This window comes from Pogoniulus pusillus, chromosome 14 (genome assembly GCF_015220805.1).
Source record: "Pogoniulus pusillus isolate bPogPus1 chromosome 14, bPogPus1.pri, whole genome shotgun sequence".
Classification (NCBI taxonomy): Eukaryota; Metazoa; Chordata; class Aves; order Piciformes; family Lybiidae; genus Pogoniulus; species Pogoniulus pusillus.
The window spans coordinates 30,859,406-31,003,217 of record NC_087277.1 but is presented as its reverse complement, the minus strand read 5'-3'; positions in this window follow the sequence as shown (position 1 = coordinate 31,003,217).

Below are 143,812 nucleotides of genomic sequence, written 5' to 3'. Positions count from 1 at the left end.
TAACACTTCAAACCCATTCCTCCTCATCCTGTCTTTACCAGACCTTGTCAATAGTCCCTCCCCAGCCCTCCTGGAGCCCCCTTCAGATACTGGAAGGCCACTCCAAGGTCTCCTCCAAACCTTCTCTTCTCCAGGATGCAGAGTCCCAACTCTTGTATACTGTCCTCAGAGCAGATCTGCTGCAGCCCTCTCAGCATCTTGGTGGCCTCCTCTGCACTGCCTCCAACACTTCCCTGTGCTGCTTGTGCTGGGGGCTCCAGAACTGCCCCCAGGACTGCAGGTGGGGTCTGACAAGAACAGAGTAAAGGAGGAGAATGCCTTCCCTTGCCCTGCTGCCCATCATATAACCCACGCTGTGGTGTTATCTACAAATCAGAATGCAGTCCCTTGACTGAGGCAAAGAAAGGCTTTCAGAAAGTTAAGTAATATTTTTATGCAGCTTAGCAACTCAAATATCAAAGGGAAAAAAAACACAAACAAAAAAGCCATTTCAAATTGAGGAACAAAAGTCTGTGAGGGATCACTTGAGATTACCAATTTCAGGCCTCAGGTATTCCAGGAAGCCACAGCATATAATCTCTTTCATAGCCTTATTAACCTCCATTTACCATGCAGTTCATTATTGCAGTCAGCACTGCTGCTCCAGGCCCTCACTGTGCTGATGGTGGGAAGCTTTACTGGCGGTGGCTCCTGAGTGTGGCTGAACACAGGATGCAGAGACACAGCCAGAAAAGGTTGCTTTATTTCTCTCCAAATCTCTCAGTAAATGTCAGAGGTCAGTGGGGCTGGGTATGTTGAACGAGTAGGCAGCAGAAGTCAAACATGGCATGGGTATATCCTACCCTCAAATAGGGCACAGGGGAGCCTGGCACAGTATTTGTGAGGAGAAAATTAGGAAATGGTGCTTCCAGCAGCTTGGCACTGTCTGAACTGTGCAAGCACTCTGTTAGTTACTCTAATTCTGGGCTCACTGTGAGGGTGACAGAAGACTGGAACAGGATGCCCCAGGGGCTTGTGGATTTTCCCTCTCTGGAAATATTCAAAACCCACCTGGATGTGTTCCTGTGTGATCTCCTCAGGGTGACCTAGAGCTATGAGCTTTTCATAGAATCATAGAATCAACCAGATTGGAAGAGAGCTCCAAGCTCAGCCAGCCCAGCCTAGCACCCAGCCCTGGCCAATCATCCAGACCATAGCACTAAGTGCCCCATCCAGGCTTGGCTTCAACACCTCCAGGCACGGCCACTCCACCACCTCCCTGGGCAGCCCATTCCAATGCCAATCACTCTCTTTGCCAGCAACTTCCTCCTCACATCCAGCCTAGACCTGCCCTGGACAGCCTGAGGCTGTGTCCTCTTCTTCTGTTGCTTGCCTGGCAGAAAACACCAACCCCACCTGGCTACAGCCTCCCTGCAGGTAGCTGCAGACAGCAATGAGGTCTGCCCTGAGCCTCCTCTGCTGCAGGCTGCACACCCCCAGCTTCCTCAGCCTCCCCTCACAGGGCTGTGCTCCAGGCTCCTCACCAGCTTCATTGCCCTTCTCCAAACACCTTCCAGTACCTCAACATCTCTCTTGAATGGAGGAGCCCAGAACTGGACACCTTCCAGCCCCTAACCTTCTGTGATAAGACTTCAGGGCTTTTGGCTGTAAACTCTCAGAGTTGGGCAGATGAAGCCAGAAGTACCAGACCATTTCTTTCCTGATCAGAACAATTATCAGGCACAAAACTTCCTATGCATGGCTTTGTCTGCTTTTTGAAGAGAGAAGCTCAGCCAGGAAAGTAAATCTGAGTTTTTCTTGATACTGATGGAACAAGTGAAGGACCTTATCTCTGAGTTTTCTCCAGGCTTCTTCTTCTATGGATGGGTTCAAGGGGGCAGTATTAGAAATTATATCCTATCAACCGGTCAAAGAGATAAGACAACATCTCTACTTTTATCAGCAGAACCCTTACTGCTGCTGAAAGAGTATATCTTTCAGCACAGCTCCTCTACCAAGCTATTGTTCAGGCTGCCAAGCTGTGAGTGTGTATTCCTTGCCTGTTTGCCCCCCAGGACATCCTTGAAATGAGCTGTGTTGTTTTAGGGCCGTGAGGGTTTGATCTGTGTGTAAAAAATTAAATAAAATAAATTCAGAACAAACACAGCATTAATATTTCAAACATACATTGCTTAAATATTGCATCAGTAGCAAATTAGAATCCAAGCCCAGATTTTCATGGTTTGAATATTAACTGCTTCAAGTTTCAGCAGTAGCCTTAGGAGGGTTTGTTGGATCTTAACGACTCGTGACAGAAATTATGGTTGGCATGCACATAAAGTGTGAAGTGCCTGTTTGAAAGCTGCAATAAAGTGATGTCAGAGAAGGGAGCTGTCTGCCTGATCCCTAGTCAACAGCAGGAAAAGCAAGCTTGGTGCTGCAGTAGACTAAAGATCCCTGTACTTTATCAGAGTGTAAGCACCAGAAGCACAGGGCTGTGCTAGACAGACCCTTGAGATCGTTAGGCTGAGAGGAGCAGAGCTCTGCCTGTCTCACACAGCATCTCCATCATCTGAGGATGAGCATCTGAGGGGCCTGGAGCACAGTCCTGTGAGGAGAGGATGAGGGAGCTGGGGGGGTGCAGCCTGCAGCAGAGGAGGCTCAGGGCAGAGCTCATTGCTGTCTGCAGCTGCCTGAAGGGAGGCTGTAGCCAGGTGGGGTTGGGCTCTGCTGCCAGGCAAGCAGCAACAGAAAAAGGGGACACAGCCTGAAGCTGTGCCAGGACAGGTCTAGGCTGGATGTTGTTAGGAAGTTGTTGTCAGAGAGAGTGATTGGCATTGGAATGGGCTGCCCAGGGAGGTGGTGGAGTGGCCGTGGCTGGAGGTGTTGAAGCCAAGCCTGGCTGGGGCACTTAGTGCCATGGTCTGGTTGATTGGCCAGGGCTGGGTTCTAGGTTGGGCTGGATGAGTTTGGAGGTCTCTTCCAACCTGCTTGATTCTATGACTCTATGATTCCATGCCTGCTGCAGGGTGCCCAGATCTTGCAGCATGTTTATCATTAAAGTAACCTGGACTCCTCCAGAGATTCTCATTAAATCATCAGGGCAAGTGTAGTGAATAAGATTTTGCATTCAAGACCATGAAGCAGTTGAATTTAAGATCCTCAGGGCAACCAGGAAGAGGTATTCCAAGCTTACCACCCTAGACTTTAGGTGTGCAGACTTTGATCACTTCAGGGACCTGCTGGCCAAAGTTTCATGGGAGGAATCCCTAGAGGGAAGAGGGGCCCAGGACAGCTGGGCATCATTCAAGCATCACCTCCTCTGTGTCCAGGAGCAATGCCTGCCAACAAAGAGGAAGGCAGAGAAGAATGCTAGGAGGCTGCCTGGCTGAGCAAGGAGCTCCTGGACACTGTCACACAAAAAGAAACTACAAGGAGTGGAAGAAAGGACAGCTGGAATGGGGGGGGGGGGGGGGGGGGGATATAAGGGAGCTGCCCCAGCAGCCAGAGATCTGCTTAGGGAAGCCAAGGCAGAGTTGGAATTGAATCCAGCCAGGGAGGCCAAAGGGAACACCAGGAATCTCTACAGGTATATCAATGGTAAGAAGAAGCCCAGGGAAGGTTGGGCCCCCTCAGAAAGGAAACAGGTGAAATGGTCACAAATGGCACGGAAAAGGCTGAGGTTCTCAATGACTTCTTTACCTCAGCCTTCCCTGCAAAGGCCTCCAGCCACACTGCTGGAGCCATGGAAGGTAATGGCAGGGGCTGGAAGGAGGAGCTGCCCATCACAAGTGAAAAGCAGGTTCGTGATCAGCTGAAGATCCTGAAAGTGTTCAAGTCCATGGGACCTGATGGGATGCACCCAGGGGTGCTGAGGGAGCTGGCAGCTGAGGCTGCTAAAGCCCTTTCTGTTCTATTCCCAAAGTCCTGGCAGCCTGGGGCAGTCCTCACTGACTGGAAAAGGGCAAACAGAACTCCCATTTTCCAAATGGGTAGGAAGGAGGAGCCAGAGAACTCCAGGCCAGTCAGGTTCACCTCTGTGCCCAGTAAGATTGTGGAGCAGACCCTCCTGGAGGCACTGCTGAGACAGGAGAACAGTGAAGAGGTGATTGGGTACAGTCAGCATTGCTGCACCAAGGGCACATCCTGCCTAGCAAACTTGGTGGCCTGCCATGAACAGGTCACATGAATAGATGAGGAGTGAGCAACTGATGGCATTTACCTGGACCCGAGCAAAGCTTTGGCACTGTCCCACACCACAGCCTGGTCTCCAAGCTGGGGACACAGGGATTTGATGGGTGGAGCACTGATGGATAAAGAACTGGCTTGATGGCTGCACCCAAAGAGTGGCTGTCAGTGGCTCCATGGCCAAATGCAGGCAGTGACAAGTGGAGTCCCTCAGGGATCAGTCCTGGGACCAGTCTTGTTCAGCATCTTCATGGGTGCCGTAGAGAGAGGCACTGAGTGCAGCCTCAGCAGCTTTGCTGATGACACCAAGCTGTGTGGTGCAGCAGCCAGGCTGCAGGGCAGGGATGGCAGCCAGAGCGACCTGGACAGGCTGCAGAGGAGGGATCCAGCCCATCCAAGTCCCTCTGGATGGATCCCTTCCCTCCAGGGTGTAAACTGAGCCACCCTGTTTGGTGTGGCCTGACGAGATGCCTCAAAGCCACTCTCCATGACACTGGCAGAGATGTTAAACAGCACAGGTTCTCCTCAGTAAATTTCTCCAGTTACAAGAACTTTATATCTGATTAGGAACGAGGTGAAAGAAATGTATTTTGGTCAAATGGTTACATTTGGGTCTACCTTTTCATTTTTGTGGGAAGTAAAAGAAATCAGAGAATCACAGAATGGTTTAGGTTGGAAGGGACCTCAAAGCCCATCTAGTTCCAACCTTCTGCCATAGGCAGGGACACCTCCCACTAGAACAGGTTGCTCAAGGCCTCATCAAATATACATAAAATAGAAAATGTAATTAAAATAAAATAGAATAAAATAGAATTAAATAAAATAGAATAAAAAATAGAATAGAATAAAATAGAATAAAATAAATTAGAATAAAATAAAATGGAATACAATAAAATAGAATAGAATAAAATCTAATAGAATAGAAAAAAATAGAATAGAATAAAATAGAATAAAATAAAATAGAATAAAATAAATTAGAATTAAAAAGACCAAAACAAAAGAGAATAAAATATAATAAAATAAAATGGAATAAAAATAACAAAATAAAATAGAATAGAATAAAATAAAAGGGAATACAATAAAATAGAATAGAATAAAATAGAATAGAATAGAAAAAATAGAATAGAATAAAATAGAATAAAATAAAATAGAATAAAATAAATCACAATTAAAAATAACAAAATAAAATAGAATAAAATAAAATAGAATAAAATGGAATAGAATAAAATAAAATAGAATAAAATAAATTAGAATTAAAAAGACCAAAACAAAATGGAATAAAATAGAATAGAATAAAATAAAATAGAATAAAGTTGAATAGAAAAAATACAATAGAATGGAATAAAATAAAATAGAATAGAATAAAATAGAGTAGAATAAAATAAAAAGGAATAAAATAGAATAGTATGAAATGGAACACAATAAAATAGAATAAAATAATACAAAACAAAACAAAGCCAAATAAAATATTTCATAGAAATGAAATAGAGAAAGGAATTAAACCCAATCAGTGCGTGGTGCAGCTCCATGCAGCTGCAGCAGTGATTGTGGTGCCTGAGACAATCATCTGGGACAGTGCCCAAACAGGGGTGAGGCTGGGTGTGCTGTGGTTCCAGAGGGGAGCAGCCAGAAGAGCAGAGGCTGCCCCTTGCAGCAGGTATCTCCTGCACAGTGTCCAGCAGGTTTCCCGCTCCTTAAACCAGACCTCTCTCCTCCGTATTTCCCATCTTATTATCCCCAGCAATTGTTCTATGCCTGTCTCCGGAGATCAAGGACTGAACCATGACTCAGTCTCACAATATAGTCCCTGATTACCCCTTGCCCCAGGAAGAAAATAAACTGCATTAGCCTTTTACTTGGTAGGGATGATTTCTTCTCTCTGCACCAGGCAGGCTGTGTTGGTCAGTGTGTTGGGGCAAGGGTCGTAGCCAGACATTACTCACTCCCCATGCAGCTGCAAAGGAGTGGGAATAGCTGACTTGTAGAGGCCATTCACCCTTTTGTAATGCAATCTTCACCGGGGTAAATTGCACAGTGTAAGAGGGCACTTTAAGCTTCCCTCTAGGAGAGAGGTGTATATGACAGTCTCCGTTCTTGTGCTCTATCTATAGCATGTGTTTAGGCAAATGACTTTGAAGCATCAAAGCTGCTTATATTGATCTTTAATCCCTGCTCTACTGCAGAAGAAGGAGGTGATATAATGGGCTGCAGAAGGAGGTGATATAATGGCTCACGCTTCTCAGAGAGCTGCCTGTGCAATGCAAGGCCCGTGGTGTTCAGCCCTGGCGAGGTTTAGTCCCTGTCTGAACAAGTGTGACACTTGTAGAGGTGGCCAGCAGCTACCTGACAGCCTGTTTGCCCTGTATTTACTCCAACTGCCTGCTTTCCTGTGGCCAATACATTTCTGCTTACTAGGAAAGAAGAACCCAAAAAACAGTAACTGACATGGGGCGGGTGAATAAAAGAAAAAAAGATGCTAGATCAGGTGGATGTAAGGGCCTGAACCTAGGCCAGGGCAACCCAGGCTGGGGGTGATGAGACTGGGAACAGCCTTGCAGAGAAAGACTTGGGGCTGCTGGTGGAGGAGAAGCTGGACAGGAGCCAACAATGGGCACTGGCAGCCCAAGAGGCCAACGGCAGCCTAGGGTGCGTCCAAAGCAGAGTGGCCAGAGATGGAGAGAGGGGATCCTGTCCCTCTGCTCTGGGGACACCTCACCTGCAGGGCTCAGGGCAGCTCTGGCACCCCAACACAAGAGAGACATGGACCTGATGGAGAGGGTTGACAGGAAGCCACCAAGATGATCCAAGTTGTGGAGCACCTCTCCTAGGGGGAGAGGTGAGGAGAGTTGTGGCTGTTCAGCCTGGAAAAGAGAAGGCTTTGGGGAGACCTCAGAGCTGCACTTCAGTATCTGCAGGGGACCTATAGGCAGGCTGGGGAGGGAGTGTTCAGAAGGGCCTATGGGGATAGGGCAAGGGGCAGTGGTTTGAAACTGGAGCAGGGCAGAATTAAGTTGGACACCAGGAGGAAGTTCTGCACAGTGAGGACAGTGAGACATTGGAACAGGCTGCCCATGGGTGTAATTGAGGCTCCATCCTTGGAGACATTCAAGATCAGATTGGATGTGTCTCTGGGCAGCCTGCTCTAATTGGAGGTGTTCCTGCTGAGTGCAGGAGGATTGGACAAGATGAGCTTTGAGGGTCCCTTCCAACTCAATGCAATCTGTGAATCATGAAAGGGCTCTCAAGCACTGGCACAAGCTGCCCAGGGAGGTGGTTGAATCCCCATCGTTGGAGGTGTTTCAAAGAGGCAGAGATGTGCTGCTGAGGGCCATGGCTTAGCCCCAGCCTTGGTTGAGTTAGAGAGTGGTTGGAGTCAACGATCTTAAAGGGATTGTCCAATCCAAACAACTGTGTGAAGCCAATGAAAATGGTCTCTCACATACAAGCAGGCCACCAAGAGAAGCAGGTGGGAAAGGCATTCTGTACTTGGCCCCTGTACTTTTGTGTGCACAATTCAAGAGCACTTCTGAAGTGCAATATCTATTGCTTTCAGTTCTGCAACATGAAAGGGAATCAGAGACTCAGTTGTTGACCAGTTCAAGTTGTGCCCTTTTGGCAGATTGCCTCTTGCTCCACCCAGAGGAGTGTAAAGCCAGAGAGTGAAAACTGAAGGCGAGGGAAAAAGTCCTGCACCATGTCAGAATCCATCCTTCCTTTGAAGTTCAGTTTGTTGGCTGCTGCCTTGGGACTGCCTTCAAAGAGCAGATGGAACATTTCAAAAACAAAGTGAGAAAGCAGGCAGCACTTCCCTGCTCCTGCCTGCAGGTCCACTGGCACTCAGAGCAGTAGCTGTGGACTTCCCAGGTGAGAGATGTTGCATGATACTTGTGAGTGTGTTCTGGAGTACTCCAAATCCCTTTCTTCTCCCCCCACTCCCCTGGGGAGGGGAAGAAGGTACGAAAACTGCTTCCCTCCTCCATCCTGCAGGCTCCAAAGGGGAACAGCAGGAGGCCTTTCTGCACATGTGCTGATCCATGTGGGAGCCCGCGCTGGAACGCAGCTGGTGCTTGGCTGGGTTTTGGTGCCCAGAGTGAAATGGCAAATGGACACTTTGTCTAGAAAAGCATAACTAGAGCACGGGAGAAGGTGTGAGGGGCTCCTGCCTTGACAGAGCTCCCGACGGGACAGGCTCCTGCTGTGACTGAAATTCTGGTTTGCACCGTCCCTGCTCTTGGACTGCTCCTGCCTTTTGCATGGCTCAGCCCTGCTGCTGCTGAGGCAGCGTCTCTTCCATGAATCCTGACTTGTGGTAGCTGTGTCCAGAGACACTTCTGAGCTTGGCAGCTTTGCCACCCACCTTGGGCTGCTGCTGCCTGGATCCAGACTATTGGATATTGCTTGGGCTCAGAAGGCAGCCCAGCCACAGAAGAACCCAGCAAGGGATCATCTCCAGTTTCCTATCTCACCTCCACGAGTACAGCCTGCTGCTCCCTTAATTCTCTGCTCAGCCTGATTGCTAGTGGGGTAAAGCTGTTTGTAGCTTAGCCTTTTCCATTGCCTGACTTCCTAAACCTCTGCATTTGTCCATTACACCCTTTGGAGAATTCCTGATCAAACCAGAATCTGTAAATAAGCCCTAAGCTAGTTCTGCATCTAGTCTGGGGGCAGGGTGCTCAGGAAAATAAAGTCATTCTGGTTGTACAGTTCTTGCCTCAGCCACACAAATTCCCTGCCTCCACGACAGAGGGCTCCTGCACTTCATGCTCTGCTGTCCTCCTCCACTCTCCTCTTGTGGCACTTGGGTCCTAGAGGTGTCATGGAGGAGAGCAGTGATGCCTGTGACACAGAGGGATTTTATAGAGGTCTAAAGGGTTCAAGAGGATGTGTGTGATGGTTTGGGTGTTACCTGCTCCAACCATACTTAAGAAAATCACCCAGACTAGGCTCAGCCGAGCTGGAAATCAGAATGAAGCTTTATCTTCACAGCTTAGCACAAGACACAAGCAGGTATTTACAACATCTACAGCTGTAGACAGAAACAGACAAGTTAAAAAGTAATACAGCAACACAACAGCCCTCCCAAAAACCAGAGTCCCCAGGAGGGGCTCCCAACCACCCTTCCACCTCCTTTCCACCCCTCTACCTGATCCCAGAATCTGCCTTACATTCAAGGTGAGTTTGCAGAATCAAGCAGGGGGGATAGGAAGCAAAAGGATTAGTTACACAGACAACAGCTTAGAGAGAGGTGTGCAGGCAGCCAGAGCCAGAGAGCAACTCTGTTATCCGTGTTTGTGTTCTTGTTTCCATCCATCCCAGCAAGCCTATGAGTGCAGCAGCCATCACCACTGTTTCCTGTTCACAGCCTAGCACCTAATTCTTCTCACCAAAACATCCCAGCTAGGCTTGAACTAGTTCAATGTGCCTTGGCCTCTCTCAGCAGTGCCCAGCAAGAGGGCAGAGGGCAGCAAGCACAGACTGAAACTCAGGAGGTTTCACCTCAATATAAGGAAAGACTTCTTTGCTGTGAGGATACTGAAGCCTTGGAACAGGCTGCTCAGGGACTTTGTGGAGTGTCCTCTGGAGACTTTCAAAGCCCATCTGGGCACATTCCTGTTCAACCTGGTGCAGGGACATGTGCTTTGACAAAGGGGCTGGACCTCTGGAGATCCTTTCCAAACCCTTGCATGCTGGGATTCTGTTTGTCTAGAAAGACTGGCATGTGTTCAGCTTAGCAAACACAGGAAGATGAGTTTGTCTGAGAAACACATCAAGAGAAGTGTGGGCAGAAGGGCAAGGGAAGGGATTCTCCTCCTTTACTCTGTTCTAGTCAGACCCCACCTGCAGTCCTGGGGGCAGTTCTGGAGCCCCCAGCACAAGCATCACATGGAAGTGTTGGAGCCAGTCCAGAGGAGGCCACCAAGATGCTGAGAGGGCTGCAGCAGCTCTGCTGTGAGGACAGTGTACAAGATTTGGGTCTCTGCAGGCTGGAGAAGAGAAGGCTTGGAGGAGACCTTGGAGTGGCCTTCCAGTATCTGAAGGAGGCTCCAGGAGGGCAGGGGAGAGACTGTTGACAAGCTCTGGTAATGACAAGATGAGGTTACCCCTCGTGGGTTTGAAGTGTTAGAGGGGAGATTGAAACTGGATGTTAGGAAGAAGTTCTTTGCAGTGAGAGGGGTGAGACACTGGCACAGGTTGTCCAGGGAGGTGTTCAAGGCCAGGTTGGATGAGGCTTTGAGCGACCTCTTCTAGTGGGAAGTGTCTCTGCCTATGGAAGGGGGTTGAAACTGGATGGTCTTTGAGGTCCTTTCCAATCATGGTTCTATGATTTTTAGTGCCCAGGCATAATCCCTCTGGGAAGACCACACCACTTGCAACAGACCTCTGGCTAGGCTGTGTGCAGCCAGCCACCACCCTCTGAGCTCTCACAGAGGTTTGTTGCACAAAGATAAGAAAGAACAACACATCAATGCAGAGGGGAGCTAATCTAAGAGAGAGGGAAAGAAGAGCCTCCCTAAACAAGCAAAGCAAGAGATGTGTCTCTAGTAGGTAGCTCAGGCTGGATGGTTACTCACACCAGGTGTCCATTGTTGCCTTCTGGGGGGATTTTCGACTGGGTGACTAAACAACAGAAAGCAACCCTCCCTGAAAGGTCATAGCTAGGCTGTTTTCTATGCTTGCTTTGCTGGTGTTGGAGCACTATGGCAGGAGAAACAAACAGTGATGGATCCCTGCCTCGAGGAAAGTCTAATCTAAATTAGTCACAGTAAGAAAGCAAATCATAAAATTGTAGAATCAAGCAGGTTGGAAGAGAGCTCCAAGCTCAGCCAGCCCAACCTAGCACCCAGCCTTGCCCAACCAACCAGACCATGGCACTAAGTGCCCCAGCCAGGCTTTGCTACAACACCTCCAGCCACGGCCACTCCACCACCTCCCTGGGCAGCCCATTCCAATGCCAATCACTCTCTCTGCCAGCAACTTCCTCCTAACATTCAGCCTAGACCTGCCCTGGCACAGCTTGAGACTGTGTCTCCTTCTTCTGTTGCTGCTTGCCTGGCAGCAGAGCCCAACCCCACCTGGCTACAGCCTCCCTTCAGGCAGCTGCAGACAGCAATGAGCTCTGCCCTGAGCCTCCTCTCCTCCAGCCTGCACCCCCCCCAGCTCCCTCAGCCTCTCCTCACAGGGCTGTGCTCCAGGCCCCTCAGCAGCTTTGTCACCCTTCTTTTGGCTCTAGAGGAATCCAAGTCTCTCTAGCTGTGCCTTTCCTCACCCTGCCTCTCCCTCTGTGAGCACACCATGGGGCAGTGTATGCCAAGGAGGGTCTGGGAACCTGTGAGAGATCCCAGAAGGAACTTAGTGACTCTCCAGCTTAAGGAATGTTTTACATAACACAAAGGAAGGCACTTGTCCAAAAGCAGCACTCCTGAATTTTAGCCCAGCCTTGTCCTGTCCTAACACTTTGAAACTTCTCACTGCTTGTAATTTAGCTTTATTCTTTGCAGCCAGAGCCCAGGCCAGCAGCCAGTGTGACTCAGTCCTGTCACACACGACAGAGAGCAGGAGCCAGAGAGCAGGAGTTCTAATACAGGCCACCTCAAGGGGACAAAATTGTGTAATGCTTCTGTCTGCTGCAGATGTGATGTGAGATCAGCTGCTCTGTGCCTCGCGCTTGCTGTTGCCTGGCTGCAGACTCTTCCTGAAGGAGTGGGCTTCTGCAGCCACTTAAGGGTAATGAGCTCTGCTCCTGTGTTCAAGCATATGTATTGTAGCCCTCAGGCTGGATAAACCAGGAGGCTGGAGAGGATCCAAGGGCTGGAACAAGTCTAGGGGGAATGGAGCAAAGCTGAAGGTGGGGAGAGTGAGGCTGGAGGTGAGGAGGAAGTTGTTGAGCAGGAGAGCAGTGAGAGGCTGGAATGGGTTGCCCAGAGAGGTGGTTGAGGCCCCATGGCTGGAGGTGTTTGAGGGCAAGGTCGATGAGGCTGTGGGCAGCCTGATCTAGGGTAGGGTGTCCCTGCCCACAGCAAGAGGGTTGGAATTAGATGATCCTTGTGGTCCCTTCTCATCCTGACTGATTCTGTGATTCTAGGTCAAGGGGGAGGACTTTGGCCCCCTGCTTTGCTCTGCTGGCACACCACCTGGAGTGGTGTGTCCAGCTCTGGAGCTCCCAGTACAAGAAGGACATGGAAATACTAGAGTGGGTTGAGGAAAGGACAGACATGATCACAGGGATGGAGAACATCCCCTGGAGAGACAGGCTGGGGATGGAGAAGAGAAGGCTGCAGGGAGACCTCAGAACAGCCTTCCAGTACCCAAAGGGGGCTGAAGGAGAGCTGGGGAGGGACATTTGGCAAAGGCATGGAGTGACAGGATGAGGAGTGATGGCCTCAGACTGGGAGAAGCTCCATTTAGGATGGACGAGAAGCAGAAATTCTTCCCCATAAGAGTGGTGAGGCACTGGAACAGAATTTGTGGAGTCTCCATGCCTGGAGTTCAAAGTCAGATTGGATGGGGCCTTGAGCAACTTGGTCTGGTGAACAATGTCCCTGCCCATGCAAGGGTGTTGGATCATGGGGGTCCCTTCCAACCTAAGCCACTCTGATTCTATGAAATAGGAAGTTTGTACTTAGCTGTTGGTATGCTGGATGAGTTTATGTGTTTCTCTCAATGCTTATTTGCTGATTTACCTCACAGTGGAGAAGTCTTTGGACTTTGAATAATGGAAGAAGGGCAGTGGCATGCCCCTGCTGCCTCAGAATAGCTGGGTCTCTGTTGCTATGGGAACTGGAGTCAAAACAGAATCACAGGTCATGGAATGTCAGGGGTTGGAAGGGACCTCCCGAGGTCATTGAGTCCAATCCCCCTGCCAAAGCAGGCCACAAAGGAACACACCCAGGTAGGTTTTGAACATCTGCAGAGAACCTCCAGAACAACCTCCACAGCTCCAGCAGCCTCACAGCAAAGAAGTTTCTCCTCATGATGAGGTGGAAACTCTTGTGTCCTAGCTTGTCCCCAGTACTCCTCCTACCACTGAGCACCACCATAAAGAGCCTGTCCCCTTCATCCTGCCACCCACCCCTAGATATTCATAGGCATTGATCAGGTCCCCTCTCAGCTTTCTCTTTCTCTTCTCCAGACTGAACAGCCCCAGGGCTCTCAATCTTTCTTCACAGGAGGGATGTTCAGGTCCCTTCATCATCCTTGTAGCTTCCCTTGTACTCTTTCTAGTAGATCCCTGTCTTCCAGTGGAAGACTTTGGGCTAGTGTTTGTCCTGGGGTCAGCACTGCAGCTTTGACTGTGTTTGCATGAGCCCTCTTGGTTTTGAAAAGCACCAGCTCATGAACAAATTATGTCTCACAGGAGGGTTGCATAATACTGACTTTGTGTCCATGTTTCTTCTGCTGCTGCATGTTCCACCATTACAATCATGATCTTGATTTTGGTGGTGGAACATGCAGCAGAAAAATCTTTTCATGAACCCTACTAGGTTCTGTGGTAGCCACTTGTGATGCAGTAAGCAGAAAATTGGGACATTGCGTTGGGGGTCAGAGGCAGGCAACTGCAACAGAGCCTGTGGTCTTGCTGCTCTTTGACAAAAGAGAGTGGCAGAAGAAAAGAAAACACATAACAGGTGAGGAGGAGGATCTGTAAATCATGAACCTTCCTAAGGCTTTCCCTGAGGTTCTAATTCTCTTCAACGTGGCCTAGACAGCACCAGAAGAGCTTCAAGACATCAGTGGGAGAAACCTATGTCACACCTCCCCTGTTCCTGCAGAGCTTCCTCAGAGTCCCTTACCGAGTTGCAATAACCCTTTTGGCCTGAGTTCTGCCTCCTGCAATGAAAGCAGCTGTGGGTGGGCCTGTCTGGGAGCTCCTGTGGTGGTCTGGGTGCTACCTGCCCCTCCCCCCTCCCCCCCTTGGAAATCTCCCAGGCTAGACTCAGCCAGCTCTGGCAGTTGAATGCAGCTTATATTTACAGCTGGCACAAAACACAAGCAGGCAGTTACAACATACACAGTTATAGACAGAAACAGACAAGGTAAAAGGTAATGCAGAAACACAACAGCCCTCCCAGAAACCTGAGTCCCCAGGAGGGGCTCCCAACTGCCCTGCCACCTTCTCCCACCCCTCTCTACCTTACCCCAGTCCCAAGGAAGAATGGAGGTTGGGCCAGGGGTTAGGAAGCAAAGTGGGTTAATCAGAGAGATGGCAGAGAGGCTGGAGAGGGAAACGCAGCTCTGAGCTCCAAGCAGCAGAACTCCCTTATCTATGTTTGGATTCTTGTTCTTATACATCTCAGCAAGCCTATGAGTGAAGTAGACATCAGCACTGTTTCTCTTTCACAGCCTGTGATCTAGACCTTCTCACCAAAACATTCTATCTAGCTTCAGACGAGCACACTTCCAGACTCCATTTGTTTCCTGATGGCTTATTAGGGGACACCATGGGCTGTGAAGACAAGCATAGGAATGGAAATGATAGGCACTGGGTGCTGTGGGGTGGTTGGCTTGTGAGACCAACCCCCCTCACCTACATTACCCATGCTCATAAAGCTCTCACACCTGACAGCAAGACACAGCAAGTGCAGAGTTTGGCACCTGGGAAAGGACAACCCCAGGGATCAGTATGGGTTGGGCACTGACCTGCTGGAAGGCAGCGAAGGGGAAAAGGACCTGGGGATCCTGGTGGGTAGGAGGTAGACCCTGAGCCAGCAATGTGCTCTGCTGGCCAGGAGGGACAAGGCCATTCTGATCAGAAGGGCTGTGCTTTGTAGGTCAAGAGAGGTTCTCCTGCCCCTCTACTCTGCCCTGCTGAGACCACATCTGGAGTACTGTGTCCAGTTCTTGCCCCCCCCAGTTCAAGAGGGACATAGAATTGCTTGAGAGAGTCCAGCACAGAGCCACAAAGATGCCAAAGGAGGAGCAGAGCCCGAGGGAGCTGGGGCTGTGCTGCTGGGAGAGGAGGAGGCTGAGAGGTGACCTCAGCAATGGGTATAAAGATGTGCAGGTGAGTGGCAGGAGCTGGAGCCAGGCTCTGCTGGGTGATGCCAGTGCCAGCACAAGGGGCAATGGTGGAAGCTGAGGCAGAGGAAGCTCCATGCAAACATGAGGAGGAATTTTTTCCTTGTGAGGGTGCCAGAGCCTGGCACAGGCTGCCCAGGGGGGTTGTGGAGTCTCCCTCCCTGGAGACATTCAAGAACTGCCTGGATGTGTTTCTGTGTGATCTGCTCTGGCAGGGTTTGGTCTGGATGAGCTTTGGAGGTCCCTTCCAGCTCCTGACCTTCTGTGATGCTGTGATTCTTTTCTTGGAAAAAAGAAGCAGTGAGATTCCTTATGAGGGGAAGAAATGCCCAGTTTTACTGCTAGCTCTAATCCACAGCAGGCTGGTGGGGTTTCCCTGCAGAGTGAACAGGTTCTAAGGCACTCTGCTAGGATTTCAAACCTATTTCTTTGTTTGTGAGACACATGGGATAAGAGAGGATGTTACCCAATTGACTGTTTTGTGCTCTTTGCAGACTTGCACCTAGCAGGCCACAAAGGAAAGTCAAAGTTTCCTTTTCATCCATTCATTCCCTTGGGTACACTCTGGTGTGTTTTAGAGCAGCTTTGTGGTTTCATTAATATTTGGAAGTGCCAGCTCCAAAGAAACAAAACACAATGGCCAGAACTGAAGCATGCTACCTCCTGACTTATCAAGCAGCATTCCTGGTAATTTGCTGTGAAATATACATAATGAAATCAGACAGGAAGAACAGAATATTTAAAAGGTGTGACTAATGCAATTCATTAAGTGATGCACGTTGGATGTTTTCAGTTGACTGCTAACATACCAATGAGCTCTGCCACTGTCTGACCTGAGTTATGTGTGTGCAGAGTCACAGAGTCCCAGCATGGTAGGCATTGTAAAGCACCTCTGGAGATCATCCAGCCCAACCCCCCTGCAAACTGAGTGCTGTGTCCAGTTCTGAACTCCTCAGTTCAAGAGAGATGTTGAGGTGCTGGAAGGTGTTGAGAGAAGGGCAGCAAGGCTGGGGAGGGGCCTGGAGAAGAGCCCTGTGAGGAGAGGCTGAGGGAGCTGGGGGGGTGCAGCCTGCAGCAGAGGAGGCTCAGGGCAGAGCTCATTGCTGTCTGCAGCTGCCTGAAGGGAGGTTGTAACCAGCTGGGATTGATCTCCTCTCCCAGGCAAGCAGCAACAGAAGAAGGGGACACAGTCTCAAGTTGTGCCAGGGGAGGTCTAGGTTGGATGTTAGGAGGAGGTTGTTGGCAGAGAGAGTGACTGGCATTGGAATGGGCTGCCCAAGGAGGTCCCTGGAGGTCTTGAAGCCAAGCCTGGATGAGGCCCTTAGTGCCATGGCCAGGGCTGGGTGCTAGGCTGGGCTGGCTGAGCTTGGAGGTCTCTTCCAACCTGCTTGATTCTGTGATTCTATGAAATCAGGGTGTAGTGGAGGGCCCATAGGCCTGAAAATAGGCTTATTCTTGCCTTGCCCTGCCTGGACATGTTTTATTGCCCATAACCAGAGGTGAACACATAATGAGCACACAGGGGCACAACAAACCTGGTGCCATAGAGCCTGGCCTGCCCAGGACCCCTGATTGTGTAAGGTGGTTGTGTGAGCCCCCACATGCCCAGCTCATGCCTGCCAGTGTAAGGCCCACGTGATTCCCACACGTGGAAGGTCCAGGCCTGTGGCTTTTGCCTATTATGGTCAGGTTTGGCTGACTGCCAACCTGATTGCTCATTCTAGTAGCCAAGGGGCCATTAATCTCGGCCCACGGCCAATAAACTGTGGTGCACAGGTAAAGAAAGCGCTCAGGCTCCCTTGTGCACTCTCTTAGACTCACCAGCTTGGCTCTTTGTTTATGCCCACCCGCGGTGCATCTGCCCCTGTGGAGCTCAGTCTCCCAGCCAGCTCTGCACACCTGCACGCCGCTGCGGGGAGCTATCAGGACCAGATCCTGCATCGCCTGCCTTTACCTATTGTATAGGGTTAACACTCCAGGGGGGCGTAACCCTGAACCTGACCCTAGGGGTCTTGGCCCCTCCCCAGGGGTGGGCCACACTCCAGGTGATGGTTAGCCCACTGCCCCCACTTCCTGTCCTATAAAAGACAGAGGAGCTTCCTTGCTTGCTCTCTCTCGCTTCGCTCCCTCTCGACACACACACTCCCACTGCATGCCAGCACACCCCATGGCAGCCACGAGGCAGAGACACCATCACATTGCTCGGGTTGTATCCATCCCTTGTTGTATTTTGCTGTTTTCCCTTCCTTATCCTTTGTAAACTCCCCTACCTCCAATACCTTTTCTAAGTTATTGTTAAACTTTTCCTTTTTAACTTCCAAATGGAGTGAGATTGATTTATTTGGGTGTGCTTACCTCTCTCTCTATATATATCTAATTTCCTATCTCTGGGAAAGGAGGGGGAAGAGGGGAGAGCACTCTATAAATTCTATAAATTGTCATTGGGTCTATTAAATTTATTAGAGTCTCTGGGAACTTGCATTTGAACCCAAGACACCTATGGAGCTCAGACTCCCGTGCAGCTGTGTACTGTATTGCATGCCCACTGCCTTATCGTTGCCTGGTAAGCACCACTGCCGCTGAGTTAACCAGGAGCAGACTCCACCTGTCTGCACATGATCAGCCTGTCTGGCCAGCGTTACAGCGTACTTCTCTCCACCTGAAGAACCTGCCTAAGAATCCCTGGACAGAGCGTCCAGAAGCAGCCAGGAGACAAGGGCAGAGATTGCACCCTTTGCCAGGAGAACAAGGTCAGAGAATGTCATTTCCCCCGAAGCCCAGAAGATTCTCCTTTCCTCTGAAGCTGGGAGGATTCCAGCCTCAAAGGCCATGGGCAGACTCCCCTGAAGTTTGGAGACTAGTAATAGGCTGTGATGTAGCCCCAGAGGGTGATTATTGAATAATCAGAATTCGTGAGTGCTTTAATGCCTCTGTAATATCTGTTGCCTCCTGCCATAGAGCAGAAAGAGCTTTCAGCCCACCCTTGCTGGGCAAGCAGCATATTGACCCCAAGTGGCATTAAGCCGTGGGGAAAGTCCTCTCTCTGTTTATAGTTAGACTATTTGCTAGTCATTAACAAGTTACTGTTTGATATACTCCTATAATGTCCTTCATAACCATGTAGATCCATATTAATACTAAATTCAGTGGTTGGGGGTGGTGAGAGTTCAGAATATTGAAGTTACTAAATATATATTTTTATAGACTATAATCTCGCCCCAAATAATTTCCCTCCTGCGACACAGGGTCACAAAGAGCAGGGTGCAGGTTGCAGAGAGGGAGACTCCACAACCTCTCTGGGCAGCCTGCTCCCGGGGTTCTGTCACCCTCACAGCAAAGAAACCTTTCCCTGTGCTAAAGTGAGAATGTCTGAGTTACAGTTTATGCCTATTGCCCCTTGTCCTATCACCAGACACCACTAAAATAACCCCAGGCCCATCCTCTTGCCTCCTCCCCTCCCCAGCCTTCAGCTATTGATCAGATCTCCTCTAAGGCTGCTCCTCTGCAGGCTGAACAGCCCCAGAGCTATCAGTCCTTCTCCATAGCACATGCTCCAGACCCTCAGTGTCTCACTGGCCCTTTCTTGGACTCTTTCCTGTCTGTCTTGAACTGTGAGCCCACTGGACACAATCTCCAGGGGCAGCCCCACCAGGACAGAGCTCTGTCAAAAGCAGTAAGCAAGCCAAGAGGAACATTCCCAGTCAGTTTGGTGTATTTTAACCTACTGGATTCTAAATGCTAGAACTAATGACAGAGCCAACAGAGAAGCTCAGCAAATCACTGCCCTCAGCCCTTTGGTGGCCACTTGGTGGCCCTTTGGTGGCCACTTGCCATCTTCCTTTGCGTTCACAGAGTCACACTGCCTATGGAACCATGAACAGAAGGACAAGCCCTGAGTTACATCTGTGACAAAGCTGCACTGGTCATAGAATCATAACAAGTTTTAGATTGGAAGAGACCTCAAAGCTCAGCCAGTTCCAACCCCCTGCCATAGGCAGGGACACCTCCCACTAGAGCAGGTTGCTCAAGGCCTCATCCAACCTGGCCTTGAACACCTCCAGGGAGGGAGCAGCCACAACCTCCCTGGGCAACCTGTGCCAGTGTCTCACCACCCTCACTGCAAACAACTTCTTCCTAACATCCACTTTACATCTCCCCTCTGACACTTCAAACCCATTCCTCCTCATCCTGGCATCACCAGACCTTGTCAATAGTCCCTCCCCTGCCCTCCAGCATCCCCCTTCAGATACTGGAAGGTCACCCCAAGATCTCCTCCAAACCTTCTCTTCTCCAGGCTGCAGAGACCCAAATCTTGTACACTGTCCTCAGAGCAGAGCTGCTGCAGCCCTCTCAGCATCTTGGTGGCCTCCTCTGCACTGCCTCCAACACTTCCATGTGCTGCTTGTGCTGGGTGCTCCAGAACTGCCCCCAGGGCTGCAGGTGGGGTGTGAGGAGAGCAGAGCCAAGGGGCACAATCCCCTCCCTTGCCCTGCTGCCCACACTGCTCTGGCTGCAGCCTAGCTCAGGGTTGTGTCTGGGCTGCACTCACCCTGCAGGCTCCTGTGGAGCTTTGCATCACCTCAGAACCCTGGGTCCTGTTCCTGAGGGCTGCTCTCAGACATTTGCCACCCATCCTGGAGCTGTGCTTGGCATTGCTCTGACCCAGGTGCAGGACCTTACACTTGGCCCTGCTGTATGCCCTGAGGTTGGCCTGGGCACAGCTCTGCAGCCTGTGCAGCTCCCTCTGGATGGATCCCTGCCCTCTAGCAAGTCACCTGTGCCACACAGGTTGGTGCCATCTGCACACTTGCCCAGAGCAGAGTCACATTTCACCTGTCTTTCTGCAGCCTGCACTCTGCTGACAGGCTCCATGGCAAGAGGCTGGGGAGATTTGCTGTGCTGGGGTTGCTGGGCTGCTCTTTGCAGTGCTCTCCTCTTCTGCTGGCAGTGGGCTTGGCAGAGCTGTGGCTGCGGGAGAACACCCTTATTGTCTGTAACCCTTCAGATCATGTTACCCAGGTAATCTTCTTGTCTTTCTTCTCCTCAGCTGTTGGGATGGTTCCAGGAAAAGTAAGAGGTGCTGAATTACTATTTTGGTTATTGTACAGAACTGAAACCCAACCCCAGACCTCCTTCATTACCTCCTCAGGCCTTCAAGCCTAATTGACAGCAAGGCTTTATATCTTGATTTGTTCCCATTAGAAGTCCTTGTGCCCTTGAATAAACAGGTAAGCTAATAACTTTAATTACTGCTGTAATCAGGTCTCTCTGAGGCACCTGTACTTTGGAATGAGAAAAAAGGCCTAAGCCTGAACTTTCTGCAGCACTGATACGTATTTTTGCCTTAATAGCCTTAAATTGGCAGGCAAAGGCATCCAAAGCAGACATGGCAGCCTCAGACTGGGAGAGGGAAAAAACCAAAGGAGCTTCTTTTTTTTTTCAGTTTGAGTTGCTGCTAAATGGACTTATTTATTATTTTAACAGAATGGGAAGAAGTCTTTAAGTGAAAGGAAAGAAAATGAACGACAGGGGTTTAAAAGGCTGCAGCTTCTTTGCAGGAGCAGTCATTAAAGGAGCCAAGGAAAACCAAACAGATCATCAATAGAATGATTGAATCATCAAGGCTGGAAATGACTTTTGCAGTTAATTTTTTTGAATGGTTTAGGCTGGAAGGGACCTCAAGGATCATCCAAAGCTGCGACTAAAGAAAGCAACACATCAGTCTTGAACCACTCTTCTCGTTCAGCCACAGGAACCCAGCCAAAGAAAACATGAACGAGACTGGAACGGTGGTGCTACGATCCCATGAGTTGGGGTGTCCTGATGCAAAGGTACGTGGCACAGAGGGGAGATGGACATGGGCACATCTGCAGGGCTGTGAGCTTACTGGCATCATGGAGGTGTGGTAGGATGGCTCCTATGACTGGAGTGTTGGAATGGAAGAGCATAGGTTCCTTGGAAGCACAGGTAGGGGAGATGAGGCAAGTGTCACCCTCTGTGTCAGTGAGCAGCTGGAGAGCATGGAGCTCTACCTGAGGATGAAAGAGGAGGCCTTGTAGAATCATGGAATGGTTCAGGTTGGAAGGGACCTCAAAGCTCAGCCAGTTCCAACCCCCTGCCATAGGCAGAGACACCTCCCACTAGAACAGGTTGCTCAAGGCCTCATCCAACCTGGTCTTGAACATCTCCAGGGAGGGAGCAGCCACAGCCTCCCTGGGCAACCTGTGCCAGTGTCTCACCACCCTCACTGCAAAGAACCCTTTCCTAACATCCAGTTTCAATCTCCCCTCTGACAGTTTAAACTCATTCCCCTTCATCCTATCATTCCAAGATCTTGTCAGTAGTCCCTCCCCAGCCTTCCTGTAGCCTCCTTCAGATACTGGAAGATCACTCCAAGGTCTCCTCCAAACCTTCTCTTCTCCAGACTGCAGAGCTCCAACTCTTGTAGCCTGTCCTCAGAGCAGAGCTCTGAGCATCTTGGTGGCCTCTTCTGGACTGGCTCCAACAATTCCTTGTCCTGCTTGTGCTGGGGGCTCCAGAACTGCCCCCAGGGTTGCAGGTGGGGTGTGAGGAGAGCAGAGCCAAGGGGCACAATCCCCTCCCTGGCCCTGTGCCCACACTGCTCTGGCTGCAGCCCAGCACAGGGTTGTGTCTGGGCTGCACTCACCCTGCAGGCTCCTCTGGAGCTTTGCATCAGCCCAGACCCCCAGGGCCTGTTCCTGAGGGCTGCTCTCAACCATTCCCCACCCATCCTGGAGCTGTGCTTGGGATTGCACCCCCCCAGGTGCAGGACCTTACACTTGGCCCTGTTGAATGTCCTGAGGTTGGCCTGGGCACAGCTCTGCAGCCTGTGCAGCTCCCTCTGGATGGATCTCTGCCCTCTAGCAAGTCACCTGTGCCACACAGCTTGGGATTGCACCCCCCTAAGTGCAGGACCTTACACTTGGCCTTGTTGAATGTCATGATTCAATAGTCAAGGGTTACCTCCAAGCTCAGGAAAAGAAGATCTCAGGCAGAAATGCCAGGAGGCACACGTGGCTGAACAAGGAGTTCCTGGATAAACTGAAACACAGAAAGAGCCTAGAGAGAGTGGAAACAGGGACAGGTAACCTGGGAGGAATACAAAGAAGTAGTCCAAGCAGCTAGCTAGGCATCAGAGAATGAAGTCTGGCCAGGGAAAACAGAGGCAACAAGCAAAGCTTCTCTGGGTATATCAGTGTGTGCTAGTTTGAAGCAAGCTGGAATGTTTTGGTACAAGAACTAGATAACAGGCAGTGGAATGAAAACAATTGTGTCTACTTCTCTCACAGTCACGCTGAGAACTCTGGGAAGAAGAAAGACTTTTTCTCCATTTTTGTCTCTCTCTTGCTTTTGCCTTAGACCTGGTCACATCTCATTAACCCTGCTCCTACTAACCTTGCTCCCTAACCTCTTGGCCGCACCTCTCTTCTTCCTGAGAACTGGGGTAAGGTTGAGAGGGCAAGGGGAGGTGTTGGGGTGGTTTGAGAGCCCCTCCTGGGGACTCAGGTTTCTGGGAGGGGAGTTGTGCTTTCATATCGTTTATCCTTTGTATATTTCTGTATATAATTGTATATAAGTGTATATATTGTAAATAGCTGCTTGTAAATTCTGCTAGCTGTAAATAAATTGCTTCATCTATATTCCCAGGGTCCGTCTGAGCTAGCTGGGGCAAATTCAAAAGTGTGGGGGGGCGGGGTAACCCCCAAACCATCACACAGTGATAAAAGGAAGCCTAGGAAAACTGGGGACTCTCTCTTGAAGCAAACAGGAGAGGTGGGTACCTGAGATATGGAGAAGGTTGAAGTGCTCCACTTTTTTGCCTTCATTTTCACCAGCACCTGCTGCAGGCTGAAGGCAGAGGCAGGACCTGAGAGAATGAAGACTCACTCACAGTAGGAGAAGGTCAGGTTTAAGACCATCTAAGGACCTGAAGATGCACAAGTCCATGGAATTTGATGGGAGGCATTTCCAGGTCCTGAGGGTACTGGTGGATGAAGTGGCTAAGCCACTATCCATCCTATTTGAGATGATCTGGCAGTCCAGTGAAGTCCCCAATGACTGGAAAAGGGAAAAAAAAAAAAAACCCAGGTTTAGAGTAGGACAAAAAGGAAGACCCAGAGAGGTACAGGCCAGCCAGTACCACCCTGTGCCCAGAAATACTGTGGTGGAAACTGTGCACCTGGAAAACAAGAGGTGGCTGGTGACAACCAACATGACTTCACTATGGACAAGTTGAAGCTGACATCTGTTGTGGGGTTACGGTGCTGGTGGAGAGGGGAAATAAAACCAACATCATCTGCCTGGGTTTGTGCACAGCATTTGCCTGCGTCCTGCTTGGCATCCTTGGCCCTGAGAAGGAGATACATCAATTTGGCAGATGGAGCACTCTGTGGATGCAGTGGCTGGATGGTCACACCCAAAGTATTGTAGCTAATGGCTTGATTTCTAAGTAGAGAGGAGTTATGAGTGTTCCTCAGGGGCTAGCACTGTGCCCAGGTGGGCAGCAGAGCCAATGGCATCCTGGGCTGGCTCAGGAGCAGTGTGGGCAGCAGGACAAGGGAGGTTCTTCTGCCCCTGTGCTCAGCACTGCTCAGGCCACCTCTTGAGTGCTGTCTCCAGTTCTGGGATCCTCCATTCAAGAGAGATGTTGAGGTGCTGGAAGGTGTTTGGAGAAGGGCATCAAAGCTGGGGAGGAGCCTGGAGCAGAGCCCTGTGAGGAGAGGCTGAGGGAGCTGGGGGGGTGCAGCCTGCAGCAGAGGAGGCTCAGGGCAGAGCTCATTGCTGCCTGCAGCTGCCTGCAGGGAGGCTGTAGCCAGGTGGGGTTGGGCTCTGCTGCCAGGCAAGCAGCACCAGAAGAAGGGGACACAGTCTCAAGCTGTGCCAGGGCAGGTCAAGGCTGGATGTGAGGAGGAAGTTGCTGGCAGAGAGAGTGATTGGCATTGGAATGGGCTGCCCAGGGAGGTGGTGGAGTGGCCGTGGCTGGAGGTGTTGCAGCCAAGCCTGGCTGGGGCACTTAGTGCCATGGTCTGGTTGGTTGGGCAGGGCTGGGTGCTAGGTTGGGCTGGCTGAGCTTGGAGCTCTCTTCTAACCTGCTTGATTCTATGATTCTATGATTCTATGGTGCTGTGTAACACCTTCATTAGTGAACACAGACAGTAGGTCTGAGGGCACCCTCATCCCAAGTCTTGGGATGACACTGAGCTGTGTGGTGTAACTGATAGGAAGGAAAGGATGCCAGCCAGACGGACCTGGGCAGGCTGCATGCTGAGCCCCACACAAACCTCATGGTCTTCAAACACTGCCGGGGGGAGGCTGTGGTTGCACCCTTCCTGGAGGTGTTCATAGCTAGGTTGGATGAGGCCTTGAGCATCCTGGTCTGGTGGAAGGTGTCTCTGCCCATGGATGTACACCCTGGGAAGAGTGGCAAAGCAGAGTTTTTTATTCAGCTCTTGACAGAGAATGCTAAGCCCTCTGCTATGTTTCCTCAGTTAGAATGGCTTCTGCTGCCCTGTGAGGCAGGAGGAGGATGGGCAAGAGGGACTTCTATTTGGCTGTGTTTGAAGCTAGCTGCAAAATGAGTTTCATGTTTGTGTCCTCTGCTCCAAATTGTCTTTTAGGAAAGGAAACTCAGCACCACAGCTCCCACAGTGACATGATCCAGGGGATGGCTTTCAGACAGAAGAAGTGAGCAGAGTGTAAGAGGAGTTGGAAGAATGGAAAACCAAGCATGAATTGCTGCAGGGACAGGTAAGTGGGCTTAGAATCATAGAATCAAGCAGGGTGGAAGAGACCTCCAAGCTCATCCAGTCCAACCTAGCATGCAGCCACATCCAATAAACTAGACCATGGCACCAAGTGCTCCATCCAGGCTTTGATTCAACACCTCCAGGGATGGGGACTCCATCACCTCCCTGGGCAGCCCATTCCCATGCCAATCACTCTCTCTGCCAACAATTTCCTCCTCACATCCAGCCTGGACCTCCCCTGACACAACTTGTGCATCTTCAGGTCCTTAGATGGTCTTGAACCTGACCTTCTCCTACTGTGAGTGAGTCTTCATTCTCCTTGGCCCTGCCTTGACCTTCTACCACTTGGCTGCTGTGGCTGCAGCAGGTGCTGGTGAAAACTAAGGCAAAAAAGCGGAGCACCTCAGATGGTGTATCTGCATGGCAGATGGGTTGGATGAAATGATTAATGCCCTTTACAAGTGAAATTATTCTATGATTCCATGATCTTGAAGGCTCCTGCCAAGCCAAACTGTTCCATGATTCCAAGATAAGCAAACAGTTCTCCATGATGATTAATACATTGACAGAGAGGATTTTTGAGTGGAATGCCTTCATCTATTTATTCTGGGTTTGTGTTGTTGTTTTTTTCCCCCTAGAGATTTTCAATACAGTAGTTTAAATAATGCATTTCTGCTTGCAAATGTGTTTCAAAGGCTGCAGTCTGTTGTGTAGCATCTTTTTAATAGCCTGAGATGCAGAAGGGAAGCACTGCCATCAGCTTGAAGGCTCCTATTTTTTGTCATTTGGGCCCCCAATTCCATGTGATTTAGCATCAGGCTTTCTGAATTTTGTGATCCATTGTAGCAGTCTCCTTTTCAAAGGGAGGTAACTCTATCTGGCATTCAGAACCCAGCACGACTCCAGCGTTTCAGAAAGCAATGACTCCTAATAGCTTTTCAAGTGCAAGCAGAATACAGGCTAATTGCAACAAAGCCCCCTCAGTTTAGTAAAACTTGAATCTCCTGACCGGTCAGACAAATCCATTAGGATTTTATTGGGTCCTAAAAAGAGTTATGTGATTCCCTATGATCCAATCCTTGTCAATCAGGCATAGTAAATTGGATTCTTGAATAGGGAAATCCCTAAGGGAGAGAAGATGCTATCTAGATCAGATGCAGTGATTTTTCGACTCTGTGCTCACTGGGTTCTGTTCTCTCTTTAGTGAACCAATAAAACCATAATAAGTATTGATTAACCCATTACTGAGCATTATCCACTGCCTTCTGCCTTACTGTATTTAAACACAACACAGTGCCTCTCTGCTGCCATTGCACAGCTGCTTGCCTTTACATTGGCAGCCTTGGCAAGCTCCTGACAGGTTTACTTAGTTCCCCAAACCTCTTCAGTCACTCCATGTACTGCTTTAAAAAAACCACGGGGCTTGCAAACAGCTCTGAAAGCGTGGGGAAAGGAAACACAGCTCAGTGTTTGGGTGCTGCAGTGTCTGCCCTTCAGAGGAAATGCAGGTAATTTACAATTGGAGCCTCACAGGCCTGCAGGGTGATGTTTGTCATTAGGAAAGGCATAGATGGTGGAGTTCTGGTAACTTCTAGGATGATGCTCTGACAGCTGTGTGGGTTTCTCTCATATGCCCTCACCTGATTTTGTTTGCTGTTGAAGGTGTCATAGAATCATAGAATCGAGCAGGTTGGAAGAGAGCTCCAAGCTCAGCCAGTCCAACCTAGCACCCAGCCCTGCCCAACCAACCAGACCATGGCACTAAGTGCCCCAGCCAGGCTTGGCTGCAACACCTCCAGCCACAGCCACTCCACCACCTCCCTGGGCAGCCCATTCCAATGCCAATCACTCTCTCTGCCAGCAACTTCCTCCTCACATCCAGCCTAGACCTGCCCTGGCACAGCTTCAGGCTGTGTCCCCTTGCTCTGTTGCTTCTTGCCTGGGAGAAGAGACCAACCCCACCTGGCTACAGCCTCCCTTCAGGTAGATGTAGACAGCAATGAGCTCTGCCCTGAGCCTCCTCTGCTGCAGGCTGCACACCCCCAGCTCCCTCAGCCTCTCCTCACAGGGCTCTGCTCCAGGTCCCTCCCCAGCCTTGCTGCCCTTCTCCAAACACCTTCCAGCACCTCAACATCTCTCTGCAATGGAGGAGCCCAGAACTGGAGACAGCACTCAAGGGGTGGCCTGAGCAGTGCTGAGCACAGGGGCAGAAGAACCTCCCTTGTCCTGCTGCCCACACTGCTCCTGATACAGAGCACCCCACACAATGGGCTGTAGACTGCATGAAATAGTGCTGGTGGGTTGCGTGGGTGAGATTTGCCTCCAAATGGGCTGCTCATGCATGAAATGCACTTTGGGTTCGAGCTGATCTATAGTCCTTGCAAACCTCCCAACTAATCATTGGCTTTTGGAGGCGCTTTGGGAGGAGCTTTTGGAGGTGGTTTTCGAGGAACTTTTGGAGGTGCTTTTGGAGGAGCTTTGGGAGGAGCTTTTGGAGGAGCTTTTGGAGGAGCTTTTGGAGGAACTTTTGGAGGTGCTTTTGGAGGAGCTTTTGGAGGTGCTTTTGGAGAAGCTTTGGGAGGAGCTTTTGGAGGAGCTTTGGGAGGAGGTTTTGGAGGTGCTTTTGGAGGAGCTTTGGGAGGAGCTTTCGGAGGAGCTTTGGGAGGTGCTTTTGGAGGCGCTTAGGGAGAAGATTTTGGAGAAGCTTTGGGAGGAGCTTTTGGAGGAGCTTTTGGAGGAGCTTTGGGAGGAGCTTTCGGAGGAGCTTTGGGAGGAGCTTTTGGAGGTGCTTTTGGAGGCGCTTAGGGAGAAGATTTTGGAGGAGCTTTGGGAGGAGCTTTTGGAATTTCTTTCAGATTGATGTGTGATGATTGGGAGTGGAGAAACCACCTGGAGAGATTAACTCTGATTACAGAGGGACAAGGCCAGGACCCAAATGGACGCAGGTTGAACTGAGGAATCACCAAAAGCTCTTCTGTTTATTTATTTGTTTGTTTGGGTCAACCGATCACATGAACGATTGAGCTTTCAGAACCCAGTTTATCTTCCCAAAAGGGGAGGAGGTGCTCTGAGAAGCTGCTGTGTGTGTTTTGTTTTTTGTTTCCAAGGTCTGGGTTTGAAGGCTCCGCTGTGTTCATTACGGAATCGCCGTTTGATCAAGTGATTTTCAATACATTGTCAAAATAAATTACATTCACTTCATTAGATGTACAGGAAGTATAGCTGAAACAGGGACAAGTATTAATTTAGGACTCTGCAGAAACTGACACTCCATCTTATGACCCTGAGGCTGTATTATTCAAGATACCTCATGATGGAAGGAAGTCTGTCTCCATAGCAATTACCTAAATCTTTTATCAGTCATTTCTGGAAAGAAAATTAGAGCAATTGTGTCAGGATGGTCATATGGGCAGAAATTGCACACTCATTCAAACCACTTACGGCTCTGACTTTGTCCCTGCTTGATGGCTGCTTTTGTTTACTACTATGCTTTTGAAAGTTTGATTGGACATGAGCAGATGTGCCGTACTGTAACCACAAATGGTTGTCCTTTGTTTCCTTCCCATTTCTTTCATTTTCTTACCCCTTCCCCCCACCCCTTCCCCACTCCGGCCTGTCACTGAATTACACTGTTTCTGTTTATTAAGCAAATTACTCTCACATCACATACACACACACAGAGAAAAGGCCAAGGGAAAAAAAAAAAGGGGGGGGGGGGGAAATTACCCCAAAACCCAACTGCAAGGAGTTAAAATTAGCAGCAGGATAATTCTCGATGTCACAGCTTTAATTATTACAGACCATGAGAGTATTTAATGGCACAGGTTAATTCGATTGGGCTCTTTAAAAAATGCTGTTAGGAGCAGTACCTATTTTTATCACATCATATCAATCATATCACACTTGTAGGATTTTATTGACTAGATAATTAGGGCAGTTCTGCAGGGCTGGCTGCTTCTGGAGAAGGAAACCCAGCAACGTTTCTGTGCCCAGCGATTTTAAAACAGGTCAAGCCAAATTAGGCAAGGGGGAGAGCAGCCATGGAGTGGGCAGGGCTGTCTCTTTAAGAAGCAGACCCCAACAAAAGCAGCCCCCCCTCTTCCTCCACAGGCAGGGCTGGGTGGGTTTGGTTTGGTGAGGGTTTTTTTTTCATTGCTGGTTTTTGAAATAAGAATTAAAAAAAAGCTTAACTGTTGATCAATACCAGTTGCAGCCTACACTGAGTGATATGAACAACAGCCTAAGCTCTCCCCTCAAGTTCCTTGTTCAGGAAAATCTACAATTAATGACTTTCTTACAGCAGCAGAGATACCCCCTTCTTCATGGCTCAGCTAGGGACCTGCCAGACTAATCTATTCCCAGTTTGCTGGCTGTGGTCCTTTACTCTATCTGTCTTAGCATATTGATTTCTGAGCTGTCTTATTGGTTCCTAACATAATTATACCAGGAGTGGGTCTCTTAGTACAGCTAATACATTTACACCATAGCATCTAGGGAAGCTTATTACGGCAGCATCCGGTAGCACTGCTACAGTTAAGGGTCAGTTGCCATTTCCATTATAAACCCCATTTTTCAGGGGTTTATACCTTAGCTGTTTTAATCTGTATCAGGGTAAAACTTGGCAGAGAGGTTGTCAGTCTGCATAACAATTAGGTGGCACTAAAAACATTAAGTCAGCTAAAGCTGTTCAAAAATAATTCCGCTCTGCATGCACAGAAAGGAAGATATTGCTGGATGGAACCCGGGAAGATTTTGGGTTAGCTTTTGTTTAGCTTAAACCTGGGAGATTTCATCAGAAATGTAAATGTTTACTTTACAAGCTGTGTCTTCTTTCTGCATTTCAAAGTGAGGGGTAAAAAAAACCCCAAACTCAAACTCCAAAGGGAGGAAAAAGCCCAAATCTCCATTGCACAGAGCTTTAGGAGAGAGAGACAGGGATCGGCTGGAAAGAGTCCAGCCAAGAATCATAAGGATCAGTGGGGAACTTGAGCATCTCCCCTGTGGAGAGAGACTGAGAGCCCTGGGGCTGTTTAGTCTGCAGAGGAGAAGACTGAGAGGGGATCTGATCAATGTCTATCAACATCTGAGGGGTGGGTGGCAAGTGGAGGGGCCAAGCTCTTTTTGATGGTGCACAGAAAGTAGACAAGGAGCAATGGATACAAACTAGAATACAGAAGGTTTCAGCTCAACATGAGGAGAAACTTCTTTACAGTGGAGCAGGCTGCCCAGAGAGGTTGTGGAGTCTCCTTCTCCAGAGAGTTTCCAAACCCACTTGGATGCATTCCAGTGCAGCCCACCCTGGATGATCCTGCTTTTGGCTGGGGAGTTGGACTGGATGATGCTGACATTCTGTGATTCTCTGATTCTTTTGCCACAGTCTCATAGCCAAAGGAAGAGTGGCTCTGAGGCAGTGCCAGTGGAAATGCTCCACACAAAGCACCAACAATTGTTTGTAGAATATTAAATCAATTGAGTGCTGTGGAAGGTGTCAGATTAACAACCCTGGAAACTTAAGCCCTGTATTTCTCCACAGAATAAGCCCTCTTGGGTCTGTGTGTGTGTGGAAAACCACATGTCTTAACTGGAAGTGAAGGACTAGAAGCAGAGATAAGAGGATATTTCTGTCTCTCTTCTAATCCATCTCACTGCTGACATAACCCCAACCCAACAACAGTGCCTATCTGTGCCACTGCAGCCTGTGCTACTTTTGGTATAAACCAGCGACCAGTCCACACTTCACTGGAAGGAGCCCACTATGCCCTCCCATAAGCTCTGGGTGTCCCAGTATGAGAAAGATGTGGGCTTACTGGAGTCAGTCTGGCAGAGGGCCACAACATTGATCAAGGAACATGAGCATCTTTCATGTGAGGGGATGCTGGGAGAGCTGGGACCACTCAGCCTGCAAAGAAGGCAGCTCAGGGAGCTTTTACCAGTGTGCATAAAGACTGAAGGGGAGGAATGAGGAGGAAAGCAGACTCTGCTCAGCAGAGCCCACAGACAAGATGAGAGGCAGTGGGAATAAATTAATAAATGTGAATTTCAGAATCATACAATTGTTTTGGTTAGAAAAGACCTCTGAGGTCATCAACTCCAATGGTCAATGCCCACCATGGCCATTAAACCCTGTTCCCAAGTGTCATGGCCACATGTTTTTTGGAACACTTCCAGGGGTGGAGACTCCACCACCTCCCTGGCTCAGCCTCTTCCAATCCTTGACCACTCTTGAAGTAAAGACTTTGTTTTAAAATTCTTATTCCAAAATCTTACAGGTTAGGACTGGAGTTTTAGGGTTGATTTCAGGCAGCCTGGTGCTGCTTACATGAGCTGCCAGTCTAAGCTGTTTAATGCTTTTCTGTACACAAACAATACTTCAAATAGATTCATAGATTCATAGCATGGTTTAGGTTGGAAGAGAACTTAAAGATCATCCAGTTTCAACCTCCCTGCCATGAGAAGGGACACCTCCCACCAGACCAGGTTGCTCAAGACCTCATCCAACCAATCCTATCACTCCCAGCTCTTGTCAAAAGTCCCTCCCCGGCTCTCCTTCAGCCTCTTCAGGTGCTGTAAGGCTCCTCTAAGGTCCCCCTGCAGGCTGAAAAGCCCCAACTCTCCCAGCCTGTCCCCATACAGGAAATTCTCCAGCTCTCTGATCAGCTTTGTGGCCTCTGGACTTGCTCTAGTAGTTCAATGTTCCTCTTTTGATGGTAGATAACTGCTAGAATTCTATACTGCTCTTTCTGGAACATCAGATGCCAACACCAGCTCTTCTACTTCCATTTGGATTTTGAATTAGGAACTTCATTTTAAAGATTTTTTTCTGTCCCTTTCTCCTGCTCCACCTGCTTGCATTCATGGGCTGTTGTGCCTGTGGTTAGGTACATATGTATCTGGAACACAATCACAGAATTAACCAAGTTGTAAAAGACCTCTAAGATCATTGAGTCCAGGCAGAAAGAGAGCTGGGGGTACTGGTAGATAATAGCTGAAGATGAGGCAGCAGTATGCCCAGGTGGGCAGCAGAGCCAATGGCATCCTGGGCTGGCTCAGGAGCAGTGTGGGCAGCAGGACAAGGCAGGTTCTTCTGCCCTGTGCTCAGCACTGCTCAGGCCACCCCTTGAGTGCTGTCTCCAGTTCTGGGTTCTTCCGTTGCAGAGAGCTGTTGAGGTGCTGGAAGGTGTTTGGAGAAGGGCAGCAAGGCTGGGGAGGGGCCTGGAGCAGAGCCCTGTGAGGAGAGGCTGAGGGAGCTGGGGGGGTGCAGCCTGCAGCAGAGGAGGCTCAGGGCAGAGCTCATTGCTGCCTGCAGCTGCCTGCAGGGAGGCTGTAGCCAGGTGGGGTTGGGCTCTGCTGCCAGGCAAGCAGCAACAGAAGAAGGGGACACAGCCTCAAGCTGTGCCAGGGGAGGTATATATATTATATATATATAGATAAGGTTTATCATAGAATCATAGAATGGTTTGAGTTGGAAGGGACCTCCAAAGGTCATCCAGTCCATTACCCTTGCAGTCAGTAGGAATATCTTCCACTCACTAGATCAGGTTACTCAGAGCCTTGCCAAGCCTAACTTTGAATACCTCTTGGTATGAGGCCTTGACTACCTCCCTGGGCAACCTGTTGCAGTGTTCCACCACCCTCGTGGTGTACAGCTAACATCCAATCTAAATCAGCTCTTCTCTCACATCACACCATCGCCCCTTGCCCTGCCACTGCAGGCCCTTGGAAGCAGGCAGCTCTCCAGTTGTAGGCTCCATTCAAATTTGACAAAACCAACAGAGCTGCCCTCACTGAACTCTTCACAGGGATTTAAATTCCAAGGAAGCTATCCTTAGGTGTAGAAAATACCTGTTAGGTTATCAATCCATCTCCATGTAGTGGCTCTTGCATTTTTTAGTGGTTTAAGTGTCTTAATCAAGGGGAGATTCAAACCTTCCTTAGAAAGACCAAAGGAAAAATGTTCAGGGTCCAGTTGTGAGTAGGTGGTTTAGTTTAACAATGGAAACACTTCCAGCTACAGCAAGTGTTGCAGATAATCACAGAACTGTCAGGGTGCATTGCACCTCAAGGATTATCCAGTTTCAAGCCCCCAGCTGCAGACAAGGACAACTCACACTAGATCAGGTTGTTCAGAGCCACATCGGACCTGGTCATAAACACCTCCAAGGATGAGGTTTCCACTACCTCCCTGGGCAACCTGTGCCAGTGCCTCACCACCCCCATGGTGAAGAACTTCTTCCTAACATCTAATCTGAACCTACTCATTTCTAGATCAGATCCATTCCCCCCATTCCTGTCACTACTTGACACTCCAAACAGTCCTTCCCCAGTTTTCTTGTAGCCCCCTTCAGATACTTGAAGGCCACATTAAGGTCTCCTTGGAACCTTCTCTCCTTCAGACTGAGAAGAATCATAGAATCATAGAACCAAGCAGGTTGGAAGAGAGCTCCAAGCTCAGCCAGTCCAACCTAGCACCCAGCCCTGCCCAACCAACCAGACCATGGCACTAAGTGCCCCAGCCAGGCTTGGCTGCAACACCTCCAGCCACAGCCACTCCACCACCTCCCTGGGCAGCCCATTCTAATGCAAATCACTCTCTCTGCCAGCAACTTCCTCCTAACACCCAGCCTAGACCTGCCCTGGCACAACTGGAGACTGTGTCCCCTTCTTCTGTTGCTGCTTGCCTGGTAGCAAGAGCCCAACCCCACCTGGCTACAGCCTCCCTGCAGGCAGCTGCAGGCAGCAATGAGCTCTGCCCTGAGCCTCCTCTGCTGCAGGCTGCACCCCCTCCAGCTCCCTCAGCCTCTCCTCACAGGGCTGTGATCCAGGCCCCTCCCAAGCCTTGCTGCCCTTCTCTCAACACCTTCCAGCACCTCAACAGCTCTCTTAAATGGGAGAGCCCAGAACTGGGCACAGCACTCAAGGGGTGTCCTGAGCAGTGCTGAGCACAGGGGCAGAAGAACCTCCCTTGTCCTGCTGCCCACACTGCTCCTGAGCCAGCCCAGGATGCCATTGGCTCTTCTGCCCACCTGGGCACTGCTGCCTCCTCTTCAGCTCCTCTCTCCCAGCACCCCCAGGTCTTGTCTCTGGACACCCTCAGCAAAAGTCCCTCTACAGCCTGTAGTCACAGGTTATGCACCCATTGGCAGCTCCCCAGCCTTTGCATAGCCTGTCACAGCAAAGAAATGCCAACTATTTATTCTAGTGTTCCTAATTGTTGTCAGGATATGACCTGGGTCTGCACCATGGAATTTTTCAAAGTCAGCCTGGGAAGAGGAGCCTCCATTTATCACGAGGGCGATTTTATTTGCCCGTGCAGCAGCACTTGTGAAGGTCTGGGTTTTATTTAATTCTCAAGATTTTGTTGGTAATGGAAAAGCTGTCTCATAAATTAGGGAAGTGCTCAATTACAGGCAGGACAGAGATTGATTTAGTTCTGTGCTTGGTCACTACTGGCAAGTGAGGGCCAGTAAAAACCTAGTACATCACCTCAGGGATGACCAGGGAGAGAGCAGACTGAAGAGGAAAATGTGGTTATAACACAGGACATTCTGAGAGTGCTTGGTCAGAAGACACAGAATGGTCTGGGCTGTGAGTGACCTCCAAGGGTCATCTAGTCCAACCCACCACCCAAAGCCACTCTGAACCTTTCCACCAACTCTAGCACGTTTTGCCTCGGGCAGACCAGTGACAAAGCCTTGATGTGTGGGGGGGAAGAGCTGTGGGCTAGAGCTGCAGAGCCTTACTGGAAGCTGTGTGTAACTCATGTCTTCCTGGAGAGGTACTTCTGGCTTTAGGAAGGACAGGTCCTTCCCGACCAACCTGATCTTCTTTCACAATCAGGTCACCTGCCTGGTTAATGTGGGGCAATCTGTGGATGGAGTCTACCTGGACTTCAGCACACCCTCTGCCACAACAAGCTCCTGGCAGAGCTGGCAGCTCCTGGCTTGGACAGATTCGCTCTGTGCTGGGTCAAGAACTGGCTGGAGGGCCAGGCCCAGAGAGTGGTGGTGAATGGTGCCACATCCAGCTGGCAGCTGTCACCAGTGATGTGCCCCAGGAATCAGTTCTGGACACAGTCCTGTTCAATATCTTCATTGATGATCCGGACCAGAGGCTTGAATCCACCATCAGTAAATTTGCAGGTGACATTAATCTAGGAGCAGCTGTGGAGCTGTTGGAGGGTAGGAGAGCCCTGCAGAGAGACCTGGCCAGGCTGCATGAGTGGGCAGAGGCCAAGGGGATGAGATTAACAAGGCCAAGTGCAGGGTTCTACACTTTGGCCACAGCAACCTCAAGCAGCACTACAGGCTGGGGCCAGAGTGGCTGAGAGCAGCCATGCAGAGAAGGAGCTGGGGGTGCTGGGAGAGAGGAGCTGAAGCTGAGGCAGCAGTGCCCAGGTGGGCAGCAGAGCCAATGGCATCCTGGGCTGGCTCAGGAGCAGTGTGGGCAGCAGGACAAGGGAGGTTCTTCTGTCCCTGTGCTCAGCACTGCTCAGGCCACAGCTTGAGTGCTGTGCCCAGTTCTGGGCTGCTCAATTGAAGAGAGCTGTTGAGGTGCTGGAAGGTGTTGAGAGAAGGGCAGCAAGGCTGTGGAGGGGCCTGGAGCAGAGCCCTGTGAGGAGAGGCTGAGGGAGCTGGGGGTGTGCAGCCTGCAGCAGAGGAGGCTCAGGGCAGAGCTCATTGCTGCCTGCAGCTGCCTGCAGGGAGGCTGTAGCCAGGTGGGGTTGGGCTCTGCTGCCAGGCAAGCAGCAGCAGAAGAAGGGGACACAGCCTGGAGCTGTGCCAGGGCAGGTTGAGGCTGGATGTGAGGAGGAAGTTGCTGGCAGAGAGAGTGATTGGCATTGGAATGGGCTGCCCAGGGAGGTGGTGGAGTGGCCGTGGCTGGAGGTGTTGAAGCCAAGCCTGGCTGGGGCACTTAGTGCCATGGTCTGGTTGGTTGGGCAGGGCTGGGTGCTAGGTTGGACTGGCTGAGCTTGAGGTCTCTTCCAACCTGCTTGAGTCTATGATTCTATGATTCTGGACCAGGATCTCCTGTGTCAGTGGAAAAGAGGGAAATTAACTTGTAAAAAAACATTTTCTTCGATTTCCCTCGGCAGTGGTAGGTACCAGTCCTCTTCTACACTGCTTTGGTGGTTGCAATTTCACCTTGAAAAACAAGGGGAATATTCTTGGTCGAGATCTAACACTCAGTTGTCGACGCTGATAGTGTTAATGTGAAGAGAAAGCGAAGTAATTTGAAGTAGTCATGCCTCATTGAAGGAGAACTGAACTATCTTACAACTACTAGAGCTGAGGAATTAAGAACAAGGGTAAAAATCACATCAGATGAGAAGCCAACATGTGAAAAAGATGCCACCATATATTAGTGAGTTCCAGTGGAAAACAATACATCTGCCCCTTCTCTGAGGCTGAGCAGGTGAATCCAAGTGTAAAGGTCTGGTTAGTGGCTCTAGTTCATGACAAACCTGCAGATATGCAGGTGTGACTCCTGGGGTAGGCTACAGACCTCAGGGTGTTAGGAAACATGCACTGTGAGGAGAGGCTGAGGGACCTGGGGCTGCTTAGGCTGGAGAAGAGAAGACTGAGAGGGGATTGAATCAATGTGGGGATCAGGAAAGGGGGACAGGCTCTGCTCACTGCTCCCTGGGATAAGACAAGGAGCAATGGGTGTAAGCTGCAGCACAGCAGGTTCCAGCTCAGCACAAGGGGGAACTTCTTGCCTGTAAGGGTCCCAGAGCCCTGCCACAGGCTGCCCAGAGAGGCTGTGAAGTCTCCTTCTCTGGAGCCTTTCCAGGCCTGTCTGGAGGTGTTGCTGTGTGACCTGAACTAGATTGTGTGGTCCTGCTCTGGCAGGGGGGTTGGACTGGATGATCTCCTTGGGTGTCTTCCAACCCCTAACACCCTCTGAGCCTGTGGGCTGGATTTATTTTTCAGATGTTGGACACCCTCAGGATCACCCAGACCAAAGAACTTTCAGAAGGTTCATTTCATCAAGAATATCTGGCAACTCAGCAGCCCAAAAGGCAGGTACAGGGCAGCTACAGAAGGGGCAGGCATGGGGTGTGGGGGAGAGGGCAGGGCCATTGCCACCTACCCCATACAACATACACAGTAATGACCTTTCAAATAGGCTAGTTAGGTGCAAGCTGGGATACTCACTCCTTCCTTGGGTGAAGGTAAGTAACCCCCTGTGAATGCTTTCCTTCCCACCTCTACTCTGCCCAATGAGGCCACATCTGGGCTCCTGTTCAGTTCTGGGCTCCTCAGTTCAAGAAGGACAGGGACATTCTGGAGAGAGCACTGCAAAGGTGCTGAGGGGACTGGGACATCTTTCTGTCAAGGAAATATTGAGAGAATTTGGTCGTTTTAGTCTGGAAAAGAGAAGTCTGAAAGATGATCTCATCAATGGTGATCAATATGTCAGGGCTGGGTGTCAGGAGGATGGGACCAGACTTTGTTCCATGGTACCTGCTGACAGGACAAGAGGCGACAGGCACAAATGTGAACATAGAATCATAGAATCATAGAATCAAACAGGTTGCAAGAGACCTCCAAGATCATCCAGCCCAACTTAGCACCCAGCCCTGCCCAACCAACCAGACCATGGCACTGAGTGCCCCAGCCAGCCTTGCCTTCAACACCTCCAGCCACGGCCACTCCACCACCTCCCTGGGCAGCCCATTCCAGTGCCAATCACTCTCTCTGCCAGCAACTTCCTAAAAACATCCAGCCCAGACCTGCCCTGGCACAGCTCCAGGCTGTGTCCCCTTCTTCTGTTGCTGGGTGCCTGGCAGCAGAGCCCAACCCCACCTGGCTACAGCCTTCCTGCAGGCAGCTGCAGACAGGAATGAGCTCTGCCCTGAGCCTCCTCTGCTGCAGGCTGCACCCCCCCAGCTTCCTCAGCCTCTCCTCACAGGGCTGTGCTCCAGGCCCCTCCCCAGCCTTGCTGCCCTTCTCTCAACACCTTCCAGCACCTCAACATCTCTCTTGAATGGAGGAGCCCACAACTGGACACAGCACTCCAGATGTGGACTCAATGCAATTAACCTTGATTCACAGTGATGTAAAGAAGACCAGAAATTGGCTTTCTTACTGTAGCAACCAACTTCAGTCTGAGTCCTTCTGCTTCTATATTTTGTTATCTCACATTGAGGTAAGGACAATTAAGCACAAAGTGTGCAATGCAACTTGTGGAAGTAGTGAAACCCTACTGTGATGCAGCAAATGTACAAAACAAGTCTTTAGAGTGTTTGCTTCAGCGATTTGCGTGATGAGCTGCTGATCTCCAATTTTGAGGAAGCTGAAAGTGTTGGCATCCACCTGAAAACAAAAAGATGTCCATCAGACAAGTGCAATTCCTACAGCAAACCAGTAAGAGAGGAAAAAGAGACCAACCTTTTCACCATATGGATTCATAAGGGAACAGATTTGTAACTGCAGAGAAAGTGGCTACTTGGCCAGCTTCAATCAGTGGCTTACAGGAGAATCTGTAGCTTTGCTCCACTGATGCTTCCTGACACAAATGAGTCTGCAACACAAATCTCAGCTTGTAAAGAAGGGGCAGAAATATTTAAGTCTCACAGCAGAAAATTTAGGTTCTAATATATTAGAATCCTAGAATGGTTTTGGTTGCAAGGGGCATTAAAGCTGCAAACCTCGCGCTAGGTGAAGGGACACCTTCTACTACAGCAGGTTGCTCAAAGCCTCATCCAATCTGTCTTTGAACACTTACAGGCTTGGTGCATCCACAAATTCTCTGAGCAAGCTGTTGCAAGGCCTCACCCCCCTGTAAGAGGGTAGAGTTGGTTTGTGTGTGATCAGAAGTTACAGGAAGCTGCCAATCACCAGCTTACTAAAGATAAGAGCTGGGGGAAGCAGGGCTTGCAGCTGTGTTCAAATGCAGGTAGGGAAAGACAGGATGGAACAGATTCCAAAACAGAGAAGGAGTTTGGTTCTCCTTGGTTCAGAATTCTGGGATGCACTGGGCACAAGTCACAGAGTTCTGAACACATCTAAACTGAGAGTGTGGGTAGGGAAGCTGGAGTGGCACCAGTCTGACCACCATGCTGGTGCGGCTCCTGTTGGGGACGCCTACCTGCTGGGCTGGCGGCCAACCTGCTCTGCGAGCTGCTCATCTCCAGAGCTTTGCTGGCCAGGGAGACAGGGGGAGCACAGCCTGCCCTCTGATCAGCAGACCTACTTGGGGTTGTTTGCCATGTCTTACTCAGCATTGTAGTTTCTCCCTGTGGCTGTAGCAGGTGAGCCACAGGTATTGTCTATAGACCTTTCTAGTGATGGTTTTAGTGTTTAAGCTATAATAAAAGTAGTGAAACTGTACCTAGAGGAGGGTACCCATGTGTCAGAGCCTTCCCTGGTCCCAGAGAACTCACTGGAACATCACCCTCATGGGCAAGGATTTCTTTATAATGCCTAACCTAAATCTAGTTTCTTCCTAACCTAAATCTAGTTTCTTCCAACTGAAGCCTTTAGCCTTTATCCAGTTGCTACATCAATTTTATTTATCAGTGAATCAGTATATGATCCAAACATGAAAAGGGATTTTTGGGTGTTTTGAAGCTGGTCCCTGTAGGCACCAGTCAATCCTACTCATTGCCATGGTGATTAAAACCCCAGGCCTTCATTTGTTTAGTCTGGAGCATAAGGAGAGAGGAAACGTTCCAGTTCTTGAGCTTTCAGCTTCAAACAAATAATTGTAAGGACCTGTTGATATGAAAGTCCCTTTTAAGCAGAATTTAAGCTCATTTTATAACTATTAATGGTTTTGCAGAGTCTATGATAATTTCAGGTTTGTGCTTACCTGAATTTCCCTTTCTCCACCCTAGCACTTTCAATTTGTCACCCTTAATCAAGACAGAAAGAATGTTGGCTGAGTGGCTTCAAGTATTGCAGAGATGAAGAAAACTGCTCGGGGAAGGGAAGGCAGAGTATGTGCAAGGCTTCTGCACACTGAAGGCTCGGCCAGGCTTTCCGTACAGCTCGGCTGCACACAGGCACCAGGCTCTGTGCAAAAGAGAGATGAGGCCAGCTCCTGTCACTCCAGACCAGGGCTACCAAATGCACTGAGCTGCTGTGTGGAGAAATGCTCTTCTCATACCCCTCAATGAGACATGTCTTGAAACACTGGCACAGGTTGCCCAGGGAGGTTGTGGAGCACAGAAGCACAGAATTGAGTACCTCTGGACATCACTTCTTCAGAACAGATTGAGATTGGATGTTAGAAACAAGTTCTGCACCATGCAGGTAGTGTAACACTGGAACAGGTTGCCCGGGGAGGCAGTTGGGGCCTCATCTCTGGAGATATTCAAGCTTCTGTACTCCACAACCTCCCTGGAGGTGTTCAAGGCAGGTTGGATGAGATCTTCAGCCACCTGTTCTAGTGGGAGGTGTCCCTGCCTATGGCAGGGGATTGGAACTAGATGATCTTTGAGGTCACTTCCAACTAAACTGTTCTATGACTCTATGATTCTATAAAGTACAGAAAGTTATACTCAGGCCAGCAAAGGCCCAGCAGTCACACCTTGAAAATAATGGTAGGGTCCAGATGCCTACCTAGACAGCAAGAAATTTGGTGAAGCAGCAGGAATAAGAGGTGTTGCTGTGCACCACTGTGTCTAGTATAAGAGCTGGGGACATTTCCAGGAGCACTGGGGTCTGGGAAGCCTGGGCTGAAGGAGGACATCCTGTCAGGGCTCATGAGAGCTTCAACCCAGTCAGAGAGAAGGACCTGCAGAATAAGGAGAACGGCAATGTGGCAAGAGAAGGATTTTCAGATCCTGGGGTGGTAGCCATAGGAAAGGCTCACATCAAGGTTAAAGTGATAGAGACAAATGGGAAGCAGAAACCTAGAAGAAAGGTGAAGGAGAAAGCTTTGTGTTTAATGGGGCTTGTTCTGGTAAAACCAGAAAGCAAAAAAGCCTCCCCTGCTGCTGTGACAAAATTAGATCAAAGCAGATAAGACCAAAGCATTCACAGATTAACTCAAGGTGTCACTGTAACAATGGCTATAGTCCAGTGAGTTATAAGTCACCAGTGCCCAGGACAGAGCAGTGACAAGGGATTCACTGAGTTCTGAGTGGGCATTTCACACGTCTCTGGTAGTAACAACTTAGTTTGCCCCTTGGTGTGCATTGCTTCTTCTCTGCAGTTTAACATTGAGTACCCCTGGACATCACTTCTTCAAAACAGATTGAGATTGGATGTTAGAAACAAGTTCTGCACCACGCAGGTAGTGTAACACTGGAACAGGTTGCCCGGGGAGGCAGGTGGGGCCTCACCTCTGGAGATACTCAAGGTGAGGCTTGACAGGACTCTGGGCAACCTGATCTAGTTGAAGGATGCTTTAGAGGTCCCTTCCAGCCCAGCCCATTCTATGATTCTATGATATGATTCTATGATCATATGCTGTTGAATGCCTCTTTGGCTAATTTGAGTCAGCTGGCCCAGCTATGTCTCCCTCCAGCTTCTTGTGCACCCGCAGCCCACTCACTGAGAGACCTTGACTCTGTGCAGCTTTTGCTCAGGTGTAACTAAACCATCCCTGGGTTAGCAAGACTGATTTGGTCACAAGTCCAAAACACAGTTTCATATCAGTAAATGAAGAAAACTATCCTGGTCACAGTCACCACCTGTGTGAACCAAAAGGGTAACTCCACTTCTATTTCAGTAGGAGCCTTTACTTAGACTCATGATCTAAAGTGGCTTAAAGGAGTAGAATGAAAGAGAGCAAATTAATCCTAGTAACTGAAAGAGAGAACAATATTTTTTCTAAAGTAAAAGCTTTTAAGGACCAGCAACCTTTGTGCATCCTTTTTTTCCTGGTCATTCCTGTGGAACTTATTTCTCCTGCAGTTCTTTTGGTTGATGAACACTCCCTGCTTAGTGCAGCTATTTACAGAGAGCTTTCACAGAAATGACCAAGCTTGAGCTAAATATTCTTAACTTGATAATCAACACAGGAACTGTAAGCAGAGCAGATCTTGAGGATGTGTCAGGTTACCCTCCATTAGCTCAGTTATTGAACTAAAGACACCAGCTGTCTCACTTACGGGCACTTCTGGTATTTTGCCTTCTGTATTGGTTGCTATTTATTGGATACTTCATTCTGAATTTAAGGAATCACTGTTCCCACCAGGCATCAGTCTATATTTTGCCCATGATCCTTTAAAGTGGATACTTGGCTGCTGCTAAGTCAAAGCGGATAGTTAGCATCCGGCTAATACTCTGCAGCTCTTCCCGTGTGCAAGTAAGTATCACACACCACAATTAATTAATTGCTTGTAATACACTTTCAGGTCTAATGCTGAGTAAAACAGAAGGGTGAGAGTCAGCAAAAAGAGCTGGGTAGGTATCAATTAACTTAAAACTTTGGTGGCTCTTCATTAGTACAGAGCAGTTCTGAACGGCAGGCGGCTGCAAAACATGAGCTCTACCAAGCAAGCTGTGCACAGATGAAAGTGCAGTAAGCTGTCCTCATCGAGCTGACCCTACCAAGCAAGCTGTACACAGATGAAAGTGCAGTAAGCTGTTCTCTTCGAGCTGGCCCTACCAAGCAAGCTGTACACAGATGAAAGTGCAGTAAGCTGTCCTCATCAAGCTGACCCTAATGGGTACATGTTGGCCAATCTGTTGAACTGCCCTCACTGATATTTTATCAATTTTAATTGCACTTCAAAGAATTCATTCATTGGAACAACCATTTGAGCATCTTTTGACAGTGCAATGGAGAACAGCACATGAAGCTTGCTGAAGAAAACCTGAGCTATGGTTCAGACAGTTTGGTGACTGAAATGTATTATTAGTTTACCACTGCTCAGCACTGTGGATTTTGCCCAGCTAATATAATCAGAGAATGCATAGGCATGTAAGAGCTAATGAGAAGCAAGCCAGTGCCAACTGCATGAGGTTCAACAAGGCAAAATGCAAAGCCCTGTATCTGGGTCAACCCCAGGCACAGATTCAAGCAAGGAGAGGAGAAACAGAAGAGAACTGAAATAAACCAAAACAACACAACAAACACCCCAACAACAGACCCCCACCAGCCTGTGTGTGGCAAATTTACTTGCAATAGGAGGAGGCTTCATCCAGTAACCTTGTACCTGTGACAACAAGCTGCGTGTGCGCTGCATTCACTTGAGGACAGGCATCTTGGTGGCCTTGAGAAGTGAGCCAGTGTCAGCTGCATGAGGTTCAACAAGGCAAATTGCAAGGTCCTGCAGCTGGGTTGGGCCAATCCCAGGTACAAATCCAGGCTGGGTGCATGGTGGGTTGAGAAGAGCTCTGAAAACAGAACCTTGGGGATGTTGGTTGCCAAGCAGCTTCCCAGCAGCCAGCAGTGCCTTCCTGCAGTCCAGAAAGCAGTTGTGTGCAAAGAGATTTCTTGCTTGGAGCCTTCTAATTCTCTCCCTCATCCTAGTAGGAGAGAGCAAGCAAGTGGATGTAGGGTTTGCTGAAGCATTCAACTCCAGCTGCTTCAGTAACGAGTTTGTAAAGTAACATTATTAATGTTCAGTTCCTTTTGGTCATGGATTCTCTATGTGAGTGAAAGCTGACAGCAAACATTTGGAATTGGTGTGACTGCTTTTAGAATGTTTGGAGCTTTGGACAGAATGAAGGCTTACAAGCAAGGCTGATAACCTGATAACTTGGAATGAGGAGTTGCTTCCTGGTGAGCAGCAGACTACCAAGCTGGAAAGTGGTAATGTTAAATTAGATCAGTCTCTAGGAAGAGATGGTACAGAAATTATAACAGTAGAAGAAGTCAATACATTGACACTTGGGTGCTTAAAGGAATTTCCTGGATCTGCTGTCAGGAATTCAGTAAGACAGCAAATTATTTAGGGATATTGAAGCTGTCTTGGGAACCAACACCCAAAACTGGTCATAAGCAGCTGTCTCAAGGTAGCTATTCACATTTTGATTGGATATTAGAAGACATTTCTTGGCAGAAAGGATTCTCAGCCACTGGCACAGGCTCCCCAGGGAGATGGTTGAATCTTCATCCCTGGAGGTGTTTCCAAGAGGCAGAGATGTGGTGCTGAGGGCCATGGTTTAGCCTCAGCCTTGGTAGAGTTAGGGAATGGTTGGACTCCATGCTCTTAAAGCTCTTTTCAATCATAAACCCTTCCACGTTTCCACGGTTCTGGGTAAGGCCTGAAGTCTGGTGAAAATCTACTTAAAGCAAAATATAAGGTGAGGAGGGAAAAAAAGATAGATGTAGCCCCCAAGGAAAATCCAACATATTTCAGTCCTTTACTAAAGATCAGTGGTGTTAAATTTTTAATATGATGATAGGTTAAGGAGCATCTGTTTCTGCCTGTGGGCCCTAATCCAATGGTGGTCTTTCAGTTGACTTCACTTGGCTTTAGATTTGCTTTGGCCACTGCAGCTGCATCATTCACAAGGGCCTCCAATGGAAAAAAAAAAAAAGAAAGTAATTGCTTGTAATGCACTTTAGATTAAGGCTCAAGTCTATTTCCAGCAGAGTGAACAAGCGTTAGATGCACAGTTCCTGTTAACAGCGGAGAGGAATCTGTGCCCAATTCCCACTTGCAGCCTTAAGTGCTTGTCTGGCTGTGGTTTGACACAGCCATTTCTTGAAACAGGTGAATGCATAACAATAAACCAATCAAAACTATTTCTTAAGTGTTATTTTCCCCCTAATCGTAAAGCCTCAAAACTGTATTGAGCAACATTGCCCAGGTGCTACGTAGCTGATACTATTTTCTGACAGAACTGTGTTCTCCTCATGTTCTATGGGCTACAAAGTGAAAAATAACAATTGTGTTGAAGACAAACTTATCTGTCAGTTGCATGACTCTTTTTCTTTTGTTCACAACAGTCCCAAGCAGTGCTAGAGGCTGGGGCCAGAGTGGCTGAGAGCAGCCAGGCAGAAAGAGACCCAGGGGTGCTGGTAGAGAGTAGCTGAAGATGAGGCAGCAGTGTGCCCAGGTGGGCAATGGCATCGTAGCCTCAATCAGAAACAGTGCGGCCAGCAGGACAAGGGAGGTTCTTGTGCCCCTGTGCTCGGCACTGCTCAGGCCACCCCTGGAGTGCTGTGTCCAGCTCTGGGCTCCTCAATTCAAGAGAGATGTTGAGGTCCTGGAAGGTGTTGAGAGAAGGGCAGCAAGGCTGGGGAGGGGCCTGGAGCAGAGCCCTGTGAGGAGAGGCTGAGGGAGCTGGGAGTGTGCAGCCTGCAGCAGAGGAGGCTCAGGGCAGAGCTCATTGCTGTCTACAACTCCCTGCAGGGAGGCTGTAGCCAGGTGGGGTTGGTCTCTTCTCCCAGACAACCAGCAATAGCCATTGCTGGATACCATCAGTCACCCCTGCTTTGTTTTTTAGCAGTCTATTCAGCCATGGGGTCCTATGTGTGCACACAGGAATGCCCAGGCATGGGGTGAAAAGACAGGCAGAGGAAGGCTTTTATATGATTTTGGCAGTGTGCAAGTATTTCAAAACTGTTCTTTCAGACAGGGTGGATAGAGCCACTGGTCTAAAACGAGACCATTGTGCCAATGTCTTGTTGCATGGACACAAGAGCATCTTTTAAACCTCTGCAGCTTGATTCTTGACCTTCTGGAAGGTTCAGAATACTTTGTCTGATGCATTTTAAGAACTACTATGGGAGGATTGGTGTCCATGTAGAAAATGTTCCAATAAAGATGAGCATGGAGACCAGCAGCTTCTGCAGGTAGTGTGAAAAACACAGTGAACATTTAAATAATCATGAAAAGGTCACTCGTGGCAATAGTGCTCAGAAAAATGTGGGGGAATCACAGAATCAAGCAGGTTGGTAGAGAGCTCCAAGCTCAGCCAGCTCAACCTAGCACCCAGCCCTGCCCTAAACAAAGAACCAGACCATGACACTCAGTGCCCCAGCCAGGCTCGGCTGCAACATCTCCAGCCACGGCCACTCCACCACCTCCCTGGGCAGCCCATTCCAATGCCAATCACTCTCTCTGCCAGCAACTTCCTCCTCACATCCAGCCTAGACCTGCCCTGGCACAGCTTCAGGCTGTGTCCCCTTCTTCTGTTGCTGGGTGCCTGGCAGCAGAGCCCAACCCCACCTGGCTATAGCCTCCCTGCAGGCACTAAACTTGGGCATCTGGAACTACTGGCATGGACATCTGGAACTGTTCTGTTAACCGGCAGGAATGCTTCTGAAAACCAACCTCTCTGTATCCTCAATGGTCTCCGTGAGAGGGGAAGCCTCCTGCTCGTACGCTGCTTGGTAGGCTTGGCTTTAAATAACAGCATTTGCAGGAGGGTAGGAGCCCTTTCCAGCCACAGCCACTGTCTGCAGCTGAACTCTGCTTTCAAGTGCTGCTGCTTTGTTTGGGGTGAGGTGACTTTTTCAGCAGCTGTTTTCTGAGCTGGGACTGCCTTACCTCCGCCCTCTTTCACATCTCCTCTTCTGCTCCCCAGCCTTTCTGGGGCTACGTGAACCCGACTTAAGCTGGCTGCTTGTCCTGCTGCTGCCATGTGCCATTTGCCATTTCCTTTTCAAAGGGCTCTTGCTACAGCAGCTCTGTTCTAGGCAGGGAGTGGGAAAGCTTTGAAAGTGGCACGGCTCTGTGGCGCAGTCTGTCAGAAGGAAGCAACATTAAAGACAAACAAAAAAAGAACCAGGCCCCCTTCACGCTTGTTTAACTGCTGTAGGATTTAGCAAATTTTAAACAAATGAGTGGTAGGTATCTATTTTAAAATGCTCAGTACCTGGCTGCAGAACCATATTGATTTCAAAGGCATTTTCTGCCTGCACAGAACAGAGGGGCTGCAAAAATCGTTCTTTGAAGAGAAAATGCCACTGCCAGGACAGGAAGACAGCTTGGGCAGCTCAAAGAATCCCAAAAGTGTTAGGGAGCCATGGAGGACATCTAAAGGGGAAAGTCCAGGTTGTGAGCAGCCTGAAGAATTAGTTTAAAAGAACCCCTTTCCCCCACAGAAACCCTTCAGATGAAGCTGAAGCTGCTGGATTCTTTCACAGGTAACATAGAGGGATCAAGCTCAAACACTCCTGAAAGCCCTGCAAAACAGAAGAGGAGAACTGAAAGGTCTAAGCAAAGAGCAGGAAGTACATTAAGGCATTTATTCCCCTCCTGGCATGTAAAGTGCAGAGCAGGAGGGAGAGCAGAAAAAAATTAATAGTAAGTCATATGTAAGAGTCAACTTTGAACAACTTAGCTTAAAGCTTTAGCTGGTGTTTTTATTTTGCTCCTAAAGCTCTGCCACCTTTCGCTTCAGAGGTGACCACACTTCGAGGGTGGGAGTGAAGGAGTAGCTATTTGTGCTTTGTTGTGTGATCCTCTCAAGCATCAGATAAAATAACCCCAAACTACTACTGTGCAGGTTTTGTGGCTTTTGAAGCTCTATGGAATAAACTGTGCACCATAAACCATCTAGTCATCTAGTGCAGCCCCCTGCAGTCAGCAGGGATATCCCCATCAGCCCAGGTCAACCACGGCCACTTCAAGTCTCACTTAGAATGTCTCCAGGGAAGGAGACCACCTCCCTGGGCAACCTGTTCCAGTGCTCCACCAGCCTCATGGTAAAGAACTTGTTCCTAACAGCCAATCTCAATGTGCTCTTCTCAGGCTTGAACCCACTGCCCCTCATCCCATCTCTGCAGGCCTTTCTAAACAGCTTCTCTCCATCCTTCCTGTAGCCCCTTCAGGGACTGGAAGGCTGCAATTAGGTCCCCCCAGAGCCTCCTCCAGGCTGAAGACTCCCAGTTCCCTCAATCTGTCCTCACAGCAGAGCTGCTCCAACCCTCTGATCATTTTCATGGCCTCCTCTGGACCCACTCCATCAGGTCCATGTCCTTCCTATACTGAGGGCTCCAGAACTGGATGCAGTACTCCAGGTGAGATTGCACCAGAACAAGGCGGCAGAATCCCCTCTCTGGATCTGCTGGCCACACTTCTTTTAGCCCACATGAAAAGGACTGCTGATGAAGAACTACATAGACACGAGAAATGTGATTCTATTGCATCTACCTGGACATGGGCAAAGCCTTTGACACTGTCCTGCATGACATCATGGTCACCAAACAGGAAAAAGCATGGACTTGAGGGATGGGCCACTCATTGGACAAGGAATTGGCTGGGTGCCCACACTCAGACTTGCAGGCACAGATTGAATATCCAAATAGAGATCTGTGATGAGTGGTGTTGAATTTCAGCACCAGGGCAGGTCTAGGCTGGACATTAGGAAGAAATTCTCCATGGAAGGGATGATTGCCCATCGGAATGGGTTGCCCAAGAAGGTGGTGGAGTCCTCAGCCCTGGAGGTGTTTAAAAGGAGGCTGGATGAGGCACTTAGTGCCCTGGGTTAGTTAATTAGAAGGGTTAGGTGATAAGTTTGACTCAATGATCCTAGAGGTCTTTTCCAACCTGGCTCATTCTCTGATTGTGTGATTCAGTAAGACCAAGTGCAAGGTTCTGTGCTTGAGTCAGGGCAACCTGAACAACAAATCCAGGCTGAGTGAGGAATGTCTGAGAGCAGCCTGGAGGAGAAGGCCTTGGAGGCATCAATTGGTGCCGAAGTGCCCAGGAGCCAGCACTGATGCTGGCAGCCCAGAGCCAGCTGTGTGCTGGCTGCATCCAGAGCAGGGAAAGCAGCAGCACAGGGGCTCTTGTGAGTGGAGGTTTGAGCAAACCAGTTACAAGTAAAACTTTCCTTCACTTCTAGCACTTCAACCTATTTATTCCTTCCAAATCTAGGATGACCTCAAGGATCATCTAGTTCCAACCCCCTGCCAAAGGCAGGGACACCTCCCACTAGAGCAGGTTGCTAAAGGCCTCATCCAACCTGGCCTTGAACACCTTCAGGGAGGGAGCAGCCACAGCCTCCTTGGGCAACCTGTGCCAGTGTCTCACCACCCTCACTGCAAACAACTTCTTCCTAACATCCACTTTCAATCTCCCCTCTGCCAGTTCAAATCCATTCCTCCTCCTCCTCCTGGCATTATCAGACCTTGTCAATAGTCCCTCCCCAGCCATCCTGTAGCCCACTTCAGATCCTGCAAGGCCACTCCAAGGTCTCCTCCAAACCTTCTCTTCTCCAGGCTGCACAGCCCCAACTCTCTCAGCCTGTTCTCAGAGCAGAGCTGCTGCAGCCCTCTCAGCATCTTGATGGCCTCCTCTGCACTGCCTCCAACACTTCCCTGTGCTGCTTGTGCTGGGGGCTCCAGACCTGCCCCCAGGGTTGCAGGTGGGGTGTGAGGAGAGCAGAGCCAAGGGGCACAATCCCCTCCCTTGCCCTGTGCCCACACTGCTCTGGCTGCAGCCCAGCACAGGGTTGTGTCTGGGCTGCACTCACCCTGCAGCCTCCTGTGGAGCTTTGCATCACCTCAGAACCCTGGGTCCTGTTCCTGAGGGCTGCTCTTAGCCATTCCCCACCCAGCCTGGAGCTGTGCTTGGGAGTGCACCCACCCAGGTGCATTGTTTGTGGAAAGAAAATAATAATGATGTTAATATCATTCATTGGTTTGCTGAAAGGGACTAAAAGCCAAAATGTAAATAAATTGTTCCTCTTTGCTCTGGGATGATTCTTTGCTTCCCCTTTGCTCCACTCTGATATCTTCAACCAACTGCTAGCAAGTAAGCTTTGATGGCTGTTTGGGTGTCTGGGAGAGAAAGAGGCTCTGAGCAGTTTCCTTGTCCTGGAGGGAGTTTGGATTTCTGTGTTATTTCTCAATTGTTTCTAACTACAAACACTTGTAACTACATTGTGAGTATGTGCTTGTGGTTCAGCTTTGCTGTAAGGAGAGCTTTAGCTTCCTGCCAACCTCTCTGAGCAGCTCTGGCAAGTTTCAGTGATGTGTGTGAGAAGTTCCTCACACACCACATCTGGAGAAGAGGAGGCTCAGGGGTGATCTTATTGCTTTCTGCAGCTGCCTGCAGGGAGGCTGTAGCCAGGTAGGGTTGGGCTCTGCTGCCAGGCAGCCAGCAACAGAAAAAGGGGACACAGCCTCAAGCTGTGCCAGGGCAGGTCTAGGCTGGATGTTGTTAGGAAGTTGTTGTCAGAGAGAGTGATTGGCATTGGAATGGGCTGCCCAGGGAGGTGGTGGAGTGGCCATGGCTGGAGGTGTTGAAGCCAAGCCTGGCTGAGGCACTTAGTGCCATGGTCTGGTTGGTTGGCCAGGGCTGGGTGCTAGGTTGGCTGGCTGAGCTTGGAGCTCTCTTCCAACCTGCTTGATTCCATGATTCTATGCCCCTGTAGTCCTAGTATGGGAATGAGCTGTGAACAGCCTAATGCCAGAATGCACTTCCAGAGGTGCAGTGTGGCTGTGGCCAGGGACTTCCCAGGAACACGTCGGTGTGAAGACAACGGAACCTTTTCAGAGTGCTTGCTCTTCCTCACAGTGAGGAGGAACAGAATTCCAAGTGTGGAGGCTGGAAACAGGCTCTCTGCTGTGCCTTTCTGTTTGCTGTAAGAGATCCAGAGGGTTGGGAATAAAAGGTGTGGAAAGTATACAGAAGTCTGCTTTTCTGCTAGTAGCCAGTACTGGTTCAGCTGCGGCGACTGATGAGGCAGGAATTATAAAACATGAAGTTAATTTTATTTCCAGAAGGCCCTGCCCACAACTAGATACTAATTAGTTTCATTTGGGCTCTCATTTGGGTCAGGAAACTCTTCCCAAGGATGCTCATGGACAATTCATTCATTTAGGAGAATCAGGAAACTGGACAAGTGTAGCCACACAATGGCTTTGCCTCACTTACAAACAGGCAGCCTGGAGCCCCAGGGCAAGTCTGTGCTGCTCACTGCAGTAGAGTTGGAATTTCAAGGTAGTCCCTGGTTCTTTCTTGGCAGTGTTGGAACTGCTCAGCCATTGAGAGGCTTTTGGATCTTCCCAGGGTGCTGGGAAAGAGGCAGAGCATCTCTGACCTGATCCTGGTTCCTCTTGGCATGCAGGTTTGCAGAGGTGCAGGCAGCATCTCTTGCAGATGTGCAGAGAGCACCATGGCAGTGGCACTTCTTGCCGTGGCATGAGGCACTTAAATGCCTTCTGCTGGGAAACTTGAGGCACTTAAGTTTCCAGATAGTTCAAGCACAAAGCATCAGGGCTAAGCTGGTCTGAAGCACAAAGCAGAGCAGGACATGTTGTCCAAGAGCAGTCAGGCAGAGGCAGCAAGGCAGAAGCAGCACAACTACTTGCAGCTTAGTTCCAGTTCTATTCCTTGCCTGAGCACAAAGGCTCCTTTGGCCACAGAGATTCACCAATCAGAAAGGCATCTGCAAATCTGACCACATTAGGTGACCCCAGGGCTTGCTCACCCTTATTTGGGCAAGTCACTAACAAGTACCTAAACCCCTGTGGGCACCTGTTTATCACTTTGGGAGTGAACATAATGGCCCAAGCCTTTGTTTTCCTCCCACCCTTGCTTCCCCCATCAGCAGAAGGGTGGGGCAAGCCAGGACATCTAATAGGTCTATTGGCCTGCCAGGACAAATACTACTACTAAGTGTTTGTAGCTCCACATCACTTCACTTATGTGACTAAATCCTGACAGCATTCTTATATTTTATGCAACAGATGGGGAAGGTGATGAACCTTTATCTCCTCCTCTTCAAAAGGCTTATCACAACTGAGAGACAACTCCAATTCTAAGCCCTGCCACCTCCACGCCATGCAGACAATCTTTTGTTTCCCCATTCTCTGCGGGAGTTTTGATTATTTGTTTGTTTTCTTTGCTTGGGAGAGCCAGGTAAAGCAGAAAAACCCAAAGCAAAGCTGTCTACCAGCCATGAGGTGCCAGTCTGCAAGGAAAAAGAAACCCCATCCTCTTTAACATCTTCATAGATGATCTGGATGAGGGCATGGAGTCAGTCATCAGCAAGTTTGCAGATGACACCAAGCTAGGGGCAGATGTGACTGAGTTGGAAGGCCAGCAGTGTGCCCAGGTGGCCAAGAGAGCCAATGGCATCCTGGCCTGCATCAGGAGCAGTGTGGCCAGTAGGACAAGGGAGGTTATTCTTCCCCTGTACTCAGCACTGGTCAGGCCACACCTTGAGTACTGTGTCCAGTTCTGGGCCCCTCAATTCAAGAAAGATGTTGAGGTACTGGAACATGTCCAGAGAAGGGCAACGAAGTTGGTGAGGGGCCTGGAACACAAATCCTATGAGGAGAGGTTGAGGGAACTGGGCCTGTTTAGCCTGGAGAAGAGGAGGCTCAGGGGTGATCTTATTACTGTCTACAACTACCTGAAGGGACATTGTAGCCAGGTGGGGGGTGGCCTCTTCTCCCAGGTAACCAGCAATAGAACAAGGGGACACAGTCTCAAGTTGTGCCAGGGTAGGTATAGGCTGGATGTTAGGAAGAAGTTTTTCACAGAGAGAGTGATTGGCATTGGAATGGGCTGCCCAGGGAGGTGGTGGAGGCACCGTCCCTGGGGGTCTTCAAGAAAAGACTGGATGAGACACTCAGTGACATGGTCTAGTTGACTGGCTAGGGCTGGGTGATAGGTTGGACTCGATGATCTTGGAGGTCTCTTCCAACCTGGTTGATTCTATGATTCTATGATTCTATGATTCTATGATTCTAAGGGCTCTGCAGCAGGACCTTGACTGCCTGGACAGATGGGCAGAGTCCAAGGGGATGGGGTTCAATAGCTCCAAGTGCAGGGTGCTGCACTTTGGCCACAACAACCCCATGCAGAGATACAGGCTAGGGTCAGAGTGGCTGGAGAGAAGCCAGACAGAGAGGGATCTGGGGGTACTGATTGATACCCACCTGAACATGAGCCAGCAGTGTGCCCAGGTGGCCAAGAGAGCCAGTGGCATCCTGGCCTGCATCAGGAATGGTGTGGCCAGCAGGAGCAGGGAGGTCATTCTGCCCCTGTACTCTGCACTGGTTAGACCACACCTTGAGTGCTGTGTTCAGTTCTGGGCCCCCCAGTTTAGGAGGGACATTGAGATGCTTGAGCATGTCCAGAGAAGGGCGACGAGGCTGGGGAGAGGCCTTGAGCACAGCCCTACGAGGAGAGGCTGAGGGAGCTGGGATTGGTTAGCCTGGAGAAGAGGAGGCTCAGGGGAGACCTCATTGCTGTCTACAGCTACCTGAGGGGAGGTTGTGGCCAGGAGGAGGTTGCTCTCTTCTCTCAGGTGGCCAGCACCAGAACAAGAGGACACAGCCTCAGGCTGTGCCAGGGGAGATTTAGGCTGGAGGTGAGGAGAAAGTTCTTCCCTGAGAGAGTCATTGGACACTGGAATGGGCTGCCCGGGGAGGTGGTGGAGTTGCCATCCCTGGAGCTGTTCAAGGCAGGATTGGACGTGGCACTTGGTGCCATGGTCTGGCCTTGAGCTCTGGGGTAAAGGGTTGGACTTGATGATCTGTGAGGTCTCTTCCAGCCCTGATGATACTGGGATACTGGGATACTGTAAACCACAACAATATGTGAGCAGCCACTGCTGGAGCAATGCAGAATTCCCCCCCCCCCCCCCCCCAAGAACTCTGTGAAGGAATTTAATTGGGGAAAAAAAAGGCTATGAAAAATAAAATTAACCCAGTCAAAAACATCTTCTTGTACTCATTAAATGGGAATGTGAACAATTGCTCTCAGAAAGAAAGTTGGAATATGTAGGAAAGACTTTAAAAGAGCTCAAAATGCTCTTCATAGAACCAGGTCTGAAAGACTCTGTTGAGGTGAAGTCACCCTCAGGCGATCAGACCCAAGCTGACATAGACACAGGCAAATTAGTCACACAAGTCCCAGGCCCAGGCTCGCTCTGCAGCAGACACTTGTGTCTGGAGATGGAGAAACACAAGCTGGAGACAGCTGAGAAGAGGCAGGAGGCAGACTGGCTGTCAGGGAGAGCTGGTGGTGCTGCTCAGAAAGCTTCGGCACCAAAGAGCTACAGGTGCTTTGTACAGACGAGTAGCCACAGGCAGCTAAAAGGCTCTGAGTGGACACAAAGTAGAGGCAATAGCTCAAGTCCTTTATTACCAAATCCCTTTCCATGGAGACTTATCTCAGTCCAATAGGCCTGTGCCAAGAAGGAGGTTATTAAAGCTCAGAACCTGAGCTAAGGTGCCTCTGGGTGACTGACTGCAGGTGGTCACACACATGGGCAAGTTAAAGGCTGACCACAGGCTCATGAGATGTTAGAGGTTGGAAAAGACCTCTGGAGAACTTCTAGTCCAACCCCCTTGGCAGAGCAGGACCAGAGAATCCAGCACAGGTCACACAGGAACACATCCAGACAGGGCTGGAAAGGCTCCAGAGGAGGAGACTCCACAGCCTCTCTGGGCAGCCTGTGCCAGGGCTCTGGGACCCTCACACTCAAGAAGTTCTTCCTCATGCTGAGGTGGAACTTCCTGTGCTGCAGTTTCCATCCCTTGACTCTTGTGCTGTCACAGTGCACAAGTGACCAGAGGCTGCCCCTGTCCCATATGTTATTAAGGGCATACGTTGTACCCAAGATGGAACTTCCATCTTTGTCTTCAGTGCTAAGTTTCAGGTTTGTAAAATTGCAGAATCATAGAATCAGGCAGGGTGGAAGAGAGCTCCAAGCTCAGCCAGCCCAACCTAGCACCCAGCCCTGCCCAACCAACCAGACCATGGCACTAAGTGCCCCAGCCAGGCTTGGCTTCAACACCTCCAGGGACCTCCCTGGGCAGTTTCAATCTCCCCTCTGCCAGTTCAAACCCATTCCTCCTCAACCTATCATTACAAGGCCTTGTCAATAGTCCCTCTCCAGCCCTCCTGGAGCCCCCTTAAGATGCTGGAAGGCCACTCCAGGGTCTCCTCCAAGCCTTCTCTTCTCCCAGTTGCAGAGCCCCAACTCTTGTGGTGTGTCCTCATAGCAGAGAAATAAGTAAAAGCAAACTACCGAACATTTAGGTTGAATAATATGCTTTAAAAAACAGTTTAGAGCTGTAGCTTCACATCTGATGCTATAAAGCAGTGGCATCTGTGATAGGATGGCAAATAGGTGAGGCAGTGTTTTGTCAGGTCAGTTTTTCAGGAGCACAAAGAATAATTTTCAGGTGAAACCACTGCCTGCAGTGACATATAGCAAGACTCTTAAAGTTGTTTAACTTACAAACTCTACAGACATGCACTTTGTCCATCCCTTGATGTATAGCCAGGGGGCTTGCAGTGATGGCAACATGCAGGAAGTTCTTGCATTTTACTGCATTTAATGTAGTGCTGCTTCTTGTACCAAAACTATTAAGCCTCTTGATCTTACAATCTCCTGCTGCTGCAACAACTGAGCAGTACATTTCAATACCAAGGAGGCACATCACTCATCTCCTTTGAGGTCTCTAGAACTCCTGCTTCAATGATGAGTAGAGAGGCTTGATGCTGTTACGAGCGTCTAGCTTGGGCAACAGTCACAATTTAATTAGCTGTGCAGCCCCTTCTGTATCACAGTCAAATATCTTTGTCCTTAAGGGGTCTATGCTAATTTGTGGCTTCACAGAAATCCTTGTAGTCTGAATCCTAGAATCAAGCAGGCTGGAAGAGAGCTCCAAGCTCAGCCAGCCCAACCTAGCACCCAGCCCTGCCCAACCAACCAGACCATGGCACTAAGTGCCCCAGCCAGGCTTGGCTTCAACATCTCCAGGCACAGCAACTCCACCGTGGAGTGCAGCCCATTCCAATGCCAATCACTCTCTCTGCCAACAACTTCCCTACAACATCCAGACTTACCTCCCCCACACAACTTGAGACTGTGTCCCCTTGTTCTGTTGCTGCTTGCCTGGCAGCAGAGACCAATCCCACCTGGCTACAACCTCTCTTCAGATAGTTGTAGGCAGCACTTATAGGATCATAGAACTGCTGTAGTTGGAAAAGATCCTTTAAGATCTTATATGTTGACACTACTGCATGCCTGAGTAGGAGTGAGTGGCACACCTGTAACTGACCTGCAGATATGCATGGCTCATTGATCTGGATTGTGTAGGCTCTAGAGAGGGCATGCACCTTTGCAGTGGGCTGCATCCAGTCATTCCCTAAAAGTCCATCTTTCCCTTTGTTGATGACAGAGAGAAGCAGGGGAGAGCAGCTCAGGTACAGACACCAAAGCTCAGGCTGCCCACAGTTAGGATAACTCCAGCCCACGTGAAGCATGATCATACTGTTGCATGGTTGGGGAAAGTTTGAGGCCAGGCTGCCGGCAACAGGCTGCATCAGTGTCGTGGTTTGGGAGCTCCCCCTGCTCTGATTCACCAGACTAACTCAGCCAGCCAGGAGTTAAGAATGAAGCTGTATTTTACAGCACAGCACCAATTCACAAGCACAAACACACAATATATACAGAGATTTGCTACTGTACACAATTATATACAAGTTAAAAGTAATACAGAAATCCACACCCCCTCCTGAACAGCAAAACCCACCCAGGAGGGCTCCAAACTGACTCCACCTCCTTTATCTCAGAAGGCCTGAGTTCAGGGTCGAGATGCAGATAAGGAGTTAGAAGAAGAGTGATTGGATTGAGTGATACAGGTCCAGGAAAAGGAGTTAATGAAGCAAGTAGCAATCAGACAGAGACTGACTGACTTTGTTTATGTCCCTCAGCAGACCCAATGAGTGATATAGACATCACTATTAATTAATTTTCACAGTCATTGATCTAATTTCTCTGATTAAAATATTCCAGTTAACCTCAAACCAGCACAATCAGCCAAATATTCAGGCTATCACATACTGCATCTGTTTGAGACATCGAGGCTGAAGGGCTCAACAGCTCTTGCAGCTGTAACTACTGGTGGGCAGGTGGGCAGTAGGTAGGGCAGTAATTATCATTTATGCTGAGTGCCAGATATGAGGATAGGCTAAGAGAGTTGGGGCCCTTCAGCCTGGAGAAGAGAAGGCTTTGAGGAAACCTTATAGTGGCCTTCCAGTATCTGAAGGGGGCTACAGGAGGACTGGGGAAGGACTACTGACAAGGCCTTGTAATGATAGGCTGAGAAGGAATGGGTTTGAATTGGCAGAGGGGAGACTGAAACTGGATGTTAGGAAGAAGTTGTTTGCAGTGAGGGTGGTATGACACTGGCACAGGTTGCCCAGGGAGGTTGTGGATGACAGAATCACAGAATGTGATCAGAGACTGCCTGGAGGTGTTCCCTCAGATGTTGTTCTCCAGGCTCTTCACCAGCTTCTTTCCCCTTCTTTGGATACCTCCAGCACATTGGCATCCATTCTGCAGTGAGAACCATGAGACTGAACATCACATCTTGTTTGAAACAATTAGGAAATCATAGAAGCATAGATTGGTTTGGGTTGGAAGAGACCTCAAAACTCAGCCAGTTCTGTGATTCTGTCATCCACAACTTCCCTGAAGGTGTTCAGGACCAGGTTGGATAAGGGCCGTTCTAGTGAGAGGTCTCCCTGCCAATGGTGGTGGGGAGGTTGGAACTAGATGATCCTTGAGGTCCCTTCCAACCTAAACCATTCCATGATTCTATGACATCTAACCTGTCCATACCAGATCCAGCAAAAAGACTGCAGAAGTTAAAAAGCAACCTCTCAGTTTTGCTGAGGAATTTCCCTTAAGCCTTTAGGTGAGAGGGGAACCACATCTGAACAGACTGGATGTGAAGTGAGTGAGTGCACATGACACACAAAACCCCCAAACCTAAAATGTGCAGACCCCTCCTTTGGTGACACAATGATTGCATTATTCACAGCACACAAATGGATGGAACCCTGACCACAGCCAAACTCCAGAGACCTGAGCAAGACTGGGTCACAGGAACCTAGAGAGGAGCAAGCATTGCCTCAGTGTCTCACTCACTAAGAGTTAACACCTCCTACAAATAAAGGGTAAAATATTCCATTCAAGGACAGTAAAATCCTATCCACTGAGAGAAAAGATTAGAAAGTAATCCAAAGTATTTTCATTACTCACTTTTAACCCTCTCTGCAGCCAAAATCATGACCTGCTGCTGTGTGCAGAGAAGGTTTATTGGTACAAGCATGTCCAGTGTTAGGGAACATCACAGAAGCACATTTTTGCAGGCTGTGCAATGCACCAAGCATAAGAATCATAGAATGGGTTGGGTCAAAAGGGATCTCCAGAGGTCATCCAGTCCAAGCCCCCTGCAGTCAGCAGGGATATTCTTGACTAGATCAGATTGCTCAGAGTCTTATCAAGACTGACTTTAAATATCTCCAAGGATAGGACCTCAACCACTCTCTGGGAACCTCTTGCATTGTTCCATCACTTTCACGGCACAGAACTTGCTCCTCACATCCAATCTAAATCCGCTCTGCTCTCATTTTGAACCACTGCTCCTCATCCTGCAAGGGCACTGCAGACCTTTGCAAACAGTCCCTCTGCAGCCTTCATGTAGCCCCTTTCAGGTACTAGAAGTCTGCTTTAAACTCTCCCCAGAGCCTTCTTTTCTCCAGGCTGAACATCCTCAGCTCCCTCAGACTGTAGCAGAGCTGCTCCAGCACCCTGATCATTTTCATAGCCCTCCTATGGGCCTGCTCCATCAGGTCCATGTCCTTCCCATGTTGAGGGCTCCAGAGGTGGATACAGCACTGTAGGTGAGGTCTCCACAGAGCAGAGTAGAGCAGAACAGAGCAGAGTAGAGGGGCAGGACCTCCTCTCTCCATCTCTGTCCATGATGCTTGGGATGCAAGCAGGCATTGCTGGCTCCTGTCTAGCTTCTCTCCAACTAGCACCCTCAAGTCCTTCTCTGAAGGGCTGCTCTCAATCTCATCACCCCCCAGTCTGGATTTGCATCGAGGCTTGCCCTAACCTAGGTGCAGGACCTTGTACTTTGGCTTATTGAAGCTGATGAGGCTCTCCTCAGCTACCTCTGCAGCTTGCCCAGGTCCCTCTGGCTGCTAGCTGTTCTTACCGCTTGTCTCTTTCTACTGGTGACCCAACGTGGGCAAAAGGCTGTTACACCAGGATACAGCTCTTGGAGAGTCTCCAGCTACTGAAATGGCAGAGTGCCTTGGTTTGGGAGCAAAAAGCCTTGCTGTGCCTTTCCCCTGTTTGCAGCTGGTGAATTCCATGTGGTCACATCATGGGTGGCTGTCCAGAGGCAGAAAATGAAACAGCTCCAGCACCGAGTCCTCTGCAGCCACTGAAGGATTCCTTTCTTGGAGCAATTAAAGCAATTTTCCCTGCTAAGAAGGGCATAGTCCATAGTAAAGAGTGGAATAGCAGTTTTATGGTGGTATTAATTCATTTGATTTTGCTTTAATTGGAATTTTTCAGTACACAGGAGGAAGTCATCCACCAGCCATCTGTTCTGATAGGCTGCGGCCGCTGCTGAACTTGCTGTGTTTAACTTCCATTAGTGAGGTTAGCATGGGAGCTTTGGCATAACACCACTGCTGCTCTCTTGGCTCTCTCTAAGAACGTGTTTCACTGCTGCCCAAGAGTATTTCACAACAGAACCAGCTTCTCTTAGAGTGTTATAAAGGCTTAACCCTCCTGGGGAGTGGTCTTCACTCTGATTCCAGGTCCTCCTGACCCCTCCCCCGGGGTGGGTCCAAACACTACCAGGTGTAGTGGTTAGCCCACTCCCACTTTCTGTTTAGCCCCCCTATAAAAATAGAGGAACTTTCTGTTCCTCTCTCTCTTGCCCTGCCTCTCTGCTTGCCAGCATCATCATCCTGTTCACAGGCTCACAGGGTATTAGGGGTAGGAAGGGACCCAAAGAAGATCATCAAGTCCAAGCCCCCTGCCAGAGCAGGACAATGGTATCTGACACAGATCACACAGGAACACATCCAGACAGGCCTGGAAGGGCTCCAGAGAAGAAGACTCCATAGCCTCTCTGGGCAGCCTGTGCCAGGGTTCTGGGACCCTTACACTCAAGAAGTTCCCCCTTGTGTTGAGGCAGAACTTCTTTTGCTGCAACTTACACCCATTGCTGCTTGTCCTATCCCAGGCAGCAGTGAGCAGAGCCTGTCCCCCACTCCTGGCAGCCCTCAGATACTTATAAACATTTATCAAATCCCCTCTAAGTCCTCTTCTCTCCAGACTAAGCAGCCCCAGGTCCCTCAGCCTGTCCTCACCAGCCATGCCCTCCAGTCCCCTCATCATCCTCATAGCCCTCTGCTGGACCCTCTCCAGCAGTTCCCTGTCCCTCTGCAACTGGGGAGCCCAAAACTGAACACAGTATTGAAGATGAGGTCTCAGCAGGGCAGAGTAGAGGGGGAGGAGAACCTCCCTGGATCTGCTGGACACACTCCTGCTAATACACCCCAGGATCCCATTGGTCTTCCTGACCAGCAGAGCACATTGCTGTGCCATGGGGAACTTGTTAGCCACCAGGACCCCCGGGCCCCTCCCCACAGGACTGCTTTCGAGCAGATCACTTCCCAGTCTGTACTGCTGGAGTTTGTTATTCCTCCCCAGATGCAGGACTCTGCACTTGTCATTGTTGAACTTCGTCTGGTTCCTCTGTGCCCAGCTCTTCAATCTGGAGCTGCAGAAGCTTTGCACTGCTGTGGTAGCATGAAATCACAACCAGAATATGGACATGGTAAAGCAGAATTATTGCTGTGATAGAGTTTCTGCAGAGGAACTCATAGAATCATAGAATTGTTTCATCTGGAAGAGACCTCTGAGATCATCAGGTCAACCTAACACTGCCATGGCCGCTAAACTATGTCTTAAACTTCTACAGGCTTGAACAAACACTTCCCAAAGCATCAGCACTGCCTTGCAGAAGTCTAAGGTACATCAAAAAACCCAAACATTTGTCATAGTGGAAGAAGCTGTCAAAACTGCACCGTGGTCCATTTGTAGTATCTATAAAATGCATCTCAAGCTTTTTAACTGCCTTAGGTACTTGGATCCTTTCCAGCATGGATGCAGGTGAGAACAGCATGCATCAGGGATTAATTCATAGAATCATAGAATCAACCAGTTTGGAAGAGACCTCCAAGATCATCCAGGCCAACCTATCACCCAGCCCTATCCAGTGAACCAGACCATGGCACTAAGTGCCTCATCCAGTCTTTTCTTGAAGACCCCCAGGGACGGTGCCTCCACCACCTCCCTGGGCAGCCCATTCCAATGCCAATCACTCTCTCTGTGAAGAACTTCCTCCTCACATCCAGCCTAGACCTACCCTGGCACAACTTCAGACTGTGTCCCCTTGTTCTATTGCTGGTTGCCTGGGAGAAGAGGCCACCCCCCACCTGGCTACAATGCCCCTTCAGGTAGTTGTAGACTAATTCTCTTCATGAGCAGTTGAGTCTGTTGGTGGACTGAAAGCCACATGGAATTAAAACCAGAACTGAAGCCTTCATGCTTTAAGCAGCAAGTTTGCTAATGAAAACAAACATTTGCTAATGAAAACAAACATTTGCTTGAACAATTAGAATGCCATAAGTGTTGCTACCTTTTTGTTTCAGAAGATATGGCAGAGAAAGACACTGAGGGGCTGGAGCAAGCCCAGAGAAGGGCAGTGAACCTGGTCTGAAGAACAGGGGTGGGGAGGAGCAGCTGAGGGAGCTGGGCTTGTTTAGCCTGGAGAAGAGGAGGCTGAGGGCAGACCTCATTGCTCTCTACAACTCCCTGAAAGGAGCTTGGAGCCAGGTAGAGGTTGGTCTCTCTGCTATCAAGTGATAGAATGAAAGGAAAGGGCCCCAAGTTGAACTGAGATTGGATATGAGGAGAAATTCCTGCAGGAGCAGTCAGGCGTCGGAACAGGCTTCCTGGAAGTGTTGAAGGAGCGCCTGGACATGGCACTTGGGGATGTGGTGCAATGGCCATGGTGATGCTGGCTTGATGGTTGGACTGAATAATCTGAAAGGTCTTTCCCAATCAAAACAATTCAATAATTCTATGATGCTTCAAGCACTATAACTGAGGGCAAACTGGGGAAGGTTTAGGTTTAGATATTTCTTAATTCACAGCTCAAATTTGGGCTGAGTTAATTTGGGTGGAGAAGAGGTGAGACAGAAGTCTCAGAGAAGCACATGCAGTTTCCATTGCTCTAGTATACCTTAAATTTCCACTTACTTGGCCTCCAAGCCAAACCATCCAACATGGAAAAGTCATTAAAGAAAGAAAGAAAGCAGAACCTTATGATTTTGTTTCCAATTAAGCAAAGCTTTTAGAGCAGAAATTCATTCCTCAGAACCTGCATCATTGCTAAGACAGTTGCATTAAATAAATATGTATCCCTGTGCAAAAATCCAAATGCAAAGCAGTGAGTGCCTTGAGGATGAAGTTCAGTGTAGACCAAAACACATTGGAGCTATTCTGGGTCTTCCATCTTCCTTTGTAAGCACAAGAAAATGCCACTAAATAACATAAGCAGGTACATCAAAGGCATCTTCCAGAAGAACAAGCGAGGAAAAGAGAAACAGCAGGGAAAAAAGCAACCCATGCCAACAGCAGAACTCTCACCAGCCTGCTCGTGGCAAATCTACTTGCAAGAGGAGGTGTGTGCTAGTTGGAAGCTAGATGAAGTATTCTACTGAGAGAAATTAGATTCTAGGCTGTGAAAAGAAAACAGTGCTGATGTCTGCTGCACTCACAGGCTTGCTGAGATGGATTAAAACAAGAACACAAAAGGCAGTTGCAGTGGCTCTCTGCTGCAGCTGCTGCCTGTACTTTTGTCCCTGGTCTGCTTTCTGTGTAACTAATCCCTCTGCTTTCTAACCCCCCTGGCCCATCCTCCAAGCTCACCTTGCACATTAGGCAGACTCTGGGATAAGGCAGAGGGGTGGAAAGGAGGTGGAAGGGTGGTTGGGAGCCCCTGCTGGGGACTCTGGTTTCTGGTAGGGCTGTGGTGTTTCTGTATCACCTTTAACTTGTCTATTTCTGAGTCTAATCTGGGTGATTTCATCAGAGTGGGGGGGCAGGTAGCACCCAAACCATCACAAGGTGGCTTCACCCAGTAGCCTTGTTCCTGTGACACCAAGCTCTGTGTTGTGCTGCACCGGAGGCCAGTGATCTTGATGGCCTTGAGAAGTGGGCCAGTGGCAGCTGCAAGAGGTTCCATAAGGCAAAGCGCAAGGTCCTGCAGCTGGGTTGTACCAATCCCAGGCAGAAATCCAGGCTGGGTGCAGAGCGGGTTGAGAACAGCTCTGAAAACAGAACCGTGTGGGTGTTGGGTGCTGAGCAGCTCCCCAGCAGCCAGCAGTGCCCTCAGGCAGCCCAGCAGGCAGCTGTGTGCTGGCTGCAGCCAGAGCAGTGTGGGCAGCAGGGCAGGAGAGGGGATTGTGCCCCTTGGCTCTACTCTGCTCAGACCTCACCTCCAGTCCTGCCTCCAGTGCTGCTGTCCCCAGCAGAGGAAGGACTCAGAGCTGCTGGAGTGAGTCCAGAGGAGGCAAGAAAGATGACCCAAGGGCTGGAGCAGCTCTGCTGTGAGGACAGACTGAGGGAGCTGATGGGGTGCAGCCTGGAGAAGAGAAGACTCTGGGGGGACCTCAAAGCTGCCTTCAATCCTACAGGAAAGCTGCAGAGAGACTATTCCTGAGGGTGTCTAGAGACAGGCTAAGGGGGAATGGTTTGAAGCTGAGGCAGAGCAGGGTTAGACTGGAGCTGAGGAAGAAGTTCTTCAGTGTGAGGGTGGTGAGAGTCTGGAACAGGTTTCCCAGGGAGGTTGTGGCTGCCTCCTACCTGGGGGTGTTTAAGGCCAGATTGGATAAGACCTTGGGAAACTTGGGCTAGTTGCAAGGTGTCCCTGCCCATAGGAGGGAGGTTGGAGTAGGTGGTGTCTGAGGTCCCTTCCAACCTAAGCCAGTTTAAGTTTCTATGATTCTATGGGAAGGGGCAGGTAGAAGTGGAGCTTAAGCATTGTATTTATAAAGTCCTTTTTGATTTCCCTCTGATGTTCATTCAGGTTACTTAGCTGAAGATGCTGCTCCTGGGGCTGCTGTCCCTGCACAGTCAGTCTGAGAGATTAAACTAAACCTTCTTTCTCTTTGCCTCACCCATCATAAGAACAACACCAATGACAATTTCAGGGAGTGCAGGCTGCTTCTGCTAGCTGCAGGTAGTGATTTATGGAACAGAGAGAATGGGGTTTGATTCAATCAGACAGCTTAACCTTGCAGAGAGCAGAGACACCCCTGTAACATATTCATGCCTGTATTTTACATTCAGGCATATGTGTTTGTGCAGGGATATATCCTGGATGTGCAGGTCCATTGTGTCTGACTTGTTGCATCACAGTGAACAGAGAAAGCAGCTTGCTGGGTTTCATGCTCAAGGCTGTAAACCTTACACTCAGATGATGTTTCCTTACCCTTACATTACACAAAGCAGGTCCCCTCTGGCCCAAGGGGTCGGCAGGGACAAATCTGCTCAGCACATTGCAGAGAGAGGGGAGCTAAGCATTCTGCTTTTCAAACTAGGCTCACATCTTCAGTCATGGAACCATACAGTGGGTTAGCTTGGAAGGGACCTCACAGCTCATCTACTCCAACCCCCTGCTATGAAGTAGGGACACCTCTCAACTGGACTTGGCTTCCCAAGGCCTCACCCAGACTGGCCTTAAACACCCCCAGGCAGAAGGCAGCCACAGCCTCCCTGGGCAACCTGTTCCAGACTCTCATCACCCTCACACTGAAGAACTTCTTCCTCAGCTCCAGTCTAACCCTGTTCTGCCTCAGCTTCAAACCAGCCCCCCTGGGCCTGTCTCTAGACACCCTCAGCAAAAGTCTCTCTGCAGCTTTCCTGCAGGAACCCTTCAGGCTCTAAGGTCTCTCTGGAGCCTTCTCTTCTCCAGGCTGCACCCCGCCAGCTCCCTCAGTCTGTGCTCACAGCAGAGCTGCTCCAGCCCTTGAATCATCTTTCTTGCCTCCTCTGGACTCACTCCAGCAGCTCTCTGCCCTTCCTCTGCTGGGGACAGCAGCACTGGAGGCAGGACTGGAGGTGAGGTCTGAGCAGAGCAGAGCCAAGGGGCAGAATGCCCTCTCTTGCCCTGCTGCCCACACTGCTCTGGCTGCAGCCAGCACACAGCTGCCTGCTGGGCTTCACAGAATCACAGAATGTCAGGGGCTGGAAGGGACCTTGACAGCTCATCTGGTCCAGTCCCTTGCCAGAGCAGGATCACCCAGAGCAGATTACACAGGAACACATCCAGACAGTTATTGAGTATCTCTGGGAGACGGAGACTCCACAACCACCCTGGGCAGCCTGTGCCAGTGCTCTGTCACCCTCACAGTGAAAAAAATCTTCTTCAGGTTCACATGGAACCTTCTGTGCCTCAACTTCCAACCATTGCCCCTTGTGCTGTCACTGGGCATCAGCCAGCAAGCCTGGCTCCAGCCTCCTGGCACTCACCCACCACATATTACTAAACATCAATGGTGTTTCCCCTCAGTCTCCTCTCCAAGCTAAAAGAGGAGGCTTTCCTCCTCTCAGCATATTTTCCCTATCCCATGTTAAGATAACAGTTTCCTTTGGCCAAGCCTTTTGTTAACACAGATCAGATCCACCTTCACTCACTCATTCCACTAACTGTGACTGCCCAGGCCCTGTGACAACTCAGAACTGCAGAATCATGGAATGGTTTAGGTTGGAAGGGACCTCAAGCATCAGCCAGTTCCAACCCCCTGCCATAGGCAGGGACACCTCCCACTAGAACAGGTTGCTCAAGGCCTCATCCAACCTGCCCTTGAATCTTTGATCACATTGGGTGCTTCTGTGCTCCACAACCTCCCTGGGCAACCTGTGCCAGTGTCTCACCACCCTCACTGCAAACAACTTCTTCCTCACATCCACTTTACATCTCCCCTCTGCCAGTATAAACCCATTATTCCTCATCCTGCCTCTACAAGACCTTGAAAATAGTCCCTCCCCAGCCCTCCTGTAACCCCCTTCAAATACTGGAAGGCCACTCAAAGGTTTCCTTGAAGCCTTCTCTTCTCCAGGCTGCAGAGCCCCAACTCTCTCAGCCTGTCCTCATAGCAGAGCTGCTGCAGCCCTCTCAGCATCTTCATGGACAGATTCGCCTCATAATTAAGTATTTATAGAGTCATAGAATCACAGAATCAAGCAGCTTGGAAGAGAGCTCCAAGCTCAACCAGCCCAACCTAGCACCCAGCCCTGCCCAACCAACCACACCATGGCACTAAGTGCCCCAGCCAGGCTTGGCTGCAACACCTTCAGGGACCGCAACTCCACCACCTTCCTGGGCAGCCCATTCCAATACCAATCACTCTCTCTGACAACAACTTCCTCCTCACATCCAGCCTAGACCTCCTCAGCCACAACTTCACACTGAGTCCCCTTGTTCTGTTGCTGGTTGTCTGGCAGCAGAGCCCAACCCCACCTGGCTACAGCCTCCCTGCAGGCAGCTGCAGGCAGCAATGAGCTCTGCCCTGAGCCTCCTCTGCTGCAGGCTGCACCCCCCCAGCTCCCTCAGCCTCTCCTCACAGGGCTCTGCTCCAGGCCCCTCCCCAGCTCTAGAAATCCCTTCAGCAAGGGGTTCTAAGTTGCACACTATCAAAACAATCACAGTATTTGCTCTCTGCTTTTTCTTTTGTGAGCAGCTGCTCAGCTGCCTGCCTCCATAGATTTATTGCCTAGATCTAAACCCCGAGATCCACCCCAAAATAAATAAAACAAATGCACACTGTCTGCTTCCTGCCTTCATGTGGAAAGGGGAAGGCGACTGTATCACAGGCAGGCTGCTTCAATTACATTTTGATTTTAGGTTATTATTTTTCCTCTCCCCCCCTTTGAAAGACAGCCTGTTACAAATCATGTCAGGATATTTTTCCTGCCGGACTTTTATATCTGTCCAACAGTCAAAATATTATTTGTGAAGCATGAACATTTTAATAACTGTTCTTCTGGTTTTGTAGAGTTAGTTGACACTGTATAATAGCAGAAAAATGAAACCACAGAGAAGATTTATCAGAACAAAATACTGGAAATGATGAATCACGAGTAATGAAGCAGCAGCTGAGGGAGGGGAAAAACGGGCAAGCCTTGGCTTGATTGAAGAAATGCTAATATCTGTTGGTGTGGAAGCTTTGACACCCTGATACATATGGAGAGAGAGAGCAGGATTCTATAATCAAAATAATGCAGCAGGAAAGAAGCCCTGGAAACAAAAGGTGAAGGTCTCATTGTCTCTGTGGTGTGAAACAGATCAGAGCAGGGACAGAACAGTCCTCGGGAGCCCTCCCTACATGAAGGACATGGACACAAAAATGATCTAGAGGGTTGGTGCAGCTCTGCTAGGACAGGCTAAGGGATCTGAGGGTGTTCAGCATAGAATCATGGAATCAGTCAAGCTGGAAGAGAGCTCCAAGCTCAGCCAGCCCAACCTAGCACCCAGCCCTGCCCAACCAACCAGACCATGGCACTAAGTGCCCCAGCCAGCCTTGGCTTCAACACCTCCAGCCACGGCCACTCCACCACCTCCCTGGGCAGCCCATTCCAATACCAATCACTCTCTCTGCCAGCAACTGCCTCCTGACATCCAGCCTGAACCTGCCCTGGCACAGCTTGAGGCTGTGTCCCCTTCTTCTGGCCCTGGCTGCCTGGCAGCAGAGCCCAACCCCACCTGGCTACAGCCTCCCTGCAGGCAGCTGCAGGCAGCAATGAGCTCTGCCCTGAGCCTCCTCTGCTGCAGGCTGCACCCCCCCAGCTCCCTCAGCCTCTCCTCACAGGGCTGTGCTCCAGGCCCCTCCCCAGCCTTGCTGCCCTTCTCTCAACACCTTCCAGCACCTCAACATCTCTCTGCAATGGAGGAGCCCAGAACTGGACACACAGGGTCTGAATCTGTGCAGTCACGAGAACAGCTCTCCTCAAAATTCCAAATGTACAAAAACATCCCATGCTGGAAGGCTCAAAATCAAACCCTCATTACCAGGGGATGGAATCAGAAGGAAGGAGCAGATATAACTTTAATGAAAAGCCTCCAAAACATGTTCTGAGCTCAGTTTTTGCCCTGTGAACTGAACCCCTTGCCCCTCATTTTTGCCATGAGACTTGGTCTATATACACAGGGTGTGCTGCAGAGCAGTGGGGACAAGCCAAAGCTAAGCTGGATTCCAAGAGCAGCCTTTCAGTGTCAGGGAAAAGGGACAGAGAATCAGATTGATTCTGGCTTGTAAAAGAACTTGAGATCATTGAGTCCAGCCCCAAACCAAAGAGCTCCACGTACCAGGGTATACTGAGGACTGATGTTGGAGAGCAGCATAAGGGAAAGGGATCTGGGGGTCCTGTTGGATGGGATCCCCATGAGCCACCAATGTGCCACTGGGGCCAAGAAGGCCAGTGCCATCCTGGGATAGATTAGTAGGGCTGTGGCTAAGAGATCAAGAGGGACTCTGTTCACCCTCTGTTCTGTCCTAGTCAGGCCTCATCTGAAATACTGTGTCCATTTCTGGGCCACTCACTTCAAAAAGGGCCTCAGGGAACTGATTCAGGGAGTTCACCATAGATGCTGCAGGCAGTGAACATCTCCTGTGAGGCCAGACTGAGGGAGCTGGGGCTGGGAGCCAGCAGCAGAGGAGCCTGAGGGCTGCCCTCAGTGCTGTGCTAAAGATGTGCAGGGCAGTGTGGGGAGAACACAGCCAGGCTCTGCTCAGGGTGGCCATGGATAGCACAAGGGGCACTGAGTGCCAGCTGGAGCAGAGGAGCTGCCATGGGAACAGGAGGGGAAACTTTATCAGTGTGAGGGTGCTGGAGCCTGCAGCAGGCTGCCCAGAGAGATTGTGGAGTCTCTGTCTCTGGAGCCTTTCCAACCCCACCTGGATGTGCTCCTGTGTGCCTTGCTCTAGGTGACCCTGCTCTAGCAGGGGGGTTGGACTGGATTTAAGGTCCCATCCAAGCCCTAACACTCCATGATTCTGTGACTCTGTGAACCCTTTACCAGTCTGATTCCTCTTCTTTGGATATGCTCCTGCACCCCAGTATCTTTCTTGTAGAGACAGACCCAAAGTGGAACCCAGTGCTCAAGGTGTGGCCTTGTCAGTGCTGAGGGCAAGGGGACAACCTTCTCCCTGGCCAGACTCTCTCTTATGGCTTCCATAGACCAGTAGGACAACCCAGCCAAGGCGAAGGCCATCACCAACAGCAGAGGCCAGTTCAGCACTACCCAACTAGCTCCATATCTATGTATGGAGCTGTGCATGAGCTACACTGTGTTTGACATGCACCAGAGAAGAGTTACAGCCTCACAATTTCAATGGCTGTGGTGGCAGACAAGAGGAAAAGAAAGAAAATTAGTTTGATTTTTGACTCAATAATTCAACCTGCAGTTTCCCATGAAAACTGCAAAACACAAAGTTGTAAGAGCTTACTGTCCTACATGAGCAGGGAAACTCTTCTGCATTCTGTGCATGTGAGCCCAGACAGCAACCTGTGCTGGGCTGCAGCAAGAGCAGGGTGGGCAGCAGGGCAAGGGAAGGGATTCTACCCCTTTGCTCTGCTCTCCTCAGACCCCACCTGGAGCCCTGGGTGCAGTTCTGGAGCCCTGGGTGCAGTTCTGGAGCCCCCAGCACAAGCAGGACATGGAACTGTTGGAGCCAGTGCAGAGGAGGCCACCAAGATACTCAGAGGGCTGCAGGAGGTCTGCTCTGAGGACAGGCTAAGAGAGTTGGGGCTGTGCAGGCTGGAGAAGAGAAAGCTTGGAGGAGACCTTGGAGTGGCCTTGCAGTATGTGAATGGGACTGCAGAAGGGCTGGGGAGGGACTATTGACAAGGTCTGGGAATGACAGGATGAGGAGGAATGGGTTTAAATTGGTAGAGGGAAGATTGAAACTGGATGTTAGGAAAAGGTTCCTTGCAGTGAGGGTGGTGAGACACTGGCACAGGTTGCCCAGGGAGGTTGTGGAGCACAGAATCACCCAATGTGATCAAAGATAAAAGATCACATTGGGTGATTCTGTGCTCCACAACCTCCCTGGAGGTGTTCCAGACCAGGATGGATGAGACCTTAAGCAACCTGCTCTAGTGGGAGGTGTCCCTGCCTATGGCAGGGGGTTGGAACTGGCTGATGCTTGAGGTCTCTTCCAACCTAAACCATTTTGTGATTCTAAGATATACTTGACTGGGCTATGCCTAAAGGATTAGTTTGTTCTAATGGACATTCAGTTCACACAGCTCAGTAATAGCAGCACAGAATCATAGAATCACAGAATCAAGCAGGTTGGAAGAGACCTCCAAGCTCAGCCAGCCCAACCTAGCGCCCAGCCCTATCCAGTCAAATAGACCACGGCACTAAGTGCCTCATCCACGATACACAGATGCTTCATAATCCTATTTTTAATGTCTAATGTCTTCTGTACCATGTACTGAGGTATCTGAAATCATGTTTGCAGCCAGGAGGTAGGCAGAGAGCACTTCTGCTGCTGTGGAATGAGCAAACATTTCCCACTCTACCACTGGCAGTGCTGGAGTACAGAACACACTTTCCGAAGCGATTCTCGGTTTAATGGTTAGAGGTTTTCTTGTGTCTCACCCTGAAATACAGATTGGGTTGGGTTGCAAGGGATCCCAAGGGGGTGGGGTGAAGATGTTTGTAAGATTGAATTTTGTTTCCCACTACTGTTGCCTGATTTGACTGGTAAAAAAGAGAAAGAAGAACAGGCAAGGCTGTTGCCCACGATGGCAACTGGTGCGTGGTTTGCCCCTGTCCTTGCCTTGACCCACAAGCCTTTCATGAGATTTTTTCCTGCCCTATTCAGTGGAGGACAGAAGGGAAAGAGCAGCTTTGGTGGGCACCTGCTGGGCACCAGGCTCCAGCCACCACACTACTGAAAGAAAAGAGTGTTCAACAAGGGTTCATGCACCATCACAGGACCACAGAATGTAAGGGGGTGGAAAGGACCTTGAAAGATCATCCAGTCTGACCCCCCTGCCAGAGCAGATTCAACCAGGGCAGGGAACACAGAACACATCCAGGTGGGGTTGGAAAGTCTCCAGAGAAGGAGACTCCACAACCTCTCTGGGCAGCCTGCTCCAGGCTCCAGCAACCTCACACTGACAAAGTTTCTCCTCCTGCACCCATGGCACCTCCTCTGCTCCAGCTTGCCCCCAGTGCCCCTGGGCCATCCCTGAGCAGAGCCTGGCTGTGTCCTCCTGACACTCACCCTTCAGATATTTAGAGCTGTGCCTCCTGTACTGCACACCATGGGGAATAAAGATTTTTCTTTCTGCCTTAGCTTGTCACTGGATGCCCTCTTAGCTTTTGCTTTTCTTCATGCAGACTCACACACTGCCTAGCAGAAAATTCCTGTTTATGCCAGAAATATCATGACTCCCCCTCCTGTTTTAGGAGTAAGTGAAAGGGAGACATCCTTAGGAACTTCCTGCAAGCCATACCCAAATTTCCCAGCAAAGGCAGTGATGAAAGCCAGATGTCCCTGCAACCACGAAACACATCTTTACCTTGCAGATCCTCCTTAGTCCAACTTAGACTGATTTGACACCAAGGGAGTGGTCAGAACAAGCCAGCCATCCCACAGGGATGCAATTGCTGGCTAATCATAGAACAATTTAGGTTGGAAGACATCTTGAAAATCATCCAGTTTCAACCCCCTGCCACAGGCAGGGACACCTCCCACCAGTCCAGGTTGCTCAAGACCTCATCCAGTGTGCGCAGGTGGGCAGCAGAGCCACTGGCATCCTGGGCTGACTCAGGAGCAGTGTGGGCAGCAGGACAAGGGAGGTTCTTCTGTCCCTGTGCTCAGCACTGCTCAGGCCACCCCTGCAGTGCTGTGTCCAGTTCTGGGCTCCTTCGTTTCAGAGAGATGTTGAGGTGCTGGAAGGTGTTTGGAGAAGGGCAGCAAGGCTGGGGAGGGGCCTGGAGCAGAGCCCTGTGAGGAGAGGCTGAGGGAGCTGGGGGTGTGCAGCCTGCAGCAGAGGAGGCTCAGGGCAGAGCACATTGCTGCCTGCAGCTGCCTGAAGGGAGGCTGTAGCCAGGTGGGGTTGGGCTCTGCTGCCAGGCAGCCAGCAAGAGAACAAGGGGACACAGCTTGGAGCTGTGCCAGGGCAGGTCTAGGCTGGATGTTAGGAGGCAGTTTCTGGCAGAGAGAGTGATTGGCATTGGAATGGGCTGCTCAGGGAGGTGGTGGAGTGGCCATGGCTGGAGGTGTTGAAGCCAAGCCTGGCTGGGGCCCTTAGTGCCATGGTCTGGTTGCCTCCCCGGGCAACTTGTGCCAGTGTCTCACCACCCTCACTGGAAAGCATTCCTTCCTCATACCTGGACCAAACCTCCCTCCTCCAGCTCAAAGCCATGATGCTACTGCAGTGCACAGTCCCTTACCTAAACCAACCCCCAGTTTCACTTTTGCTAATTTCTGACTTTGTGAGGTTTCATTTGGGTTAGACTTAAAGCTTACTAAGAAGCACAGGGTCAGATATCTCTGGGCAGGTAAGCTTACAGTTACTTGGTGCATGGAACTGCACCTGGCTGATTAGCTCAGCTGTAACCTCATCCTGAAGCAGCTTAGTGCCTCCAGTTCCAGAGTACTTGGTCCATGTGTGCTCAGGAGCTGCTCCAACGAGTGCATGTTTACATTTTGTTTTCTGTGGGATCCAAGGGAGAGAAAGTGCTCTTTTGTGTCAAGCCTGAGGAAGGTACTCAGGTACTCCTGCCTCCCTCTAGAGAATGTGGAGGGAATCAGAGCACCTCCAAAAAAAAGCCCTGGCTCCTCAGCAGTTCATAGCTGTGATGGTTTAGCTCCAGGCAGAAGGTAGAATTTACCCCAGAAGGGGTAAAATAACAACACCTGCACAGCATTTGGAAGTTAAATGAAAATAATATTTAGAGAAGCAGATGAAAGCACAAAATGTAATAGGGGAAAAAAGATATACAGAAGCTGGCAAGGTCCAGTGCTCCCCCAGACCAGGTCCAAACAGCAGGCTGCGTTGCACAGTCAAAATTCTCTCTCTCTCCATTCCTACCTTTGCCACACAGCGAAGCAAAACAAAGGTAAGAACACAGAGCAAGAAGAGAGGGAGAAGAGAAAGAGCAAGGAAGCAAAGAGAGTGCTGCCTGGAAGGTTGCCTTCCTATACAGGGAAAATACAGCATAAGAAATGACATAACAAATGGAGCCCCCAACAGAAGGACATGGAAATGTTAGAGCCAGTGCAGAGGAGGCCACCAAGATGCTCAGAGGGCTGCAGCAGCTCTGCTCTGAGGACAGGCTGAGAGAGTTGGGGCTCTGCAGTCTGGAGAAGAGAAGGCTTCTAGGAGACCTTGGAGTGGCCTTGCAGGATCTGAAGGGGACTACAGGAGGGCTGGGGAGGGACTACTGACAAGGTCTTGGAATGACAGGACGAGGAGGAATGGGTTTGAAGTGGCAGAGGGGAGATTGAAACTGGATGTTAGGAAGAAGTTTGCAGTGAGGGTGGTGAGACACTGGCACAGGTTGTCCAGGGAGGCTGTGGAGCACAGAAGCACCCAATGTGATTGAAGACTCCCTGGAGGGGGAAGATTCAAACTAGTGTTAGGACAGGGCTCTTGACACTGACGGTGGTGAGACACTGGCACAGGTTGCCCAAGTAGGTTGTGGCTACCCCATCCTGGAGGTGTTCAAGGCCAGGTTGGATAAGGCCTCGAGTAATCTGTTCTAGTGGGAGGTGTCCCTGCCTATGGCAGAGGGTTGGAACTGGATGATGCTTGAGGTCCCTTCCAACCTAAACCATTCTCTGATTCTATGACTCTAAATTATGATGTCCTTTACCTCCCCCTGGTACCCTCTATCCCCTTGGAGGAGTTTTTTTTCTCCATGGTTTTACAACTGCTTTCTAACCTACACCAATATCCCACCCTTTCCTGTCAGAGCTGAAATTCCACTGAAGCTTGCTGGAAGCGCATCCAGCAGAATCCTGAAGCCCCATGGATTGAATGGAAATTCCCTACCAGTCCCTCTCTGCTGTCAGAGCCAGCTCTAATAAAGAAACCACAACTGCTTTGCTTTAATCTGCAGTAGAACACCAAGGGTTTGGCAGGAGCCACTTTCATCAGCAAGGTTCTAAGTGCCAGTTGGGGCTGTTTTCAGCTGACAGACATGAGTCAAAGGTAAATACAGTTTAATTAGAGCTGGAGTGTTTATTCTTTACTAACCAAGCTGATTTTCACTAAATGCATTTAGCAATCAGGGGGAAAAAGTATATGTATGTTCCCCTAATTCATATAATCAACTTACAATTAATTTGGTTAGCTCTCAGCCTTGCTCATTCCCTGGGAAATATTTTCCCAAGCTAGTCACATACCTACTTTCCTTATTCAGAATAAAACACTGCAGTAAGCAGCTGACACAGAACCTGCTTATTAAAGCATATCTTGCAAGGCTACATTGTCTTTTCAAACAGCAGAGCTCTAACTTCTCCAGGAAAGTTCGAGCTGCTCTTTCTGCGTCTGTGGAGCTTTTACTGCTGCCAAATCCCAGAATTACACAGAATCACAGAATGCTAGGGGTTGAAAGGGATCTCAATCATCCAGTCCAACCCCCCTGCCAGAGCAGGATCATCTAGAGCAGGTTACACATCCAGGCAGGCTTGGAAAAGATGCAGAGAAGGAGACTCCATGACCTCTCTGGGCAGCCTGCTCCAGGCTCCAGCACCCTCACCCTGACAAAGTTTCCCCTCTTGTTCCCGTGGCAACTCCTCTGCTCCAGCTGGCACCCAGTGCACTTGTGTTGCCTTTAGCCATCCCTGAGCAGAGTCTGGTTGTGTCCTCCTGCACAGCACTGAGGGCAGCCCTCAGGCTCCTCAGCTCCCTCAGCCTGGCCTCGCAGATAGATGTTCTACTGCCTGCAGCAGCGTGGGGGCTCTGCAATGGACTCTTTCAAATCCCTCCATCTTCACGACATTGAATTCTGTATAAAAGCAAAAAGAATTCTATTTGAAAGCAGCTTGAAAATGAGAAGATGTTATCACAGGTGAGAAGAGAATTACTTTGAAAACCCATCTCAAAACTTTGCCTCTGAGGCTGGAGTTTCCACAGTTCCTATTTGCTTTCTTCCTCGCGCTTCCTTGCGCCATTGCACCGGGAGGACGACAAAAACAATGCAGCATTCTGTGCCTTCTCAATTCTCCTTTTGTCCCTTTGCAAACACAAGCCAAAGAAAATTGAGGCATATGAAAATAAGGGAAACTTTAAATCAGCAAAATAATTTGCCAAAGACTACAGGGCAGGCAGATCGGTTACGGCTTTGCGGGGAAGCAAAGGCCTCGGAGCTGTTATTTGGGTTTGAACATTATTGAAAAAGCCTCATTTAGCTTCTGTAGCTGGGTGAGCCAAGTGAGCTATTTTAACAGCTCTGAGCCATCTGCTCGCAGCCTGCAGCTTGCTCCCTCCCCTGCCTGCAAGAGTTTGAAATTCTAACAGTTTGTGTCAGATTTTTCCGGCAGGAAGAGAAAATCTGATAAATCCCTGCTAGGCAAAGGGACCTGGGCTGCATCCTGCCCCCTGCTGGGGTCTTCATCGCTTCAAGCATGGAATCATAGAATCAAGCAGGTTGGAAGAGAGCTCCAAGCTCAGCCAGCCCAACCTAGCACCCAGCCCTGGCCAAGCAACCAGACCATGGCACTAAGTGCCCCAGCCAGGCTTGGCTTCAACACCTCCAGCCACAGCCACTCCACCACCTCCCTGGGCAGCCCATTCCAATGCCAATCACTCTCTCTGCCAACAACCTCCTCCTCACATCCAGCCTAGACCTGCCCTGGCACAACTTGAGACTGTGTCCCCTTCTTCTGTTGCTGATTGCCTGGTAGAAGAGCCCAACCCCACCTGGCTACAGCCTCCCTTGAGATAGCTGTAGAGAGCAATGAACTCTGCTCTGAACCTCCTTTTCTCCAGGCTGCACAACCCCAGATCCCTCAGATGCTACTTCTCTACTCAGAAGTGTGTTTCAAAACCCATAAGTGTTAGAAGCCACTGAACTGTAGGATCAGTTGGGTCCTGCACTTGGGTCACAACAACCCCAAGCAATGCTCCAGACTTGGAGCAGTGTGGCTGGAGAGCTGCTTGGCAGAAAGGGATCAGGGGATTGTAATGGACAGGAGTTAAATATGAACCATCAGTGTGCCCAGGCAGCTGAATGTGAGCCAGCAGTGTGCCCAGGCAGCTGAATGTGAGCCAACAGTGTGCCCAGGCAGCCAAAAAGGCCAATGGCATCCTGGCTTGGATTTAAAATGCTGTGCCCAGCAGGAGCAGGGAGGGGATTGTCCCCTTGGACTCAGCTCTGCTGAGGTCACACCTTGAGTGTTGTGTTCAGTTTTGGACACTGCAATATAAGAGAGCTGTGGAGGTGCTGGAGCAGGTCCAGAGGAGGGCAACAAAGCTGGGGCAGGGCTTGGAGAATAAATCTGATGAGGAGTGACTGAGGCAGCTGGAGATGGGTAGTGTGGAAAAGAGGAGGCTGAGGGAGACCTCATTGCTGTCTACAGCTACCTGAAGGGACACTGTGGGGAGGCTGCTGCTGGGCTCTGCTCACAGGGAACAGGAGACAGAACAAAGAGGAATGGCCTCAAGCTGAGGCTGGGGATGTTTAGATTGGACATTAGGAAGAAGTTTTTCCTGGAGAGAGTGGTCAGGGGGTGGAATGAGCTGCCCAGGGAGGTGCTGGAGTCCCCCAGCCTGGCTGTGTTTAAGGGTGGTTTGGCTGTGGTGCTTATGGCAATGGTTTAAGGTGAATCTTGTAGAGTAGGGTTCCAGGTGGGACTTGATGTTCCTGAGGGGCTTTGCCAGCCTGCATGGTGCTGTGATTCTGTGAACCTGTATTTTTTTCACTGCAGTTGGAGAAGGCCACTAAGATCATCCAGTCCAACCATCAATCCAACACCACTGTGGCCATTAAAGCATGTCTTAAAGTGCCATGGCCACATGTGTTTTGAACACCTCCAAGGATGGGGACTCACCACCTCCCTGGGCAATCCGTCTCAGTCCCTGACCACTGTTTTCATAAACAAATTTTTCCCAATACCCAACTTAAACCTCCTTCAGTGCAACTTGAGGCCACTTCCATCCTGTCTTACTGCTTCCATGCAAAACTTGCACAGAGACAGTGAACAATGCTGATACCCAGCTGTAAGAGCTCCTCTGCCTTCCTGGTGGGTAAAACTTCTGATGGTTGTTCATGTCAAAGTATCCTACGTTATTCCATTCTTCAGTTTCAGAGGAAAGGAGACTGAGGGGAGCCCTGGCTCTCTAGGACTCCCTGAATGAAAGTTGGGCCAGGTGGGGCTTGGACTCTGCTAGTAACAAGTGATAAGATGAGAGGAAATGGCCTCGGGTTGAAACAAAGGAGGCTTAGGTTGGGCATTAGAAGAAAATTCTTCACAGAAAGGGTTCTCAACCACTTGAAGAGGCTCCCAGGGAGGTGGTTGAATCCCAACACCAGACTTTGTGGAGCTGGATAATGGCTGAACTCAATGATCTTGAAGGCCTTTTCCAATGAAAACAATCCTGTGATGCTGAGTCTCCTCCTGCCCCTGATCATTCTTATAACCCTCCTCTGTACCTGTTCCAGTCTGAATTCTTTCTGAAACAAAAACTGATCCTCAGCAATTAGCTTTGTGGATTTCTTATGGTCTGGGCCCCTATTGCACTATTTACAACCTTCTGAGAACTTCATAGCAGGGAGGCTTGTAACTCCGAGCACTTCCTCTGCTTTGCTAGCAGGGGCTTTGCTGATCCTTGCAGTTCCACATGCTGCTTGTCAGCCTGTTCTATGAGTTCCCCAAGTGCACATCGTTTCTTGACAAATGCAATGTAGGACTTACACCTGGCACGAAAGGAGCTTCCAACCCAAGCATCACAAAGAGAGGAACTGAGAAGAAGAAACCAAATCATACTCCAAGGTGGTATATAAGGGAACTGAAAGCTGAAGGATAAGAGCTAGCAATAGAAGAGTACCCACAAGCTGTGAAAATGGTGTGAGGCTATGAAAATGCTGCCTGGGTACAGATCTCTGGGACAGATTTCTGCAGCCTTCTCTCCTGAGCAGGCTTCTGGGAGGAGGGCCAGGCACAAATTTGCAAGCAGGCTGAAAATAAAAGTGGGAGGCAGCCACTTTAGTGTATCAAAGACACTCTCTTGTGTTTGCTTTTTATAGGTTCAGGCTTCTAACCTTTTTCAGCTGGATCACAGCTGGCCTACCTCAAACAGCCTTAAATCAATGTATCGGTTAAGAGGTTCAATGCCCTGAGGGGGTGGAGGTGCCCGAAGGTTGGGAAGGCAAGGTCCACGTAACAATCTCAGAGCTGTGCAATCTAAACTCCTGTAACACTGCACACCCCTGCTGACACACCTTTCCCCTCCTCACCTCTGCTTCTGGAACCATTATCCCTAGGCTTCCAAAGCAGAGCAAGGGAGATTAGCCTCTCAGTAGACTGCCATTAAAGTGGTGCCCACCACTTGGAGAGCCTAAGGGGTAAAGTTCCAGTGTCAATAACCAATTGGTTTAGTTTTTGTTTCTGTTAAGTTACAATTGCCCTGCTCTGTGGGGCACAGCTCCACTATTTCTGATGTCTTCATTAATTACTTCTTGTAAATTGACAGTTCCTAACATCACACCATAGGAAATGCAGGCTCAGAACACTGTTAGTGACAATTCCTGCTTGTGGCCACTCCTGCTGCCAAATGCCTGAGAGTCTCAGAATGAATCTGGGCTTCACTTGTGGATGTCCTTTCCCTGGAGGTGTTCAAAGCTCTCTACAGCTCCCTGAGAGGTTGGACTAAGGTGGAGATTGGTCTCTTCACACTGGTAACAAGCAATAGGATGAGAGAATATGGTCTCAAGTTGCACTGGGGAGGTTTAGATTGGATATGAGAGTCATAGAGTGATAGACTCAACCAGGTTGGAAGAGACCTAGCACTCAGCCCTGGCCAATCAACCAGACCATGGCACTAAGTGCCCCAGCCAAGCACTTCAGCACCTCCAGGGACGGCAACTCCACCACCTCCCTGGGCAGCCCATTCCAATGCCAATCTCTCTCTCTGCCAAGAGCTTCCTCCTAACATCCAGCCTAGACCTGCCATGAACAACTGGAGACTGTCCCTTTGTTCTGTTGCTGCTTGCCTGCGAGGAGAGCCTAACCCCACTTGGCTACAGCCTCCCTTCAGGCAGCTGTATACAGCAATGAGAAGAAAGTTCTCACCTGAAAGGATTCTCAAACACTGGCACAGGCTGCCCAGGGAGGTGGTCAAATCCTCATCCCTGGAAGTGCTTGAAAGAGGCAGAGCTGTGGTGCTGAAGACCATGGTTTAGCCCCAGCCTTGGCTGAGGTAGAGACAGGTTGGACTGGATGAGCTTAAAGGGCTTTCCCAGCACAACTGATTATGATTTTGTAAAGGCCAGGATGGATGGGGGCTGGAGAAACCTGACCTAGTGGGAGATATCTCTGTCTATAGCAGGGGGGTTGGAACTAGATGGTCTTTAAGGCCACTTCCAAGCCAAACCACTCTAAGATTCTGTGATTTATGGAAAGAATTCATGTTTGTCTCCCTTTGAAATGTTGAGAGTCACAGCTCCTGATGCAGGGATTAGCTTCTTTACATTCATACAATTACTGACTTCTGGTTCCCAAAAGAGACACTACCAATACCAGGAAATAAATACATAAAATTAAACAAAGAAATAAACAAGGAAGCAAATTTGTTATTCCTCCCCAGTCCTGCATCTGGGGCAGAATGACAGCAATGTGCCCTGCTGGCCAGGAAGGCCAGTGGGATCCTGGGGTGTATTAGGAAGTGTGTCCAGCACATCAAGTGAGGTTCCCCTTCCCCTCTACTTTGCTCTGCTGAGACCTCATCTTCAATACTGTGTTCAGTTTTGGGCTCCCCAGTTGCAGAGGGACAGGGATCTGCTGGAGAGGGTCCAGCAGAGGGCTATGAGGATGATTAGGGGGCTGGAGGGCATGGCTGGTGAGGAGAGGCTGAGGGTCCTGGGGCTGCTAGTCTGGAGAAGAGAAGACTGAGAGGGGATTGAATCAATGTGGGGATCAGGAGTGGGGGACAGGCTCTGCTCACTGCTCCCTGGGATAAGACAAGGAGCAATGGATGGAAGCTGCAGCACAGGAGGTTCCAGCTCAGCACAAGGGGGAACTTCTTGCCTGTAAGGGTCCCAGAGCCCTGGCACAGGCTGCCCAGAGAGGCTGTGGAGTCTCCTCCCCTGGAGCCTTTCCAGGCCTGTCTGGATGTGTTCCTGTGTGATCTGTGTCAGATACCATTGTCCTGCTCTGGCAGGGGGGTTGGACACGATGACCTTCTTCAGGTCCCTTCCAACGCCTACCATCCTATGATCCCTATGATCCTATGAAATGATACAATAAATAAATAATAATTAAACAAAAAAATTGAATTTGTCCTTTATTTTTTCCCTATTTAATAAAAATTTAAAGCTGAAAGCTGCTGAGCCACAGGGGAAGCAACACAGAGCAGCAGTGAAGCCCAAGCAGCCTCTGTTTTTAAAGCTGTCTTTTATTTCTGTAATGCTGATGGCCAAACTCCAGCTTTAAGTAACACTTCCCCTTGTGACCAAGCTGCTTCCAACTTTTCCATTTCATTAGAAGAGCTAAATTGAGGGTATTCCACGAGTCTGATTTGGAGTTCAGTTGTTGTCGTTGCTGCTGCTGCTGGTTTGTTTTTCAATAGAGAAAGAAAGTCCAAAGTGGTTTGGTCATCAGGGAAGCAGAACCAGAAGATAAGCTGTGGGCAGCCCATACTGTGCTGGGACTACAAAGGTTTTGGATCATGTTTGTGATGTGGGAAGTGTTTGATTATGGAAACATGTCAGGGAGTGAGAATATTTGTGGCAGTAAATAATGAGGTTTATCTCTTTGCTCCTTCAGTCGTCGTTTCAAAACACTTATTTCCATTAAAAGTTCAGGCTTCAAGTGTTGCTGAAATGCCTTTGCTATCATCTGATTTGTTTTCTTCCTCTGCTTGCAAAGATAATGGAATTTACTTTCATCCCAGCAGTTTAGAACTAGCCATAAAGAATGGTCCTCAAAGCTTCACAGACACAGCATTCTCTTCTGGAAATATTAGCTCAGGAGGTAAAAAGGAGATGGAAGCAACACATCAGGGCTTTTTTTTTTCATCTGGAATTTCAAAAGAGCTCCTTGCAACAGCAGATGCTGCAGTAGCTTTAGGCTTCTCCTTCCTCTCTACTCTGACCTTGGTAAGGCCACACCTGGAGTAGCATCCAGCTGTAGGCTCCCCAGTTCAAGAGAGACCGGGAACTATCAGACAGAGTCAGAAAGATGCTGGGGGGACTGGAACATCTTTCTGATGAGGAGAAACTGAGAGAGCTGGGGCTGTTCCTAGAGCCTAGAGAAGAGCAGACTGAGAGGGGATCTGCTCAGTGCTGATCAATAATTGAATGGGGAGGACAAGAGGAGAATGAGGCTGGGCTCTTTTCAGTGATGGCTGGTGAGAGAACAAGGGACAGTGGCACAAACCAGAACACAGGAGATTCTACCTAAATATAAGGGGAAAAATCTCTATTTTGAGGTTTCTGAAGCTGTGGAGCAGGCTGCCCAGAGAGGTTGTGGAGTCTGCTTTTCTGGAGACCACCAAAATGCAGCTGGCCAAGTGTCTGTGCCATCTGATCTGGAAGATGCTGTTTAGTAGTGGGGTTGGTCTCCAGCGATTGATTCCAATGCCTACCATGCTGTGGTGCTGAGATTCAACTCAAACACTGATTCTGAGCAAGAGGACACAAAAATGGAATTGCAAACTCCCCAAGAATGGATTTGCAATAAAAGGAACTGAGCAAGGCAGTTGCAGAGATCCTGTGGAAGTTCAAGCAAATACACATTTGAGAAGTGTGTACAGTTCTGGAGCTCCCAGCATGGGAAGGACTTGGAAGTGTTAGAGCCAGTCCAGAGGAGTCCAACAAGATGCCGAGAGGGTTGCAGCAGCTCTGCTCTGAGGACAGGCAGAGAGAGTTGGGATTCCTCAGCCTGGAGAAGAGAAGGCTTGGAGATCTTGGAGTGGCCTTCCAGGATGTGAAGGGGGCTAGAGGAGGACTGGAGAGGGACTATTGACAAGGTCTGGTAATGACAGGATGAGGAGGGAATGGATTTAAACTGGCATAGGGGAGTTTGAAACTGGGTGTTAGGAAGAAGTTGTTTGCAGTGAGGGTGGTGAGACACTGGCACAGGTTGCCCAGGGAGGTTGCGGAGCACAGAATCACCCAATGTGATGTTTGATCTTTGATCACATTGGCTGCTTCTGTGCTCCACAACCTCTCTGGAGGTGTTCAAGGCCAGGTTGTATGAGTCCTTGAGCAACCTGTTCTAGTGGGAGATGTCCCTGCCTATGGCAGGGGGTTGGAACTGGCTGAGCTTTGAGGTCTCTTCCAACCTAAACCATTCCATAATCCTAGGCAAGCCATAGCTAGGAATTCTCTTCCTCTCCATCACTTAACTCGAGTGTCTGCTTACCCTGCTTGAAGCATCCATCATCAAACACCCAACACAGGCAGGGAAAATTTGGATAAAGCAACTGTTTGGAATGGCTACATTCTCCCCATACATCAGCAGCAACTTGGTATCTGCAGCAGCAGGCTGAGGAGAAGCGGCAAGCACATCCTGTTAGACACAGGGGTGACACCAGTTAATTTCATTGCTGTCAGGAGATATCTTGATGGGTATATATTGTGTGTTATCATGAGTTACCACAGCTGCAAGGGATTATGTCTTCTGCTAATAATGGTATAATAGAATACCATGACTTGTCACAAGATTTCAAGTCAGCTATGAAATTAACCTATTTCATCACTGAAAGAATAAGGTCTCTCCTGATTTTCCCCCCTCTTTTATTTCTTTACTGTATTTTAATGGGACTTTGGTGCTCTACTTGTAAATAGGAAATTTGAAAGTTTCAAGCAGCTGTGGAATGGCTTCATTTCTTGAGCAGACCTTGGCATGGAGTTTCTAAATGTCAGCCACCATATGGTGTGTCCACAGAAGGTGTGACCCACGGCACAGTTGTGTAGAAAATTAACAATCAACATCTTTAGCCAACAGCATCTGAAGGAGTCAGCTCTGCGCTCTGGCCTATGCCCCATTCGTACAGCCATAGAATCAGAGAATCAAGCAGGTTGGAAGAGAGCTCCAAGCTCAGCCAGCCCAACCTAGCACCCAGCCCTGCCCAACCAACCAGACCATGGCACTAAGTGCCCCAGCCAGGCTTGGCTGCAGCACCTCCAGCCATGGCCACTCCACCACCTCCCTGGGCAGCCCATTCCAATGCCAATCACTCTCTGTGCCAGCAACTTCCTAACAACATCCAGCCTAGACCTGCCCTGCCACAGCTTGAGGCTGTGTCCCCTTCTTCTGGCCCTGGCTGCCTGGCAGCAGAGCCCAACTCCACCTGGCTACAGCCTCCCTTCTGGCAGCTGCAGACAGCAATGAGCTCTGCCCTGAGCCTCCTCTGCTGCAGGCTGCACACCCCCAGCTCCCTCAGCCTCTCCTCACAGGGCTCTGCTCCAGGCCCCTCCCCAGCCTTGCTGCCCTTCTCTCAACACCTTCCAGCACCTCAACATCTCTCTTGAATGGAGGAGCCCAGAACTGGACACAGCACTCCAGGGGTGGCCTGAGCAGTGCTGAGCACAGGGGCAGAAGAACCTCCCTTGTCCTGCTGCCCACACTGCTCTTGAGCCAGCCCAGGATGCCATTGGCTCTGCTGCCCACCTGGGCACACTGCTGCCTCATCTTCAGCTCCTCTCTGCCAGCACCCCCAGCTCCCTCTCTGCCTGGGTGCATTCCAAACAGTCTGCTCAGGGTTGTTGTGGCCAAAGTGCAGAACCCTGCACTTGGCCTTCTTCAGTCTCATCCCCTTGGCCTCTGCCCACCCATGCAGCCTGGCCAGGTCCTTCTGCAGGGCTCTCCTACCCTCCAACACATTCACACCTGCTTCTAGCTTGGTGTCATCTGCAAACTTACTGCTGCTGGACTCAATCCCCTGCTCCAGATCATCAATGAAGACACTGAACAGGACTGGGCCCAGCACTGATCTCTGGGGCACACCACCAGTGCCAGCTGCCAGCTGGATGTGGCACCATTTGCCACCACTCTCTGGGCCTGGCTCTCCAGCCAGGAATAAAGTCTCAATCAGCTGGCCCAGCACCCTGCCTAGCTGAGCCTTGAAACTGCCTAATGCCATTCCTCACATGGCAAAAGGTAATACTCCTGTTTCTTGCAACATCCCCTGGAGGAGGTCAAAGCCCACAACACTGAAGATTGATTTTTGAGTAAGACCTGACAACAGCATTCCAAGCCCTGACTGTTGCTCTTCCTCCCCCTTTAGGATACAAGCGAGCAAGGGGCAGGCTGCCCAGGGGAGTGCTGGAGCCACCATCTCTGGAGGTGTTCAGAAAAGGTGCAGGCATGGCAGACTGGGCCATGGTTTAGTGAGCATGGTAGTGTTGGGTTTGCATTTGGGCTTGATGGTCTTAGAGGGCTTTTCCAACCTCAGTAACTCTAAGATAAGAAGGCATCACCTCAACATAATAGCTTACTATTAGGCAACAAGATGCCTTTCACTCCTGCATGAGTTTTATACCCACTTAGAGAAGTAAACTCAACTTAGCAAAGAGCCAGAGGTGGGTTGAAGTACACAGCAGGGAGGTCCTAGAAGGTACTTGAGGGCTGGGGAGAGGCAAGCTGCCTCCCCCTCTGGCAGCAAGCCCTTAGGTTGAGTGTAATCAAGAGCTGTTTACAATAGAAGTAGTTTCTGAGTCTGAGCAGGCCAACCAATGAGAAACTGAGCCAGCCCCAGCTAAACTGTGTGGCACTGCAATTCCGAGACCCCAGAGGCAGAGCAGAGCCTACTGCAGTGAAGTCCCCAATTCACAGCCATCTTTGACAGGCACTTAAGGAAAGAACAACTACTGCTGGCCATCTGAAAGTACCCAGGCATTTAAAGACATTTAAGCAGCTGGGCTTACCGTGAAAAGCAAGTTAAGAGTGCTGACAGTGCCGGGCCAAGAGCTGATTCATCTGCTCCTAAAGCTTTTCAAGCAGTTCAGCAGCAATGGCTCTGTTTTGTCTGGGCTGAACTCTAGCTCCCATTTCCCCATCGCTGTGCCTGAGCAGTCGGGCTGGGATCCAAAAGCAGCTTGCAAGCTGCTGCTGGACGCTCTGGCAGTGGGGCATGTGCATCAGAGAGGAGGAACAGACTGTCCTGTCGGACCCCGTCGAGGCGAAAGAGCAACCCTCAGCTACTACCCTCTGGTTCCTCCCTCAGAAAAAAGACAGAGTAGCTCACTCAAGTGCTCTCAGTAGCTCTTGCCAGGGTTTCCAGCGAGGCTAACACAGCTTCATGGTCAAAGGCTGCTCAGAGAGTGAAGGGATTAGCAGAAGCATTTGATTTTTACCGTTGAGGACAGCAGATCTCTGGGCAAGAAGATTTCCTTTCTTAGCAGGGTCACACAGAACCCTTCCTGCCGAAACTGCGGGAGTCAAACTTTGAAAACATGCTTGGCCAAAGCAGCAACGTTTAGAGGAGAGTCTGGGTTTGATTTTCACTGTCCAGCAAACCTTGCGAGCTGCAGCCCATCGGTGAGAAGCACAGGCACTAACTGAGCCGCATGGGCGTCCTGAAACGCACTGTCAGCTGCTCCTCCAGAAGATTAATGTTCGCCTGAGCCCTCTCTATGCTTGCCTGAATTCCTCTCTTGTCCCCGTGGGTTCTGCTTAGTGGCATTTAGGTTCTCTGATGGAGCAGATGACTTCTTACAGCTGACAGTGCTGTAACAGGGAGTGGGAAAAAGTTTGTTCCTCTGTCCCCCCCTCCCCCCCAGCCTGGAAAGAAAACTGGAAATGCAGACATGGGTAGAAACTGCTGCTTCATGTTTACATTCTGGTGATAAAATCAGGCTTCTTTTCTCTGATGAGAGAGGGCTAAGCCCTGCCAGAGGTTTCCTAAAGCCTGCTGAAGGCACAGATCTCCCTCATGGATTTTGTTTTCTTTCTTTGTTTGGCAGATGGAATAATATTTCTGGGGAGGGGGACAGGCAGAGGCAGGGAAATGTTGCTAAGGGAGGTCGGGGAGTGTGAGTGGAAACATACATCTTTGTACTCTTTTTCCCACCCCTGATTGCCCTGAAGTCATCACAAGAAGCCTTCCCCCACCCTCTCCCTTCGTAACTGAAAGAAGTTTCACTTCTAAGAGTCTTGCTTTTTCCTCTGCCTCTCCATCAGCAGTTAGAGTCACAACTTTCCATATCTGAGTTGTGTTTCTATATTGACAGTCTGGGAATTCTAAATGGTTCATGGCTCTCTCTGGCCAGGTCTGTGGAGGGAGCATCAACAGCAACTCTGTTTAGGAAAAAACCTCAGGAGAAAGGCAGAATGTTGCTCTTTTTAACAGCTCTGGTGAAAATGTGCTGGGGTTTTTAGGCAATGGAACAGGGCTGTCATAGAAGCAGAGACTCGGGGAACACTTCTGCTTGGAAAAAAACCTTTCTGATCATCCAGTCCAACCATTCCAGACCAATCCAGTCCCAACTCTACCACGGCCCTCAGCACTACTCCTCTGCCTCTTTGAAACCCTTTGAGACAATGAGGTCTCTTTGAATCACCTCTAGGGATGGGGATTCCACCACCTCCCTGGGGAGCCTGTTCATAAAAGCAAATTGAAGGCATCGAACCTTCCAAGAGGCCTCAGACAGAGCATTGCTCTTGTCCCTGGGAATAACAAGATTCCTCAAACCTTGGAGTCAGATGACCTGATATCTACTGTCTCAGGGAGTTCCTGATGGATCATCTGTGGAAGAGCAGAAGGAAGATGAATAGAAGGAAGAGGAGGAGGAGGAGAAGATGATTGAAGAACACAGATCATACTCAGCGCCAGAGAGCACATCTCTGAGGCTGCATTTTAAAGGTAGCCTTTAATTCTTACTGCAGGGTAGAGAAAATTCATTGTTAGCGTTGGCACTCTTAGAAGCCATTTCATTGAAGTCCAGATATCAACAACAAAATGAGTAACAACCAATTAAACACAGCACAAACTCTCTTTGGAGCCCAAGTCTCATGTGGCATTCCAGGCTGGAGAGTAAAGCATGCAAAGATGCCACTGAGAGCAGCCACAAGTTCATGAGGCACCAAGATACTCCATGCTGTTTTGAAGAGCAGATTAAGCCAGCCACATAAGAGCTCTGTGTAGACATTGTCTGTTGTAATGGAAGTTTCCTCACTTCACTAAGGTTTAATCATAGAATGCCAGGTCACTGTCATCCTGTGATCCTGTAATGCCAGGGTGGGAGGGACCCCAAGGGTCATCTGCCCCAATCTCCCTAGGTAATAATGGAGCTGAAGTGAGCTGGCCCATCACCTTGTTGAGGTGAGTCTCCAAGCTGACCACCGGCTCCACAACTTCCTTTGAGAGGTGACTCCAATGTTCAGCTATTCCCATGGGGAAACATCTCCTTCTGCAGCCCAATAAGACTCTCCCCAGCAGTAATTTGCCCCCATCACCTCTTGTCTTTCCCATGGGCCTCGTTGTACAAAGGCAGTCTCCATCCTCCTTGCAGCCACCCTCTCTGTACAGGTCTGTGGAGATGAGGTCTCACCCAAGCCTTCTCTTCTCTAGGTTGTGCAAACCCAGCTCTCTTACACTTGATATTGGATTTGAGTGTGGCTGTTCAAAGAGGGGTTGAATGTAGCTACACCCATTTATTTTAAGGCTGTATCTTCAGTTGAATTTCCCTCTTTCTCACTCTAAAAAGCTTCAGTTAAACAGAAGCTGTAAACTGCAGCTTGGCCAGAATGAGACACAGCTTTCAGCAGCACCTTTCCATTTCTCATCTTTGTGTGTCATGCTGATGAGATGCTCAGCTGATCTCACAGAATGGTGGGGGCTGGAAGGGACCTTTGAAGATCACCTCATCAACCCTCATGCTAAAGCAGAGTCACCTAGGGCAAATCACACCTGTGCTAGGACCATCGCAGGGAAAGGACCATCACAGGAGGATGGCAGTGTTGTGGTAGGCCTGGATAGGCCAAAATAGGCTTATCCTTGTACTAGCTCGCCCAGACATGTTCTTCTGCTCTCTCTCCTTCTGCTATGGGGAGAAGCAACTGCAGGAAAGAGGACAAAGAACTTGGAGGCACTGAGTCTAAGGGCTCTGGCTTGTCCAGACAAATTCCCCTGGTCCCCCTCCTTCTGTGCAGGGGGAGGCAGCCATGGGAAATGAATAAAAAAGAGCCCTGGCTTCACTTAATATGGTCAAACTTGCCAAACTGCCATTCTGATTGGCTGATCTATGTCCAAAGGTCCATTAGTGCCAGGCTACAATGATAAAAAGCGATGAGCAGGTAACACAAGGTGCTTGGCCCTTGCTTGCTACTGCCTGCTGCCATGGCTTGCTGCCTGGGTGCATCCTGAAATGCCTGGAAGCTCCACTACCTCGAGTTTACCAGGAACAGGCTTTAAATGCCTCCACGTGATCTGCCTGCATGGCCAGCATGACATCTGGGCTGAGCCTGCACATGGCAGGACATCCTGCCTGCACCTGAAAGTCTCCTGCCAAGATGGGAAGTCCTGGATACACAGATCATGCAGAGCAGCCAGGGCCAGGTCAAAGATTGTCTGGGAAGTCCTGGGTACACAGATCACAGTATCACAGTATCACAGTATTATCAGGGTTGGAAGAGACCTCACAGATCATCAAGTCCAACCCTTTACCACAGAGCTCAAGGCTAGACCATGGCACCAAGTGCCACGTTCAGTCCTGCCTTGAACAGCTCCAGGGACGGCGACTCCACCACCTCCCCGGGCAGCCCATTCCAGTGTCCAATGACTCTCTCAGGGAAGAACTTTCTCCTCACCTCCAGCCTAAATCTCCCCTGGCACAGCCTGAGGCTGTGTCCTCTCGTTCTGGCGCTGGCCACTTGAGAGAAGAGAGCAACCTCCTCCTGGCCACAACCTCCCCTCAGGTAGTTGTAGACAGCAATAAGGTCTCCCCTGAGCCTCCTCTTCTCCAGGCTAACCAATCCCAGCTCCCTCAGCCTCTCCTCGTAGGGCTTGTGCTCAATCAATCAGAGCAGCCAGGACCAGGTCAAAGATTACCTCCTTTCCCCAGCAGCCTGTGAAGCCTGGGAAGAACCAGAAGCCTCAGCAGCTGACAAGACCAACAGAGTTCCCTGAAAGCATTTGGGCATTTTTAGAAGCTGTAGCTAGCCCTGCAAGTCTGGAGACTGATATCTTGTGAGTAAATACTTAAAGCCTCTTGTAGTTCACTAATTGCTTTCTGCCATAAGCAGAAAGTGAGTCCAGAGGAGGGCCTTGAGGATGCTCAGAGGGCTGGAGCTGGAGCACCTCTGCTATGAGGACAGGCTAAAAGAGTTGGGGATGGAGAAGAGGCTTTGAGGAGACCTTATAGTGGCCTTTCAGTATCTGAAAGGGGTCTACAGGAAGGCTGGGGAGGGACTATTGAAAAGGTCTTGTCATGACAGGACAAGGGGGAGTGGGTCTGAATTGGTGCAGCTTTGCAGTTTTGCAGGCAGAGGTCCCTTTGAATTGTGCCTTTTTCTGCAGAGTCTGTCTCTTTTAGCAGCCTTCTATTCTGAGATACCCTGATTCTAGATCAGCCCTTGCAACCTGAACACACTTAGAGTGAGAGCTGTGTGAGAATTCTCCTCCTTCCAGGAATGCCAGATTGATTTGTGTTACTGGTGTTTAGTAGAGCAGTAGGTTAGGTCAAAAAGCGATTTTGAGATACAATCTCAAGTCAGAATCCATAGCTGTAGGGAGCAACACTTGGAACTGGATATTTTCCCTGCATTTGCAGACTCCTGAATTGCCATCAATACTTAGAAAGCCATAAAGTAATCCTAAGTTGTTTACACCAAGTAGATGGGGAAAGCAAACCCAGCTGAGCTATTAAATCAAATATTGCAGCATTTTAATTCATTCTTTTTAAGATATAATTTACTGAAACCTGGGATAAGAGAATGCAGTGAACTGAAAACACCAAGGCATGAAAATCCATTGACAAATCAGGCCACTATGGAACTCTCTGAGGCTGAAGCAGTGGAAAAGACTTTTAATGTCAACGTGGGTTGTTTGGGTTTTCTTTCATCACGCTGTGCCATAACATTTTGCTTGTTGTTCCTCCACCCCACTCGAGCTGCTATACTTTAGGAGCAGTTCAGTCTGTTGAAAAGCCATTGTAAAAATGTCAGGGTTCATATAGCTCATTGCTACAGATGACCTAATGTTACTCTTTGCTCTTACATCACTTCTTTTCATTTCACTTTCCATTAATCATCTTTTACCTCCTAGTTACGGCGCACCTATTACCCTGGTGTTGGGTGGGGTTTATTCTTCCCCTGTGCTCAGCACCCCTTGAGTGCTGTGTCCAGTTCTGGGCTCCTCCAGTCAAGAGAGATGTTGAGGTGCTGGAAGGTGTCCAGAGCAGGGCAGCAAGGCTGGGGAGGGGCCTGGAGCACAGCCCTGTGAGGAGAGGCTGAGGGAGCTGGGAGGGTGTTCAAAGATCACATTCAGTGATTTGTGCTCCACAACCTCCCTGGGCAACCTGTGCCAGTGTCTCACCACCCTCACTGCAAACAACTTCTTCCTAACATCCAGTTTCAATCTCCCTTCTGCCACTTCAAACCCATTCCTCCTCATCCTGACATTACAAGATCTTTTCAATAGTTCCTCCCCAGCCCTCCTGCAGCCCCCTTCAGATCCTGGAAGGCCACCCAAGGTCTCCTGGAAGCCTTCTCTTCTCCAGGCTGCACAGCCCCAACTCTCTCAGCCTGTTCTCAGAGCAGAGCTGCTGCAGCCCTCTCAGCATCTTGGTGGCCTCCTCTGGCTCCAACACTTCCATGTCCTGCTTGTGTTGGGGTTTATTAATTATGATTATTAATTTGTTTTACTGTCACAATTAAAAGACTACTTTATATGATTTACATCTTAGTTCTAGAAAAGATTTTCATCAACCCTACATTTACCTCAATATGGGAGGCTCAAACTCAAAAGAAACTCTGCATGTGTTTGCACAAAGATACTGCCATTTCATTCCATAATAATCCTAATTTTCAGATGATTTGGAGTTTATACTTGTGTTTTTCATCCCACCCTGAGCAATATGTAGTTATATTCCCTGCTAACCTCCTAAATATCAGTGTAAGATTGTGGTCATAATGACATTGTGAGTCCACATCTGGAGTCCTGGGTGCAGTTCTGGGGCTCCCAGCACAAGAAGGACATGGAAGTGTCTGAGGACAGGCTGAGAGAGTTGGGGGTCTGCAGCCTGGAGAAGAGAAGGCTTGGAGGAGACCTTGGAGTGGCCTTGCAGGATCTGAAGGGGACCTACAGGAGGGCTGGGGAGGGACTATTGACAAGGTCTGGTAATGACAGGAGGAGGAGGAGGAATGGGTTTAAAGTGGCAGAGGGGAGATTGAAACTGGATGTTGGGAAGAATTTCCTTACTGTGAGGATAGTGAGACTCTGGCACAGGTTGTCCAAGGAGATTGTGGAGCATTGTACAGGGTTAACCCTGCTGGAGGAGTGATCTTGAACCTGACCTCAGGTGGTCTTGACCCCTCTCCAGAGGTGGGTCTGAACACTGTCAGGTGGTAGTGGCTAGCCCACTCCCCTCCATTCCTGTCTAAGAGCCATGAAAAGCAGGGGGACTCTCTGTTCCTCTCTCTCTCCCCACCTCTCCTGCTTGCCAGCAGTCAGCCCCAATCCGATTCCCTGCTGCAGTTTGTTTCACCACATGGCCATCAGCACGAGGCAGCCAAAACCCATTGCCATCAAACCTGGTTGTATATTTCCATATTTTACATCTTATTCTCCCTTCCTACACCTTTGTAACTTTCCTACCTCAGACATCTTTTATTTATTGTTAAACTTTTCTTCTTTGTAACTTCCAAATCCCAGTGAGATTATTTATTTGGCTCTGCACACCTTTTCCCTCTCTCCAGCTAATTCCTTTTCTTTTGGGAAAGAAGGGGGAAGAGGGAAGGGCATCCTATAAATTGTCATTGGTTCTACCAACTACATTTGAGTGTCTGGGAAATTTACATTAGAATCTAGACAAGTACAGAATCACTGAATGTGATCAAAGATCACATTCAGTGATTCTGTGCTTCACAACCTCCCTGGAGGTGTTCCAGACCAGGATGGAAGAGACTTGGAGCAGCCTGTTCTAGTGGGAGGTGTCCCTGCCTATGGCAGGGGGTTGGAACTGGCTGAGCTTTGAGCTCCCTTCCAACCTAAACCATTGTATGACACAAAAAACTACTGCCCCATGGAACTTTGTTTCCATCCAGAACTCAAGGAGTCCTTTTGCCCGTGGATGCCCTGCCCTGTACGTCTCTCACCTAGAAAGAACCTCACAAACACCTTTTTTTCCCCCCTTCACACAACCACTGGTTTTAACTCCATTTAAATCTGTTTAATGAATAATAACCAGAACTGTTCCAGTTACAGAACAGATCACAATGCACATCTGATGTACAGCTTAACCCAAGTGTTTTCTCCTCTCTTTTCCTTGACTGCTAATTTTCCTTCGCCTATCTCCAAGCCCAATTGCTCCCTGCTCTGCCTACACCATTCAATTAATCTCACCTTATAGAGAAACCCCAGCACTTCCCTCCACCTTGTATTTGATGATTTCCCTTCCTCTGATCCCCCCAGCACATAACAGCTATTATTAATGATCTCCCTTTTTATTTTCCAGTGGCACATTTCCTGGGGCTCTTCAGGTGGCTACTTTCCCCAGCACCCTGCACGCTCCCCGAAGAAGCTTTTATGCGGTTCAAACCCCCTTGCTAACTAATGTGCTGCTTCTAACCTTCTCTTTCTCAGTGTAGTTCTTGAAAAGAGATCCTGTTCTTAACTTTCCAAACACCTTGTTAATGATAACCTCTTTGATTGTTTCCAAGCTGGTAGATTTTCACCTCCAGCAAAGAAGGAAACTGTTCTGTTCCACTCACAAGTGCTGTCGATCTCCTGAATTCTTCACAGTATCCCAGTATTATCAGGGTTGGAAGAGACCTCACAGATCATCAAGTCCAACCCTTTACCCCAGAGCTCAAGGCCAGACCATGGCACCAAGTGCCACGTCCAGTCCTGCCTTGAACAGCTCCAGGGACGGCGACTCCACCACCTCCCCGGGCAGCCCATTCCAGTGTCCAATGACTCTCTCAGTGAAGAACTTTCTCCTCACCTCCAGCCTAAATCTCCCCTGGCACAGCCTGAGGCTGTGTCCTCTTGTTCTGGTGCTGGCCACTTGAGAGAAGAGAGCAACCTCCTCCTGGCCACAACCTCCCCTCAGGTAGTTGTAGACAGCAATAAGGTCTCCCCTGAGCCTCCTCTTCTCCAGGCTAACCAATCCCAGCTCCCTCAGCCTCTCCTCGTAGGGCTGTGCTCAAGGCCTCTCCCCAGCCTCGTCGCCCTTCTCTGGACACGCTCAAGCATCTCAATGTCCCTCCTAAACTGGGGGGCCCAGAACTGAACACAGTACTCAAGGTGTGGTCTAACCAGTGCAGAGTCCAGGGGCAGAATGACCTCCCTGCTCCTGCTGGCCACACCATTCCTGATGCAGGCCAGGATGCCACTGGCTCTCTTGGCCACCTGGGCACACTGCTGGCTCATGTTCAGGCAGGTATCAATCAGCACCCCCAGATCCCTCTCTGTCTGGCTGCTCTCCAGCCACTCCGACCCTAGCCTATATCTCTCCATGGGGTTGTTGTAGCCAAAGTGCAGCACCCTGCACTTGGAGCTATTGAACCCCATCCCATTGGACTTTGCCCATCTGTCCAGGCGGTCAAGGTCCCGCTGCAGAGCCCTTCTGCCTTCCAACTCAGTCACATCTTGCCTAGTGTTCATTCCCCTCCTTACTACTTCAGATGACAGCATGGCATTTGGCAACACAGAACTAAATATTTCATTACACTGTTACAGATCTTGAGATAATATTTCCAGCTCTTGACAACTTTATTTTAATGGGAGCACTTTTTTCCCCTCTAGTTGTTATTTGTCTTAAATTTTGGGGTTGTCTTATGTTTTCATTTTATTCAGCTCTATTTTTTTTACCCCTTCCACAATTTCTGCAGTGGCTGGAATATTGTTGTAGGGGTAAGAATACCACACATCAGCTTTCTAGGCATACTTGAAATGCTGAGCAAATGTAAATGTGGTCTCTTGCCCAAGCATCAAAACAATCACAGAATGGCTCAAGCTGCAAGGGACCTCAGAGATCATTTACTTCAGTTTTCAAACTACGGGCAGGGACACTTCTCAACTGGAATTCATTTCCCAAGACCTCACTGAGTCTAGTCTTGAACATCTCAGGAAGGGGACATCCACAACCTCCCTGAGCAGCCTATTCCAGAGTCTCACCACCCTGCTACTGAAAAACTTCTTCCTCAGCTCCACTCTAACCTTGCTTCAAACCATTCTCCCTTTCTTATAGAGTCATAGAATCAACCAGGTTGGAAGAAACCTCCAGGCTCAGTCAGTCCAACCTAGCACCCAGCCCTGGCCAACCAACCAGACCATGGCACTAAGTTCCCCAGCCAACCTTGGCTTCAACACCTCCAGCCACAGGGACTCCACCACCTCCCTGGGCAGCCCATTCCAGTGCCAATCACTCTCTCTGCCAACAACTTCCTCCTCACATCCAGCCTAGACCTGCCCTGGCACAACTTGAGACTATGTCCCCTTCTTCTGTTGCTGCTTGCCTGGCAGCAGAGCCCAACCCCACCTGGCTACAGCCTCCCTGCAGGCAGCTGCAGACAGCAATGTGCTCTGCCCTGAGCTTCCTCTGCTGCAGGCTGCACACCCCCAGCTCCCTCAGCCTCTCCTCACAGGGCTCTGCTCCAGGCCCCTCCCCAACCTTGCTGCCCTTCTCTCAACACCTTCCAGCACCTCAACATCTCTCTGCAATGGAGGAGCCCAGAACTGGACACAGCACTCAAGGGGTGGCCTGAGCAGTGCTGAGCACAGGGGCAGAAGAACCTCCCTTGTCCTGTTGCCCACACTGCTCCTGAGCCAGCCCAGGCTGCCATTGGCTCTGCTGCCCATCTGGGCACACTGCTGGCTCAAGTTCAGCTTCTCTCTACCAGCACCCCCAGGTCTTGACTCTGGACACTCTCAGGAAAAGTGCCTCTGCAGCCTTCCCATCAGATCCCTTCAGGCACCAGAAGGCAGCTCTAAGGTCCCACTGGAGTGAAGGGTCCTATCGAGCTGAGCATCCCCAGCTCCCTCAGCCTGATCTCACAGCAGAGGTGCTGCAGCCCTTCTCTCATCCTTGTGGCCTTCTCTGGACTTGGCCAAACAATTCTGTATCCTTCTTGTGAAGGAAGTTGTGATCTCAGAACTTAATTCTGCATAGCCTACTCTCACTTGTGTGCAGCAGGAGCCAGCCTGTGCTCCTCAAAGCAAACCTGCAGATTGCCATGCTGTGCTTGCTTGTCAGCTCACTTGCACAGCTAATTAAATATTTCTCATGTGCATTAGACATGATGACTACTTCAGTTTATGTTTCAGAGATGTTTTCCAACATCTGTGATTTATTTATAGGTATATCTATGGCACTAATCATTGGAGTATTGGAGCACATAGAAATGATTAAAGATACATCAAAATTGCTCCTAGAAGGTAGTGCTTTCCTCTCCCTGCTTTGAAGCTGTTTCTTTGCCATAATGTTCTGGAGGTTGATTGCTCCTGTGTTCAGTGTCATTACTACATAGCTATTGGGGAATGTCAGGCCTTGTACTGAGCTTGAAAGTACAGAGGCTCCACGTGCTTGGGATCAGTTTTGTGGGAAGTTTGCTCCATGTTTTTGGCCTGTTGCTGAGCATGGCCTCCTTTCCATTGTGGCAAGATGAAAGCTCAGTCTCCCAAATAAGTGCAGCAGTCATGCTGGCAGATTGTGAAAGACAGAGCTTGAGATAAGTGAACTTCAGCCTTTCATATCTTGGATGATGCAGAGGAAGCAGGGAAAGAAGCCAGGCAACAAAAGCAAAGCAGGAAAAAACCCAGCAAAGCAGAGGTGGTTGGTGGTACCCAGCAGTGGCTGCACCAAGGGCAGATCCTGCCTGACAAATTCAGTGGCTTTGTATGACGAAGTCACAGCAGTGGTGGGCAAGGGAAGGGTAAGTGACATCATCTGCCTGGACCTGAGTAAGGCTTTTGACTCTGTCCCACAGGACATCCTGGTCACCAGACTGGAACAACACAGACTGTGTGGGTGGAGCACTGCTGGGTAAGGAACTGGCTGGATGGTGGCACCCAGAGAGTGGGGATCAAGGGCACAATGTCCACCTGCAGACCAGTGCCAAGTGGCTCCCTCAGGGGCCAGTGCTGGCACCAGTGCTGTGGAACATCTCTGTCAGTGCCATGGGCAGAGCAATCAATGCACCTCCAGCAAGTCTGCAGCTGGCACCAAGCTGTGTGGCACAGGCAACTTGCTAGAGGGCAGGGACCCATCCAGAGGGAGCTGCACAGGCTGCAGAGCTGTGGCCAGGCCAATCTCAGGACATTCAACAAGGCCAAGTGTAAGGTCCTGCACCTGGGGGGGTGCCATCCCAAGCACAACTTCAGGCTGGGTGGGGAATGGTTGAGAGCAGCCCTCAGGAACAGCCCCTGGGGGTCTGGGCTGATGCAAAGCTCCATAGGAGCCTGCAGGGTGAGTGCAGCCCAGACACAACCCTGTGCTGGGCTGCAGCCAGAGCAGTGTGGGCACAGGGCAAGGGAGGGGATTGTGCCCCTTGGCTCTGCTCTCCTCAAACCCCACCTGCAGCCCTGGGGGCAGGTCTGGAGCCCCCAGCACAAGCAGCACAGGGAAGTGTTGGAGGCAGTGCAGAGGAGGCCATCAAGATGCTGAGAGGGCTGCAGCAGCTCTGCTGTGAGGCCAGGCTGAGAGAGTTGGGGCTGTGCAGGCTGGAGAGGAGAAGGCTTGGAGGAGCCCTTGGAGTGGCCTTGCAGGATCTGCAGGGGGCTGCAGGAGGGCTGGGGAGAGACTATTTTTGTAATGCCAGGATGAGGAGCAATGGGTTTGAAGTGGCAGAGGGGAGACAGAAACTGGATGTTAGGAAGAAGTTGTTTGCAGTGAGGGTGGTGAGACACTGGCACAAGTTGCCCAGGGAGGTTGTGGCTGCTCCCTCCCTGGAGATGCTCAAGGCCAGGATGGACAAGGCCTTGAGTGACCTGTTCTAGTGGGAGGTGTCCCTGCCTGTGGCAGGGGGTTGGAGCTGGCTGAGCTTTGAGGTCCCTTCCAACCTAGAGCATTCTGATGCAGCAGCCATCACCAGTGTTTCCTTTTCACTGCCTGTAATCTAATTCTTCTCACCACAATATTCCACCTAGCTCCAAACCAGCACACCAGTCTGTAGTGCTGCTGGGATTGCTGTGGCTGAAGTGGAGGTGGAGGTTTCACAGGAGCACAGCCACCCTGTTCTCTGGCTCTGTGCAGAGGTGCCCTGAGTGACAGGTGAGTGGCAATAAGGGTGATGGAGCACTGGAAAAGGTTGCCCAGAGAAGTGATTGGGACCTCATCCCTGGAGATATTCAAGGTAAGGCTCGATGGAGCTCTGGGTGACCTGATGTAGTGGAGGATGTCCTTGCTCACTGCAGGGGAGTTGGACTGGATGACCTTTAGAGGTCCCTTTCAATTCAGGTGATTCTATACTCCTATGGCACTGAGTGGGGTGATAAGCAAAATGGTCTGCTACTGCCACCGCATTTGCTGGCTCTTAAACAGTCCTCATTTGCTGTTAGGGGCAGCAGAGAATAGCACAACTCTGTGAAAATGCTGATTGCTCCAGAGAATGACTTAAGTGGTGTGTCAGGACTGGCACTGGTGCTTACAAGGGAGAGCTGGAAGGAACATGAGTGCAAGAAGTTCTAGCAGAGCTCCAATAAGAGCTGGAAAAACTCATCTTGGGATGTAGAGAGTCAGGGTCAAGCATTAAACCGGAGCAGGCAAGCACAACTTGAGGGAAGGAGCTGAGAACAAGATGAAGCAACAAATGGGGATGATTCCGTCCCAACCAACAACAACTCCAAGCAGTGCTGCAGGCTGGGGATAGAGTGGCTGAGAGCAGCCAGGCAGAAAAAGACCTGGCTGGTACTGGTAGATAGAAGCTTAACATGAGGCAGCAGTGTGCCCAGGTGGCCAGCAGAGCCAATGGCATCCTGGCCTGGATCAGGAGCAGTGTGGCCAGCAGGACGAGGGAGGTTCTTCTGCCCCTGTACTTAGCACTGGTCAGAACCTTTTCTTAACATCTAATTTGAGTCTCTCCTCTGCCAGTTCAAACCCATTCCTCCTCATCCTGCCATTGCAAGACCTTGTCAATAGTCTCTCCCCAGCCATTCTGTAGCCCCCTTCAAATCCTGGAAGGTCACTCCAAGCTCTCTTTGAAGCCTTCTCTTCTCCATGCTGCACAGCCCCAACTCTCAGCCTGGCCTCACAGCAGAGCTGCTGCAGCCCTCTCAGCATCTTGGTGGCCTCCTCTGCACTGCCTCCAACACTTCCCTGTGCTGCTTGTGCTGGGGACTCCAGACCTGCCCCCAGGGCTGCAGGTGGGGTTTGAGGAGAGCAGAGCCAAGGGGCACAGTCCCCTCCCTTGCCCTGTGCCCACACTGCTCTTGCTGCAGCCCAGCACAGGGTTGTGTCTGGGCTGCACTCACCCTGCAGGCTCCTGTGAAGCTTTGCATCAGCGCAGACCCCCAGGGGCTGTTCCTGAGGGCTGCTCTCAACCATTCCCCACCCAGCCTGGAGCTGTGCTTGGGATTGCACTGACCAGAAAGAATCCAAGTCAACAGGACATGAGAAGGAAGAAGTTCTTTCCTATGAGGATGGTGTGACACTGGAACAAGTTGCCAGAGTGATGGTTGGGGTCCCGACCCTGGAGACATTCAAAGTCAGACTTGATGGGGTTCTTAGCATCCTAATCTAGTTGGGGATGTCCCTGCTGACTGCAGGAGAGTTGAACTGAGTGACCTCTAGAGATCCCTTCCAACCCAGTGGCATTCTATGATTCAGGAGAGTTAAGGTTTCACTTTAAAGTAACCTGCACACAGGGAGTAGCAAATACTTGTGTAGAGAAAATGAACACTTGCAGGAACATAAAGAAATAAAGAAAAATAATTATGAGATAAAAGAAAGAAAAACAAATCTTAAAAAATAAAGAAAAAATAAAGAAACACTGACAAATATTTTGCAATATGAACTCCCAGCAAACTGCCCAGGTCTGATACTTGTATTTGAAAGTTGTTCCAGGATAAATGTGCCAAAAATAGTGACTTCTGCTCAGCAGTCACACTGAGAAAGTGCAAAACTCCAGACAGCAAACACCATCTGCGTGCATCCTTTGTTGCACAAGTGCTGGGGGTTTGTGCTGCTTCAGCTAGCAGCAGATATTACCTACACTTTGCTGTGCTCAATTATCTGCTTTTAACAGCCACACATTATTTTAATATCAACCTTTCACTGCAGTCAACAAATATTGTGTGTTTTGTTTAAACTGACGTGTCATGTGTTATTATAAACTCTGGGAAGGAATGATCAGGTCCCTCAGAGTCAGGCAGAATCGTTTTGCTGTGGTTTGGCTCAGCTGTAGCATATCTTCTTTCAGGGGGAAAGAGAAAACGCTAGGAGAAAATAGAGCAGCTAACGAAACAGGGAGATGAAAATGCAGAACACAAACTAATGATCAGCTGTTTACTTTTTCTCATTAAATTGCTTACAGATCTGACTGCAGATCAGCCTCCTCCTGGACTGGAAGATGTAAATATTCTTTTGATAAGATGTTTGACAAAAGAGATAAACCAGGGATGGGTTTTCATGCTTACATCCATCCCCAGCCCCTCTCCACTCTGAACACCACTTTCTGTGTGCCAGCTAAAAGTGGTTGTTGAGATTTGTGTTTAAAAACAAAAACAACTGAAATGAGAGTGGCAGCCTTTAAGGGTCCTCACTGATTGGGGTTTATTATGCAATTAGCCTAATGCTGAACTCAAGAGTAACTGGAAGTCACTCATCACAATCTCACCATGAAATTAAGACCAGTTGAAAAGTCTCCCACACTATTGAATGTAGTTGGTGATTATACTGCAGAGCCCACAATCAAAATACAGCCTGCTGCACAAAGTGGGATTGGAAGCCAAGAGTCACTCCTGCTTCCCCAAAGCCAGTGCTAAAGCATCATGCCACTGGCTGCTTTTGTTTGGATGCTGGGCAAACAGAGAGGCTTATTGTGGAAACAGTAGCTGAAGAAAGATGAATTATTAACTGATGTGACATTTGCTCCAGTCTAGTAAAGAGGAAGTTCACAGAACCACAGAATGTCAGGGGCTGGAAGGGACCTCCAAAGCTCAGCTAGTCCAACCCTCCTGCCAGAGCAGCATCACCTAGAGCCTGAAACACAGCCAGGCAGGTCTTGAGTATCTTCAGAAGGAGACTCCACAACCCCCCTGGGCAGCCTGTTCCAGAGCTCTGTCACCTTCACAGGGAAGAAATTCCTCCTCATGTTTCCATGGAATTTCCTATACCTCAGCTTCCACCATTGCCCCTGGTCCTGTCACTGGGCATCACCCAGCAGAGCCTGGCTCCAGCCTCCTGGCACTCACCTGCACATCTTTATAACCATGGATGAGGTCACCTCCCAGGCTCCTCCTCTCCAAGCCCCAGCTCCCTCAGGCTGTTCTCATGAGGAGGATGATTGTGATAGTTTGGGTGTTCCCCGACCCCACTCCCCCCCACACACACTTTGGAAATCTCCCAAACTACACTCAGCAGCTCTGGCAGTTGAATGCAGCTTATATTTACAGCTGGAACAATACACAAGCAGAGAGTTACAGTATGTACAGTTAGAGACAGAAATAGACAGGGTAAAAGGTAACACAGAAACACAACAGCCCTCCCAGAAACCTGAGTCCCCAGGAGGGGCTTCCAACTGCTCCTTCACCTTCCCCCTACCCCTCTCAACCTTACCCCAGTCCCAAGGAAGAATGGAGGTTTGGCCAGGGGGTTAGGAAGCAAAGTGGGTTAGTCAAAAAAATGGAGGGTGAGGATAGAGAAATGCAGCTCAGAGCTTGCCAGCAGCAGAAGAGGTTATCTATGCTTTTTGTTTCTTGTTCTTACACATCTCAGCAAGCCTATGAGGGAAGAAGACATCACCATTGGTTGCCTTCTACAGCCTGTAATCCATCTCTTCTCTCCAAAGCATTCTAGCCAGCTTCAAACCAGCACAATGTTCCACTGCCTTCAGCATTTTTGTGGCTCTGTGCTGGACTCTCTCTAGCAGTTCCCTGAGGTCCTTCTTGAAGTGAGTGGCCCAGAACTGGACACAGTATTCCAGATGTGGCCTCATCAGGGCAGAGTAGAGGGGAAGGAGAACCTTTCTTGACCTACTAACCACAGCCCTTCTAATCCAAGCCAGGATGCCCGTGGCCTTCTTGGCCACCACAGCACATTGCTGGCTCATGGTTGAATTCTTTCTTGGTGACTTCTTTCACAGTGACAAAGCTGAGAAAGCTTAGATATGATTTGATTTTTCAAATAGTAGCTATGATTTGAAATGGTATTGTTCTTTTGAACATGAAGGTCTTGGTTTCTTCTCATTATGAACTGGGAAAGTCTTTAACATCCCAGTGATTTACAGTGGGATAGGAAAAGTTTCCTTATGGACTCTAACAACTGGAGGAGCAAGTTGTATCTCCCTGGCGGTAAGGTATCAGTGGAGTAATGACCTTTAGTCACACAGACAAAAAAGAAAGAAACGTGGATGAACTAAACCCCAAAAGAAGCTCCAGCAGATCCCCTCAGTGTGGGCAGCAGGACTAGAGAAGTCCTTCTGGCCCTGTAATCAGCACTGATTAGGCCACACCTTGAGTACTGTGTCCAGTTCTGGGCCCCTCAGTTTAAGAAAGATGTTCAGATGCTCAAACATGTCCAGAGAAGGGCAGCAAGGCTGGGGAGGGGCCTGGAGCACAGCCCTGAGGAGAGGCTGAGGGAGCTGGGGGGGTGCAGCCTGCAGCAGAGGAGGCTCAGGGCAGAGCTCATTGCTGTCTGCAGCTGCCTGCAGGGAGGCTGTAGCCGGGTGGGGTTGGGCTCTGCTGCCAGGCAAGCAGCACCAGAAGAAGGAGACACAGTCTGAAGCTGTGCCAGGGCAGGTCTAGGCTGGATGTTAGAAGGAAGCTGTTGGCAGAGAGAGTGATTGGCATTGGAATGGGCTGCCTGGGGAGGTGGTGGAATCCCCATCCCTGAAGGTGTTTAAAAAGAGGCTGAATGGGGCACTTAGTGCCATGGGATAACTAATTAGAAGGAGTTGGGTGCTGGGTTGGACTCCATGGTCTCAGAGGTCTTCTTCAACCCAATTGATTCTGTGCATCTGTGATTCTGTGCTCCAAACATTTCTGCTCCTGAAAGTTGGGTAGCTTCCAATATCTTCCTAAAGATGACTCATCCTATATGAAACTACAGAAGCATAGAATCATTCTGGTTGGAAAAGAGCCTCAAGATCATCAATCCAACTGAAAACTCTACAAGGTTCACCCTAAACCATATCCCCAGGCTCCACTTCTCAACAACCTTTAAGCGCACCTAGGGTTGGTGACTCAACCACCTCCCTGGGCAGCACATTCCAATGTCTGCCCACTCTTCCTGTGAGGAAAAAAAGTCTTCCTACTGTCCAGTCTAAATCTGCCTTGCTGCAGCTTGAGGCCATTCCCTCTTGCAGAATCAGTGATACATTTACTTGCTATTGAACAAAAGAAAAGGAAAAGGGTTGGTGAGGGGAGGTGAAAAGAAAACAAACAAAAACCCAGTTTTGATCCTCATGTGTACACTCCTTGTACTCAAGACAACAGCAATCCCAGAGCAGTGGTAAGTAGTAAATATTAAGTTGAAAGGCCCTAAAAATGAGTAAAAAGATGTCTTAGTCTTTGCAAAACGAAAGGACAAAGGAAGGAAAAGGAAGACAAAAGAGCTTTTTTAACAGAAAGCTGGTAAAATATGGGTTCAATTGATGGATCATTTGGTGGATAAAAACTGGCTTGACAGCCTCACCCAAAGAGTGACTGTCAATGGCCCCATGTCCAAGTGGAGACCACTGACAAGTGGAGTCCCTCAAGGGTCAGTACCAGGACCTGTCTGGTTCAACATCCTTGTTAGTGTTAGGCACCCCCAGGAGGCTCATCAGCACCAAGCTGTGTGGTGTGGCTGACAGATGGAGGGAAGGATCCACCCAGAGGGACTTGGACATGCTGCAGAGCTGGGCTAAAGCCAGCCTCATGAAGTTCAACAAGGCCAAGTGCAAGGTCCTGCATCTGGGTTGAGATAATGCCAAGCACAAATTCAGGCTGGGCAATGACTGGCAGGAGAGCAGGCCTGAGGAGAGGGACTTGAGGGTGCTGGTGGATGAGAACCTCAACATGAGGCAGCAGTGTTCACTTGCAGTCCAGAGAGCAACCAGAGCCTGGGCTGCAGCAGGAGAAGTGTGGCCAGCAGGATGAGGGAGAGAATTCTGTCCCCCACCTGTGCAGCACTCTGATGAGACCCCACCTGGAGCATTGTGCCCCGTTGTGGAGCCCCTGGTACAGGAGAGAAGAGATCTGGAGGTGCTGGAAGGTGTCCAGAGAAGGGCCACGGGGATGATCAGAGTGCTGGAGCTGCTCTGCAGTGAGGACAGGCTGAGAGAGTCAGCGTTCAGTTCGAGGAAGAGAAGGTTCTGAGGAGACCTTATTGTGGCCTTCCAGTATGTGAAGGGGGCTATAAGAAAGCAGCTGAGGGACTTTATGGTGTCAGGTAGTGATAGGACTGGGGGAAATGGATCCAGACCAGAGGAGGGAAGATTTAGATTAGAGATTAGGAAGAGCTCTTTCCCATGATGGTGGTGAGAGCCTGGCACAGGCTGCCCAGGGAGGTGGTGGAAGCCTCATCTCTGGATGTTTTTAAGGCCAGGCTGGATGTGGCTCTGGACAGCCAGACCTAGTGGAAAGTGTCCCTGCCCATGGCCAGGAGTTGGAACTGAATGACCCTGGAGGTCCCTTCCAACCCTGACAGTTCTGTGGTTCTGTGATTAAATAGATGCAAATAAGCTTTCCAGGGAGTCTTCTTTGCTGGTTTTGTTTACACACCCTTTCTCCCATTGTTCTGCTGTCATTGTTCACCAGCTTTGGGCAGCAGATCAAGAAGATCTACACTACCACTTAGAGATGAAAATTCCTGTGGTCACTAATAAAATGTTTGCATGAGGTATTCCTCCACAGCTCCTTGAAAGGAAGTGAAGGAAAGGTGGGTGTTGAGAATCACACCACCACAGAATGCCAGGGGTCAGGGGGGACCTGCAGAGATCATCCTGTCCAACCCCACTTGAAGCAGGACCACTTGGGGCAAGTCACACAGGATCACATCCAGGAGGGTTTCCACAACCTATCTGGACAGCCTGCTCCAGGGATGCAGCACCCTCACAGCAAAGTGTAAAAACAAGTGTAAATGCTCTCAAGTTGTGCCAGGGAAGGTTTAGAATGGATAGGAGAAAAAAAAACCTTCTTTACACAAAGAGTGATCAGGCATTGGAAAAGGTTTCCCAGGGAGTTGGTGGAGTCACCAACCCTGGTTCAGAAACCTGTGGCCAAGGGACTTTGGAACTTACCAGTCATGGCTGAACTGAATGATCTTGAGGGCCTTTTGCAACTGAAAGGGTTCTCTGATCACAGTACTCACCTGCAGTCCTGGGGGCAGTTCTGGAGCTTCCAGCACAAGCAGGACATGGAATTGTTGGAGCCAATCCAGAGGAGGCCATGAAGATGCTCAGAGTGCTGCAGCAGCTCTACTATGAGGCCAGGCTGAGAGAGTTGGGGCTCTGCAGTCTGGAGAAGAGAAGGCTTCTAGGAGACCTTGGAGTGGCCTTGCAGTACTTGAAGGGGGACTACAGGAGGGCTGGGGAGGGACTATTGACAAGGTCTTGTAATGCCAGGATGAGGAGGAATGGGTTTGAAGTGTCAGAGGGGAGATTGAAAGTGGATGTTAGGAAGAAGTTGTTTGCAGTGAGGGTGGTGAGACACTGGCACAGGTTGCCCAGGGAGGTTGTGGCTGCTCCCCCCCGGAGGTGTTCAAGGCCAGGCTGGATGAGGCCTTGAGTGACCTGTTCTAGTGAGAGGTGTCCCTGCTTATGGTGGGGGGCTGGAACTGAATGATCCTTGAGGTCCCTTCCAACCTAGACCATTCCATGGTTGTATGATTCCAAATGCTGCAGGGTTTGTAAGTTCATTTGGCAGATACAGAAGACATAGAGAAGCTGTGCAGAAATCTGACAGTTTATGAGCTTCTCTAGACTAAAGAAATGCTTGGGATAAATCAGCATAAAGCATAACATTGTCTATCAGTCACAGGAACATGGTGGGAGGTGTCCCTGCCTATGGCAGGGGCTTGGAACTGGCTGAGCTTTGAGGTCCCTTCCAACCTAAACTGTTCTGTGATTCTGTGATTTAGATCTGAGTGGTACTTTGCTGGAGGCCAGCAGCACTAGACATTTCATTTTACTTCTATAATAAAATAGCTCATGTCCTCAGAACCACCACAGGCTTGTTGAGCCTGCTTCTTCCTCCCGACTCTACGCCAAAGAGATCTCCCTTCTGCCGTGAGGATTGGCTGTCGATAGGGATTTTGTCTGCACAGACCTTCAGGTCAGGGAGCGCTGAATGATGCACCCCCCACAGGGTGTTCCACCTGGGAAGCATTTTCACTGGAAGGATTATCAGGCCACTGGAAATTCAGAGCTTCGTAACACTCCAGCCCTGCTTCCTTACAAAGTTTTCATCTCTCAGATGAAGATGCATATTGGTGATGTTATCCACAGAGGTGCTTTTCTTTTACAGTTAGATTAGATCTGCGTGGAAGGGATGGTATGGTTGCTTCTTGTGGGCTTCCCTTTTCTCCACTGGAGATCACTGGAAGGAACAGAAGACTTCAATGCTCTTAGATGTTCGGTTCTGTCCAATTGAGTAGGCAGTGCATGAAGACTGTTTGATTTCCTTGTCAGCACTGGTGACAAGCAAAGTGTTGTCTTGCAAAGAGATAGCATGCATATTGCCTGCTTTTAAGTCAATTTGCTACTCCCAGTCTAGCCTATGTACAGCTGCTGGTGGCCAGAGGTTCTGTCTAGGTCTCACTTGTCACCACCAGTTAGACTTGAAGCAGAACATCCAAGCACTGAACAGCAATAAGAACTTCAACGCTAGTTTCACTCTCTCTGTGTGTGGTACAGGTCTGTGTGTGGTACAGGTCTGTGTGTGTGGTACAGGTCTGTGTGTGTGGTACAGGTCTGTGTGTGTGCTATGGGTCTGTGTGGTACAGGTCTGTGTGTGTGCTATGGGTCTGTGTGTGTGCTATGGGTCTGTGTGGTACAGGTCTGTGTGTGTGCTATGGGTCTGTGTGTGCTATGGGTCTGTGTGTGGTACAGGTCTGTGTGTGCTATGGGTCTGTGTGTGGTACAGGTCTGTGTGTGTGCTATGGGTCTGTGTGTGTGCTATGGGTCTGTGTGTGCTATGGGTCTGTGTGTGGTACAGGTCTGTGTGTGCTATGGGTCTGTGTGTGGTACAGGTCTGTGTGTGTGCTATGGGTCTGTGTGTACTATGGGGGTGTGTGTGTGCTATGGGTGTGTGTGTGGTACAGGTCTGTGTGTGCTATGGGTGTGTGTGTGGTACAGGTCTGTGTGTGTGCTATGGGTCTGTGTGTGTGCTATGGGTGTGTGTGTGGTACAGGTCTGTGTGTGTGCTATGGGTGTGTGTGTGTGCTATGGGTGTGTGTGTGGTACAGGTCTGTGTGTGTGGTTACAGGTCTGTGTGTGTGCTATAGGTGTGTGTGTGTGCTATGGGGGTGTGTGTGGTACAGGTCTGTGTGTGTGCTATGGGTCTGTGTGTGCTATGGGTCTGTGTGGTACAGGTCTGTGTGTGTGGTACAGGTCTGTGTGTGTGCTATGGGTGTGTGTGTGTGCTATGGGTGTGTGTGTGGTACAGGTCTGTGTGTGTGGTTACAGGTCTGTGTGTGTGCTGTGGGTCTGTGTGTGCTATGGGTGTGTGTGTGGTACAGGTCTGTGTGTGTGCTGTGGGTCTGTGTGTGTGCTATGGGTGTGTGTGTGGTACAGGTCTGTGTGTGTGCTATGGGTCTGTGTGTGGTACAGGTCTGTGTGTGTGGTACAGGTCTGTGTGTGTGGTTATAGGTCTGTGTGTGTGCTGTGGGTCTGTGTGGTACAGGTCTGTGTGTGCTATGGGTGTGTGTGTGGTACAGGTCTGTGTGTGTGCTATGGGTCTGTGTGGTTCCCCTTCAGGCACTGCAAGGCTGCTCTAATGTCTCCCTGAAGCCTTCTCTTCTGCAGGCTGAACAGCCCCAACTCTCCCAGCCTGTCCCCACAGAAGAGCTTCTTCAGCTCTCTGACCATCTTCATTTCCTCCTCTGGACCCTCTCCAGCAGCTCCAGGTCCTTCTTGTGCTGGCGACCCCAGAACCAGAGGCAGTGCTGCAGGTGAGGTCTGAGCAGAGCAAAGAGGCAGAATTCCCTCCCTGTGCTGCTACTCTCCCTGCTCTGGCTGCAGCCAGCACACAGCTGCCTCTGGGCTGCCAGCCACCAGTGCTGGCTCCTGGGCACTCTGGCACCAACTGCCACCCCCAAGGCCTTCTCCTGCAGGCTGCTCTGGGCAGTTCCCAGCCCAGCTGCGGTATATGCTTGGGGTTGACTCAACCCACGTGCAGGACTTGCACTTGACTTTGTTGAGCTTCATGAGGCTGGCTCAGGCTCACTCTTTCAGCCTGGCCAAGCGCCTCAGGATGGATCCCTTCTCTCCAGCCTGTCAGCCACACCACACAGCTTGGTGTCACCTGCAGACTTGCTAAAGGTGCCTTAATGCCACTGCCCATGTCACTGACAGAGCAGCTAAACAGCTCTGGCCCCAGTGCTGGCCCCCGAGGGATGCCACTTTAATGGGCAGAGAGAGGAGTGTTTAAATAAGGCACTAAGCTTGGGTGCTGGCAGAGTTGTTAGCATTAGCAGCATTTCTCTGAGCTACCCTGTGCTCAGAACACAGTTCCTAATGAAATCAGTTGCAGCTCAGACTTCTTGATTGTTCTGGAGATAAGAGCAGAAGTGTCTCAGATTGGACAAACTAAATTAACAACCAGTGGTGAAAGCATTCACTGTAAGAGGCAGCTCACAACAGCTTTTTCTGTCATGGATGGAATCCACAGAGGCCTTAGCACCAAGATCACTTTTGGCTTTCCTATTTTGACCATTCCTGTTCTCCATTCTTGCTGTACCTGAGGCAGAGTTTTACGTGTTCAAGCAAAGCCTGGCTGAGGCACTTAGTGCCATGGTCTAGTTGATGGCATAGGGCTGGGTGCTAGATTGGACTGGATGAGCTTGGAGGTGTCTTCTAAACTGATTCTATGATTCTATGACCTAGAGGCACAAAGATGATGAAGGAAATGGAGCATCTCTCTCATGAGGAGGGCCTGAGGGAGCTGGGCTCTTTAGCTTGGATGAGTCTGAGAGGTGACCTCATCAATGGTTGTAAAGATATAAAGGTGAGTGCCAGGAGGCTGGAGCCAGGCTCTGCTGGGTGATGCCCAGTGCCAGGACAAGGAGCAATGGGTGGAAGCTGAGGCAGAGGAAGTTCCATGCAAACATGAGGAGGAGTTTTTTCCCTATGAGGGTGACAGAGCCCTGGAACAGGCTGCCCAGGGGGGTTGTAGAATCTCCCTCTCTGGAGATATTCAAAACCCACCTGGGTGTGTTCCTGTGTGATCTGCTCTGGGTAATGCTGCTCTGGCAGGGGGGTTGGACTGACTGAGCTTTGGAGGTCCCTTCCAGCCCCTGACATTCTGTGATTCTGTGATTCTCTGGTCTATACAAGGCAAGATTCATCCATGGTTTTTTATAGTCTATTGCATCTTAAGCTCTGCTTAGATATGCCTGACTGATTTCTGTCTGGAATGGAAATCCAAACACTTGTAGCAAGAGAAGTCCTGAGTTTCGAGCTGGTAACTGATGTCAGTGTGATATTTCTGTGATGTGGGGACATTGATTTATAGTCCCCTCACCAATGTTTCATTTCCCCAAAGCGGGAGGGGAAACAACATTGGTTTCCATGTAGAAGCAGCACCAGGCTCCACACGAGAAACCTCTGCTTTGCCAGACACTTAGAATCATAGAATCAACCACGTTGGAAGAGACCTTCAAGCTCCTCCAGTCCAACCTAGCACCCAGCCCTAGCCAGTCAACCAGACTATGGCACCAAATGCCTCATCCAGGCTTTTCTCAAACACCTCCAGGGATGGTGGCTCCACAATCCCCCTGGGCAGCCCATTCCAAAGGCAAATCACTTGGATCCTCATGAGTCAATGGGATCCGATGGGATCCACCCTAGGGTGCTGAGAGAGCTGGCAGCTGAGCTGGCCAAGCCACTCTCCATCATTTATCAACAGTGCTGGCTCACTGGAGAGGTCCCCAGAGACTGTGAGCTGTCAATGTGATTCCATCCACAGGAAGGGCTGGAAGGAGGACCCAGAAAACTACAGAGCTGTCAGCCTGTCCTCAGTGCCAGGCAAGGGCATGGAACAGGTCATCTTGAGTGCCATCACACAGCACCTACAGGATAGCCAAGGGATCAGGCCCAGCCAGCATGGGTTTAGGAAGGGCAGGTCCTGCCTCACCAACCTGATCTCCTTTTATGCTCAGGTTACCTGCCTGGTGAATGTGGGACAGGCTGTGGGTGTAGCTGTGGAGACCAGTAATGTGATATGATCATGTACTGCCTTTTTGATTAAAGAAATGATGTTCTAGAATCACAAAGAATGTTCAAGACTCATTAAAGTCTTATCAGACCCAGGGCTCTGCTACTTTAAGTGACAAATTTCACCAGCTTCTATGAGACTCAAAGCAAAGAGCAGCAGCAGCAGTAACAACAGCAAAAAAAACTTGATCTGAAGAAAAAAGTTGTCTGTGTGTGCATGAAAAATACACCCTGACCTTTTCAATGATCAGTTTATGTCCAGAAGCATAAGATCTGATCAAGCTCATTTTTTGCAATGTAACTAGAGATGCTGTAATTGGCTGTAAATTAACCTGCCCTGGTAGAAAATGCAGCTGCAATGTCTAGATCCTAGACTGGGAAAGCATTGGGAGCTGTAAGGAAAGCCAAGTGGTAGGTAAGGGAGGAGGTTGGCAGCTGTATCTCTCATAACATTATCCTAACCACACAAGGTACTTACCAGTTTCTTGCTGCATAGCATAACAGCCTTGTAATGCTTGATAAAATGCAAGCTGAGAATGCTTTATGTTGGATGGGGCCTGCAAGATCACCCAGTTCCAACCCCTTGCCAGGGGCAGGGGCACCTCCCACTAGCCCAGGATGCTCAAGGCCTCGTACAGCTTGGCCTTGAACTCCTTGAGGGAGGGGCATCCATTGCACTGGAAACAGTTCTGGGCAACCTATTCTGAAGTCTCCCCACTCTCACTGGAAAGAATTTCTTCCTAAGCTCCAGTCTCAATCTGCCCTCCTCAAGCTTCAATCCATTCTCTCTCACCCTGTTACTACAAGCCCTTGAAAAAAACTCCCTTCCTGGCTTTCTTGCAGGTCTTCTTCAGGCACTGACAGGCTGCTTTAAGGTCTCCCTGGAGCCTTCTTTTCTCCAGGCTGAACAGCCTCAACTCTGCCAGCCTGTTCCCACAGGGCAGGTCCTCCAGCCTTCTGATCATCTCTGTGGTCCTTCTCTGGACCTGCTCTGACAGAGTCATGCCCCTCTTATGCCAGAAGCCCCAGAAGTGGAAGCAGTGCTGCAGATGAGGTCTCAGTACAGCAGAGGTGCAGAATCCTTTCCCTGTGCTGCTGCTCTCCCTGCTTTGGTGCAACCAGCACACAGCTGCCTGCAGGGCTGCCAGTGACCAGTGCTGGCGCATGGTGGGTCCTTCTCAAGACCACTGTTGAGCCACTCCTCAGCCAGCCTATAGATAACCTCATCTGTGCAGTGCTTGCTTCTCCAGAGTGTGTGTTAGCAGTACTGTGCTGACTCCAGCACATAGCTGAACTTGCAGGATGAATGGCATCTGCATCTTCCAAAGAGCTTTCCTAAAGCTTCCTAAGGCTTTCCTTGCTGCATGCTAATCTTTTTAGCTGAGTAATCAGGGGCTGAGAATCACAGAACTTCAGAGGTTGGAAGAGACCTCCAGAGATCATCCAGTCCAACTCCCTTGCCAAGGCAGCATCACCCAGGGTAGTTCACACAAGAATGCATCCAGGTGAGTTTGCAAAGTCTCCAGAGAAGGAGACTGCACAACCTCTCTGGGCAGCCTGCTCCAGGGTTCTGTCAGCCTCACTGTAAAGAAGTTTCTCCTCATTGTGAGCTGAAACCTTCTCTGTTCCAGTTTGTAGCTGTTGCTCCTTGGCTTATTGCTGCTGACCACCAAAAAGAGCTTGGCCCCCTCCACTTGACACCCACCCCTCAAATATTTGTACACATTGCTCAGATCCCCTCTCAGCCTTCTCCAGACTAAACAGCCTCAGGACTCTCAGTCTCTCTCCACAGGGGAGATGCTCAAGTCCCACAGTCATCCTTGTGGCCCTCTTCTGGACTCTCTTCAGCAGGTCCATGTCTCTCCTGAACTGAGGAGCCCAGAACTGGACACAGTGTTCCAGGTGTGGCCTCACCAGGGCAGAGTAGAGGGGGAGAAGAGCCTCCCTAGCCCTGCTGGCCATACTCTTCCTGATGCAACCCAGGATGCCATTGGCTCTTGGGCACAAGGGCACATTGCTGGCCCATGCAGAATTTGCTGCCCACCTGCACTCCAAGGGCATTCTCCACAGAGCTGCTTTCCAGCAGGCCAGCCCCAACCTGTACTGGTGCTTGCTGTTATTCCTCCCCAGAGGCAGGACCCTGCACTTGTCCTTGCTGAACCTCATGAGCTTTGTCTTTGTCCAGCACTCAGCCTGTCCTGATCTGGTCAGATGGCAGCACAGCCTGAGGGGTTGTCGTGGAGGGCCTATAGGCCTGAAAATAGTCTTATTTATGCCTTGCCCTGCCTGGACATGTCTCTCTGCCTGCACCAGAGATAAACATATTAAACGAGCACAAAGGGGCACAACAGACCTGGTGCCATAAAGTCTGGCCTGCCAGGACCCCTGAGTGTAAACATGTTGTGTGAGCCCCCACACGCCTAGCCCATGTGATTAACCGTATTTGGGGAATGCAGGCACTGTGGCTTTTGCCTATTATGGTATTGTTTGGCTGACTGCCAACCTGATTGGTCATTCTAGTGGTCAAGGGGCCATTAATCTCAGCCCACAGTCAATAAATAGAGGTACACAGGTAAACAACGTGCTCAGACACTCCCCCGATCGCTCAGGCCCCCATGCTCAGACTCTCCTCATCACTCGGACTCCCCTGCCTGCATATTCACTTGCAGAGCTCACTTAAGCCTGCCCATATATATGTGGAGCCCACAGTCTCCCAGCAGCCATGCACACCTTGCATGCCTGCTGCCTATCATTGCCTGGTAAGCGCCACTGCCGGTAAGTTACCAGAAAGCAGACTCCATTTGTCTGCACATGATCAGCCTGCTGGCCAGCGTTGCATCATGCTGAGACAGCACAGCATCCTGCCTCTGCACTTGAGATCCTGCCTACGTATCCCTGGACAGAGCATCCAAAAGAAGCCAGCAGCACAAAGGCAGAGATTGCATCCATCACTAGGAGAGCAAGGTCAGAAAGCATCATTTCCCCACAAGCCAGGAAGAATCTCCTTTCCCTTCAAGCCGGGAGGATTCCAGACTCAAAGTCCAGGGACAAAGACTCCCCTGAAGTTTGGACACTAGTAATAGTGTGTGACGTAGGGGGATTGATAATTAAATAGACTTGTGAGTAAATGCTTTAATGCCTCTGTAATATCTGTTGCCTCTGCCATGGAGCAGAAAGAGTTTCCAGCCCACTCTGCTGGGCGAATAGCATATAGACCCCGCGCGGCATTAAGCCAAGGGGAAACTCCTCTCTCTGTTTATAGTTTGAATATATGCTAGTTATCAATAAGTTATAGTGTGGTATTAATCCTAGAATGTTTCCATGACCGTGTAGATGCTTTTAATATTAAACACAGTAGTTGGGGGTGGCAGAGTTCAGAATATTGAGGTTAATAAATATCTATTTTTACAGAATGTTATCTCGCACCAATTAATGTCTCCCCTCCACCACAATAGGCATAGGTGGCAGAATACCCCCCCGTGACAGGGGTGTAACCACCTCCCCACCTCCCAGTTTTGTATCATCAGTGAACTTGCTGAGGGTGCACTCAGTGCCCTCATCCAGGTCATTGATAAAGGTACTGAACAAAACAAGACCCAGTACTAATCCCTGGGGAACACCACTGGCTGCAGGCATCCAAATTGGCTCTGTGCCACTGATGACAACTCTGAACTCTGTTGTGGAGCCAGTTTTTAATCTACCTCACAGATCAGCTGTCTGTACCACATCTCCTGAGCTTATCTATGAGGATGTCGTGAGAGACTATCATCTGAAATGTCAGGAATCCTCATGGAAGTGAAACTGTGGCTATGAGGGAACATCGCAAGGCAAGGTAAGACAAACACAATGTCAGAATACTGAGGGAAGTAATGCCAGCCAGAGGGGTCTTGACAGGCTTGAGAGATGAGCCAATACCAGCCTCAGGAACTTCAGCAAAACCAAGTGTAAGATTCTTCACCTACATCAGGGCAATCACAACCACAGATTCAGACTGGGTGAGAATGCTGAGGAGAAGGACTTGAGGGTGTTGGGTGATGAGAAGCTCACCATGAGCTAACAATGTGGGCTGGCAGCCCAGAAAGTCAAGTGTGTGCTGGGCTGCATCCCCAACATGTGTGGGAAGGGATTCTCCCCCTCTGCTCTGCTGAAACCTCACTTGGAGTAATGAGTCCATCTCTGGAGCCTCCAACATAAGAATGACATGGAACTGTTAGAGCAGGTCTAGAGAAGGTCACAAAGATCATCAGAGGTCTGGAGCACCTCTGCTGTGAAAACAGGCTCAGAGTTGGGGCTGTCCACTCTGGAGAAAAGAAGACTGTGGGAAGAGCTTAGAGTATTTTAAGGGGTCTACAGGAGAGCTGGGGAGGGACTTTGTGCAATGGCATGGGAGTGATAGGAAAGGGACAATGACTTCGAACTGGAAGAAGCTCAACTGAAATGAGGCTTTAGGAAGAAATTCTTTGCTGAGGGGGTGGTGAGGCACTGGAACACAAAGCTGCTGAAGGGTCTGGAGAGCAGGCTTGGTGAGGAGCAGCTGAGGGAACTGGGATTATTCAGCCTGCAGAAAAGGAGGCTGAGGGGAGCCCTTCTCACTCTCAACGACTCCTTGATAGGAGGCTGAAGTGAGGTGGGGATTGGTCTCTTCTTCCTAGGAAGAAGTGATAGGATGAGACAGAATGGACCCTTGTTCACCAGGGGTGGTTTAGGTTGGATATGAGAAGAAAATTCTTGACCAAAAGGGTTCTCTGGCACCACTGGCACAGGCTGCCCAGGAAGGTGGTTGAATCCCCATCCCTGGAAGAGTTTCAAAGAGGCAGAGATGTGATGCTGAGGGTCATGAGTTAGCCCCAGATTTGGTCAAGTTAGGCAATCATTTGATTTGATGATCTTGAAGGTCTTTCCCAACCTAAATGCTTTTATGATTCTATAGCCAGGTATAGAATGTGTTGTAGCATAGACACAAGACCACTTGACAACAAAGGTAGCTGGTTTGGCTCTGGGTCTCTGGAAAAAGGAAGAGGCAGATTTTTTACACCTTCCAGAGCAAAACCAGAACTTGAGGATCTGTCTGCTTCTAATTCAGCAGCATAAGCCTGGAAACCTTGCAGCCACAGACTAATCATCAGGTGTGCAGCATTCATACTCCACCAAGTAATACATTGCCCTTTGCTTGGAAAGGAGGCAGAACTTCCAGAGCAAAGCTTTGCACAGAGCCACATTAATGACAAGCACATGCATCACTTTCTGTGTTTTGGCTCATTTTTTCTTCCGGCACATGATAAACATCTCTTAGATGCTCGTATCCTGCTCTTTCATTAATATTAGACTACCTTAAAGGACTGTATACAGACATCAATAGAAAGTGGGTGTCTTGTGACGAGCAGTAATGAAAACAAAGCTAGAATCAAGCAGGTTGGAAGAGAGCTCCAAGCTCAGCCAGTCCAGCCTAGCACCCAGCCCTGCCCAACCAGCCAGACTATGGCACTCAGTGCCCCAGCCAGCCTTGCCTTCAACACCTCCAGCCAAAACCATTCCACCACCTCCCTGGGCAGCCCATTCCAATGCCAATCACTCTCTCTGCCAAAAACTTCCTCCTCACATACAGCCTAGAGCTCTGCTGGCACAGCTTGAGGCTGTGTCTCCTTCTTCTGCTGCTGCTTGCCTGGCAGCAGAGCCCAACCCCACCTGGCTACAGCCTCCCTGCAGGCAGCTGCAGACAGCAATGAGCTCTGCCCTGAGCCTCCTCTGCTGCAGGCTGCACCCCTCCAGCTCCCCCAGCCTCTCCTCACAGGGCTGTGCTCCAGGTCCCTCCCCAGACTTACTGCCCTTCTCTCAACACCTTCCAGCACCTCAACATCTCTCTTAAATGGAGGAGCCCTACTTTGGACTTTGCAGTACTCTACACTGCTTTCTAGCTTTAGGGCTGATTTAATTTGGTGAGCTCAGCTATGGGAAAGGTAGCTAAAGTGCAGTTACTCATTAAAGCTTCAGCAGCATTTGCCTTTACATGTTGAAATACAATCAACAGCAGTGCTGCTCCTCTGGCAGAAGGCAGATCTTACTGTGGATGACATCTGCTACACGGATTACAAACCCAACCCAAAGCCTGTACAGAACATCTTGCGAGTGAAACTCTGAAGGGCACACTGAGGCTAACGGTTCTCCATACTGCAATGCTGCTGTATTAGTGTCAAGTATCCAAGAAGGATTCAAAGGCTTCAGCTTCTTTTGCATTTCCAATCATTATCCATAAACATACTGGAAGAAGGCTGCAGTTGGTTCAATCCAGAGTGGATATAGATTAAAAAGCCCAAAACCTTCAGTTCCTTCTTCCAAGTTCACTTAAAAAATGCCTCCTATATTACACTTCTAGGTGATTTTACCTCCTCTTAACCATGCAAAAGCTATAGTGTTTCAAAGCTGCAGATTAGTGATAGTGGCAGCTTATTCCTTTTGGTTATCTACAGCACCATCTTAGTGTCTTGAGGCATAAAAGAATATTATCTGTGTGACAGTTATGGCTAGAGCCATCTATACTGTTCATGCTATCAGCACTCAAAGAGCTCAGAATAGAAATAATTCAGTTTAAGACATCTTCTGTGGTTTCATTAAAAGCTTAAAATCAGGAGGTACTGCAAGTTATGACTAAGGTTATAAGAAAATTTCAGCAAATCTACGACATGGAGAAGTCTCTCTGCAGTTGGGCTGGGCAGAAGGGAATTGCTAATCTCTCGTCAAGGCGTTTGACCATAAGCAAGGCAACCTATAAAGCTGCTTGCCTTTTTTACCTAATTTTCATCACAAATAACGTGCCACTCTGATTGCACGAAATCATCAGAAGTGTCTTCAATTACCGTGTGCAGCCTCTGATCAAAATGACTTCCTCTGTTCTCTGTCTGGGGGATGATGGGGAGGAAAAGGGGAGCGGGAAGGGTGGGGGCGTGTGTGTTGGTGGAGGTGGGGGGGTGGCAGTGGTGAGAAACCACCATCTAGTTATGTATTACAAATGTCAGCTCCCGTGCAAGCGTGTGTATTCATATTTAATAACGTCTGAGCTGGAGTTGTGATTGTGATAATGGCTCCTGCATATCTGCATTTCATTTAAATGCACTGTTTTGACTCGCCCAACATCCGTCAAAGGTGCCGCAGCAAAACTTTTGCACATGGCCACCGAGGCGACGAGAGCAGCACATTATCAGGAAAGTCCCCAACTTGCTGATACTTCCATTTTCCTCAGCAGCTTATGAAATAATAAAAATGTGTGCATGAAATGGCGGCCTGCTCTGAATTTATATTAATAAAGATAGGCTTACGCTGAGAAACGAAGAGGAGCGCAGGACCTCAGACACCAGAGACAATGACTGCGCACAAAGCTGAATTTTACTAGCAGGAAAGATGGATATATGGGTATTAGACTTTTCATAGCTATAGGAAGGATAATCTTTCAATCAGATTAATGAGAAAATATATTGCATGGGCCCTACAGCACTTTTTGCTTTCCAGGCTAATACGTGATTTAAATCCCCAAAGTACATTTTCAGCATTACAATATCCTTTGATAATAATGTGGCTTGCACAAAGACAGATAAAAATAAAACAGTCCCCCTTGATTTCCCATTTTAGATTTGAAGTATATTTTCTGTTCTTTGCCTGCAATGAAGTGAATTCTATTGAGAAGAGTCACATTTAATAAGACAAAGAGAATTTTCTAATTATGCTACCTGTCAAGATTGGAATCTATGGGATTGCAACTGCAATTGAAGAAACAGAGGAAGCAATTGCATGCAGTCCGGTTTACTTTGGTGTATGATTACTATTTGCACTTATATATTGCTAAATGTAAATCAAGCACACACACAAGAGCATGCTTTGAAGTAAACACCAAAAGGCAAGTCTGAAAATGGATTGTACAGCCCTCCTTTCAATTTTCCCTGTGCAATTTCCCAAGCTTTCCTAATTTATCCGGGGGGTGAGGGGGGGAACCACAACAAAACCAAACAAAAACCCCCTAAACCCAAGCCAAAAACCAGTGGAAAGCTGTGAAAATGAAACACTTGGAAATTACCCTGAGTCACACAAATATCCAGCACGCCAATGATAAAGCACCAGTCACTGATGGATAAGAATGTATATGCATAATTATGCTGGGTTAGGCATTCGTGCACCTTCCTGGAGGAAAGCAAGTACTGGAGCAGGGAAGAAAAACAAAAGCCAATTAAAATAAATGCAGTGGGGAAGGGGAGAAAAAAACCCAGACCTGCTTCTCTCCGTGCAGTTTCTTATCATTCTTATGCAGCTCATATTAGAAACGTGCAAACATTAAAGGAAATCTCGCTGTTACAAATGGAGCCCTGAAAGTTATCATCTGCTGTTCTCTCCAGGTCTCTGGGGAACTGTTCAATGTGCCCCATCAGACATTACTCTTATTTGCAGCATTGCAATCTTGGAAACACTATGGCACATTAGACAAGGAAAATAAATATTGTGTTCTTGATGACTTCCTTCATATTGCAAGTTTACACAAATCCGTGGCATGCAATCAATTATTATAAATACTTTATACAAATAATAAATTAGTTCTTTTAGTGGCTTCATCACATTTTGCTTTTATTAAAGCAGTGCTGGTAGGATGAAGCAGATGATGACAGTGGGTGCAGCAACTGGAGTCGTGGAATTGTGGAATGGTCTGGGGCGGAAGGGACATCCAAAGGTCGTCCTGTCCGAGTCCCTCTGCAGTCAGCAGGGGCATGCACAACTAGAGCAGGAAGAATCTAACCCTCCAACAAGGCGGGCTGTGGCTTTTTCAACCATATTACTGCATGTGCTTGCAGACCTATATGTGGGTGTCCGTAAATATGCACTCGCACAGATATCTGTACACACACACACACATCTGCACACACGTATCTGCAAAAGCACATACCTGCACACATGAACATCTGCACACACACACACATATCTGCATATGCACATACATATCTGCATATGCACACACGTATCTGCAAAAGCACATACCTGCACACAGGAGCATCTGCACACACACATATCTGCATATGCACATACATATCTGCATATGCACACACGTATCTGCAAAAGCACATACCTGCACACATGAACATCTGCACACACACACATATCTGCATATGCACATACATATCTGCATATGCACACACGTATCTGCAAAAGCACATACCTGCACACAGGAGCATCTGCACACACACATATCTGCATATGCACACACATATCTGCAAAAGCACATGCCTGCACACACAAATATCTGCACACACAAACATCTGCACACACACATATTGGCACACACACACCTATCCACACACACACACATATTGGCATACAAACACACATATCTGCATATGCACATACATAGACGCAAAAACACATAGCTGCACATGCAAACATCAGCATACACATGTATTGGCACACACACACCTATCTGCACACACACACATATCTACACACACTCACACATATCTGCACACTCACATGTTGGCACACAGACATACACACACACATCTACACACACACATATCCACACACACGTCTTCACACACACACATATTGGTGCACACACACACATATCCGCACACACATCTGCACACACACATATCTGCACACACACATGTTGACACACAGACATACACACACACACACATCTACACACACATATCCACACACACGTCTTCACACACACACACATTGGCGCACACACACACATATCCGCACACACACACATGTTGGCACACAGACATACGCACACACACATATTGGTGCACGCACACACACATATCCACACACACATCTGCACACACACACATGTTGGCACACAGACACACACACAGACACACACACGTATCTGCACACACACATATCCGCATACTCACAGACATATCTGCACTCACAGACATATCTGCACACACACGCATATCTGCACACACACGCATTTGCACACACACACCTGTCTGCACACACACATGTTGGCACACAGACATACACTCACACACATATACACACAGAGACACATCTGCACTCACACACATATACACACACACACACATACATATCTGCACACATACACACATATCTACACACACACACATCCACACACACCTATCCATGCACACACACACATATCCACACACAGAGATATCCACACACAGATATCCACACACACCCTTATCTGCACACACACACATATCCACACACAGCTATCCGTGCACACACACACATATCCACATACTCACACACATCCACACACACACATCTGCACACACACACATATCCACACACAGCTATCTGCGCACACACACACATATCCATACACACACCCCTATCTGCACACACACACATATCCACACACAGCTATCTGTGCACACACACACATATCCATACACACACCCCTATCTGCACACACACACACATATCCACACACACATATCCACACACACACCCCCCTATCCGCGCACACACACACATCTGCACACACACATCTGCACACTCACACACACACACACCTATCCACAGACACACCACATATCTGCGCACACACACATATCCACACACACACATACACACACACACCTATCCGCACACACACACATCTGCACTCACATGTCTGCACACACACCCACACACATGCATATTGGCACACACACACATGTCTGCACACACACTCACAGACGTCTGTACACACACACATGTCTGTACACACACACATATCTGCACACACATGCACAGATGTCTGTACACAGACACATTCACATATTGGCACACACACATACATGTCTGCACACACACACACAGATGTCTGTACACACACTCACACATGCATGTCTGTACACACACACATTCACATATTGGCACACACACACTCACACACATATCTACACACACACACACACAGAGGTCTGTACACACACTCACTTCTCTGTACACACACACACGTCTGTACATGCACCCAGACACACATATCTGCATGCACACACCCACAGAGTCTAATGCAAGCTATGCAAAGTGACCTTTCTGCTGTCTGCTCCCCTCTCTTTCTAGGTGCTTGCTGGGTGTTTCTCGGAGTGGGAGGAAGGATGCCCCTACCCCTTTCTTGCCTTTACAAACGTTTAAGCTGTATATATGGGTTTTACTATTCTCCAGTGGTGTCTTTCTGAGCACTACTATCAAACACCTTATTACTAAGCTACAGCTTTAATCACTTGCGGTAGAAAGACTACTAAAAATTCAAAACTGTCTGGAGCATCCTGGAGTGCCTCAACTTTCTGACTGCATAAATATGCAGCACGCTCGGTTCTAAACCAAATATTTGGTGTCATCACCCACCCGTGTGACAACAATAGAGCATAAAACTCATAGGGCTGCAGTCTCCACACCACAGCAGCTTCCAAATGTTGAATTATAGATATGTTAGACAGCCTCCGTGATGGGCTGCTGCCCTACTAAGGTTCTTTTACCCTTCAAACAGTGTTGACACTTAATTGGCACAAAGGCAGCGAGTCTCTGGAGTGGATTGCCCAGGGAGGGTGCAGATGTCCCATCCCTGAAGGTGTTCAAGGACAGATTAGATGAGGTCTTGGGCAACTATGTCTACTCAAGAGATGTCCCTGCCCATGTCAGGGGGGTTGAAGATGATGATCATAGAATCATAGAATCAACCAGGTTGGAAGTGACCTCCAAGATCGCTCAGTCCAATCTATCACCCAGCCCTTAGCAGTGGCCAATGGAGTCAGCTCCAGCCACAAGTGGTGCCCGCCAAAGTTCAGTGCTGACACCAGGCCTGCTCAGTGACTTTATCAATGACCTGGACAAGGGCATAGAGGGCACTCTCAGAGGGTCAGTTTGCAGGTGACCTCAACTAAGCTTTGAGGGACCTTGAAGGACAGGACTGGACCCAGCATTGATTGATCCTTGAGGGTCATCACCAGCTACAAGAAGATCATCTTGAGAGCCATCACTCACCACATCCAGGCCAGCCAAGGGATCAAGCCCAGTCAGCACCAAGGGCAGGTTCTCCCTGGTGACCCTGATCTCCTTCTTGACCAGGTGAACTTCCTGGTGGGTGAGGGAGAAGCTGTGGATTTTGTGTGTTTAGACTTCCATGATACCTTTGGCATGGTTTCTCTGAAGTCCCTTCTAATCTTAGCCATTCTCTGTTTCTATGCTTCCACCTCTTCCACTTTTACAATCAGTTACCCAAAGAGAAGGTGCCATGAACAAAGGCAAATTGATCCAGCCAAATGCCTGCTGCAGGCCAAAATTTTCAAGAGTAAAGAATGTTAACTTGCATCAGGAAATGTCTATGACTCTCTGAAGGGTTGCTGTCAGGAGGCTGCAGCCAGGCTCTTTCCAGTGATTCCCAGGGACACAACAAGGCCTAATCGATGTGTGCTCACCCACAGGAAATTCCTTCTCAACATCTGGAGAATCTACTTCACAGTGAGGGTGCTGCAGCCTGAAGCAGGCTGCCGAGGGAAGTTGTGGAGTCTCCTTCCCTGTAGATCTTCAAAACCCACCTGGATGTGTTCCTGTGTGACCTGCCCTATGTTCTCCTGCTTTGGAGGGAGTTTTGATTTGATGATCTCTGCTGTGATAGCTGTAGCTGGCATCTCCTTAGCCCTTCCCCTTAATTACATCCAGAAATACATTTTCCATAGCACTTGTCTGGAATTCAGCCTTTCCCTGGCATACAGAACTCAGTGCATGGTGCCTTGCAAAGGAAGCTTTGCACAAGCAGATGTGAAGATGTCACCGCTTCACTTGTCACCACTGTGCAGTGTTATTTGCAGTCTTAAGGAGCTGAACGCTGCTGGCATTGCAGTGCTGGATGAACAATCTCAGTGTGTAGTTTACAGATGAGCTTGCAAAGCCCTGGATGGTGCTTTAAGAATCGTTAGGATGAAAGGCACTCTAAAGTACAAGATACTAGTAAAATGTAGATACCAAAAAAATAAAGGCCAGATAAACTGAGTCAGATCCCAAAACTATTCCTAGCCATGCAAAAGGAAAGGGCATTGAGCAGATCACTTCCCCCTAAACCTGCATTTCAGGTCTGGCGTCTGAATGTGTTCAGGATTGAGTCTCTACTTCAAAAGAGGTGACGCTGTTTGCACGGCCACATTTCCTTCCTGCTCACTTCCCATGCCCTTTTATACCCTGGTGTGACTCTGTGCAGCTTGCAGGGCCGGGAAAGCCAAGAGACGACTCACTATGAGCTAGCTTGCAAGGCCATCCGTTTGTTTATTGAGAGCATCAGGCGCCAAGTTACAAAGCACAGTTAGGGTGAGCACAGTGAGCGCTTGCAGCGTGCAATGTGGTACTGTTCACTGGCATTTAGCACTATGCATAATGCTCCCTGCTTGCGGCTGCTGCAAAAGCGCTCAGTGCACCTAGGTAGTGCAGTCTGCATACTCCTCCTATTTCCCTCCTACTCTGCACACAGTCCCACAGACGCTGCTTATCAGAAGGCTCAAGGACAAATTCCTCTGAGCTTCTTCACACACAGTGCTGTGCTCTACTGCAGTTCCAATACACTCAGACCTCACATCCAAGGCTTGATTGTACAAGCTTCTAGGGGCTTGTGCCCCCCATTTTTCATCCAGTTCCCAACAGCAGCTGGCCTCATGTTCCTCCCTAGATCAGTGCAAAAGGGTCCTAAAAGCATTTCCTCTGACCACCAACTGCCTCAGGTCTCAATCTCATAGCTCCAGAGAGCTGTTCAGTCTCCCTTCTTCAGCTGCACATGAGAAAGCCTATTTTCTACTCCTAGAAATAAATTAATCTGTATTACAAAAGTTTGAAGGCATCCTTCCCACCATGGCTGTGGAGATGCAAGCAGCTGACATTTATTACCTTTGAACCACCTGTTGGTTCTGTTTTTCAAAACTCCCAGTCTCCTGGCAGCTGTTCAAGGCCAGGTTGGATGAGGCCTTGAGCAACCTGTTCTAGTGGGAGCTGTCCCTGCCTATGGTGGGGAGTTGGAACTGGATGAGCTTTGAGCTCTCTTCCAACCTAAACCATTCTATGATTCTATGATTCCTTTACAGAATCATAGAAACTCTAAGGTGGGAAAGGACCCTTAGGATCAGCAAGTCTGACAGCAACTCAACATCACATGCCAAGAGTGATTCAGGAGCAGCATGTGGCTACTTCTAACCCAGGATCAAATATTTTGACCTTCCAGTGCCTGAAGGGGGCCTACAAGCAGGAGGAAAGACAATTTAGAAAGGCAGGACAGGACAAGGGCAATGGCTTCAAACTAGAACAGAGCAGATTTAGCTCGGGTGTTAAAACAAGTTCTGCAGCACAAGGATAGCGAAACATTGGCATGGGCTGCCCAGGGAGGTGATGGAGTGGCCGTGGCTGGAGGTGTTGAAGCCAAGCCTGGCTGGGGCACTTAGTGCCATGGTCTGGTTGCTTGGCCAGGGCTGGGTGCTAGGTTGGGCTGGCTGAGCTTGGAGCTCTCTTCCAACCTGCTTGATTCTATGATTCTATGAACACTGCAACAGGTTTCCCAGGGAGGCAGTTTAGCCCCTATCCCTGGAGTTATTCAAGGTGAGGCTCAACAGGGCTCTGGGCAACCTGATCTAGTTGAGGATGTCCCTGCTGACTGCAGTGGGGTTGGACTGGATGACTTTGAGGTCCCTCCCAACCCAGAGCATTCCATGTGTATGTGATTTCTCAAAAGCAGCCACAAAAAAATAGAAATGAAAAAAATATGAATGATGGAAATCTGTCAAGGAGCAGAGAGCCTCCTACTTCCATCTGTCCCACCCAACACTCCCATACCATGCTAGCAGCTCATAAACCAGCAGTGTAACAAGTCCTGTTTGGCAACAAACCTGCTTTTGTGAAGCAAGCCCTTCATTTGCAATCCTAATGGGCTGAAACTGCTGACTCTGCAAAGATATGGAGTGCTGTGTATCCATAGCAGGAATTTCAAACAGCTCGAAATGACCCTTCCTGGAGCAACAGCTAATTGGTTTATTGCCCTGACGAGCTAGTGACAAGAAAAGCAGTTGGAAGCAGTGCCTTCATCACAGGCTAGTCTAAGAAATAACTAATTTAGACCTTCTTGAGCACAGACACAATCTGCCCCACATGGGAGCCTATCTCCAGAGAGTTCATTAAGTTCCTGGCAGCCCAGAATTTGGAAGTAACAACTAAACACTACATCTCTGTTCTACATCTTTACCACAGGGGTGCCTGAAGACCTATAGGTTCAGTGTATTGGGGCTGGTAGGGTGGAAAGAATTGCAAACTCTCTCTGAACACAAACAAAGGCAGAAGGGAGAAACCTTTACTCAGCACAGCTGTTAGCTTTAAATGCGGTAGCTAGGAAGTGTTGCTTCCTGCAATACTTTTGAGGGGCTCTGTATTGAGTTTCAGGGAAATGTGCTTTTCTCCTGTGTAGGAACAAATAATCTCTCAGAAATAAGTGACATGGCCAGACTCAGGGCTGAGGGGTTGTTGGGGAAAAGCAGTTCCACAGAGGAATAGAACACGAGTGTTAGGCACAGTTTAATGGGGAATGGCTGAGGGGAATGGGGTTGGTCAGCCTGGAGAAAAGCAGGCGGAGGGGAGACCTCACTGCTCTCTGCAGTTCCCTGCAAGAAGGCTGGAGCCAGGTTGGGTCAGCCTTTTCACATGCAACAAGTGACAGGAGGAGAGGAAATGGCTGCAACTTCTGGGGGGAGGTTTAGTTTGGGCATCATCTTTATTGATGATCTGGGCCAGGGAACTGAGTCCAGCAGCAGTAATTTTGCAGATGACACCAAGCTAGGAGCAGCTGTGGAGCTGTTGGAGGGTAGGAGAGCCCTGCAGAGGGACCTGGCCAGGCTGGATGGGTGGGCAGAGGCCAATGGGATGAGATTGAACAAGGCCAAGGGCAAGGTTCTGCACTTTGGCCAAAACAACCCCAAGCAGCACTACAGGCTGGGGCAGAGTGGCTGAGAGCAGGCAGGCAGAGAAGGACCTCGGGGTGCTGGTAGAGAGGAGCTGCAGAGGAGGCAGCAGTGTGCCCAGGTGGGCAGCAGAGCCGATGGCATCCTGGGCTGGCTCAGGAGCAGTGTAGGCAGCAGGACAAGGGAGGTTCTTCTGCCCCTGTGCTCAGCACTGCTCAGGCCACACCTTGAGTGCTGTGTCCAGTTCTGGGCTTCTGAATTGTAGAGAGATGTTGAGGTGCTGGAAGGTGTTTGGAGAAGGGCAGCAAGGCTGGGGAGGGGCCTGGAGCACAGCCTTGTGAGGAGAGGCTGAGGGAGCTGGGGGTGTGCAGAGGAAGCTCAGGGCAGAGCTCATTGCTCCCTGCCTGCAGGGAGGCTGTAGCCAAGTGGGGTTGGGCTCTGCTGCCAGACAAGCAGCAACAGAATAAGGGGACACAGCCTCAAGCTGTGCCAGGGCAGGTCTAGGCTGGATGTTGTTAGGAAGTTGCCGGCAGAGAGAGTGATTGGCATTGGAATGGGCTGCCCAGGGAGGTGGTGGAGTGGCCGTGCCTGGAGGTATTGCAGCCAAGCCTGGCTGGGGCACTTAGTGCCATGGTCTGGTTGGTTGAGCAGGGCTGGGTGCTAGGTTGGGGTGGCTGAGCCTGGAGGTTTCTTCCAACCTACTTGATTCTATGATGCTATGATCAGGAAACATTTCTTCCCAGAAAAGGTTCTCAGGCACTGGAACAGACTGCCCAGGGATGTGGTGGAGTCACCATCCCTGGCAGTGTTTAAAAGATGTGTGGATGTGGGTCTGAATGAGGTGGTTTAGAGGTGGTAGCTCAGCAGCAGTGAGATTTTGTGTACAGATTGTGAGCTCGAGGTGAGTGGTTGGACTTGGTGATCTGGAAGGTCTTTTCCAACCTCAGCAGTTCTCTGGCTCTGTGGCTCTGAGTGGGAAATAATAGAGGGATCAGCAGAGGTTTTTCATACACGTTTACATCTGTGTCTCCTGTGCCCTGTAAAATTCCTTTTGGTCCTTGGATCTTCCTTAAACAGAGTGTCCAGCTCTGGAGCCCTCCACACAGGAAGGACATGGACGTGATGGAGCAGGTCCAGAGGAGAGCCATGAGGATGGTCAGGGGACTGGAACACCTCGGCTGTGACAACACAGCTGGGGCTGCTCTGACAGAAGGGAAGGCTCCAGGTAGACCTAACAGCAGCCTACCAGTACCTGCAGGGGCTACAAGAAGGCTGCAAAAGGACTGTATCCAAAGGCCTGCAGGGACAGGATGAGGGAAATGGATTCAAAATAGAGCTGAGGAGATTTATACTGGATATAAGGAACAAGTTCTGCACCATAAGGCTGGTGGAACACTGCAACAGGTTGCCCAGGGAGGAGATTGAGGCCCCATCCCTGGAGATGGTCCTGCCTGGCCAACCTGATCTCTTTTTATGCTCAAGTTACCTGCCTGGTGAATGTGGGGCAGTCTGTGGATGGAGTCTACTTGGACTTCAGCTAAGCCTTTGATACTATCTGCCACAACAAGCTCCTGGCACAGCTGACAGCTCATGGCTTGGAGAGATTCACTCTGATATGGCTCAAGAACTGGCTGGAGGGCTGGGCCCAGAGAGTGGTAGTGAATGGTGCCACATCCAGTTGGCTGCTGTCACTAGCAGTGTCAGACTGGATGAGGCACTCAGTGCCATGGTCTGGTTGATTGGATAGGGCTGGGTGATAGTTTGGATTGGATGATCTTGGAGGTCTCTTCCAACCTGGTTGATTCTGTATGACAGAATGACAGAACTGTTTTGGTTGGAGAAGAGCTCTGAGATCATCCAGTCCAACCACTGAGCATAGCCTCTAAACCACGTCCCAGACTGCTATGTCTACTTGTTTTTTGAATGCCTCCAGGCACAGTGACTCCACCACCTCCCTGGTATGATTTCAGGCCATTTCTTCTCATTCTATCACTTCATACTAGGGAGAAAAGGCTGACTCCTACTTGACTACAGCCCCTTTCCAGGTAGTTGTAGGGAGCAGTGAGGTTTCTCCTCAGCCTCCTCTTCTCCAGACTAAACAACCCAAGTTTCCTTAGCCACTATATATTCAAGGTGAGACTGGACAGGGCTGTGGGCATCCTGTTCTAGTGGATGATGTCCCAGCTGACTGAAGAGAAGCTGGACTGGCTGTGCTTTGGAGGTCTCTGCCAACCCAGACCATTCTAGGACTCTATGTAACAGCCACGTTGTCCTCCAGGACACAGAGCGATATAGCTGGTGGGCTTTGCGACCCTCTGCTGTCTTGGTCCTGCAGGGGAACTCCAGTTTGTACTCTTTCATTGCTCCCCAGTATTGCTTTGTGAGGTTTCTTTTTTGGTTCAGACAAACTCTCTCAAAAGCAAATCTTAGCCAGAGCTGCAATTGTTGGGTCCTTTACAATAAAAGCTCCAAGGCATTTGCAGCTTTTAGGCGGTTTCCACCCACAGCCATAAATTAGATGTTGTATTCAATCCAGGTTCATGAATCTGTGGTTTGCAGTGACACTTGAAACCAGGAAAATGTATCTGTTTCTGGGCTTTGCTTTTAAAGTTTTGTGCAGCTTCCCATAATACCAGTGACAACTATTTAGCTATCACTGGATTTAAATATTTGCTTTAGAAAATCACACTGGGAGAATTTTGGTTTGTAAATGAAAGCCCTTTAGGAGCTCTGCCTTCTTTTGCTAAAGTTCAAAAGGGAAAGGATAAATTGTCCTAGTTTTAAGCCATTTCAACAGCTAATGGAACAGTCCAAATGGAAAAGCTCCATGTTCTTGGAGCAGAAGGGTCTGAGTTACATTCCCAGTCTAAGCTGCAGGCAGGTTACATGACAGCTGTGGCATCTGCATTTACACAGTCACAAATCATTTGTGAGACTGACAGTTGTGCCACAGTTTGTGGTTTTCTCTGCCACCAATTGAACTAAAATATCTCCAAGGGAAAGGTTAATGCACTATACTACTGTGCTTGGCATCCATTTGAATATTGAAAAGTCTCCTCTGTACTAATGCATAAAAATCAGCCAGACCAAAGTACAGTGAAGAGCAGAAAACAGTTTCTGAGGTTGAATCCTGTAACAGCACTGGGCTCTATTACCTGACACCGATCTACACTCTCTCACTGGGAAGGAGGGGAAAATGGGGGTTTCTAAGCCTCTCTTCCCCACTAGAGTGCAAATGAAGGAGGAAGAAGGCTTAAAGGTGATTCATTACTGTCCTCTAACCCCTTCCAGCTAGCCAAAGGACCACGCACATATAATAAAGACTGGGTGCAACGAGGGTACAAAGAATGCTGCGTCTTTGCAGCTCTTTGGCAAAGGAGATGACTCTTCACTTCAGAAGCCAGGAATCACCTTCAGTGGTGGGAAGAGAGAGGGGTGATCTGCAGAGGCACTTTGCCAATAATGCTCTCTTGACTTTTTTTTCCCAACAAGAGTGGTCAGACATTGGCAAAGGCTGCTCAGGGAGGTGGTTGAGTCATCAACCTTGGATGTGTTTGAAGGTCGTTTAGATGTGGTACTTGGCAATATAGTTTAGGGGTGAACTTTTACAGAGTAGGGTCAATGGTTGGACTTGATGATCCCAGGGATCCTTGCCAACCTGGATGATTCTGTGACTCTGTGAACTCTCTCAACTTCCTCCTAGAATAGTGGGGTAATTTTAGATGGAAAAAGCCTATCAGATCATTGAGTGCACCCACTCTCTAACTCTACCAGGTCTGTGGCTAAATCAGGTCCCTCAGCTTCATATCTCTGCCTCCAGGGATGGGGGATTCAATCTCTACCCCAGGCAGCCTGTTCCAGTGCTTGAGAACACCTTCAATCACAAATGTTCTTCTAAGATCCGATTTAACCTCCTTTGGTGCAACTGGAGGCCATTTCATCTTGTCCTATCACTTGCTATTAGGAAGAATAGACACCCAGCCCCAATACCCAGCCTTGAAAACCCACCTTGTCCCAACTCTTTCTTCAGGTAGTTGATCATGAAGTCCTTAGAAGGCAGGAGGGTTTTTTTAGGTGGCAGTGCTTGTGCTGGTGTTTTCACCAAGGTCAGAAGAGATCACACTGAGAACTCCAATCAAACAATGCAGGGACATTGGCTTCGAGCAACTTATTGAGGCCTCCAGCTGTCCTACTGTGCTTCAGGAAGTATGAAAGTGGCACTCCACAGGGACTTCCATGCTGACATCTGAGTCATGGAGAATGTCTAGTCCTTTATGTATGATTAAAAGGTAAATTTCTTCTCTCTGACTTGAGCATTCAATTACAGGTGATGATTTTTAACTCTGACCAGCCCTTGTGTCTAGCTACAGATTTATTTTTTTCCTATTGCAAGTCCCTTAAGCACTGAGGACAGAGAACAGGTTACTGTTTTAAAACTACTTGTTACTTAAGTATGTAACTCAGGCTTTTAAAAGCGCCTAAATCACTTCCAGAGTTAATGGGACTTAGGCTTGTAGGAAGTTACTAAGGTTATGTTAGTGAGAATATGTTTGGTTAATAATTCAGATGGAAACATTTGTGACTAACAGGATCAATTCCCATTCCCTTCTTCCTCCCTGCTCTCAGATGATCAAATTGACACCATGCAGCAGGACAGGTTAGGGCTTGACTTGCTGGAGAGTAGTTCCAGAGAGAAGCACCTTGGACTGCTGGCTGATAAGTTACTCAAGGGACAGCAAAGTGCCCTGCTGGCCAAGAAGGCCAATGGTAAACTCAGGAGCATTAACAAGAGTGTGGCCAGCAGGCCGAAGGAGGTTCTCCTTCCCCTCTGACCACCACTAGTTAGACCACATCTGGAGTATTGTGTCCAGTTCTGAGCTCCCCAGAACAAGAACTCCAGGGAACTGCTGCAGAGTGTTCAACAGAGAGCTACAAGGGAGATGAAGGGCCTGGAGTATCTCTTATGAGGAGAGGCTGAGAACCCTGGCGGTGCTTAGTCTGGGGAGGAGAAGGCTGAGAGGGGACCTGATCAATGTCTATGACTCTCTGAAGGGTTGCTGTCAGGAGGCTGCAGCCAGGCTCTTTCCAGTGATTCCCAGGGACACAACAAGGCCTAATCGATGTGTGCTCACCCACAGGAAATCCCTTCTCAACATCTGGAGAATCTACTTCACAGTGAGGGTGCTGCAGCCTGAAGCAGGCTGCCGAGGGAAGTTGTGGAGTCTCCTTCCCTGTAGATCTTCAAAACCCACCTGGATGTGTTCCTGTGTGACCTGCCCTATGTGCTTCTCTTTTGCAGAGGGATTGGAGTCCATGATCTCTGGAAGTCATATGCAACCCTTAGTATCCTGTGAGTCTATGTGTGCATGTGCAGCCCAGACAGCAACCCTGTGCTGGGTGTAGCGTGGCCAGCAGAGCGAGGTAGGGGATTGTGCCCCTTGGCTCTGCTCTCCTCACACCCCACCTGCAGCCCTGGGGGCAGTTCTGCAGCCCCCAGCACAAGCATCACAGGGAAGTGTTGGAGGCAGTGCAGAGGAGGCCACCAAGATGCTGAGAGGGCTGCAGCAGCTGTGCTCTGAGGACAGGCTGAGAGAGTTGGGGCTGTGCAGGCTGGAAAAGAGAAAGGCTCCAGGAGACCTTGGAGTGGCCTTGCAGTGTGTGAAAGGGGCTCCAGGAGGGCGGGGGAGGGACTATTGATAAGGTCTGGTAATGCCAGGACAAAGGGTAATGGGTTTAAACTGGCAGAGGGGAGATTGAAAGTACATGTTAGGAAGAAGTTGTTTGCAGTGAGGGTGGTGAGACACTGGCACAGGTTGCCCAGGGAGGTGTTGAAGGCCAGCTTGGATGAGACCTTGAGCAGCTGGTTCTAGTGGGAGGTGTCCCTGCCTATGGTAGGGGGTTGGAACTGCCTGAACTTTGAGGTTCTTTCCAACCTAAACCATTCTATGACTCTATGATTCCATCTCTTTTTGCTCTACACCATTGATCATTCCTAATCGAGCTCCCATTTCAGGGATGTTCCTGTGTCCCAACCTCATACTATGAAGAGGTGACCTGGTTGAAACCTTGTCCCTTTTATTTTAGATGGGATATCTCTTGGGCACATAGTTAGCTTGCTTAAATTCGTGATAAACACAACTGTTGTGGAGGCAGGGAAGTAACGCAGCCGAGTCAGGTATTTATATAAAAATAGAGTTATTTTATTTTCCCCAAACCTGCCCCCAAAACTAGATACAGAAATTAGTTGAGTTTTAATCAGCAGATTCAGTTTGTTTGAGAAGATCTACAAGGATACCATAGGTAATTTGGCTGTTTTGGAAGTCAGAAGTTGGAAAAGGCTTCTTGAGCTATTAATGATAGCATTCCCCATTAATAATAATGCTGAGCCAAAATAACTCACAGTCAGGCTGGCTGAAAGAAGCGTGGTCCAGCTGCTTGTCCGCTGGGGTTCTCTTTCAGAGGCCAGCAGAAGGTCGTTAAGGCCTATTGAGCCTGCTTAAAGGGTGCTAATGGTGGGAAGCTGTCCAGAGTGCCAGGGGCTCCTGCTGCAGAGTCTATCCAGGCGGGGGAGAATTCTCAGGTAGGCACCAACTCCTAGGCAGAGGTGAACTCTGAGGTGGGAACCCCAAGGCAGGAAGTCCCCCAATATATCACAGTATCACAGTATCATCAGGGTTGGAAGAGACCTCACAGATCATCAAGTCCAACCCTTTACCACAGAGATCAAGGCCAGACCATGGCACCAAGTGCCACGTCCAATCCTGCCTTGAACAGCTCCAGGGACGGCGACTCCACCACCTCCCCGGGCAGCCCATTCCAGTGTCCAATGACTCTCTCAGGGAAGAACTTTCTCCTCACCTTCAGCCTAAATTTCCCCTGGCGCAGCCTGAGACTGTGTCCTCTCATTCTGGTGCTGGCCACCTGAGAGAAGAAAGCAACCTCCTCCTGGCCACAACCTCCCCTCAGGTAGTTGTAGACAGCAATAAGGTCTCCCCTGAGCCTCCTCTTCTCCAGGCTAACCAATCCCAGCTCCCTCAGCCTCTCCTCATAGGGCTTGTGCTCAAGGCCTCTCACCAGCATATATACCCTTCCTAGACAAAGAGCAGAGTTACAACCTCCCAGGTGCGAAGATCACAGCCAATCCCAGCCCAATCCCAGCGCGGGCACTGCACAGACACCCCTCGTGTTGGAAGAGCCCTGTGCTCACCCCCTCCATGCCTGCAGGAGGGGTGAGGGAAACAGGTCTTTTCTTTTTGCACCTTTTCCTCTCCCATTCAAACCACAGAGGGAGAGGAATTTAGGGGTATAAAGGACTCCAGGACAACAACGTTGCTCATCCAGATGTATCCTAAATGCACAACCTTCTTATAAAACCTGCTTTCCATAATAAGGGATTGAAGGGAAAATGCTTTCCTCACGCAACTATTGCAATGTAAGTAGCTGCATTAAAAAGCCACGAGGAGAGCACACATTAAAGTATTTACTTTCTACAATTACTTAATTCTTTCTGACTTAACAATCCAATGTATTATTATAACTATGTATTTGATAGGCTCCTTTATTCCACTTCTATGATTTCGAATGTTTTCATGGACTGTTTTACCAGGAATAAAAACATAGTGCATGAGAAAAATGAGATTAATTTGGTTCTTAAGTGAATTAAAAGCAAAAGCATTCAGAGAATTCTCACCGGATGTATTCCTCCTTCAGTTATCATTTTAAGAGTTTGAAAATGGCCAAGAACCAGATAGGTTGAAAAACCTGTAACAAAGTTTACACCTGAAGCTGAAGAAGAGAGATGAGAAGTGGAAATTAAGTTGGAGGTGGTACGGTTAGCATGCCATGATGTGGAGAACTGCTCACCAGCGTGCCTTTGGGTAGACTGGAAAAACATGGGATTTCCAACTCCAAAATGGAAAATGTTCCATTCTTCACCACAACACATCTCTCATTTCCTTATAAAGATTGCCTGAGGACAAACCACTGAGACCAGATCATTCATCTTTCCTCAGATAGCCAAAGGTGTGCTATTCACCTTGTCCCCCAGGGATCAGTGCTGGGCGCAGTCCAGTTCCATATCGTTATCGATGATCTGGACCAGGGGATTGAGTCCAGCAGCAGTAAGTTTGCAGATGACACCAAGCTAGGAGCAGCTGTGGAGCTGTTGGAGGGGAGGAGAGCCCTGCAGAGGGACCTGGCCAGGCTTCATGGGTGGGCAGAGGCCAAGGGGATGAGACTGAACAAGGCCAAGGGCAGGGTTCTGCACTTTGGCCACTACAACCCCAAGCAGCACTACAGGCTGGGGCCAGAGTGGCTGAGAGCAGCCAGGCAGAGAGAGAGCTGGGGGTGCTGGGAGAGAGGAGCTGCAGAGGAGGCAGCAGTGTGCCCAGGTGGGCAGCAGAGCCAATGGCATCCTGGGCTGGCTCAGGAGCAGTGTGGGCAGCAGGACAAGGGAGGTTCTTGTGTCCCTGTGCTCAGCACTGCTCAAGCCACCTCTGCAGTGCTGTGTCCAGTTCTTGGCTCCTCAATCCAAGAGATATGTTGAGGTGCTGGAAGGTGTCGAGAGAAGGGCAACAATGCTGTTGAGGGGCCTGGATGAGAGGCTGAAGGAGCTGGTGGTGTGCAGCCTGCAGCAGAGGAGGCTCAGGGCAGAGCTCACTGCTGTCTACAAGTACCTGAAGGGAGGTTCTAGCCAGGTAGGGTTGGTCTATTCTCCCAGTCAATCAACAACAGGATGAGGCTGAAGCAATCACTTTCCAGGTCCTATCATCCCAGGTTGATACCTCAGTCCTTGACTTTGACTGCATTTACCCGGAATCCTTCTGGAGGTTTTCTGGTTTGCACATTGATCACAGCAGAACTCAAAGCTGGGATTCCCAAATCAAAATCACAAACACCTTAATCCTTTGAAACTAGTTCTTAGGAAGATCTTTCCATTGAGGGTGGTGAGACATTGGCACAGGTTGTCCAGGGAGGCTGTGGCTGCTCCCTCCCTGGAGGTGTTCAAGGCCAGGTTGGATGAGGCCTTGAGCAACCTGTTCCAGTGGGAGGTGTCCCTGCCTATGGCAGGGGATTGGAACTGGATGAGCTTTGAGGTCCCTTCCAACCTAATTCATTCTATGATTCTATAAGTCTATGATTCTGTAACTTACTGCAACTCAGTGAACAAAATAATCTTCTTTATCAGGAAGAGGTTAGAGAAATTTGGCTATGAGGAAGATCCAGATCATAGAATCATAGATTCAACCAGGTTGCAAGAGACCTCCAAGATCAACCAGTCCAACCTAGCACCCAGCCCTATCCAGTCATCTAGACCATGGCAATAAATGCCTCATCCAGTCTTTTCTTGAACACCTCCAGGAAAGGTGCCTCCACCACCTCCCTGGGCAGCCCATTCCAATGCCAAATCACTTTCAGCTGAGAAAGTCCCCATTGTGTGCTCTCCTCATTGAATGGAGGTTGTAGGAAAGTTTGTGTTGTGTTTTTCAATGAAAAACAGGCACTGCTTAACGCTGTGACTGAAATGTGTAGTGTGGCTCTGCATGAGTTATGTGTGTTCCGACACACAGTCCCCTTCACGATGGAACACCAGCCCAAGCACAGAAAAAGCCCTGGATTTTTACTCTTCTTTCTGTGTTTCATGGAGGAAAAGGGTTCTGAGGCAGCTGAAATGGTCCTGCAAGCCTCACTGCCCCACATATTTCAATATACTGTGTTTTGGTTCTCTTTACGGTAAAGGAAAACAAAATATAGCTGAGCAAAAAGGGAACAAAAAAAGAAACTCATTTGTGCAGTTGCAATAAAAGCCTGGTGCCAGTGTCTGAAGGGCTGCCATTGTCTGTAGCAGGCTGTTAGTTTTGCGATTACAGAAATGCAACAATGGGGAGGTTGTGCAATTTTCGGAGAAAAAAGGTTCTGCATAAAAATTCCAGCTGTGAGCATGGGACCAGGCCTTTTGTGGTCAAAAAAATGGAAGGCAGCCTGCTATTTGCATTCAATTTCTATGCACATCTATAGCTCGCTCCCATCCTCTACAAACTCATCTGGTAGTTGCTCATTTTCTTCAGGCACAGGATATAATAACGCCACGGGAAAAAAGGTAATGAAAAGAGAAAGGAAGGAAGGAAGGAAGGAAGGAAGGAACGAAGGAAGGAAGGAAGGAAGGAAGGAATGAAGGAAGGAAGGAAGGAAGTAAGGAAGGAAGGAAGGAAGGGAGGTAGGAAGGAAGGAAGGTAGGGAGGGAGGGAGGGAGGGAGGGAGGGAGGGAAGGAAGGAAGGAAGGAAGGAAGGAAGGAAGGAAGGAAGGAAGGAAGGAAGGAAGGAAGGAAGGAAGGAAGGAAGGAAGGAAGGAAGGAAGGAAGGAAGGAAGGAAGGAAGGAGAGAAAGAAGGAAGGAAGGAAGGAAGGAAGGAAGGAAGGAAGGAAGGAAGGAAGGAAGGAAGGAAGGAAGGAAGGAAGGAAGGAAGGAAGGAAGGAAGGAAGGAAGGAAGGAAGGAAGGAAGGAAGGAAGGAGAGAAAGAAGGAAGGAAGGAAGGAAGGTAGGAATGAAGGAAGGAAGGATGGAAGGATGGAAGGAAGGAAGGAAGGAAGGAAGGAAGGTAGGAAGGAAGGAAGGAAGGAGAGAAAGAAAGAGAGAAAGAAAGAGAGAAAGAAAGAGAGAAAGAAGGAAAGAAGGAAAGAAAGAAAGAAAGAAAGAAAGAAAGAAAGAAAGAAAGAAAGAAAGAAAGAAAGAAAGAGAGAAAGAGAGAGAGAGAGAGAGAGAGAGAGAAAGAGAGAAAGAGAGAGAGATAGAGAAATACAGAGAGAAAGACAGAGAGAAAGAAAGAAAGAAAGAAATAAAGAAAGAAAGAAAGAAATAAAGAAAGAAAGAAAGAAAGAAAGAGAGAAAGAGAGAGAGAAAGAGAGAGAGAAAGGGAGAAAGAAAGAGAGAAAGAAAGAGAGAAAGAAAGAGAGAAAGAAAGAGAGAAAGAAAGAGAGAAAGAAAGAGAGAAAGAAGGAAAGAAAGAAAGAAAGAAAGAAAGAAAGAAAGAAAGAAAGAAAGAAAGAAAGAAAGAAAGAAAGAAAGAAAGAAAGAAAGAAAGAAAGAAAGAAAGAAAGAAAGAAAGAAAGAAAGAAAGAAAGAAAGAAAGAAAGAAAGAAAGAAAGAAAGAAAGAAAGAAAGAAAGAAAGAAGAGGGAGAAAGAAAAGCACACTTCACTATTCTTGCTGTGATTTAAGATCAAAGCCAAATGAAAAGGCAGGCAACCGCTAAGCTCAGAAATTAAATACTAAAGACAACTGTGCATTGAATGGGCCAGGCTGAAATATTCTGTCTCAGCAAAACTACAATGTTACACACAGTGATACAATCAAAATCTGCCAAGCCTTTATTTTATTTTACTTTGCTTTGTGTTAATTTAATCCAAGTGAGTTTTTAACATTTCATTTTGATTTGATTGATTTTAATTTTTAATAGGTTAATTTACTTTATTTTCAAATATTATATTTTATTTGGTTTCATTTATTTTATTTTATTTTTATTTTTAGTATTTTAATTTATCTTATTTTAAAATATTTTATTTATTTTATTTATTTTAGGTTTCATTTATTTTATTTTGATTTTATTTTTAATATTTTAATTTATTTGGTTTTAAAATATTTTATTATACTTTGGTTTAATTTCTTTTGAGTTTTAAAATATTTTAATTTATTTGATTTTAAAACGTTTTGCTTTTTCTTTTATTTAATTTTATTTTACAATATTTTATTTTATTTTATTCTGGTTTAATTTAATTTAATTATTATTTAATAATTTAAAAATATTTTTATTCTAAAATATTTTATTTTGCTTTGGTTTAATTCGATTTTTTATATACTTATTTTTATTTTATTTAAAATATTTTATTTTGGTTTTATTTTAATTTTTATATTTTATTTTATTTTATTTTGGTATTTTTAAAAATAATTTATTTTAATTTTAATAGTTTGCTTTTACTTCGGTTTAATTTAATTTATTTATCTTTTATTTTGGTTTTATTCTACTTTTTATATTTTTTATATTTTATTATTAAAATATTTTAGTTTATTTTATTTGGGTTTTATTTAATTTATTATATTTTACTCTATTTTATTTTGGTTTAATTTTATTTTTTAATGTTTTATTTAATTTTTTAGTTTATTTTACTTTGGGTTTATTTTTATTTAGTTTATTTTATTTTAGTTTTATTTTTTAACATTTTATTTCATTTTTTAGTTTATTTTATTTTGGTTTTATTTTCATTTGGTTTCTTTTGTTTTGGTTTTATTTTTTAATATTTTATTTCATTTTTTAGTTTATTTTATTTTGGTTATGTTTTTATTTTGTTTATTTTATTTGGGTTTTATTTTTTATATTTAATTTCTTATTTTATTTTATTTTGTTTTAATTTTTATTTTGTTTATTTTGTTTAATTTTTGTTTTTTTAATATTTTAATGAATTTCATTTTGGTTTGGGTTTATTTATTTTATTTTATTTTATTTGAATTTAATATATTCTATTTTTTATATTTTACTTTATTATTTTATTTTAATTTATTTTTTTCTTTTATTATGTTATATATTTATTTTACTCTATTTGACTTTATTCCATTCTGGTTCATTGTATTTTATTTTCTCCACTAGAGAAAGCTGGATTAGAAAAAAAATAATTTAAGATGGAACTGGCAAACTTGTCTAAAATAAAACAAATATAAAACCCCAATCCAAAACAACGAACCCAAGCATGCAGTCATTTATGGAACACATCAAACCAGGAATAAATGAAACTGAATTAAAATGTATATATCATCTTGCTGTTCTTGCTGATATATATATCATCAAGAGAGGAAAAAAAAAATTCCAGGTAGCCAACTGTTTTGAAATAAATTTCCCTGCAGTTGCTATAGTGATGATAATAAAGTTCCTGCCTCAATTTCCGTGATGGAGGTCCCTAGCAGAACACTTGAAAAGGTAAGCTAATCATAATGAAGACACTGCTAGTTCTCATGCTCAGAGCAGCCTCCTTGAATTTACTTCACAATTACAGAGCCTCCTCCATTGTTGTCAATTTTGTTATATCTACATTATCATAATCTCCCTCGATGTGGCACTAACAAATTATGCAGCAGGGGCAGCGCTCCTCCTTGCCCAGATTAAGTCAGTGGACAAAGGATGCACAAGTTTGCTCCAATAAACAATGCCTGTATCAGAGAGATTTCTCTATTAGCCACTGGGCTTTTCTTTTTTGTTCCCCTCCCGCCCCCCCATCACAACTCTTTGTTTTTCTAACCGTGTCATGACAGTGGATTTTTATTTTATTTATTTATTTCCTCCTCCTTTTTTTTGTTGTTGCCTCTAACAGTACATATTGTTCCAGTCTTATTTTATCGCAGTGTTGATGCAAACTAAACGGCTGTAAAGCGGTTACCTGTCAAAATGGATGAGTCATCAAAGCAATGTCAAAGATAAAACATTATTGCTGCCGTGTATGCTCTGCTGCAATAATTTTGTGAAATCACATAATTTACTTCTAAAACATTCGTGAAGCTGAAATAGCTCCCATAATAGCTGGCTTCCCAGGGAAAAAAAAGATAAATAAATATGCAAAGCAGCTGTCAGAGGCACGCAAAACAAGAATGCCATTACACCTTATTTAGATAAATAAGATAAAACAGGAATATTAAAGCTGCCAGAAACGAGGACTAATTGTTGTGAAAGCAGCGTTGGCGGCGAGGCCGTTCTAAGAACACTGCGCAGTAACTAGACCCACACGCACCTTTCTGCGGCGCAGCCTGCCTGTGGCACCATGTCTCCCTGCCAGTAAGGGTGTATGAGCTCCTCTCCTTCTCCTCGTGTGTTCCTTGCATACGTAGCAGGCCCACCCCTAAGAACTGCTTCATTCCATTAAAAAACATGTTTGAAACAAACAACAGAAAGGCTAAATGCAAACTGCAGTCCAGTAACATCTGAAAGCTCCATGTGTGGTGGTGCAAGGACTATGATGAGGATGCATCACGTAGTAAGAGAGATCAAACAAATGAATGAAAGAGCCCCACAAAGTTAATGGGTATGATGTCAGTAAGCTTTTAATTAATAACTTTCATTATTTTTAAGTCTTTTGCAGGCAGAGTCCTGAGGAGCCAGGACAAGAAGCAAAGAGCAAAGCCCGTTGTGATAGCTTTTGTCATGGGCTAAACCCCTTATCCTATCTAGAGCCACATTCTCAATAACAGCATATGTTTGGCCAAATGTGGGAAACCTTAATCTGACCAGTGACATTCAGGTCAGGAGTACACATATGGTGTGCCACACTGACTCAATTAACCATCCATCAATTTAATTGCATAATATATCAGAAGATGTATTCCACCACTACTCACCGTTAGCCCTGGCTGTGGAAATAAATAAGCCCAAGCAACAATTTTCTGTTGTTTGTTTACCTCAACAGGAATGCTAAGTAGCAACAATAATGTATTTGATAAAGTATTTTTGTTCTTGGGGGAAAAAAAAATTAAAAGCAACAATTTTTGACAGCTAAACTGATCAGAGGCTGCTGGGTTTGGAGATGATACTTGTACTAAGGGAGCGTAGGTGGAAAGCACACCTTACAAGAAAATTACAGTGCTTCCACTGCTTCTAATCACATTAATGTAGGAATAAGGGGGAAAGCAGGTGTATTATTTAAACATTATGTAAATTATGAAGAGAGTTAACACATTGCAAACTTATGAGTAGTGACACACTTGGGTTGATTTATGCAATCACTCCAGACACCAAATCCTTCTGGACTAATATACATGACAAGAAATGACAAGAAGATGATGGAGAAGAAGACAAAGAAGAAGCAAAAGAGGAAGAAGAAACAGAAGCAGGAGTAGAAGAATCAGAAGAAGCATGAGAATCAGAGGCAAAGGTGGAGGAGAAGGATGAAGAAGCAGGAGAAACAGGAGAAGTAGAAGAGGCTGAAACCGAGGAAGGAAGAAGCAGAAGAAACTGAAACAGAGGAAGAAGAGGAAGAAGTGGAAGAATCAGAAGAAGCAGAAGCAGGAAGAAACATAAGAGGCAAAAAGTAGAAGGAGCAGAAGCAGGAGAAGAAACAGCAGAAGCAAGAGAGGAGGATGAAAAACACAAGGTTGATGTCAAGAAAAAGATGATGATGATGAAGAAGAAAGTCAAGAGATTAGATTTAAAACATTCTAGGGCAAAAGCTTGCAATAAAAGCAGCTGTTTGACTTCCAAAATGCAAGACACAGATTGCAGGCCCTGGTCAGTGGCAGTGCTGTCTTTGACAACCTCTTAAAAATGTACCTGAGTTCCAATCTTCAGCTCAAAGTGAGGCCTTGAAGCTGCTCGCCAGTACCTGGGTAATATTTAGAATTTCAAGAGCAAGAGTTTACTTTTTTCACCTTCATCTTACAAATCTGCAAGGCATTGCTAACCCTGATGCTCATCTGCCAGGTACGTGGGTGTCACAAGCAGCACATGCACCAGTTGGCAGCCATAGGTCAGAAGATTCTTTTGGTGTTGCTTTACTGCACACAACCCAGTGCCACACTACTGAAATGCCTCCTCCTCTGTCTATCTGTTGGGCTGCAAATCAATCTACCTGGACAGGGCACACAGCAGTTGTTGCCTAGAATTGAAACAAATCCAGAGGAGGCCACAGAGATGCTCAGAGGCTTGCAGCAGCTCTGCTATGAGGACAGGCTACAGGAGTTGGGGGTCTGCAGACTGGAGAAGAGAAGGCTTTGAAGAGACCTTGGAGTGACCTTCCAGCAACTGAAGGGGGCTACAGGAAGGCAGGGAAGGGACTATTGACAAGATCTTGTCATGACAGGACAAGAGGTAATGGGTTTAAAGTGGCAGAGGGGAGATTTAAACTGCATGTTAGGAAGTTCTTTCCAGTGAAGGTGGTGAGACACTGGCGTAGGTTGCCAAGGGATCACATTGGGCGATTCTGTGCTCCACAACCTCCCTGGGGGTGTTCAAGGCTATACTGGATGAGGCCTTGAGTGACCTGTTCCACTGGGAGGTGTCCCTGCCTATGGCAGGGGCTTGAAACTAGATGATTTTTGAGGACCCTTCCAACATAAGTCATCCTATGATTTTTTTCTCCTGTGGAAGAATGCCCAGGTGAGTTTATTTTGCTTCCTATTCCCCCAGAATATTGAGAGCTTTCCATAGTGACTTCTTTCCACCAAGAACCAGAAGTGAGAGCCAGCATACACTTGCAGCATCAGTGATGATAGAGTCAATGTCACATCAGACAGCTCAGCACCAGCAATGTTAAAGCACTTTTTAATAAAGTGCTTTGGAAAGAGACAAGGGAAACTGCTTCTGAAGCCTGTGCTCTGCTGTGGGCTTTTTGAGCAAAACCGTAAGCTTTGCAACGTGGTATTTTTAGACTCTGTGAGTCATGATAGGCACAGGGTAAATAACATAGCTCTTGTAGAACAGAAAATGAAATTACAGTCAACACGCAGAACAGAGCTGCCACTTTCTGCAGGACCACTCAGCTAATTAGTGACTCAGTTTGATGATCAGTTGCAATGCGATTTACATCGTTTGCTGATAGCTCTGATAGCTCTTCTCCATAATAATCCTTCTTTTTCTTCTCCCAGTCTCCAAATTAGGGGTATTTTTAGTTTTCTCTGGTTTTTGGCTTTCTACAGAACACATTGGGTCAGAAGTTTCTCTAGAGGGTCTGAGCTGGCACTTTAATAGCAAGATGACAATTACTGTCCCTTGGTAATTCAAGAAGCATTGTACTCATTAAAAAGAAATGCAAACACTTATGTTATCAGACACTGCACATACCTTCAGCCTGGAGAAGACTCCAGGAGGACCTTAGAGCTGCCTTCCAATAGCTGAAGGGATCCTGCAGGAAGGCTGCAGAGGGATTTTTCCTGAAGGTGTCTAAAGATAGGTCAGGGGGGAATAGTTTGAAGCTGAGGGACAGCAGTGTTAGACTGGAGCTAAGGAAGAAGTTCTTTGGTATGAGGGCAGTGAGACTCTGGAACACGTTGCCCAGGGAGGTTGTGGATAGCTCCTTCCTCCTTCATGTATTCAAGACCAGATTGGATAAGAACTTGAACAGCCAGATGTGGTTGAGAGGCATCTGTGCCCAGGGTTGGAGTAGATGATGTCCAAGGTCCCTCTCAACTTTTATGATTCTATGATATCGACACAGAGTATGGGTTAGTCTTTGGACCTGAAGACCTTAGATGTCTTCTCCAACCTTAACGATTCTATGATGGGTGTGTCTGTGTGACACAGATCTCTCCAGTCCCTTATACCTGACCTATGCCTTGGTTACTTGTCACTTTTCTCACATCCCAGGCTATTAGAGAGGCCTTGCTGGTTGGAATTATTCAGGATCTATCAGGCTTCATCTGCAGAGATGCTGCCAGGCTGCACTACAGTACACAATACAGCCCAGTGCTTCCCATAGATAGAAGTCCTACTGAAAGGCACAGCCAGCTGACAAGTCCATCCCTGTACCAGCAGTCACACTTGATAAGGTCTCAGACACTGCAGAAAGCTTCCAGTTGTGAACACTTGTGTCTAGAGCTGAAAACAAACAACTAGTTAGACATTTCAAATAGCTGACCTGGTTCTCATGAGTTCAGAGAAGCTTGGAGAGTGTTGAAGGAAACTTTCTTCTAGAAGTGTTTTTCTTTAAAACAGGATCTGCAGACTCCATTGCAGGCACAGCAGCCAAGGATGAGGGTGTATTCCTGAAAGAGCAACACATAGGTAAAGAAGAAAAAGCAGAGAATCATAAAATCAACCAGGTTGGAAGAGACCTCCAAGATCATCCAGTCCAAAACCTCCCATCTGCCAGCAGATGGAAAAGGCAGCTGCTCCAGGTATTTGTGCTTCCCTTTGCCAAGGTTGCAGTCTTCCAGCCTGTGGCAGTGTTTGAAGGGCACACACAGAGTAATAAAATCATCACAGCATGGTGGGAGTGGGAAGGGACCTCTGGAGCTCACTCTGTCCAAACCCCCTGCTAAAGCAGGGGCACTCACAGCAGCCTGCCCAGGACTGCAATGTCAGGCGGCGTTGGAATCTCTTCAGAGGAGAGTCCACAACCTCTCTGAGCAGCCTGCTCCAGGCCTCCAGCACCATGATTTAGGTGTGGCAACTGATGAGGCAGGAATTATAAAACATGTAGTTAATTTAACTTCCAGAAAGCCCTGCCCACAACTAGATACAAATGAGTTACGTTTGGGTTCCAATTGGGTCAGGAAACTCTTCCCAAGGATGCTCATGGACAATTCATTCATTTAGGAGAATCAGGAAAC